Source organism: Simochromis diagramma, unplaced genomic scaffold, assembly GCF_900408965.1.
Source record: "Simochromis diagramma unplaced genomic scaffold, fSimDia1.1 OVJJ01000596.1, whole genome shotgun sequence".
Classification (NCBI taxonomy): domain Eukaryota; kingdom Metazoa; phylum Chordata; class Actinopteri; order Cichliformes; family Cichlidae; genus Simochromis; species Simochromis diagramma.
This window is the reverse complement of record NW_024387245.1, coordinates 10,438,029-10,582,207: the sequence shown is the minus strand read 5'-3', so window position 1 is coordinate 10,582,207 and position 144,179 is coordinate 10,438,029. Positions and strand designations below refer to the sequence as shown.

At 41.0% G+C, this 144,179-nt stretch overlaps 1 protein-coding gene and 1 long non-coding RNA gene across 9 annotated transcripts; one reads left to right on the top strand and one right to left on the bottom strand.

Annotated features, from left to right (window-relative positions):
- Window positions 1-44,693: 44,693 nt before the first annotated feature.
- Window positions 44,694-130,810, bottom strand: LOC120714617 (mediator of RNA polymerase II transcription subunit 13-like). Of its 8 annotated transcripts, none has more exons than XM_040000940.1 (32): window positions 129,505-130,810; window positions 129,248-129,418; window positions 110,995-111,232; window positions 77,194-77,278; window positions 74,373-74,456; window positions 63,628-63,773; window positions 61,532-61,738; window positions 60,178-60,342; window positions 59,909-60,065; window positions 59,701-59,805; window positions 58,886-59,542; window positions 58,545-58,758; window positions 56,991-57,069; window positions 56,758-56,879; window positions 56,449-56,545; window positions 56,090-56,307; window positions 54,565-54,743; window positions 53,016-53,941; window positions 52,609-52,788; window positions 52,261-52,490; window positions 51,965-52,163; window positions 51,580-51,847; window positions 51,244-51,496; window positions 50,972-51,160; window positions 50,654-50,877; window positions 50,417-50,559; window positions 48,540-48,698; window positions 48,062-48,226; window positions 47,661-47,815; window positions 47,174-47,338; window positions 46,851-46,960; window positions 44,694-46,536 (listed from the first exon to the last, which is right to left on the bottom strand). In XM_040000940.1, the coding sequence occupies exons 2-32, from the start codon at window positions 129,317-129,319 to the stop codon at window positions 46,404-46,406; spliced, it is 6,324 nt and encodes a 2,107-aa protein (XP_039856874.1). In that variant the 5' UTR covers window positions 129,320-129,418; window positions 129,505-130,810; the 3' UTR covers window positions 44,694-46,403. The 8 variants fall into 8 exon arrangements, with proteins under 8 accessions (XP_039856874.1, XP_039856877.1, XP_039856875.1 ...); XM_040000943.1 differs by having other exon boundaries at window positions 129,248-129,867; window positions 130,250-130,810; XM_040000941.1 differs by having other exon boundaries at window positions 129,248-129,867; window positions 130,254-130,810.
- Window positions 65,170-70,909, top strand: LOC120714618. The gene is made up of 3 exons (XR_005691445.1): window positions 65,170-65,277; window positions 68,314-68,318; window positions 70,894-70,909. It is a non-coding gene; the product is annotated as an uncharacterized LOC120714618 (long non-coding RNA).
- Window positions 130,811-144,179: the final 13,369 nt, after the last annotated feature.

The window sequence follows — 144,179 nt, the reverse complement described above, 5'->3', positions numbered from 1 at the left end:
TTTCGTAGTGAACCTATCACACTGAAGACACATCACCTGAATGTAAGTCCGAAGAAAGACATTTTCGTTCACAAAACCTTAATCGCAGTCCTTAAAAGCTGCTTATAGAACAAACTGTGACACAGAATAAAGCTTAACTCATATGACATATGAATTCCCACAGTAAATAAAAAAATGTTCTTATTTGCTTTTATTTCTTTTTTAATCCCCAGCACACATTCAAGTTCAATAAATACTCAATTATGGCATAAAGTTTAAGCGTATGCCCTCTATGAAAAATTCCCCCAAGTCTGACAAATAGCCTGTTCCTTTCCCAGCCCCAACAAACAGCGCCATTCACACTGGCTAAATCATGTGAAGCATCGCAGAGACATGACCAGTTCCTAACCTCATCTGTGTGGACTCCACTGTGCCTTAGGAAAAGAAATGTGAGTAAACAGAGCAAATCAGAACGCAGACCTTTTTAACATGACACTTACAGAGTCGTTGATAGCCCCAAATCCTGCCTTTCATAAATGAAAGGCAGGATTTCACTCTTTGTGGGTGTGGGAGCATTCACACACCCTCAAAGAGAAAAAGATCTGGCAAAGCAAAATATATCTGTCTGTGTTGCTGATTGTAAAACATACAAACTAAATGAGAAAAGTCAAATGCTACTCTATGCGATACAAAGGCTAGAGGGAACAGGAGTTTCTGAGGCACTTTCGCCAGCGCCTTCTTCATCAATTTTTCATCTGGTGTCACCAAAAACTTGGAATTATTTGAAAGCCTTCAGGCCCCACGCTCATGAGAGTGCTTGTATGCGTGTTTCTGGGAGAGAAAACACCAATTATTAGGCGTTGCATCACGATAGAAGCTGTGACCTGTCAGGGCACGTCTTGCTACTTATCTGTCACCGCTAGTCTGTTCAGCGTCTGCGGGTGGCTTGGAATGGTGTCTCTCAATACACATATTTGCTGTTCAAGCATGGCTTGAACAACAGAGAGGTCAGCCATCAAGATGACCCTGATTGTCAACCTCAAAAAAGATGCTTTAGAGGCTTTTTACCCCAGAGCCAGACGGCCAGAAACTCGTTCTTAGCAATTATCATGTAGTCGAAGAGCAACAGACAGTGATTTAGCACAAAATCTTTAAAAACACAGCTAGTGTTAGTCATAATAATGCCTAATTGTGATAATTTCATGAAAGCCAATTTTACCATTTTGAAAAAAAAAAAAGGTCTAAAATTGAAAGAAAAATCAAGCACTGACGCATTTCTGCAGCTATTTGCTGTTTTCCAAGCTATAAATCATGTTTGTGATAGAGCATTGAGAAACTGGAATGTGAGAGCCTGACAGTGATGGAAGTGAGCTGTCAGACAGGGCGTCGGGCAGCTGCCACACAGGGTTGATCAGCCCTATGACACACTGAGAGGCCCAGCCTGTGACATGCCGTGTGGTCCAACAGGTTATGAAAGCAGGCAGGATGGTGTTGGGGAGACAAGAACCAGGGGCTGTCGGGAAGAGAAGCAAAGACAAGATGTCATGTTCGCCATGTCGACGAGGTACCACCATCTTTGATTTTGCTGCAGTGAGACAGCTGTGAACAGGGTCTCTGTGTAGCAGTGGTAGGTGTGTAAGTAACGCATTTCAAAAGCTGAGGAGTCTGTATGCGTCTCTATACAACTGTTTTGTGTGCTTTATCAGAAAGCAGCTGATCTCACCATTTCTAACATATAACACACATTCAAATAAACTCTGGAGTTTGAATTTTTTTTACAAGGCAGCAATATGTTGTACATACTACAGAGTTCAGTTTATTCTGTTATAGTTCCCATTTCTGTATAGCTGTATATCTCAGATTCTGTAAAGTTACTTATTTCATATTCTGTATAGTTTTTCATATTTATATCCTGTTCATAGCCTGTTCATAGCTTGTACTCACTACAGCCTGTACATACTTATAGTTATAGAATATTCACAACATACTTCATACCGTGTACATTATAACATTCCATAATAGACCCATTTCTGTAATATACTCACATATCTATATTATTGCTAATATATATTGTAATATATCTATATCACTAAAGCACTTCTGGATGGATGCAAACTGCATTTCGTTGCCCTGTACCTGTGCATGTGCAATGACAATAAAGTTGAATTCTATTCTATTCTATTCTATTCTATTATCTGTTACGCGTGAAGTACTAACTGTCCTTACAAGGTAGATTTGATGGCCAACTTCTTTAACTAAACTTTAACAGATCTTTAGTCAGATTATTTGGGCAATAAAACAACAATTGTGCAAGAAGAGAAATTTATCAGAGTTGCTCAGTGGGGTTTTTGATAATGATTCTCATGATGCTGAGAAACTGAAAAACGTCTTTGTTTTGTGGGTTTCTGTTCAAAGGCAGTATTCACAGAGCTTGTTTTCCAGCATCTGTGGGGCTTGCCAATAGCTTTTTCATGGCACAACTGATTTTATGTAAGAATGGCAGGGGGAAGCAAATTGATGTCTCTATCGCGCTCTGTTATTTTGTGACCAGGCTAAGTCTGGTTGCATTTAGAAAGTACTCTGAGTGACAGCCGAGTCATAAATTGGAACAGTACTGTGTTTTTGTAAGCACATTTAGAGAACTTCCTATACTCATAAATATGGAAGACAAGATATGGCAGTTTTAGTCAAACTTTTACCTGTAGGTGTACAAAAAAAGAGAAAAAAGTACTTAAAGTCTGTCTCCACATCAAACAAATCAGATAAAGACGGGGAGGAAAACTATTATTTCAAATAAAAAACCGAGTTTCTGTTTTGTTTAATGGACGTCTGCCCTGTCAACTTTGTTTCCTAGACAATGATGAACTTGATATGTTGACTTTTTTGTCTTTTTATATTCATATTATCTCTCAGAATGATAGGATTATAAAATTATTAGGTCACTGTGTTACTTTTTCATGCTGTTAAAATAAAATTTATTATTTAAATAATAAATGCTGCTGTGGCGAGATAATCAGCAATCAATTACATGATGGTAACAAATAACAGAAAATCATTGATCAATAAAACTGCCACATCAGGAGCCATGTACAAGGCATAAAAAGCACTCATTTTTAAAAGCAAGTACATAAATAAATTTAATACAATGTTTTAATTCTTTGAATTATTCTATTTTACTTTATTTCAGTTTGCTTTTTGTTTAAGTAACGTTGGTATATTTTAGGGTTTCTCTTCATTTGAAAATACTAACTAATCCATGAAATTGACATTCTTATCTAAGCCATTATTATTAATTATTTATTGTGAGTTGTGTGCAAATTGAAACTATATACATATCTATATTAACTTTAATACTAATATCCACCCATCTATCCATTTTCAAAAGCCCAGACCTCCCTCTCCCTGGCCACCTTCTCCAGCCTTTCCAGGTCAACACCAAGGCGTTCCCATGCCAGCCAAGAGATATAATCTCTCCAGCGTGTTCTGGGTCTGCCCCGGGGCCTCCTCCCAGTGGGACATGCCCACAACACCTCACACAGGAGACGCCCAGGAAGCATCCTTGTCAGATGCCTGAACCACCTCAGCTGGCTCCTTTCGATGTGGAGGAGCAGCAGCTCTACTGTGAGCCCCTCCCAAATGGCCAAACTCATCACCCTATATCTAAGAGAGAGGCGCTTAAAAGTAATAATAAATAAAAATAATAAAGATAGCATGCCACATAGGGTTTTATGGTTATATGTGCATTAACATATGTCCATTAACATACAATATAAACTACTTATACAGGTTTATTTATTTATTTCCATTCTTGTACAACCTCAAACTCTAAAAGAGTGCAACGGTTTTCCCAGTCTGTTTTCATCTCCACTGTACTGTATTATAATGCTAAGGATTCACGAGCCCAGAGAAGATTGATACATACATTTACAAGTTGTCATGTTAGGTGCGATTCAACTAACCCAGACCTCCAAGAGGACACCATAATGCAACACTTGGTGAAAAACAAGTGGTGTTATCAGGACCATCTGTTGGACATTTTCCAGACACAGCAGAACTAAAGTCATCAATTTTTCCAAATGATCACAGCACCTTAGGGCTATGTTTAAGGCGCCTCGTGAACTTTGCGATGGGGGCATCCTCTCCCCCACACATATTCTTGTGATACCATTATGCACATACTGGCAAAGATCTCATACAGTTCATCTTGAGTAGATAAGTACTGTACAGTGAAGTCATGCACAAACAAACAATGCTTGCTAAGATTTGGGGACAAACACAGTCAACACTCAGACACAGACAAATCCTGGCTGTTCCTTTCATGCCCTGCGTGACTGTTTACCTAAAATCCATCCCTTGTTAAATCACAGCCTGCTGCTGACTGAAAAGTTTAATGATACCTGCAGGCTCTTATGAATTAGTATCTGCTATTAGAAGTCATTCATTTCTCCGCTCAGTCTTTCCTCATCCTGCCTTGGAAGGGTAAGGGTTGAAGTCGCGGTCAGGACCCCTAAATGAGGTTGCCGTTCCTGTTTTTCCACCAATCACAAGACTAGCTTTTGAGAATTGTTAGAGTAAAGTCAGATGCTGTACAGCAGAAGCATGATTATATACTGTGCCAACAGTGCAACACACACATACACACACTGTGCTCCAGATATTTTCTAATATTTAAGTACTAAAGCATCCTGTCATGTGCATCTAGATATCAGATTTCGCATGAATCTAGTCACTGACCGCTCGTTGTATCCAAACCCATAAGGCAAGTTCATCCCTAAAGCTTCCTAAATGATTTCATTGATTAGCAGAATATTCATGCTGGCAGGAATTAGTTTAACAAAAGTCCCATTTTGAGACAGTCTGATGGAGTTCTTTAATATCATTTCAACATATGAGGGTTATATGAGAACTGATCTTCACAGCAAATTTGCCATATTTGAACTGACGTCTTCATGTCAAACAACCTGAAGAATAGAATGAGGGACGAATGTGTGTGTGTGTGTGTGTGTGTGTGTGTGTGTGTGTGTGTGTGTGTGTGTGTGTGTGTGTGTTGGGGTGGGGGTGGGGGGCATGTAGACTGAATTAGCTTGTGGCAGAGTGCCTCATGCAGTAACAGACAGGAGATCAATATTTACAGACACTCCCCATCTTTAGACAGCATTCATGTTAGAACGAACAAACAATCCTTACTGCAAAGGTAATGCCCAGCCCACACATTATACTACATGTTGGCACAGACAAAAGTACACTCTCTTTCTGTCCTCCATTTCCAACCATACAGAGACACTATGCCCTGAGACAAAAGCACAGGTAAAGGTTGACAAAGGGTGTCTATGGGTTCTTTGGAGTCACACACCCACTAGCCGTTGTCTACATTCACCCTGCAATTATCCCCTCACAGACCTAATTCTGGCAGTTAAGTGGCTGGCTAAAAGCATGTGTACACAAACAGGGCCAGAGAGCAAGGCTGTGAAGGGGCTTTATCTGTCAGCTCCATCACACACCTGATAGATGGCCATCGCCATGCCTGACAGGAAGCTATTCAATCTGACCTCACAGGTGACTTGAACTACAAGCGTAATGCATGCTTGCATACGCACACAGTCACACAGATACACACGCAAAACAAACAAGTGAAATACAGGTTAAGATAACCTGCCAATTACGGATCATAACAAATGGCCAAAGGCAATTTTTGCACATTACAATTTTGTCAGTCAGTAGCAGCAGACAGATTTGTGAGTGTCAGCAGTTAATACAAATGCGAGTGTTTGTTTCTGTACTCACTTTAGCCAACTTCATTAAAATCCAAATTAATTTAGTCACTGTCTGTAGTGGAAAGGCATACTTGGATAAAGCACACACAGGATGGAAAGAAGGGACTGGAGCACACTGCTGAAATCACAGCCTTTAAGTGTGCAAACAGTCTAACTAATGTTGAAATGTTCGTCTCTTTGCACAGTTAAAGGCTGTGAATTAATCAATTGGGTCTCGGTCCATTCTGTACTTTCTAAAAGTGCTGTCCTTCAGCTGAGAAGCACCTGATGCAGCCACATGTAGCTGGAAGATGGAAAAGCCTAATATTATTAGAAAATGAACACAGATCATAAAAAACAGCTTATCTACAAAAAAACTGAGAAGCATACACAAGCTGGCAGAATGGCTCCACCACGTCCAGCCTCAAATTTGTCATGTTACCCTGGCTAAAGTGAGCAAAACTAGCTCTAATGGGATGGATGAGAGATGTAACTTAAGCCAGTGTGAATGGACTCATTGTTGCTTTGGCTTAATTAGGCGTGACAAGCGAGGCGTGAACAGATTCCCATCATTAGGCCCCCTAAAAAGCCCATTAGAATCAATGGTCCACGCTCCGGTCAGACTTTCTGTCTACCAGCCAGCCAGCCTCCTGCCCCTTTTGCAGAACACTGGATAAAGTTACAGCCACCCAGCCACGGCTAACTCAAACAAGGCAACTCTATAGCTGCGGCCCTAACACCCGAGATAATGCAATTGACGCCATGTTCAAGGGAAAAGGGGAGGATGATGAGAGAGGTGGAGACATGTGGTTATGGCTAAAGTGTGCAAGAAAATGTGTGTACAGGAAAGTGCATGATTAAGAGAGTGCGTGTCCAAAAAATAAGGCAGTCTGCACGGCACAGAACTGTACCAGACAACTGGCAGCCAGTGTGGCTGATAAACTGCAGGGATTAGCAGGCACTTCTGGAGCCCAAGTGGCCCTATCAATACAGGACCAGGGCCATTGATCTGTTGTCTGGCCGGGTGCTGGGGCTAATTCCTGGACCTTGGCTATGAGTGCTCCTCACTAGGGAAGTGGGAGGAGGGCGGAGGTGGGAGAAAGTCTGGCTTTCTACTAGTGGCGCCATCCACAGACCCGACTGGATTTGAAGGCTCAGTGCTTACTATGTACCAACTCAATAGCCCCATTGCCACAGTGTGACTGATGTAGGCTCATTATTCTCAGTCTATGATATTAATTGTAACATTCATATTGTAAAAATAAGTTAATTTTCATTTCAGATATATTTTATGTAGACAAACTAACCCTGGTGTGCAACAAAACCACAGAAAAACTGAAACTCAAATTAAATTTAATTGGCAAGTTTTAGAATGTCAATAAAGTATGAGTACTATTTGTCATGTGATGGTGATACTCTGTGATGTGCAATTCATTCAAAGAAGTTATATCAAATTAGAATATCAGAAAATCACGCTCAGAATAAATCATTGATTTATTAACATACTCAGAAAAAAAAGATGAATTATTTGGTAAAAGTTAAATTTCCTTCAGTTTCCTGAGTGTTGTGTAGAAAGAGAATTATGCTCAATTAAACTTAAATGACCATATTACATCAGCCATAATATCACTTAAATGCACAAAAGTACTATTATCGCGATATTAGAGGTTTCTGTAAGTAAATGACTCTTCCCACCTTTTCTTGAGCAGCTGGCGGAGCAGCCTTTACCTACACCTTTAAGTAGATCCCGTCCTTCAAAGGTATGGTGTGAGTGAGAAGCATGGGGTGTTTTTCGAGGTGCGACTGAAGAAAGGAAGAAAAAGAAAGAGTGGAAATGGAAGTTAAGGATGGACAAAAAATAAGCAGCTGTTTCTTTCCTCATCATGTGTGGCATATAAGTTACTTTCTCTTTACTGCATACAATTGTTTTCACCACTAAAAGCACACAGACAAATCTGACCAACCATGACTTGCAGCAATAAAATGTGGTAAAGCCAATTAGTGCAACATAGATGTAGACACCATAGAAAAATATTAACAGTAAAACAAACAGAGTTGAGTGAAGCATGACTTTATTACTGTGGAAAAAGAGAAAGGGGGAAGAATGAATAATAGACTGAGTTTAATCCTGCTACCTCATTTGGTACTGCTGAAGCCAGAAGATAAGCACCCACTGCTTAATATTTAATGGCTGAAACTAAGTGACTACCTGCCTGTCTGTTTGACTGACAATTTTATTCTGCTGCTGACGCTGATGGCATAATTGTACAGCTACCTGAGATAGTGAAGCACACACGTGGCACATCATATATTCATATACGGTGCATATGCACGCACAAAAGTTATTTCATCATTTATTATACATGCATTATTATTTTATTAAGTTATTGTATTAAATTTACGTTGTGTTCGCCATTCAGAATCTAACAAATAAGACGAGCAAGCTTTGTGAGGCTTTACTCACCCATGGTGAGGGCTTGGTAAAAAATACCAACATGTTCACAACGCGCTGCTAAAATAATAGGTTCAGTGTGAGTCCTGGTTATCCTCCAAGTGTTGTGAAATTGGTGTGAGCACAATAATCTAATGATACTAGACTTTAGTGGCAACGTAGTAGTCGGGACTATTCACTACATAAAAATGACCGAATGAAACAGTGGAAATGTGAAATTTAAAGGTGTTTTTTTTATTTTATCAATTTGTTCTTTGAAGCAATTTTCTACATTTTACTCACCCACTGGCTCCCAAGATTAATGACCTGGTCTTCAAGACAGGAGCGGCATCAGTGTTAGGTGGGAATATGACCTGACATGTTGGCCATAAATTCTCCGTTAGATGATGATCTTCAGAAATAGATGACTGTACTTCTTGTCAATAGATCTATTCATATTTGTTACCAGGGTGCAATAAATGTTACTCAGCCTCTCATGAGTGGAGAATGAGGAAAAAACTTTGTCTCACAAAGTTCACAGGCGTTATCCTTTGGATACCATTATTGTATATCATTATATCAGTTTTGGCATGCTTAGCTGTTATACCAATAGATCAATTAATTTTACATCAGCTGATGGCTCAGCTTTTACTCTTCTAGAGCCAGCTGACTAGTGGACAGTGCTATCTAAGCTGTTTCCATCTACCCACAGTTTCTACTTATATGCAAGCTGCTTTGCAACCCCCTCATTCCCGACTGCTTCTTTTCTTTTTTTTCTGGCTCATTCACTGTCATGTCTTTTGCCATCGGTGCCTCCTCTGCAAAGGAAAATATTACTAAAATATTTACAAATTAGCTCTGTGAATAACAGTTAATATGTTATTAATGCGCAGACTTTAAGGTTACATTCAAGAGGTTTTACAAAATGTTGCATTAACTGTTTAGGAATTTCACTTCCCATTATCATTCTTGTACAAGTTCATTTGGATTTCATCTGTCTATTTATTTTTATTTTTTTATTTTTTTCAGAACTCTTTCAATTGTTTTCTGGCAAAGTCTAATCTAGCCTTCCTGTTTTTGAGTATAACCAGTGGTTTGTACCTTGCAGAAAATCCTTTGCATTTACATTCATGAAGGCTTTTTTTGGATTGTAGACCCTGACAATTATACCTATATCTATTCAAGATTGCTCTTTATTTAATTAGATGTTGTGATGTTGTATTTCTAAATGTTGGAAATAATTCTGTTGTTGTGCGTTGTAGGTGTGTTTTGTGGTCTTTCAGACCTATTTGGTGTTGCTGAGCTGGTCAGTGGATTCCTTATTTTTAATTTATTTTATTTTAAATAGCCAGATTGTTGATTTGGCATACATCTGAAATTCAGTTACCGCATGACATGAAATAAGAAGGGAACACACCACACGTGATTATGAAACTGCTGGTTAGTCAATTTTGAACCTCTGAAAATAAAGGTCTTTGTTTTAAAATGGCTGTCATTCCTGAACAGCTGATGCAGTACGTTTTTAAAACCCCTTTAACTGAAGTCAGAACTTCAATCACATCTTTTTGGCCTAAAGTCCACTGTGATGGTGTACAGAAGCAAAACTACAAAAACTGCGTCTTTGCCCAATTATGGACGTAACAGCAAGAATGTTCTGCACAGCATACAACAAGTAAACTGCTTTATGTGAGGCGTCATGTATTTATGGATGTCACTCTCGATATTAACATGTGCTAACTGATATTTCAGGTAAACAACCACAAATCTCTCTATTGCAGACTAAATTGGTTGGATATGAAAACAGGTGGGGCTTTTAACACCTAAACTTTACAGCTGAATGCCGTTATATGGATAGTATATGGTAAGAAGAAAAGTATGTGTTCTCCTCTTATTTCAACCCCCATTCCACCTTGTCACCACTTTCCCTCTTTCCCCCCCTCACTGCCCTTAGTGGGTCATCTCCATCTCTCCATCGAGTCTCATCTTTCAGTAGAACCATCTCCCTAAAATCAACTCAAAATAACTTTTCACCTCCAAATTCTTTCCAGAGACATCCGCTACCTCTCGGCGCCCTTTTGAGAGAAACCCCATTCATATTTGATTCACGTCTGAGCAGAAATGGCAGTAATGTCTCCTGTAATCGTGACGAGTGTAATCAGGCGGGCTTTTGATGGGCTAATGCTTGGACTCGCATACCACTAGTGTGTCAAGAGTGATATTTTATTTGGCAGTTGTGTCACATTTTTTCTAAAAAGCTTTTCTTTGATTTCCAGACAAAAAGCTCATAAGGTTCACTTGACATTTAGATCCATTTTTCCTTTGTTTTGGCCTTTTTTCTGTCATAGCAGGGGGAAAGAGTTGGTCTCTGAAATCAGATTTCTTTATTCCCGCAATGTATTGCTTTTTATTTTTTATCTTGGGTTGAGAATTTATTGCAATTGTTGTGTTATATTTAATGTGACTGAAGGAATATGGAGGTATACGTATTACAGAATCCTTGTTGGGGCTATATTTAATTTTGAGGTTTTTATATCAATTTGTTCTTTAAGGTACTTGTTTCCTCTGCCAGTCTGTATCACAATTAAAAATAATGGGAAAACGCTTTAACCCACCCATATACAGCCTTAGATGCTCATGAGTGCAGTAGAGAATTGCAGTGATGGAGAAAATATCTCTGATGGATGGGGTTGTAACAATGCAACACACAAAAAGAGTAACCATTTCAGCCCACTTACACAGACTGCTTTATTTACTCTTTTTCTGTTATTCCTTGTAACAGTATAAGAAGGTCTAAACCATTTTCTTTTCTTTTTTTTTAGATCATTTAAAGTGGTTAACTTATCGTCCAGTGGCCTTGCTGTACTGCATGCAGGAGCCCTACATGTATTGGTATTGGTATTACCAAAACCCAACAGCACATTATTAAAAAAGGAGATCTTCTTACAGGTGAAAAACGTCTGTGAAGACTGCGAGAGAAAGTGTGGGAAAAAATGTCAGCGCTGAAATGGCTTTAATGTGTCGTATAATCGCAACAAGTGTGAAATCAAGCGGGTTTTGATGGGCTAACTGTTAAAGTGCTCCCCACTCACATGTCAGGAGGGATATTACATTTGGCAGCCTTGTCACGTTTTTCGTAAAAAGCTTTTTTCTGGTTTGCTGACAAAAAGGCGCTCTTGAGATCCTGACGACATTCACATCCATTTCCTTTTCACTTGAGTATTAGGGAGGCGGCTGCAGCCAAGCAGATGTTTAAGACCCAACCTGCATTGATCTGGGGAGGGGATCTGTTCTAAATCAATGGGAATGTCTTGACTGACTTTCCTTCTTCCTGCACGGGAAGAAGAATCATTTCATTGAAAAGAATCATTTCAAAAAGGCCAACAGACAGTTCTGAGATGAATTTATTCCCCACAGATTGTTTCTGCCTCCGGCCACAGGCACCGTGTCATGTGCACGTACCTGTATGCACATGACTTTGTACATGCAACCATTTAAGTTCTTGTCTCCGTGCTGTTTGCTGTGTGTTATGAGGCCTGGAATCTTTCTAATCAAACCTGACACCAGACCAGAGGCCCCTTATGTCCCTCACTAATTTCACCAGCAAATGCACACCAGCATCCCTCCACCAGGCTGACAAGGGCCAGACTGGGGGCTCCAATCAATAGGCTCTGATGATAAATAGCTTCCAGAGCTGTGCCAAAATGATTACTTCTCAGCCATAACCTGTGCAGAGTCAGCCAACCTGGCCAAGCTGAAAAAACTGGATGGCGGTTCACCCTGAGACTAAAACAATTTCATACTTACACATTTAGAGACACACATGCTGAAGAGCCATAAACAGAAGTGCCATCATAACCATGAATGTAATGCTTTGATGTGCTCACTCATTACCTAACATTTCTGTAAAAATAACCAGTTTCTATGGCGAAAATTCGGAAACTTGCCGTAAATAAAAGCAGTGGCAAGTTTTATGTTTCATGAGGATTTTTTCATTTAGAGATAAACCAGGGGGACATGAATGTTCCAGCCTAAACAAACTCAGGATGCCAGAGAGTGTGGGTCTTAAAACACATTTCCACCAGAGATCAAGTGACTTCTGATTAGTGCAAGTTGAAGTCCTGGATATCCTCCTCCTCAAATTCATCCACATTGATTAGACAATTATGCAGGGAAGTCAACCCAGACTCTGAAAGAGATATATTACATCCGCTTTCCACGAACAAAAAATGTGCTGCTTTTTTATCCATCAACAATAAATTCAGTATTGCTAACGTTACAGGGCATCATCATTCAAGACCAGCTCTCCTTTGAAATCTTATCTACTGAATTTTCTGTGATTTTGAAAGATGCAATCCACTGCATTCGCCATATGTATTCCTGCAACACCCAAATGGACCCAGGCGTGTCTCTTCTATCCTAAATCATCAGCTTCATTGATATAAAAGAAAGATGTGTTTACAGAAAAAGGGAATGAACTCCATCTCGTAAGGCCATAAATTATTTTTAGCGCTGACACATAGCTAACACCTGCAATGATTTCCCAAATGGGCCTTTGATTGCAAACTGGGGTTGCTCACCTTTTGCGGGACGTTTTTTTTTTTTCTCCTTTCATTTCCCCCTGCTTTTCGCCGCCTTGTTCGCCTTGTTGGGGAAGATGTTGATGAAGAATTATGTGGTGTTTGTTTTAGTTGGGAGCTAGAACATATTTCATGGTGTTAAGGTCATGAGGCAAGTCAAATTCTATGTGGTGAGGAGAGGAAATATGAGCCTTTAAAGCTCTTTAAGTGATTCCCTCACTGTCTTGGCCTTGGGGCTAGACTGAACTTGTTTCAACACACCCAAACTGAATAAGACCCAGAGTTATACATCGACAGGGAAGTGATTTGTAGGTGGTTGTTTGGGGGGGGAAATGGTGGCAAACTTGAAGCACAGCATAAAATTATTTTGGGGCACATCAGTGATTAACACTCCAGCAGTTACCTGCTGTAGCGTGATCTTATTGGTTGGGTATGAACAGAACAACCCAGTACAGTCTAGATGTCTGTAAGTACAGGATGTTTTTTACATGTTAAAATCTGCTTCTCAATAGCCCTCTTTCTCTCCTCCCCCCCCCCCCCTCAATTAGAGTTCATTTTAGGGACATGACCTTCACAGTGATAAACACCCACTAATCCTAAGAAAAAGAAGAAAAAAAAAGAAGCATATCTGGGAAATCAAGGTTGGGATTTTCCTGCTGCAGGCAGTCGGCTAGTTTAAAGAAAACCAATCCAGGGACATGATAAAGAGTGAATGCCTAACAGTAGTGTAGTGACTGGTTTCTGTGTCCGTGCAGAATCCCTTGTGCCCGTTTTGGACCTCCTCCAGATCAACTCAGATGAGTTCTCAGGGAATAAAAAGGAACATCGCCCCAGTGATCACTGCATAAGGGAGATTCAGTGTTACTAAGAGAAAGAAAATTACAAAACAGCCCCGATCCTTACAGCCCATCAGTTGTTCCTCTTGTGCCCCGGAGTGAGAGCCTTGTGGTCAGCTCATTAAGGGATTTCACACATGTGATCATATTGTACATGTATGAGTGGTTGGAGGCCATGCATGGGAGTCTTTTTCTGTTGCTCCCCCTTCCCCTCTGGTCTGCTCTCTGTCTCCTTCACCTCATCACCTCTCAGTGTCTTTGCCACAGACAGGAAAGAAAGCCACGAAGACCATTGCAGCCTGATTTGTTTAAGAGCCTGAGTTTTCCCGTGAGGTGTCTCCTTGTGTGTGTGTGTGTACGTGCACCTGTGGGGGACGATGAGTCAGTCAACAAGGAAAAGAGACCAAAGATAATACTAGATATATTTAATTGCATGGCATGTTTGGCATAAGTCCTCGGTGAAGTGGCAGCCCGGATGAGACCCACGGCAGACATAGTGCACGCATACACACACAAAATCACGTATGCACGCATTTATCCCTGGAGTGGGTCCCTCCTTGTCAGGCAAGTGGTGCTACGCTTTGATCTTGACACTGTGGGTCAATCCAAGCCCACCTCTCTCATCTCTTTTTTTTCTCGCTGTCTCTCTTACACTTTCTCCCTCTCTAGCTGGCTCTGTCTCCCTCCCTCTAGCCGTCTGGATGGCTGGCCCGACGGCCTTGGGGTGTTTAGGTTCTGGAGGTATCCCAATTTCCTCTTCTAATCATGACATCATCTTGCCTAAATAGGTTAAAGATGTGGCCAGGATATTCCCCACTTCCTCTTTCTGGCTTTGCCAGCCACACCAATAGACACTATTAATTTTTTGAAAAACAACAGCTGCTGGAACAAATGGAGGAATAATGCATGTAAGTGCTGTTCTGTTGAATGGTTAAAATCATGCACAACTGTACTCAATATGTTAACATTTTCAGAATGGGCTGTTTTTGCATTCTGTTAGTGTTGCGGGGTAAATTGGTTTTAGTGCGGTCCATATTCAGATCATGAGGTAATCCAATAGTCCATCCGTTCATCAGCAGTTTGAAGATTGTGTCCCAGCCTCAGACTTGATTAAAGGCTAAGGCTGATTAGAGGTGAAGAGTAGCCGAGGCCTGCCTGGCCTGTCAATAGCTGTTAACTTCACCTCCACCAGCTCAAGTAATCACACCAAGAGTGGCTCATCTGGCTTACTGAACATCTTCTCTTCTCTTCTCTTCTCTTCTCTTCTCTTCTCTTCTCTTCTCTTCTCTTCACAATTTTTCACCTCTTTGCTACAACACTTTACTCTTCTCTTCACAATTTTTCACCTCTTTGCTACAACACTTTACTACATTAAGTGAGTAATGAGAGAAGCCCAGATTACAATCAAACTCTTCATTCTCTGCCAGGCAAACATCTGTGCTCCTCCATCAAGCCCATTATGAAACAATGTTAGTGGAATGGTTAGATCCAAAAATTCCAGCTGAGCAAAAAAAAACTTTAACTTTACAGGATAAGCTTGTTCATATTTTGTGTTTGTGCTTTAGCTGAATGCTTTATTCGAATATCCACATGTTCTTTAATGTATTTAATTAAAACAAAGCAGTGGTGTGAATTGTGTAATTAAAAAACAGGGAAAGATGTGGAAAGTGAACTACTCTTTTTAGGCTCTGAATTCTAAGCCAAGTGAAGAGAAACTGTAAATTTTTCCATGCTGCACTCTGATACCTTTGTTGTACTTGCACTGTGTAAACAGAAACCTGGATGCGTCCACAGGTGTGAGATGACTGAATGCTCAAACTTGTCACAGTGTTTATTGTGATTTATTGGGGCTTCTTCTTTTGTGAATACATGCAACTGAATATGTGCAACTGGTACTGCTGGAAGTGACATGCATACTTATTGTTCTCAGGGGGAAACAAGATACAGTACCTGCCAAAACTGTGGAGTGCTATGACACAGGCTTTTATCGCAGTCTTATAGTCTTCACTCTTCTGAATAGGGGTTAAAATAGTTGGGGTATTCCCATAAATATTAATTCTACTCTAAAACATGGAATGTATTGTCTGATATTTTCCGATAATATTTTTTCTCTAGTGGCAGCTTACTGCTTTCAGCCAAGTTTATACTAACTGTATTGCTCTAAAGTCATGCAACATAATTATAAGGAAACTCCTCCCAGATCAAAGAGGAAAAGAAAAGCACAAAGCAAAAGCACAGCAGTTAATTCCATTTCTAGATCTCTACCGGGTTATCTTTGCTGTTTAAGTACTTAGGAAAAGATTATTGGGTTTCAGGGTCATATTTTGGTTCTTTATCAAATTAAACAGGATCAACTTTGCTTGTATCCAAACATCCGGGCTTCATGAAAGTAAGGTCACCTGCATCCTTGAATCCACTGAAAGGTTTCCATCACTGTGAGCTCTTAACATTCCTATCCACCTGTTTCTGCTAATTAAAGAGGGTCTCATGGGCTCAAAGTTGGGAAAGGTTCATATCACATCCTACGCTTGGAAACCTGAGCCCCGAATTTGAAGTCCACAGAGGGCAGCTTTCAACCCAAAGTAGGTCTAAAAGGATGTACAGCTCTTAAAGCGATTTCAGTCTTCAACACTTCTCTCCTGAATCCAGTGTCCTAGACTGTTCATTACCTCCCCGAAGACTTTAAATAAACTCTAGAAAGCGCAACACACACCAGGAAGCGTAAATAACCATAGAACTCCGTGTTGTCATTTCATTTATATGACAATATCAAGTATCTTTTTTTTTTTATCTCTGAATTTCATTAGACACACGCCTAATGATTCAGGTTAGACTTTTATCTTATGCACATGATTTTATCCACCTTAATGTTGTTTCCATTCATCTCTATACTGTATGTGAATGTGAAGATTTTGACACCAAATCCTGGAGCTGAGTCTCTGTAGAGCTGTGACAGTGTGACACGTTGCGCTGTGCTAATAAATTCTTTACAGCTCTTAACTGCAGGCAATGTGCAAACCATCTTGGAATTATTTTCAGACCATTATCTATAATTTAAACCTAATTAGTTTAGCTTCACTGGTGACTACCTTGAAAGCGTTAGACTATCTGTGATTTCATTATTTACCCTTTTTGTTGTCAATGTTGTTTAAATTAACACCTCTTTAGCATACAAGAGGCAGTAATTAGTCAACCACAAGACTAGTACAAAGGAAACTTTTGAAGATTACGTGAAAGTAGGCTAGCGCTGCACTATTTCGTAGACTGGCGAGGAATATGGCACAGTGTGTTTCGCATTAGGGAATAAGAGAGTGACACTGTGCTTGAACCTGGCATGTAGTAACATTTATGGTGGTATGAGAGGTGGTTAAAGTCAAACTCACACAGCCGTTTTTCATTCTTTTAACTTTTTCATCTTTCAGCAAAGCGTGCTCTGTGGAGATTGTACCTTTGTGTGTGTGTGTGTGTGTGTGTGTGTGTGTGTGTGTGTGTGTGTGTGTGTGTGTGTGTGTGTGTGTGTGTGTGTGTGTGTGATTACAATGAGGAAAATTGTTGGTGCCTCAGCAACACCTCTAGGATTTACTAGAACAACACAAACACTTATCCACCAAAATAAGCTCACCTGACATTTGCAAAAGACAGTTTTCTGAAGGCATTTCATTAGAACTATAAACGTACCGTAGGTTTGATGACCAGTTAGCATGTGTATTTGTGCACTTACGAGCATATCTCTGCTTTTATTTGCAAAATGAGAAAGGTGGGAGACGTGGGGAATTGGATTCCTTCAAGCCTGCTGTTCCTAGTCAGTGCGGCTGCAGACAGCTGGGCGCCCACTACAGTTAAGATCAGAGGCCTTGATAACCTGGGCCCTGATTTATGGAGAGCAAGCGGCCTCTGCAATCACCTAATGAGGTAGAGAACGCAGAGTGTTTACATGTTTATTAGACAGCCAAAACCAGCTGGGGACACTATTTTCCACCTTCTCTGTTCTTCTCCTTCTCTCTGTGTCTTAACAGTTCATTAACAAACTGTTGTTGGAGAGCAAGTGATAGTTAAACCAAACAATAAGTAAGGCTAGCTGATGAAAAGAATGATGGGGGGAAAAAAAACACTTCTTTTTTTATTGCTGCCAGTGAATAGTCGCCTGTGAAGAGACACTTTCTTTCTTCCAAGTTAGTGTGCCTATTTTGTTTCCACAGCAAAACTGTGCAGCACATATTTTGTTGGTAATTCAGTTTGTCTATATATATATAAATTTCACCATTGCTCAGTGGAAATGAGATCTTACGATCCCTGCTGCTGGCGAGTCTGTTAAAACAAAAAGGAGGAACAAGCGTGTTAAACTAAGGCAAGATATGCATGTGAATTATATGTGTTTCCACACGCACATCCTCTAAATGTTATGGTAATAAATGATAAAATAACACACCGAGATAAACAGCAGGGCAAACAAAGACACTTTCCCATCAGCGCCTCCGTAATCCCTCAGCACCTGGGAAAAACTCATTGCTGTCCAACAACGTTAACTCACAACAGATCTCCTTCTTTCTCCTTCACTCAATTCCCCCCCCCCCCCCCATTTGGTCTTGTAAAACACTCACAAATCAAGTTCACTTTACATCACAGTTTTGTAATTGTTGTTTTTGTTAGTGGGACATGGTTATGAGGGATTCCATTGCTCGTCTTTCACCGAGACATAATCCTCGCTGCTGCTTGATTATTATTGTTCTGGGCTGAGCACAAATGGTGAACACAAGCCAGGTACGGTGTCAGAACCTAACCCGAATATAAAGGAGATCCACAGGGGCCTGGGCTGTTCTAGAAAGGACCTGCAAGACCTGCAAGATGAAGAGGTCAGTATAATCAGACACACAGCAGCTTATGATTTAAATTTACTTAACAATACTTTTTTTTCTATAGCCTCCTGACCCAGGATTATATTACTCCTCATATCTGAAAGTCTCACAACATTGCGGGAGAAGCACTACAGAAATTCATCACTGCGTGTTTGCTGTTGGGCCAGTTTCTGTCACTTACAAGTTTTGACAAATCCATGCAGTGAAAGTTTTTTTTATTCATTTCTACAGTGGATGCTGAATGCATTGAAAATGTTAAACATTAAGCAGGAATTATGTATTAAACAAAGCATGTGTATACTTCATATAAACATAATGTCCACTTTAGACCAGCTCAAATATTCGATATCACAATAAGCTAATCACATGGCAGCGATTTAGTGCATTAGGCATGTAGACATGGTCAAGATGACCTGCTGAAATCTGAAACATCAGAATGGGGAAGAACGCTGACTGAAAGTGGCATGGTTGGTGGTGCCAAATGCACTAGCCTGAGAGTTTCAGTAACTGCTGATCTACTGATCTTCCACCAAAACCATCAATAGGTTTTCTTTAAATGTATTTATTTTTATGTTGGGGTTAATTTGTTGTCAGATCCAACAACAAAGTACCGAGAAGCAACAGCTGATCAGCCAGTTTGGGAAATGTCAAGAACTCTTTAAGTTTACTCATATGAACTCACAAAAAATGAACACTGAGTCTTGCGCAAAGGTACCAAGAGTACAGAAAGGTACAGCACTGAAGAAACTTTATTATGCAAGCAAAAGTGAAAAAGTGCATAATTAAAAAGTAGCTCCTTAAAGGAAAATTCTACCTACCATTTTTGTAGAAAGGTACCCTTTTGCTATATTAATATAATAATAAAATAATATTAGTACATGAGAATGCCAATATCACTCAAATTTAAACTCTATGAAGGACACATGCAGTGAAGGAAACTTTAAAAAATAAACTATTTTCTGTTGCCTACATTGTAGAGAGTGACTTTGCCTCCTCACCTAAGCAAAAAACTGAGAACAGTCAAGGGTTAAAGTGGGATTCAGCATGTGGGAGAACCCTAAGGTCTGTGTGGTGGCTCAGCACGGGGAGAAGAATCACAGCTCCCAATAATTTCTAATGTGAGCTTCAAAGTACAGGCTGTGATCAGCTGACCTGCTGCTTTTTGTGGATTTACACAACTGAACAAGATATACACAATTTCAAAAGCTATTATGATGTCCGACCCCTACAAGACACTATACTGTCTATACTGTTTTTACACTAGACAGCTGGGATAAAGTTAGAATTCAGTGAATAAATCCAACCATCATCATCTTAAATGCAAATTCATCTCTGCTACACTAACCTAACACTGACCATGAGCACCACAGCCACTGTGCAACAGTCCAACACTGTGCTTTACTGTGAACTGAAATTACCTGCCACTTTTTTAAAAAAGCCACTCCCTTCATGCGTCCTCCTATCCGATACCACTAGCTATTCTGAAGTACCGCAAACCCAACATACGGACCCTGCAGTCCTTCCAGCCCACTTCAAATCCCAAGTATAAATGCTATAGATGATACCATTTAACCAAAAGTAACAAGTCTGCTTTTAAAATGTGACAAGTAGAAAGTACAGATATTTGTTTAAAAATGTATGGAGTAAAAGTAAAAGGTTTTCAGGGAAATAAATACTCAAGTAAACTACTGATACCTGAAAAAGTGCAGTTAACTTCCAGCCTCTGGTCTTATGTATACTCCCACCATGTACACAATCGGCTCTTCTGCAGAGAAAATGGTCCTTGGCCTCAGAAGTCAGCAGTTAACAGCCTCTGAGAAGCTCATTGCTTTCTATATTTGATATAACAGACACACTCAGCTACAGTTTACAGGAAACCTGGTAAATGAAAGAAACCATTTTTAAGTTGGGTGAATAGTTGGAGTGCATACCATGTGCTGAAATGCCCTCAGCAGCGCAAGGTGAACAGATGTTACAAGTGTGTAATCAGATGATTGGGCTTTCACTAATTCATGGCAGAGACGGTTTAGGCTGAGCCAATGAAACAAAAAAATGCTCAGCACATGTGAATATTCCTGCTGGAAATTGCTGGAGAACTACTTGGCCTCTAATTAAAGAATGTCAAGGGTGTCCCAAACTGTTATCAAAGTAAAAAAAAAAAAAAAAAAAGATCAATTAGTTTTGCTCATCTCAGAAAATAGTAAAAGAATCCTCTGGATGAGTAAAAGAATGAGGAATATTATGGCAAAGATGCACAAGAATAAAACACATCTCTGAGTGATTTGAATGGTGAACCTTCACCTGAAAGGGAAACATGTAAGCAGAGCAGCTGAATGCTTTTAGGGACTCACAAAAACTAATAGCATAATAGATACCCTGCTAGTGGTAACTAAGCTCGATCATCAAAGTCTGTTATCTCGTTTTCTATCTTATCTCTCCTCCTTTGCCCTTAGCTGTCGACCGGCCGGCGCTCCATACAGCCCCAGTCCTAACAAATCACTCATTTTTTATACAATTACCTCCCGCTCCCTTCCTGCGCATGGCTGGGTGCAAGTGTCGCTCCGTCTGCCTGCCCATTGTGTGTTAATTTTAGGCCCATTATTTTCTGTAACAAATGTGCAATGGGCAGAGTCACTTTCACATTAATAGTTTGCACCCAGAGGGGAAGTCTTCCCCCTCATCATGGATCAAAGGTCTTCTCTATTGTATCTAACTTCCTGTTTCCCTTTTTAGCCAATGTATGTTGTTTTTTCTCACTCTCCCAAACTGGACCAAAAAGACTCGAGCAGTTTTGGACATTGCTGTGAGTGAAAAGCACGAGCAGATGCCCTTTAACCCTCTTGGTGATTGCAGGAGAGCTGTCAGGTGAATTGCAGAGCTAGGAGGAGATTAGAAGAGATCATAAAGTGAAAGTTCATGCTGATACCACAGATCCATGAATAGGAGGAAAGTTTGGATGCTATTGTTGTGCTGTCAGCAGAGGTGTCTGAATTTGACAGAATGCATTGTCACCTCTGTCTTAACCCCCACAGACTTGGAGTTAGCAGAGCTGAGGAGCAAAGATTACCCCGAGCTTGGTTTTTACAAAGTACGCCTTTGCCAAGTAAAATGCAGGAAAATGCTTTATTTTCATAATCCTTTGTTGGCAGTACCCATTCACCGCGTGGGTGTGAAGTTGAAGCCAAGTGCACTTTTAGTTGAAAGAGATCAGCCTTACATATAACCTACAGTGAGACAGCACTTTCGATTGGTGATTTACTGTGTGTCGTGTCACAGGAAGCTGTACAGTGTAGCAGAATGGAAAGACCCTTATATCGCAAGGCTAAATAAATCTAATTTCATTGTGAACCAGTAACCCAGTAGTTGTTGCCTGTGATTCACAAAGACACATTGATGGGGAAAAACATTCAGTCATAAGTCATATTTATATGACTTTAATTTACATTGTTGGGAATAGTAGCAGGACATGCCATGACAGTCAATCAGATGATGGCACAATTTTTAACAAACCAAGGTTAATGAAGACATTTTGTTAACAAGTCATCGTGTGGGTGTTCCAGTTTCAGTTCAGATACTTTCATTAGCACACTGCTATGGAGTCTATCTATTATTATTACGTCTGTCACATTTCCCATTATAGCTGATTTAGGCTAATTTTTTTAAGGGTTATGACATAACCTACATAAGTGGCCTACTTAACATTCATCTTTGTGCGTGGTGTTAATTACCTTGAAATCCTGGCCTCATGTTTTATGTAGTTCCAGGCACAACAGGAACTAAATTCTAGGACTTTCTTCCCTCGTGGATCCCCGCTTTTATTTTTCACTTTTTTTACTTTTTTAGTCCATTGCAATAATTTCAGCAATCTCCCTCCAGGAATTTGCTGACATACATGAGTCCTTATATTGATGCTCTGATTATTATTCTGTCACTGATTCCTTCAAAAACTGCAATGACAAAGTAACCTCAGAGTAATGCATAGGAGGAATACAATCACAACCAACATGACATCTAGTTACACTTCCAAGGTTTCACAGGGGTCTGCAATTTCAGTGTACCTACCATGTGACCTGGACTTAATGCCCTATGTATAAATTCCCTATTATTCATACAACAAGTACATTTCAACTCCATAGTTTTGCCTCAAATAATTGAAAGTTTTGTACTAAATCACAATTGAAGCTTTTGACTAAAACTTTCACATTATAAGCTGCAATTTGCAAATATTTAAAATGTCCAGGAATTTCTGTCTAATGAAAAAGTTGAGCTCTTTTAGCTCAGTGGGCAAGCAGGCAATGATATGCTACATGGCTGGAGTGCAGTGGCCTTTTTTCTGCATGTCTTCTCTCTATCTCTCCCTACTTTCCTGTCTATTTTCACTGCTCCACTAGACACAAAAATAAAAAAATGACCCCTCCTCCCAAAAGAAAAACGTCTATTGTTAGCTAGCTAGCTAAACAGTACTGATTTTGCTAGGAATCCTCCTTATGCTGGCACAAAAAAATTGTTTTTTTTTATGCAACCAAGGTTTTCCACACACAGCCGAGTATTATATAAAAGATGAACCGTACACAAAACAGTCAGGCTATCTGTGTTTGTGCTAAACAAAATTGAATATAACAAGGAAGCAACAAGGAGACATTTCTCCAGACATCCTATGATAAAGGCCACACATGGGCAGTGTTGCCAACTCCACAGTAAGGAAAATCGCTATTGGCTGTCCTAACAGTCGCTAAATGACGTCATCGCCCAATTTGCATAATTGGTCATGCTAATGTAATTGCAACCTACGCTGTTGGAGAGAGAAATAACATCGTGAAAGAGAGATAAAGTCAGTAAAAAACGTCTTAAATCCATTTATAATTTATATCTTTTAGCAATTATTGTTTTTTTAATGTCACAATTCCAACCCTGCTCCTTTATCCGGGCTTGGACCGGCAAAAGTGACCCGAAATAAGCACTCTGGTGGAGTTACTTTGTGTGTGTGTGTGTTTATAAGTATTTTAAAACCTTGTGGTCCACAAAACAACTCAACAGTAAAAGAACTGACTGCGTTACAGTCAGTGCGGGAGCAGCGGCTTCGTTCATGCGCGATTCATTTGCAGTTTGGACGCATAGGTTTGACCGTCTCCTGCCCTGATAGCAGCTGGGGGAGGACTATCCTTCGCCTGTGAGCGCTTTGGCATGGGCGAGGTGCCCATGGCAGCACCCGCTGCTTATTGAGAGTAAGAGCGATACGCGTTTTCACGTCAAAAAGTCATAAATAAGGCTCCAATAACACCAGAAGAATTCGCCAGATTTGTCGCTAGTCGCTTTTTAGGGGAAAAAAAGTCGCTAAGGGGGTCTGAAAACTCGCTAAATATAGCGACAAAGTCGCTAAGTTGGCAACACTGCACATGGGTAAAACTGATTGCTGATTGCTACAGGGATGACCTCCTGTGTTACTGGGGATGAAAGCTGTGCAAGCTGCAGGGAGTTTGTGATCTGTCGCCATGTGACGTGTCCATCTTAATGCAAAATGTCCCCAGAGGAACAAGAAAGGGACTGAGCCCTGCAGACTTACACAATCAGCGGTTTGCTTGTGATACTTTATGTCAAATAGTCTTGTCTCTGCAGTCAAGGCTGATGATTTCACAGTATCTGTGTAGCGAGTCATAGCTAACTCTCGGCTAGTGGACATTTAAAGCAGTCTCCTCTATTCAGAAGCTGCTGAATACATATTTCTCTATGTAGGCTCTCCATCAAGGGCAGTGCCCATTACTAGGCAGGTCTCTCTGTTACTAAGCAAGTCTGTCCGTTACAAACACAGGTGTGGCACTCCATTTGTTTGAGCTTGGCAAGGTTATCTGGTCTTTGATGTGGTCAGGTGAGACAGGTAAACCCTTACACTACATAAGTACAAAATGATTTAGAGCGAAGTGAAAAAATAAAGGTTTCCAGTTTTATCTTCAACAAATGGTATACATAATGGAGGTCTTAGAATATATTATAGCCCCTACTTTAATGTAGACAAACCACTCATCACCAGTGTTTAGGTGAACAATAACATATTTTTCATAGACATCTTCACCGCTACTGCAATCCGTGTTTCACAGGTTCTCACTGCTTGTGACTGAGTTTTACTTACCTCAGAGAAAAGTGCTTTGCATGCAGCCATGTGAGGACTGATAGATGACCATTTCTAAGAAATGTCATGTGTAGTACAGACATTTTCTTTCTACACCTTGACACCACCCACAAGGTAGACTTTGACAAATCAATTATGCACGCAAGGTGATTCAAAGACCATACATTTGTTTATTTAACTATAGGTAAATCCACCTGGATGTGAATTTCCTTGACAAATTCATGCAATAGAGCCGGACACTGCCTCCGTCTCAAGCCTAGGTGCACGTCTTTTTGTGTTACCCGTGAAATGATGGGTTGTTATAGCTCCGCTGGGCTCTGCCTGGAATGAGCAGACAAATTGACTTTATCCTTTTTGTAAAGTTCAGGGGTCTGACAAACAGACAGAAACACACAGATGGGGAAGAATATCTCTGAGCATCTGTATGTCATGGAGTTATGGGGCATGTTTAGAGATTATAGAGCAGGGTTGAGACACAGTGGGGGTTAGGGCTGTGTGGAACGGAGCAGACCGAGTAGGGGGGCAGGTCATTGTGCCTTCAGGCAGGTGGGGGGGTAGGCTCAGGAGTTAATTGGTAGTTTGGGGTTTGATGATGAATGGTGGTGACAAGTCTGCGTGGCCAGACCCAGTGAGCCCCTGCTGCATATTCACTGTGTCGCAGGGCATTGCAGCAACTGTCACAGCTCACCACGCCCGAGAGATAGAAGTAGCGAAAGGGGCAGGAAGGGAAACAAAGACAGAAATTGGTGGGAAGAAGTAGTAAAGGAAAACAAGTAGTGCAGAAGGACTGCATGCTCTTACCTTTTGGATCGAAGCCATGTGCTGCTACTTGAGGTTTTTTCCCCAAGTCGGAGCCGTTAGAAGAGAGAGACGTGACAGTTTCAAGCTAGCTAATAAGTGTGGGTGAGTGGGTGTGAGCTTCCATAGAAGCATGACGCTTAAGTGACTCAGTGAAGCCCTGTTCCTAATTGTGGAAACTATTGTAGCTGGGGTGCAGGTCACCCCGGGCCCCAGGAAGGTTATACTGGCCCTCTTAAACCTGTTGTTGCCTAGCGCTCACATAAAAATTACACCTCGTAAATATGGACAGCTAGGGAGTGTGTGAAGCAGGACAGGGTCGATTACTTCTCTGAACCTTGCCCTTTGAACTTGCAGTCACCTTGGTCCTGCTGCCTGTTGGGCTGTGCACTCACAGCCTGCATGGCAGACTGGCAGACAAGCAGCAGCATTTTTATTGCTTAGGTAGTTGCTTTAGCACTTGAAGTAATTCTCCAGCAGACCAGCTCTGCATTATGTATCCCGTGTCCATATCTGCTTGTTCTGTGTGTCACACTTTGTGTTTCATTTACAACCAGAAAACACAAGAGCCAGACAAAATCCAACCAAAACTATGAACACAGTTGGTGATCTGATAGTTGTGACAAGAAAATCTACTGCATTGCTGCTGTTTCCAATTTTACTGTGTGGTTGTGTGTCCTTCCACTCCTACGTGTCACTGCAGCCTGAGCATGCCAGATCTCGTCTGATCTTGGACGCTAAGCAGGCTTGGGTTTGGTTAGTACTGGGATGGGAGGCCACCTGGGAATACCAGCTGCTGTAATCTCAGGTAGCCTTGCTCAGGATGAAGAGTGGAACATCCTTAAATCAGAAAGTTAGTGGTTTGATCCCTCGGTACTCCAGTCTACATGTTAGAGTATTCTTGGGCAAGATACTAAACACCAAGCTGATCTGGATGCAGTCATGTGTGTGTGAATAAGGTGCTTAGGTGTCAAAAAAGCAGCTTTTATGAATGAAGCTTCAAGAACTCAGAGTAAAAAAACACTATATAAGTGGCATTACATTTACAATGTAAAAGATGGATGAAGCTACCATGATGTTACTCATGTTCTGACATGATGAGGAATAGCAGGTTTGTACGGTGAGGTCAAATGCACTGCATCTTAAGAAAACACCACCAAAAAATAACACAATAAATCTCACAAAACACAACACAAGTGCTTTTGGTGAGACAATAACATGACAGAGCAGCTGCAGAAGGCATAAGTTAACAGTAAAATTTACAAAATGGAGTTATTTCTTATTCAATAAGACACAAAATGAGTGACTGAGCCCATAAACTCATCACCAACGTTTTCACAGAGGTCTGGGGGCAGAGGGTTGTTTTCCCAGAGACTTCCATAGGAACACAAGTGGTCATAAGTATCGCCCCCTGGTGGCCTTTAAAGAGAATGCAGAGCAATGGAGAAAGCTAGGGTAAATGCTAAAGGTTAGCTAAATGTTGTAGCAGTGAATGCTAGTGTTTGCTTCTTTGTTTCTTTAACTAAAACCACAATTGTTCACTAACCATTGCCTTAAGTTAACGAAATAGTCATTTTTGAATAAAAAACTAAGTTATGTCACAATACAAAATGTTACTACTTTAAAGTAACAGACAGCAGTAAATTGAAACAGCTAGATATCCTCTTCTCACACGTGGCAATCAATTGTATGAGCTGTATATGTGCAGAATACACCTGTTCTCATATAGCCTCCTTTTTGTCATTGCGGCTGGTGTTACCGAGGGGGTATAGTCCAGTCTTTGTTAGTCTGATATTGTTTTAGGGCATATTCATTCAGTTTCAATCTTTCAGTTTCCATCTATCTCGCTCTTCCCATTTTCTCTTTCTTTGGTTTTCCAGGAATCTATGTGGGAACAATAGCTGTACAATTAACGTGAACCAGGCACAAGAGAGCCAGCGTTTGATGTTCCTGTCGAGTGGCCTCCTCGCTGAGGGTAGGAAAGCAATGTTTGTCTGTGCTTGAGCTTCACGGTGTTTTTTTCCTTCTTTCTGAAGTGTGTTAGCTCCCAGATTATTAAAATTCAGGCCATAAATAATAGCTGATTTCCCGCTGCAATATGCCAGAAATAATGTTTACAAAGCCAAGGCCCTCATTATCTCCCCAAGCCCTAAAGTAGGAAGACAAGGAGTGGGAGGAAAAAAAAGAGAAACATGCTTTTAGCCTCCTGTATGCTCACTTTTACTCTGCTCTTCTTCACTCTCATGTCCTCATGTACCACTTTCCCTCTGACTTAGTGGGAGGAGAAAGACAAAGCAAGTTAGAATCATGCAGATATCTGACTAATGGTAGCAGCAGTAATGGAAATACTTTCCACTAGTTACCCTTTAAAAGCAAAAATGAATTTATACAGTACTTTAATCTTCAAAAAGGGTTGGGGTTTTTTTGTTTTGGGTTTTTTGTAAATATAGTGCATAATATGAAACAGTGCTCCCAGTACACAAATTATCATTTCTAACAGTTCCATTTGTGGTCACAGCAGCAGTCTTACTGTTTCACCCCTTTAAAAAAAAATGAGGAAAAAAATCAACAAAAGAAAAAGCGCCTCTATTGTATGTTGTCTGTTAGCTTCAAACGCTGGACCAGTAGAGTATAGCTAAAGTGATACGCTATTCTTTCATCAGCTTTCCCCATTATTATTGCCCAAGGTCAACAGCTGGATGGAGGAAATTGTGCCAAAACGCAGGGACAGGTTGTAATGAACTGGCCTGAATGTTCATTTTGGCCAATTTTCCACCTCCAAATTAACATTCCAACCTGCAAACTCAGGGGTAAGATTTTAATCTCTTGTGTACTAATTCAGTGTGCGCTCATTTTCACCCAAATGTGCACTTTGCAGTGTCACAGCTGGCTTCAGGGAATTCAGTAATTAAGCAAAGGCAGGAATATACAAGCGGCATAATATACAGTTATAACATATCTATCAGCAATTAGCACTGGAGGTCAGGTTGTCTACTGAGTACTAAAATGTAAAGGATCAAATTTAAGTCAAATCTATAGATAATTTTGTATCAAATGATCAAAATATGATTGCACACCAAAATACCGTGCCTCTTTCTTCTGAATTTCATGTCTTCAGACCTGTTTTTTTGCTGGCTTCTAATGGTTGGACATTCTCCAGAGACATCATCGAAAAAGAGTAACACAGTAAAACGAGTGGGGGGGGGGCTCCATCCGCTGGAGTGGTTCAGCCAAATAAAACCCATGGACATGAGGAGCGCAGCCAATTTATCTTTAAATGTGGTCATGATGAGAAAGGACATTCAACTGAATGCATGCTTTGTAATTGCACAATGGCCATTCTGGGAGGAAAATATTGGTGAGCTTTTGGTTGCCTGCCCTGGCAACTCAAGAAATAAGCAGTAGCGTTTACATGGGCGTGGAGGCCAAGATCATAGAACCTTTACCCCTAGAAGTGTCACAGGTTGATGTAGCACATTTACACACAGAGATAAAATATTTCAGAAATATGTAATGGGCAAAGTTTTGAACATTACTTTAATTTCATAGTAATTTACCAGGATTTCTCTGAGCTGTGGCTGCTACAACAAAGAGAAGATGCAATTTGGAGCCCAGAGAAAATACAAAGCTTTTGTGAATGTTGTGTACTGTGTGTGAGTAAGGGTAGGAATAAGCACGTACACTACGCACACATGCACTGATAAAATACACCAGCATACACTTGCACATTCGCAAACATACAAACAGACTTAATGCATACACTTTCAGTGCAGCGGTTGCAGGTGCTTGTTCTAAATTTAGTTGTATTGTCAGCGTCTTTGATCAGTGGGGCTGCTGATGGAGGGCGGTGAGGGCCATGGTGTGTTTCCATAAGAGATGAGGGAAGTAGACAGAAAGCGTGTCACATGAAAGCTTGTTGCTTTGTTGGGAAAGCAAAGTGGAGGGAGTGTATATGGAAGTGTGAACTAATGGGCAGGATGTTGAACCCTCTCAGGCAAAACATAAACAAATGTTAATCCACACTGATACACGCAATGTCACATGTCCTTCAAACACAATGGAACCAGTTAGGAGATCCACAGAATGACAGACTTCATATACTATATATATATATATATATATATATATATATATATATATATATTCATTCCTCATTTTCCAAAAATATAATTTTTGCCTTTATTACATTCTCTCTTTTTTTTTTTCAATCCAAAGAGTATAAGATTTCCATACTACAGAAAAGCTGTTTAATTGGCACCGTTGGCTGAACACAGGAGGTTTCCCTTCCTCAGGATATCAGTCTTACTCAATGCCATCTAGAACAGATGTCACATAAACGTGTGGAAGATACTGTTTTGCTTGAGTACGGTATTTAAAAAAGGCATCTTTGCTTAAACTTTCCTTTTCAATAAGGCTACACTGTTGAAAATGTCACTTTACAGTTAAGTGTTTCACTTGTTATTTTACAGTCTGGTTACTGTAATCAATAACAATCAATGCTCAAACAAAAATTATGGTACTATACAGCATACATGATTTACAGTACTGTTATTTGTTTGATGTCTATTATATGTTCTTTCAGTGTTCCAACCATAATCTCCTAAATAGTTTATTACTCTAAATTCTAAAAGCATTTCCTCAGCCGTGCACGCCGACTTCAATTTCTTTTCTTTCCTAAACAAGATAAACACTTCCTCTGCTCGCTGGACTGCACGGTGCTGTCGTACTCCACATTTTATGAAGATGGCAAGAGGTGATTTAATGCCATGGGAGTCTTGGGCATGTCTGTCCATTGCAAGCTAAACTTAAATATAGCAATCTCAGCCATAAACACCGGAAAGCAAATTACATATCCCACATCCACAACTATTAAAGTCAAACACAAATAACAATAACAATATTCTGAATATATGATTTCCATTTTAACATATAAAATCTCATTTTCCCAAATATGTTGTTATACTGTGAAAAAGACATCCTGTCAATATTTATTTATTTTTCTTGAAGGACATCATCATTTACAGTGCTTCACAATTTCCCATTTCTATTCTTTCTTTTTTTTTTTTTTTTTTTTTTTTTTAGAGAGAAAAATAATTGTTTTTGTTAGGAATTCAGCAAATTTTGTCATCCGTTTCATCGTAATACTAAGCAGTAACAACAAACCACTTGTTGGCCCAGTTGTTAGGAAACAGGAAGAAAACTGAACTTTTCCATGGAAAATGTAACTTTTTACAATCACATGCTTTTCCTCCTTTAACCCCCAAATGAGACGAGCCACAGCGAATTTTAATGAGAAGCAATCCTGTCACTGTCCTCAGTTGTCCGCATGAAAAATGGACTTTACAGTCAAATCAGTGCTGACAAAGAGGAGAGGGATAACTGATTAAGAAAAAAAAATGCAAAGCCATAAGCACAGATCATGGGAGCTCATGAATAGAGGTAGAAGAAGTAACTTTCAACCTGAGTGTTTTTACTCCGTTTTCTGTCTCTTTAAGTGTGTCCAGGATTTTCCATTTGGCTGTCGCTTTAGATCTGCTTCTTACCTTCAAAAACTCCTCCACCCTTCGTGGCAGCTAATGGAAATGGTGTGGAGGTGTGTCACTCAGATGGGATAGGTAGGATGGTTATAGTGTCAGAGTGAATGAGATCCTTCAAATAATGGCTTTTAGCAACAGAAAAAAATTATTTCTAGCTATCTAGGTCAAAGTATTGCAACATTATTGTGGCACTTTTTTTTGTGTCTATAGCTACAAAGTTTATCTGTGAAAAGTGTTTTTGTGTTTCTGTCAGTGTCTTCCAGCAAGAAATTAGAAGTGAGGTTCTTTGCTTGTGTGAAATAAAGTCAGTAATAATAATAACGGATTGCATTTATATAGCGCTTTTCGGGGCCCTCAAAGCACTGTACAATTCCACTATTCATTCACACACACACGGGTGGAGGCAAGCTGCAGTTGTAGCCACAGCTGCCCTGGGGCAGACTGACAGAGGCGAGGCTGCCACATCGCGCCATTGGCCCCTCTGGCCATCACCAGTAGGCGGTAGGTGAAGTGTCTTGCCCAAGGACACAACGACCGAGACTGTCCGAGCCGGGGCTCGAACTGGCAACCTTCCAGGTACAAGACTGCCAACTCTTTGAGCCACGATCGCCCCACAGGTTTTGGGGAAAAATAGCTGCCAGCTGGAGCTCTCTATTTGCAGGTGAGAGGGAGAGAGGATAAATCCCAAGTCAAATGTCAATACACCATCGGGCAAAATCTCTAAACCTGATGAAGCACATCAATAATCAGATTTGGAGACCCATTTTGGGAGCACGAGATCCGGGGAAAAGGGGTATCTTTGGGTGATGATATGAGCTGAACAGACGGAACAAGGAGCACTTTTTCCTGACTGACAGGCAGCTCCAAACAAGGCTGTTCTTTGAGGGGATAAGGGTGAGGGTGGGGGTGGTGCGTGGTCTCTTCCCCAGACGTGATCCCAGCAGCTTAGAAAAAACACAGAGGAGGAAAAATGAAGTTCTTTGTGGAAGACCGAGGATGCACTGGTAGATTTGCGGGTCAGATAAGAGTAGAGAAACTGAGAGTTTGACAGCTGAATTAGTCTTGGCAATTTTTGCAGTATCATACATTCATGTGATTGTGTGTTTGTTGTAGATGCGGTCATCTGAATGTATGTTTGTCCATATTTATGTGCACATTTTGCTTTCGTCTTTGTACCTTCTTTTACATGCTCATTTGAAAGAATTCCTCTTCTTCTTTTTTTTTAAGCAAACACAGACTGTATGCACTGAGCTTTTTCTGTTTATGAATACCCAACCGGTGACAAATGTGTGTGTGTGTGTGTGTTAGCGCAAGTATTTGATCTCCTGGTTTTTCAGTCCATACAGACGCAGGCGTAGAAGCCAGTGTAAACAGTTGCTGCTCTGTCAAGTTGAACGTAGAGCACCTCAGGTGTCATTGCATTTGCGTCAAACTCGGCCCTTCTTATCACACACTCGCCATCGCTCGGTTTGCCGCTGACTGTTTTCATACATTTTGTAGTGATGTGCATTTACCTGTAAAGACTCCATGAAACGTGAGAGTCCTCGTGAATGGGATTTGTAACAGTTTAACTCATGATCCATCCATCACAGGCAGAGTGTGTTTAGACAGAAGAATCTTTCACACGAGTCATAATATTGTAGAAATTTGCTGTAGTCTGAGCTTCATGAGCGGCTGAATGTAAACCTGGAGAGCTATGCAAATCACCCTGCACTGTCTGCTCCTTCAAGCAAAACTCAGGTAAAACAGCAAGTTCATGCAAAATTGTTGAACGTCTGCCACGCCATGAGATTTCGCTGTGAGTGTGTATATGTTAAAATAGCCATAGTGTGCACAGGTAAGCACATGTCATATGTTTTACATATATTAATGCTGTACCAGAAAAGAACATGCCACCTGAGCTATTAACATGATTAAAAGAATTTGTTTTTTATTGGGGGTTTTTGTTGTTGCTTTTTTTAATGCATGCAGGTCCATTAGCTGCACAGAATAGTTGTAATTAATTTCTGATCAAACTTTCAAAATATTTGCATTCTTTTTTTCTTTTTCTTTTTTTTTTAACCAAAACAGGTTAGGACTATAGTCTAGCAGCTTTTTCTAGCTTGACTATTTAGGCTATTCTACTGACCATTGCATCTGGCGCTTCCTGGCTCCAAATTTGAACCATTATTCTCTGAATTTGAAGTCCAGATTGAACGCGTGCTGCTACATCTCGTTTAATCTGCTGATTGCTCGTCGCTCGTTGCAGTGCTGTTTAGTGACGGGCGCCGGGAAACTGGAGGCGAAGCCGCCGTCTGAAACTGTGGTAATGCAAAGTAACTGTCCCGCACAGTGACAATGTCAAACAGAGGAAAGGCTTTCATGATGATGTCAACGGGCCGGCTGTTTGTGCGACTCTTGCTGATCCATTCTATTGAGCTCTGTGAATGAGAGAGCAGCAAAAGCAGGAGGAGGAGGGGGGCAGCAGCCTACTGTAATGTGGAAAACACCGGTGCATTTACAATGAGGGACGTCAATTTGCTGTGATGATTTTCCTGTCTTTCAGGCTCAAATCGCTGTAGCACTTTGATGTTATATATTTTGTTCAGGTGTTTGCAGCTGCAGCGCAGAGTGAGTGCCTTTGTGCCTGTGTGTGTGTGTGTGTGTATGGCAGTGTGTGTGGGAGTTTGTGGCAGCCGACCACTGTACTGTCATGTATCCTGCCGCAGCGGCGCCAGGTAGGGAGCAAGTACACAGTCTGCACCGTGCGGGAGCAGAGAGACAGCAGGCCCGAGTCCGATAGCGTAAGCTCACTTGAACTAAGCCTCAGCCATCTAAAATGTTATGAAGACGAGACATCAGGCATGTATTTTTTTTTCATTCATTCATTCATTCATCTTTATGCTTTAAAGGACTGACCAAAACTAACCGAGCAGCATAATATCCTAATATTTTTGAGTGATTTGTTTCTGTGCGCGTGCATTGTCATTTCCTGATACTGAGACCTAAAACTTTATTTCATTTCTATTTGAAAACGATCTGGAAGTGAAAAGGTTCCTTTTGCCGTTTCTCTCCCTCTCTCCCTCTCTCTTTTTTTAAAATTTTTGACAATGCAAATAAATTCGCAGATTTTTATTGACTTATTTTATTTCTTATTGTTATTTCAAAAATTCTCAATTAAGTTAAATATTTGTATCGTTCTTGCATGTGTTCGTTTGCTTGTGATAAGTGTCCTATTTTCTAGTGGAATGTTCACATAATTTGACCTAATTTATTAAACAGACAATTTTGAAATTATCTGCGTTATTTGTTTATTTGTTTAAAGGAGTCTGCAATGAAAGCGCGCGTGCCCTCCTGTCTCGCAGTTCCCTAGCGCCATGCAGTGGCGGGAAAATATTTTCAATTGGAGTTAATTTAAGTCTAAAACTGTCCTGATGTGATTTATTGTGTCACCTTGTGAAATTCACTCCATCCTCGTTTCTCTCTCTCTTTCTGTCTGTCTATTAACCCACTGACAAGTCTAAAAATTCAATCATTTTAAATTCCCCCCCTTTTTTTTCTTAGTCGTATTGTTGGAAGATTATAAAACAACTCTTAAAATAAGCGATTGTTCCGCGACTTTAAACGTCCGACTCTATCAATTTGACCCAACTTTGATCAAAGATTCAAAAGCGTTTCCGCGCAAAATCCGTTTCAGGCGGAAGACTCTAACAGCTTAATTGGGACTATCAAGTAAAATTGATACATCCTCTTGCTCTGCTTAAGATACCTACAGAAAACTGTGACACGTTTTTCTTTCCTTTCTTTTTTTTTTTTCTTTCGGTCTAATGACCCCTGCAATTTTCTTCCACCCAGACTCATTTGTCGGCAAGAGGAGGAAATATTGCATGGGACCATTTGAGGAGATGATTTTTCTTTGAAACCATTTCTCCAGGTCTCTCCAAAGGGGAGTTTGAAAACATGTCGACCCCAATTAGCGCTTCAGACTTCAGACTGCACACCAGAGTCAACGAGTTTTTGTTTTTTCAGCATCAACACAGACTTACAAAATTTTAATTTACATTTTCATTATCCGTATCGTGATTTTTTTCTACATGCTTTTTGGAGATATTGAATACGATATTATTTATTATTTATTTGTTGTGTCTGTATGCTTTTTAAAGTATTTGAATTAGAAAGCTAGTTTTTCTGAATTAATACTTTTTTTTAAAAATTGTGCAACAATAATACCTTTGGGAGGTGTATTAGAATCTTAGAACCTGTGCGCTAAACTTCGCTCTTAAACGTGATTTAATTTTTTTTAAACCCTCAAAGCCAAAACAAAATGTAGAATTAAAAGAATTAGACATGGTTTAACATTATCAAAACGTCATGGAATAAAAATAAAAATAAAATAAAATCTCATAGTTTCCCGACCGAATTTTATTTACATATTTATTTATTTATGAATTTATTTATTTATTAGGAGAGACGCACTATTAAAGTACCGTCACATTTGTTTTTTTCTTTCATTTTGCTTTCTTTCTTCCTTATAGGCCTTGCAAAATATTCCACAAAAATGACACTAGATTTATTATTACAGGTGAGACATATATACATATATGTAAAATACTTTTTTCCCCTGAAATTAAGATGGCATACTAGTTAATATAAAAACCCACAAAACACACTGCAATATTGCAGCACCATTTTTGTTTGAAACAAAAGGGTAATTCAAATCACCATTCCTGCACCATGACTTCTCACCCTGGCTTGGAATTATGTAAGCAAAAGAAATGTGATTATCCATTATGTCAATTTCAATAACGTTTCATCAGTAATGATACCAGTATCATAGCAATCATTTGCCCCAGTTGACTATTAATCACCTCCCATTAGGGTCTCTTACCAGGCTTTCAGAGCAGTTCCAGGATCCCAGTCTATGTTTCAGGATAAATTAGTCATCAAGCCAACCACAAAAATACAACAAGTCACTGTCTTTGTGTTCCTGTGTGTCACTCCTGCATACTTCTGTGCAAACGCAGGCATTGATTAAAATATGCTTACCCACTATCAGGATAGGACATGGGACAGTATCCCATGGGATCACAAAGGTTCGTGTGGGCAGAGCGACAGAAAGGGGAGAAGGGGGGACTCATGTGCAACACTTTAAAAGAGGCGGGTTCTCCATCTTGCTTTGTCAGGAGGCCTGCTGACATGGGGAAACATCTGCTGCGTAGAAATAGAGACTGATGATTCAAATTATGTGCAGTCCGAGGGGCTGCCAGCTTCCAGAAGATGGGGAATGAAATGGCAGAGAATATGTAGACAGCAATCATTCAACTGAATGCCCCGAGATATGTTCCAACCCTACACAATTCAACTCTTCCTCATACGTGGACTGTAAAAAAAAAAAAAAAAAATGAAGAAGAAGACGAAGACGAAGAAAAAAATAAATGAAGAGACCCAACACAGCTAAATGTTTCTGTAAAGAGTGAAAAGTCAGAGGATAAGCATGTATGTGTTCACCTAAAGTTGGAACACAAAGAATGAGGCGCACCTCAGCTCGCGTGCTTACTGGGACGACCACAACAAAACCGGGATCTGCAGAGCTGTTTGCAGTCTGTCTCCAATAATGCTGCCATTTGATCTGGCAGCTGAGAAGTCTGCCTCTGTCTACTCCATGTTACTTGTTGTGTTGGTCCACTTGAGCGAAGATGGAATTTTTAGGGGCACGTTTCACCTCTTGGTTTAGTCTCCAGCAGCAGCGTGCTGATGTTTTCATGATTAGGATGGCTAAATTAGAACCAGAAAAACCATAAACCAAGGCAAAAAGCAAGAGAGAAACTATTAAGTGCCAGAGAGGGGATCAGCTCTTTCTGTTACTGACACCATGCCAATGAGCTTTTGTTTTGAAAGGATGAATATTGACATTGTTATTGTAATTATAATCACCACATACAGGGCTCATGGCACAGGGAAGGACTCTGTTCCCTGACAGCATGCCGTTGTTGTGATCATCAAGGCGACCAGGCACAACATTGGATCTAAGAGTGTTTCATCAAATTTCTCCACCATAATAGTGTTGATTTACATGCGACTGTGAATCCTCTACATGAATAACAAAAGGAAGCTGAAAAGGAGGGAAGCGGGAACGCGTGCTTATAGACTCTGTTTCAGTCATGCTAGTAAGCTGATTTATCTTACCATAAGAGGCAGATCTTAAGAAAATGCAAAGAGAGAAAGCTAATGGATCATTATTATGTGTTCCTCACTCCCTATCTTTCAAATGACTGCAGGGCTTTGCAGTTCTGGCTTTGATTCGCAGCCCATTCTCCTATATGACTTGAGTGGACTAGCTGAGCTAAGACATGATTTCCAGAAGATTGCAGTGTAAGTGCCTCTGGCAAGACCTTTTTATTTATTTGGCACTTGATTTTATCCCACTCTCTTGCTTTTGGGAGACAGGGAGTAATGGAGAGAGAGAGGACGTTTCTTTTTACTTACATTGTTTTGGGTTTAAAGGATAAAAATCACCATGAGATAAACATCACAATAAATATTAATAGCCGATAGTTTTGTGTAACCATCTTCCACATGCCCGGATTATCAAGTTACAGACCCCTGGGTACAAATATCCGGTGGCCTCTAACCAGTTTGCGTAAGTTGGGCCCTTTCATTTCTTCAATAGTTAGACATATCATACAGAAACATGTGGATACTGTACATGTACAGAGAAGAGTTTTCAATAGAGAGCGCTGTGGCTTACTGGAAAAAGAAAAGTAACTTTCACAGTGCACTGTTTCACTAAAATCTTTCAAATGTGTCTGATATGAAATGGAAAGTTGAGCAAGCAGAGCTTTTTCACGTTTTTAACAGGATAATACTGCATTTAATTTTATTGTCTTTGCACAGACACCTGTTGTTGTCTCCTCCCTGCCTCTCTGTCTGGTTGTCACCCTGATGATCTCCTCCTTTACTTCCTTTCGGCACCACTTGCCAGGAACACTTTGCTCTATCTGCTACACTTGTGCACAGTCCTGCTGCCAGATGAGTGCTAAAAACAATGATTAATGATAAAGTAAGGCTCAGAGCTTTTTTGGGGAAAAGCACACTTTTGGGATGTGACAAAAAAAATACAGAGGTTTTTTTTTTTTTTGATGAAATATGAAAAATAAGATGTATTTCAAGAAATATTCCCTAGAAAATTCTCCTGGTTACCTCCCTTTTCAGTTGTGAGCTGCAGGAGTCCTTTAACTGCAGGGCAAAAATGGCCATTTTCATGAAAGTGGCACATCCATTTTTTGGTGGAAAAAGGACCACTGCATTCTGCCGATAGAAAAGATATACATACATACATAAGAGAATAAAATTTTAGTAAGTTTATTTATTTATTTATGGTTTTGATCTTGCCACAGTCTACAACTGTGGTGGCCCCCTGGACACATACCCAGCATGCCCATCAGATAATCCAGCCCAGATCCTCTAAAAGAAGAATGTTTGCATTTAGTCTGATCTAAACCAAACTTGCAAATTGTGCTGTATTTATGTTTTCCTAGAAATATGGTTGCATACATAAATACAAAAGGTCATAGGATGAAATCATTTCTACTAAGCATGGAATCTTCCATTTACACAGGGAGTGTTAGTGCACCTATAAATCAACAACGTTTGGATCTGAATAAAGGATTCAAAGGATTTTCTTTTGGCATGCGTGTGTACTCAGATCAGTGTGTAATGACACAGAACTGGTTCAACGTCATTTGCTGTTTGCTTGCATGTGTTTGTCCTTAAATACAATAGTCTTCATCACCATCTGTATCGTGATTTGTTCTTAACTCCAATAACTTTGTCTGTTCTTATGTGTTTTCTTGCACGCATAGTTATGTCTCTGCTTGTCATCTGCGTGTCCTAAATGCTTCCTGATGACGGGAGGTGTCATAGAGGACATATTTTGTGCCACACAGGACATGTTTTGTGCAAATGCATGAGTTGTGATCTCTTGACTAACAACTCTCCCTTGTGGGCACAGAGGACATTGCATTAGCAATGAAAGAGGTTTGAACACCTTTACCTTTCATCACTGCTTCAAATCATGCTGGTTGTGCCTTCTAGACAAGTCCCATCACATCGTCCGACTGCTCCACATATTAAACACGCACACAATTTCAAACGGATGTCTCGGTTGCAGATGTGGCATTTTGCGAGCAGTCTAATCCACATGCTCTAACAAATACAGATAAAATAGCTCTGAATGTATTAAAACACAATAAAACATATTGTTCGTGTGTGCCACTTACAAATGCAAAAACTAATAATGCACGTCTTAGCTTTGGTTGAATAAAGAGCGGTGCCTTGACCATCCAATTAAAGGTTACATCATTGTACTGTATTTAACTAAATAATGATTAAAAAGCACGATACTCTACAACCAGCAGCAATGCAGGCTGTCGCTAAAGAAAACACTGCAGTTGCTAGGCAAAACAGGAGTGTATAATTACCAGCGTGAGTGGCAGTTTTCCATCAGCGTACCTAACATTGAAATTCACTGTGATTCAGTCCCAGGTGTGCCGTTGTTGCGTGTTTACAGCAGCTTCAAACATGTCTCAGCCAATAGCAGCTGCTGAGTGGAACCTCCTCTTAATAATTAGGTCAAATAATTAATGAAATAATGAAACAATGAGCCTGGAGAGGCCGTGTTTTACATCTCAGAGGCGTTGATAGGGCCTCATCGCCATGCCAAGTGGAGGTTGAAGTGTCCGATGGCTTATTGGTTTTAGGAATCAGCCAGACGCACTGTGTCCTTTTGTGCAGAAAAAAGATTTTGTAAAAGGAAAAAAAATCATGAAAGCATTCGAGAAATGTTCTACTATCAGTCAGTAACTGAAAAAAAAATTAGTAACAGCAGTGCTTTCTGTGATGTGATTACTGATGACAAACATCTGTTACAAGATTACAGTTTATCATCAGTGACTGTCAGATTTGTGTGGAAAATGTGACAATGCCAAATGTTTCAGCCAAACACGCAAAAGTCGCACGCCCACGCAAACTCTCATAGCTGTCACTCTGACATCTGTCAGCCAACAGCTGCGTTAGTTTTGATATTGTAACCAATAAATAACCACCAAAAAAAGGGACAAAAAAGGCCGTGCACCCTTTCCTGTAATTACTGATTATAACCTGTGAATAACCAATGACTCCTCAGCTGCAGGTACATATAGGCAGTCTTTATCTTTCATATTGCATAATCTTGCTTAATGGCTGTTCTCATTTAATTATTGCAACATCGAGTGTCTTTAATTGATATTTTGTTTCCAAATATACAGAATGTCAATTTCAATTTTTGTTTGACCTGTCAACATTGCTAATTATGAGTTATAATATATATATAATAATATTATAATAACAATGAGTTCATCTTTTCCTTACTGGCTATCTGTGGTTTCTTTAATCCCACTTGCCATTTTTCTGCACTCACAAATCTTTAGTGCACAGTCCTTATCCTCAGTTTTCTCCTAAGGCTACATGCCCCTCCCTCAGCTTTCTTGGATTGTTTGTGGCACGCAGTTGCAAGTGGATTAATGTCCTTCAAACTTTTATGCCTGACATAAATGACAGATTGTGTCCTCTCTAGTGTTTTGATGTGTGTAAGAGGGGGCGCACACATGGACTGCTTTGAAGTCCGCAGAGCTTTTATCTTCCTCTGTTTAGATTGGCTAAAGTGTTAAGTGGAGTTCTCCTTCGGCTTGAAGGATGTAATGCCCCGCAGTGAGAGATTTACAGAAAGGGAAATTGCAAACTCTGTGTGCTCGTTTTGTGGCCTCTTTTTAATAAAAACTATTTATGCAAATGGAAAGTCTGGAGATGGAAAGCAAATTCAGACAAAATCAGATGTTTCCAAAGAGGCTGCCGTACTGAGTTGGCAGATGTTCTGTCGCTTCAGCGGGGACCCCATAAACAAAAGCTGTTGATGGCTCTTCGATGAGTGTGAGCTGCGCCAAAAGCTGCATTTCCTTGGAGCCATCTGGAAAATGGCTGACAATATGCTTGGCTGGAGCTGGCCGAGCACGGGAGAAAGAAAAAGTGAGGGCACTAATTAAAATGAATGCTTATGATCTAATAAAGAGCAACAGAGCTTTTCAAAAAAAGCCTTCCCCATTATAATGAACTATTGATGGACAGCAGAGGTGTCAGGTCAAAATAAAAAAAATTTAAAAACCTGCTATGTGTTCTCACCTTCATTGCATTTTTTCTGATGTTAACAGTTTATGAAGCAACATAACCTCGAAAACTAAAATAAAATTCATCAGCTGTATGTACTGTAAGTTGATGATGATCTATAGCTCGTGTAGGATCGATGTCAACAGAACAGTAAAGATTTGACTTTAACAAACCTATTCAGGAACTCCCAATAAGCCCATCCTCAGAGAGTGCTTTATGAGGTTGGTAGCTTTTGCACTTATCCATCAAAAAGCAGTATTTGAGAAAGTCTCACTTTTGATACATCAGCAGATTCAGTCGTTTAATCTCATCATCAATAACCGAGCAAACCTTCACACACGCCAGCAGGATAATGATGAATAGTTCTCGGAAAGTTAACATTCCTGGAACTTTTGGTGAAAAGCATCTATAGAGATCGTATCAGTGCTCATTATCCTCACGTTGGATGGTTGCGATCCTGACCTGTACCACCCACAAGCCGTGTAGTGCTCTGAACCCTCCATGACCTGGTGGGCATATTAAAAGCCAGGCAGACATAAGACCTACCACGTTGTCCAACCCCACAGGACTACCGCCATGACAGACACCAGACAGACCAATAAGGTATCCAAGGAGTGTGTGCGCATGTGCGTGCGTGTGTGTTTGCATTTCTTTCATCAACCATAGGAAGATCAGTAGTGTAAGTAGCAACTACAAAGCTGCGTGAAGATACAGCCGCCAGCTGCCTCCACTTTGAAAAGAGCGAGCGTGTCAAAACAGCACATGGCTCTGCCCTGCACTCTCACGGGTCATCTCCAGTGACAGGCTGGCTGTAGCACTGGCCCCTCTGTGCACCTCTGCACTTTTTGTGCTTTTTTTCTTAGCACTGGGAAACAGAATGGTCAATTTTTTGTCAAAACACACATTTGCAGGAACGTTTGAATTGCTCTAAGCGCAATAACAGTGCTCTGCAAAGTAGCTGCAGTAGACATAATGATCAGTCATTCTGGTGAACTTTAAATTGCACCCAATTTTTCGCTCATCACATGAACTACTCACATTAGTAGTATTTTCAGCTAGCACACTGTGAGTCAGCCAGCAGCATTACCTTTGTGAACTCTTTTATTGAGCTTTCATATAATGGAACTGGTTGCAAGCACCTATCTGCTGCTATAACTTACTGCAAATAAAGTCATGTATGTGTCGTTCTTAACACATAGCTTTATCTGTCGATTTGTGGAACTGCAGCTTTTGTAATACCCCAAACATGTTTTAATGTCTGTTAGTATTCAGTAAAAAAGGGAATAAATACAAATTAAAAATGCTATTTCTGCATCCTGTTTCATGACGACAAGCCAAAATAGATCTTTATTAAGCAACCTTGTGATGTCATGTGGTGCACTGTTGACATAAAATGTAATTGACTTCTAATTGTGTAGCACTAATGTTATGTCAAACCAGACCCTGGCCTCCTTTGTCCAGTGTGTAGGCCATTTGGCTGCAAAAAGGCACTTGGAAAGCCAGATAACAGGTGAATGGCCATGGCCTAATAGGCCATCTGTGGAAAACACATTGCAGTCAATTAAGAGTCCACTTCCTCCAGTTGTCATGGCCATTACACAGCCCCACCACGACAAGTGACTCTTCAGTGGCTTTTACTTTTCAACTACTCGCTCTTTTTCATTCACAATGTCCTCGAGCTGCCCAGTTCCTCAAAGAGAGACTTTTTTTCTAGTTTTGTTGTCCACTATGCTTTTCTAGCTTCTTTTGAAATGCAATTTTTTTTTTTTACTTAGCAATATTATGTGACCCTGACAGTCAAATACAACCTCTTTCACAATCTCTTTTTCTCTCTTGTCGGCACATATTCTCCCTTCTAGATCATACATAAAAAGCAGAGCTCTTACCTCCCTTTGAGAGGACAGCCTTTAGAATCATTACATGTATCCAATGAGCTAATTTAAAAATCCTTGTCTGAAAATGTATTTACTGTTTTTCATACAGCCTTCCCAACACACACATACACGCATGCACCTTTACAGGCAGCCAACTCTCCCACAATCCTGCATTTTTCACTATTTTCATAATGTAACTTTATAAAAGAAAGCATGAAACCTGCAGGTTTCAACAGCAACTTTCAGCAGTTTACAGCCGCATTAGCAAGTCTAATATGACACACCTCGAGTCACGCTACAGTGACATTTCCTTCGTCAGTTCATTTTTGTTTTTGAGTAACACTGACGCATGACAGTTGACGTGCAGAAAAAGCACTTCTGTAATGTGACAAAATCGTATTGATGTTAATTCCTTTTACAAAAGGAATTTAATCAGCTCTTGTGTTTGCAGGTGTGAGCTGAATACACACTATAAAACTCGACCGTCTTGTTGAACAGGAAGGGCAGATCGTGCGTGATAGTCAGTCAGCACTGAACCGTGCGTTATTTTCATTTGCTCTAATGAACCAGTCAGTAAACGTCGCTTTCTTCAAAGGTTACTTGTAATCTTATTTCCACGTTCAGTTTTATTTCCAAAGAGCCTGGAGAGCTTGTTGTCATTGCGCAGCCTTAGATAATCCTTGGGTGTTGTGAAAGACGGATGCTGAAAAACAATGATTCACACCTCTTGTCAGCAGCGCAATAAAAGGCTTATCGCGCTTGTCTCACAGCTTGTTATATGACGCTGTCAAATTATGATTGCTCTTACTGTGCACACACTGTTTACACCATTTCACGTTTGAGCTGTTGCTCTACACAGACCTACAGCCAGCATTTATGTACGTAAAAGGTTTTGAATCAATGTATATCCTAGTCAGAGTCACACTTCCTTTACCAATTAGTTACTGTAAATGGTGAATCCTGAATCCACCGCTTGCCTTTTTTTTTCTTTTGATACATTCTGTGCACATGTGCATTTGAATTAAACTAAGCATGATTAAAGTACTCTGTCAAGTAAATGAAGCAGACATAGTCATCAGCAATTCACATTAAATAATTTAGAAGTATATTCAGCAAGTGCAACTGTGAGTCAGCCTGTAACATGACTTTTTGAAACCCTGCCATTGAATTTCGCATTATGAATTCAGGTTGTAGCCGCGCAACAGTTTGGCAACCTGTCCAGGGTGTATCCTGCCTCCCAGATAGGCTCCAGCCTCCCACAACCCCGAATTGGATGAGAAGAAGACGGATGCATGGACAAGGTTGTATATCATAGCAGATTTGGCTCTGCAATTATTGGCACATGTTGGGGCGCTTAATACATCCTTGTGTACCTGAGTACTGTTGCTGACCATGTCCATCCCTTTCTGGTTTCTTTAACAGCTGTGTGATGCTATCATGTTAATATGGGCCAAAATCTCTGAGAAATATTTCCAGCACCTTGTTGAATCTAGTCCACAAAGAATGAAGGTAGTTCTGAAGAAAAAAGGGTGTGCCTAGTGAAAAGCCTCGCTAAATATCACCAGTAGAATAAAAAACAGTAGCATAACGTGAAACAACACAACTTTACTTAGATGCAGGACTTGTTTACATTTAACCATAAACTGGATAACCCAAAAATGTGTGAATAGTATGGAATAATGTTCAAAAACATGACAAAAAGTCAATAGTTTGCAGTATTCGGTATTAAAGGACACTGAACACAACTTCATTTGCAAGAGTTTTAATAATTTACTAAAAAAAAGAGTGTAAAAGTAACAGATCTCTCCCACCAAAGTGGATCTGTTTGATATTCAAAGTGATGACAGATGTAACAAATTTCTGCAAACTTGCCTTTGTACATTTGTGTATACTTACTTGGCAATTTAACCTCTTGGCTGTAATTAAATGAGTTTTGCACTGTATACTGTATATCAAAAAAAAAAAGCTCAAAGGGAAAAAAATACTTTGATATGAATTAAGTGAAAGTAAACCAACCAGCATTAAATGTACAACTTTAAGAAACTCCAAAAAACACATCTGAAAAGTGTATATACAAACATGCTAGGAATCTAACAAAGAGCAGACTGAGGGAAGCTGAAGAGAGACGGGCCTTTCTAATGGTTTTCTTGACATCATTTAGGAGAGCCAATAAAGTAAAGCATCATTCGGAAATGTTTCATAATCTCGCAATACCGTGGTTTTTTATTGCCTATTTCAAGTTTTTGTTAGGAGAATAGGAACACTTTATAAATATACAGTTCATAGCGTATCTCCTGCGTGAATTTAATTTAACTTAAATAAAAAGTTAAAATGTTCAGCATCTGTAGAAAACAAAAAGAAACTAAAATGCATCTTTAATAAATGCTCAGACTGTGCCCATCCCCAGTAACATTAAGTGCCTGCTTGAAAGAGGTAATATATATTTATGTATGTACACACATATATATAGATATATATATGTATATATATATCAAATTCTATGACATGATATAATTTGTATAAATATGGCGTCTTTACAACTGCATTAAAATGACAAATTTTTATTTCAGATCCCAAGACGATTAATGGTCGGATGGGAACAAAAAGGCCTTGTTTAAGTTTCTCATTTTCTCGTTTTAAATATTAAAAATAAGTCTCGATTCTTTGTAAATGTATGCCATACATTATAAACAACACATGTTACTCAACTGTACAAATATTTTCCATCGTGTTCATATCTACAACACTTTGGAAGGTACGAGGGGGAAAAAAGTGCCATTATCAAATAGTCCCCCCTTCTGGAGCGAGTGGGAGTTGCTCCTCTCAGAGTGAAGGTAAAAGTTTCTGTAACCAACCAGCAACCGAGACACAAGGAGCTCAGTTCTATACAAAAAATGTAAAAACACCTTTGATGTAACAAAGACACGTGCTTGTGATCTCACGTCACTCTGCTGGTTGTAAAACACGCCATGTGGAGTCATGTGACCCTGCACAGAAGTCCCTTTTGACAGTTGAGGGTGTTTAAAAAAGAACCGTACGGAGCTTCTCTGTAAATGTCGTCCACAGATGCTTCAAAACACACAAAGAGATGCTGCCCATGTGGGATATAATGGTTTGTTTTTAGTTTTTTTCTTGGATAGGCATAGTTGGGATGGATCCGTCCGTGTTCCCCGAAATGTTCACAGACCCATTTCTGAAGGTACACCCTGCACTGGCTTTCCACTGCGTCGCAGCTGAGTGACGTTGCTGTTGAAAACATTTCGCTCTTCTTTTATTCGTTACATTCCAGGAATGAGATTGTCTGGCTTGTCCTGTCCTTTATTTGCCATCAATCCATGTCTACCTAATAGAACAGAGGAGCTCTGGTGCCCTCTGGTGGTCGGAAAGAGGTGTAGGCACAGGAGAAATTAAGCTAACCCTCGGCCCTTGACTGCTGTCCTGGAAGTCTCACAAAAGCTAAAGCATGTTTAGGATGGCATTGTACATCTGGACTAGTATGGCCAGGTGGACGGGCAGGCAGGATTGGCGATCTTGAGTGGCAGGGGTACACGTCAGCCAAGAGAGGGCATTGTACTGCTCCAGCACAAACCTATGAGTGGAAAATATACACAGTTTTATTGAGGCGCTAGGTGAAAACTGTTGAAGAGGAAAAAATGTAACTGCTGCTTTTTCTATGAGATCACCACAATTCTGAACTCATTCTTCACACTGACAAAAATATGCAAACATCTGCATAATTATCAAGGTGATAATTATGAACTTTTCAAGAACTATAAGAAGAAGGCTTCATATTTTCAGGCTTTATGCAGCTTCCTTCATCTGAACTGTTGGTGCTAATATGAAACATATACATTTAGCACGCTTGTCGATTTCATTAGCATTTAATGCACATAATGAAGTTACCTGAGCACGTCAGAAGTGGTCTTTGAATCCAAGGGGTGTGGGGCCCTCTTAGTCTTCTCTGACACGTTCTCATCTGACTGTGTTATGGAGATGTGGTGGTGGAGAGAGGCCTGCAGGCAAGAAACACAAAGCAGTTTAAAGTACTGAAGCTTGACTGTAATGAGAATCTGTATGACTTTTTGAAGTTTACCTGAAGATTTTATAAACAGATCTATAAACAAATCAATAAATTTGAGGTTTGTGTCTCTCTGAGTTTCTCCCTCTGTCTCCAATCCTGAAAGCTTTACATTCATTCTCAGCCACACTTGCATTGTTGTGGGTACCTTGAGGAAAAGCGGACACTGTTTCTCAGCCTGCGGGCAAGAGGCCCAGAACCAGTGAGGAAGTCCGTTCGCCTGTGCAGTGGAGACGTAGTAGCCCAGAGCCAGCGGCTGCTGCTTTAGCTCCTCCGGGGGATTGTCCCTTGACAGCAAGCGCTCTCCCTGGCTCTGCAGACAGAGAGAATGCCAGCAAATAAATATTACTTTCATTGCAATCTGGGGTCATGACCTGTACAATTTATTCATCTGTCAACAGGCTATATTTCTGAGCATGTGCACTGACAGCTGTGGGCTGTCTTCCTTAAACGGAAATGCGTACGTTAGCATTTTATGACAGGCAACTCTTCATTTTTCAACCGAAATAAAACGGTTATGTGTAAACACAGCTCGTTTACATTTTAAAATATACGACAGTCGCTCTTTTTCTTTTGTTACAGGGTGCCACTTGTTTCAAGCCTCTGCACTTTCTTTCCACTGAACCCTGACTCACCCTGGTGTGCTGGAAATGGGATCCCATTCCCATCCCAGATGGAGACCCAGGCGAGGGCACGGGAGAGGTGTTGGGTGAAGAGTGGAGGTTCAGCATTATGCCAATGCCAATGTCATTCTCCAGTTCATCAGGAAAGGGAAGATCAAACATGTCATCTGAGGAGAAAAAGTAAAGTCAATGCATGCTTTACTCATCAACAACAGCAACTATCTGTGGTCATTAAAAGCCTACTCAAAGCACACAGCAGCACATATCTGAAAACTATTTTCAATGTGACTTTCAAAGCACAAGGACGCCACCTGTTGGTACAAAAAAGCACCATCGTATTTATCCAACTGTTCAAGGTCTACTACTAAATAATCTTATTACTTTAGCATAACTGCGATCCTGGGAGGCGTTACCATTATTGTCTTCTGTCTGGTAGGAGCTGGACGCCAGCTGGGTAGTTGAAGAAGTTGGGAAGACTAGAATGTGTGTACAGGAAGCATCCTGAGGTGTGTTTAGCTGCGAGGTCTGCAAGTTCAAAGCAGTGCTGCGGCCAAACACAGAGCCCATGGTAACCGCATCTGGATCCGCATAAACAGAAACACACAAAAGGTGAGGGGAAAACTTAGATTATGTCTTGTATTATTAGCTATTAAACTAAAGTGGTCAGCACATGTTTAATTATTTATTATAGCTGAATACAAACATTTGTTTATGTACACTTTTTCTTATTTGCACACTGGTGCAAAAAAATTTTCTGTTATTAATCTGTTACTCTGACTGTTGTCACGTCTGAACGCTCAAGTATGCGCTATTATTAGTGCCACGGCCATAAACATGACAGCTAAACTCATAATTTATTATGCTAACTGCTAAAGTGGGTGAGCTACTTACCAGGCATGACCACGAAGGAGCCCTGTGGCTCCAAGGCGACCAGGCAGGCGCTGAGGATTGTTGGAGAGTCAGCAGCTGAGATCCCACACATGCGGCACGCCTCCCTCAGCTGGCGTCCTATTGAGTGGAGGGAGTGCTCCCCAAGGAGTGAACTCCAGTCTAGTGAGAGAGATAAAGTAGGGGATATAGAGATGTAGCAAGAAAAGCCAAGGTTTTAAGAGAGAGCAAGTTATGAAATGTCTTTCCATTATAAAACGTGTGTCTATGTGTGTGCGTGTGTTTGTGCACCAGTCTATGACTACATCTGTAATCAGTACAGGTGGGTAACACGAAACTCTCCATTCAAAAGGTCAGAAAATTAAATTACGATAAAAGAATAAAAGAAGAGTTCATCAGAGAAGTCTGTGCTGACTGAATGGCCCAGTTGTCTTTGCTTAACCTCCTAAGACCCGAACTCTTCCACGGCATGCATTTTTAATTTCTCTTTGATATTTGGGCTGATTGGGGCCCGATGAATGTAACTGTATTTTTGTTTTTAAGAAAAATGAGAGCCACAAATGAGGATATTCATTTAAAATTTTGATAGAACAGTAGCAGTATAATGTCCTCGTAAGTGGATATCAAGCCCATGTAGAGCAAAATTGAGTATTTTGGTCTAAATAACCCAAAATGTGATGTCCACATATGTGGACGCCAGGTCCTAGGAGGTTAAAGCCAGAAACTGAGCAAGTCCACTGAGTCCCAGTGTCCTTTCAGTGGATTATATGGAGCTCAAAAAATTAAACACTTTTCATTCAGAGTATAGCATCGCATCAGTTAAACTTCTGGGATACTTATGTGGTTAAGTAGCAGAGGGGGTTGTTGATCAGTTTCAGCTGATTTGCTGTTAATGAAATTAAGAACAGGCGCACTAGAGGGGCAACAATGGGACAATCCCTAAAACAGGAATGGTTTTACAGGTGGAGGCTTCTAGCATTTTTTTTGTCGCCTCATCTTTTCTGTTTTTTTTTTCACTATTTTAGCATTAGGCTAGGGTCAGTGTCACAACTGGTGGCATGAGGTGATACGTGGACCCTACAGACTTCGCATAGGTACGCTAACTTCTCCAGTTGTGTCTCCCAACACAGTCCCAGGAGCATGGAGGAGATTCCGGGAGAAAGGAAGTTACTCTAGAAGATTTGGACAGGGTCGTAGAAGGTCCTTTACCCATCAGCAGTACTGGTATCTACTAATTTGTGCAAGGAGGAACAGGATTAGCACTGCCAGAGCCAGAGCCCTACAGAATGACCTCCAGCAGACCATTGATATGAACGCCTCTGATCAAACAATCAGAAACAGACTTCCTGAGGATGGCCTGAGGGCCTGACGTTCTCTAGTGGGCCCGTGCTCACTTCCCTGTGGGGCATGATTGGCATTTCCCATAGAGTACCAGAATTGGCAGGTACACCACTGGTACCCTGTGCTTTCCAGAGAGAGCAGGTTTACCCTGAGCACATGTGACAGATGTGAAACATTGGGCTGACTACAACATCATTCAGCATGACCAGAGCTCAGTGATGTCCTGGTCCAGGTCCGGATTGTGGAGGCCTTGAACATCTTTTCATTCCTAACACATTGCCCAGTCCATATCATTATAGATATTACAAATACATATTTTCTCTCATTGAGATCTGATGTGTTTTCTAATTATCAATTTCATTTTTTCAGCACTGTAATATTGATAGATGTACAGTATGAAGAGTAAAGGTCAGTTATACCCTAAATTAACCCTCAAGACTTTTTACTGCTATCTTGCAACAAACACTATTCTACTGCACACTATACTTCCTCTGCTTAAAACCTATCAGAAAGAACTGAAAATGAGTTGTGTCAGTCACCTTTAAGCTCCCCGTGGCCTAGTCGGCCTAATCGACCAATAACAATCCTCCATGGCAGCGATGTCATCTGAATGATGCCAATGCACCACTCCCACAGCTTCTGTAGTCCCATCTTCCTAGCTGACGCCTTAGGACGGCGGGCTCTGAAGTGAGAAGAAATCATGAAAAAAGCTAGAAACCGCCATGTCACACCAAACACTATGACAGGACAGGCCTTTCACTGAAACCGTTTCTCACCTGTTCGGCACATCAATGTTGATGATACAAGTCTCTAAGAGCTCTCCTTGCTGGTCAGTGCAGGAAACAAGCAGCCAACGCTGGTCATGTGACAGGCAGTATCCTACAAAGAGCACGTTGTATTTGGGAGGCAGCTCTGCCCATATTTCTCCTGGTTCTGGCTGCTTGGGACGGCTTGGACCGAGCACAAATGGTGGAGTGTACAGCTGCAGTGGGCTGGGGTGCTACATTAAACAATTAGGATTTTATTAAAAAGGGAAGTTATGATATATACTACAGTTACTGAAACCAAACATATCATTGAACTGTCGTGCTTACCTCTGGACTCTTAAGTACCGAACTGACAGTGGAAACTGGGCCAAAACCAGTCAAGGACTTGATATGTGTTTGCTGGGGTAGTAGACGCCTGCACTGAGAGTAACAAGAGAAGGCCAGGGAGCGCAGGTGTTGCAGGTACAAATGGCTCTCTCCGCTAGCTGGCTGGAGGAGATACTGGCACGGCACCACCTAAAATATAAATGACGCAAAGAAATGTTGAGGATGGCGATCAAAAGTGAATTCTGCTTCCTGCCTCGCAATTATTTTCTTACCTGTAGCACCAGTGCGGGTCTTGTTGTTTCAGGCAGTGTCTGCAGCATCTCTGTGTAGCAGCGGAGAAGCCCTAGCAGCCAAATGCTACTTGACTCTACCTCGTCACCTTCTTCCTCCTCCCCTCCATCGTTTCTCGCTCCGCTTGAGCTCAGGAAAGCGTCCACTATGTAAATAACGATAGCTGGTGGGTTGGCATGGCTGTCCACTGAGTCAGCCACAGTGGGGATGCCTATTCTAGACTGCTCGGAAGAGCTGAAAAAAGAGCAGAGGAAACAAGCTTCAGTGTAAATAAGCTGGAAGAACAGCTGAGATGTTAAAATCATTCTTAATCTTACAGTTCAGGGTTTTCTGCTGGTGTGTTGGCTGGTGGGGTGGAACTAGGAGGTCCTTTGGAGTCACTGGCTCCTCCTTGGATCTCTTCTGTCTGGCCTGCGGTTGCTCCAGTTGGGGCTGAAGCATTTACTGAACTGGCACCACCTGTAGTTTGTTCTCCTTCTTGAGTGGAAGAAGAAGGCTGAGCTGAGGATGTGTTGTTCACAGGCGGCTGGGCTTTGGGAGGTAACAGAAGACTGCTGTCCAATGGCAGGGCAGAGAGCTGGGGGCCTGAAAGCGATAAAAAGAACACATGCCCGTCTTTATTCACCTAAGATAAAGAAATATACAGATTCAAAAACAGAGCTAATGCGATCCAGTTAGTTTACTCTGTTCAGTGATTCTCACCAAGCTGCTGCTTGCAAGCATAAGCATAAAGTTTGAGTTTGTTGAGGTTGTCAGTGTGCTGCTGTCCAACCCAGGGTCCAGTCAACCACTGATCCACATCCAGCTCCTCCAGCTTTTCTTTCTCCACATCTTCTCCCACGCGCACGATGCCATCTCTGGACACCTTGGCCAGCGGACGGTGCTTCCCAAGACGGCATGTCTGGAATAGGAGTTGGGAAAAGGACATGAAAGTCTCAAAGTATGTACAAATGAGTTGAAATCGGACCGTGGCTCTTACTTGGAGTTCAATCTCCTACCTCATAAACTGCACTAAGCTCCAGGAAGAAGGATCGGGCAGCAGACAAAAGCGAGGGGCTGTTGGGACAAACCACCATATAAGCAACATCTCGTTGCCCACCGTAAGGTTCCAGCAACAACTTCTCCCAGAAAGGCAACGCCAGCGGGGACAGTGCCAAGAAGTCCCGCTCCCGGTCATAACCCAGCAGCACTGTAGGAATGGGCAGGGGCTCCGGAGACTCCTCTGAACCTAAGAAAGGAAAACATTGTGACATCTTTAAGATATATATTATGACACAAAATATACAGGTGAAATTCAACACAAAGCGCTAGCTGTTCACGTAAACACAAAGAATGCACTGACTCACCATAAGAACCTCTCCCGGCCATCTTATGAAACTGCTGCCAGGTGAGCGGACCCTGAACATGCTGGATGTTTTCCCAGGTCCGTCCTGTTCTCTTTTTCTGGATGGCATCCTGCAGGAAAGGCTGCAAAGACAGCAGCATACGCACCATATCCTGTGACGACAACATGCTCATATCCACCACTTTCGAGACACACGCACATACACACGCAGAAAGTGTACAGATGCACAGGCGTTAACAAGATTCTGAACACCAAAGAAACAAAGAAATACATAAAGAAATACAAAATACATCATAGTTTACATATAAAAGCAGCCCAGCATGCATAATAAATATCTTAATTTAAGGGATTTATCATAATTATTTGTCATATTAGTCCACTCTTTAGAAGCCAGATTGCAATTCTTACCATTAGTGTGAGGCCAGGAGTGGAGAGCGGTACTTCTGACAACAGATAGATCTACTTTCCCTCCTGTGGGGTTATCCACATACTGAAGTCCCTGCTCCAAAGCATTGTAGCAGGCCGTACAGGCATCACTCCCATCTGCCCACTGCTTTTCAGACATCCAGCTCTGGAGCAGTGCCCCTTTGCGGCCGTGACATGAGCAGCTCAGGGGGAAATGAAGTGAAGCCAGAGAAGAAATTGGGTGGGAGCACTGTTCCTGTAAAAGGACCATGACCGCAGGAGAGGCAGGCGCTGCATCCTGCGGTCGCTTGGCCTTGGAGTCTCCCATAGTCGGGTCCCGTCTGGAAAGTGCTAACCTCCTCTCAGCTGCTCGCCCTACTTCGGAGGTTCGACCAAAAATGTCGAGCTCGTCCTCCAGGAAGAGGCCTGTTCCGAGGGCCAGTCGCCTGTTCACGATGGCGCTGAAGCCACACATGCAGCGATACTGATCTTCACCAGTGGAATCTGGGATATAAACCCCCACATCTGCTCCTTTGACATTCTGGTTGCAGGCACAAATACAGCAGCTGTCAAAGTTGCGATCCTTGAAGACACTGAGGACAGAGTCTGAGAGGAGGAGGATTGTGTACAGGCTGTGGGCCTCAGGCAGAGACGGGCCCGGCCGAGCTAGGGGCTCTACAGAGCTGAGAGGCAGGCTTGTCGAAGGGGTGGAAACTGGTGAGCTAAGCTCAGTACCATCCTGCTTTACTGAACCCTGTCCAGAGCTTGCAGTGTTAATACCCCGTGGTGTACGTGGAGTTCTTGGGGTGGGCACAGAGAAGCGTGGGGTGGCAGGAGATGGGAGGATGCCAGTAGTGGCACTGGTAGAGGCAGTAGCTCCACTCATCTGCACATAGTCCTGGTCAGCGAGGGGAACACTGGGAATATTTCTGGAAAAAGAATCGAAAAAACAAAAACAAATAGTGAGACAAACAAGATTAGTGTTACTGTCTGGAAGCATCTCTTAAAGGTCGTGCAGTTTGTTCCAAACACAAAAGGAAATCCTCAAAACTAAGTGATATCATGCTTAGAGCACTACACTCTTTCCAGTGAGGCTAAAAAGTGCCCACAAGCCATCCTTTCAGGAACTGCATGCTTAAAAAAAACCTTTAAAATGAACTCATTAATTATCCTTGGTAGATTAAAATCCTTGCCGCCAGGGGGCAGCGTTTCACCAGTGTTGAGATGTTTTGGATGTGTGCTTTTCTTTAAACTACCCATTTTCCCCAGGCTCCCCCCCCCCCCCCCGGCCATCATTGCAAATAAGAATGTGTTATTAAAGGTTACAGTGACAGCTACAAGCTAAAACTACATGAAAGTAAAGCTGGGCCCTAATTCTCTCCAACACAATAAACAGATGTTCTACACTTAAAGTCAAAACAGTTGTGTCTTTGCATTCTGTTGACAGCTTAATTTCAGAAGCTTTAAACTATTTTAAACAGTGATTTATAATTACAAGACAAGCACAAGATGAAAGTCGTTTCACTCTCTAATGTGATAACTGATTACTCACATGTATCCATCCTTGGTGAAAGCAGAATTCTGGGGATGCATGACCGTGGGGAAATGTTCCATCTTGGGCAACAAGGACCAGGAAGGACGGTAATAACACTGTTCAGGAATCTTGAGTGGTGGAAGATTCTGGCTGGGTAGGCAGGCTAGTGGAGCAAACATGGAGGAGCCTATCAGCGGCTGGACAAAGAGAGGAATAAATGTTTGTTATTTACAAGTATAAAGACATGTTTCAATACGCTGAATAAGTGGTTAAAGAGCAGAAGTTGAGGAAACTTCTGCTCTTTAACGCAAAGCAATATTTCAAGATGATCGAACACAGTTCACTGCAGTTCCAAGTTTTTAAAACGATACATTAAAAGATAAAAGAGAGAGAGAGACTGCAAAAAAGGTGCAATTAAAAGGGCTATTTAGAAATCAGGCTTGCAAATAAATCAACTAAGACAGTATTTTTCCAGATTTTTGGAAAAAACAATTCCGTGGCCACATTATTGAATGTGTGTCCCCAGCATCGTTAGCAGTCCCTACCTTGAGTTTCAGAATTGTTGCTTATCTACTAATCACAGATTTTCAAATTATAAATACCTCCTGAAAATCACTGAAATGAATAAACCAGTGATTCAACAAAATTAATGCCTCCATCCAGTTCAGTTCTGCTTATCCAGTTCAGGGTCACAGGAGGCAAGAGTCTACAGTCATAAATCTATTTGCTAATTTTCTTGAAAAACATAAATAATTTCTTGAAAGAGCAGAGAACTGCGGTTTTTTAGCAAACATCCCCTGTCTGTGGTACTCTGTTGACTATTTAAAGCAACAGGATGGCTTGGGGAAACTACCCATGTTCATATTAATATGTTTTTTAGAGCAAACAGAACAGTGACATTTTCTCAGCTTTAGCTGCGTAACTGATATGTTAGCAAGATATTCCTCCGTGATCTTCTGTTTGCATTAGGGACTGCATTAGGATTCTAAGAAACTGTTAAAAGCAGATGTTCTCCTTGAATTATTCACACGTTTAAACATTCAATAACATGTCATAAGAAGCAGGATTATGACAACCCTTATCTGCTTTAGATCACTATGTATGTCAACTCATCATGAAGTCATATTCACTCAAATCTAATATTTATGTATTTCAGTCTTCCTTCTCATATCGAAGCTGCTCTAACAATATGATTTGCTTGGAGTAACTTGCTTGTGTTGTTAAGAAGATGCACTCAGTACGGAGCAAATGCATTCATAATGCATATGATTAGCATTCCCAGCTCACCGAACCTGCAGTCAGTACAGCTCTCTAACATTAAAAGGTATTAGTGAAACACTTCCAGTGTGATATGAGCTAGCACCAAGTCAGCCAAGTCAGACATTTAAATAATAACAAGTAAAATGGACAATTTATCTTATTTCCATCCATCTGTGCACTTTTCTAAATTGATGCTTGCTGCAAAAAGCTAATGACATGTTTTCATACTAGGGATCAATTCAGAGTGTCAGATCGAACAATCTTAACTACCGCTTCTCCTCACCTTGATATCCTCCTGCCTGGGACTACCAACGTCATCCTCCACCTCCATCCTGTGTTCAGTCAGCTGGGTGGAGGCTGCGGTAGGAAGGTGGTCAGCTGGTCCAGTGGGCGCAGGGGGCTCTTGACTAGGGGTGTCCCGATAGGTCATGATGGGAGAGAAGGCTGGGTGCTGCTCTAGAGAAGGCGGGGTGGGAAACATCCGCTGGAGATCTGCTACTGCTGAAAAGAAAAAGAGATGGACAAGGAGACACAGAGAGCAGGGGGAGGTAAATAGATGGTGAGCGGAATTAAGAATAATAAACACCAAACTGAGGGAGCTTTTGAGATTTTAAAAACTAGATACTCATCAGAGTGACTCACTTGATGGATAAGGTACTGCAACTCTTCCTTCTTTTCCAATAGGACGATCTTCTGTTGACACTGGTACCTTAGTTGAGTGCTGGTTTGGGTAAACAGTCTAAAAAGTATTACAGGGTAAGTTATGTGACTAAAAACTTTATTCTTTAAAATTCTTAAATCGTTAACTAAAAAACTGTTTATTTTCTAATATGATGTTTGGAGTTTTGTTTGTTGTTTGTTTGTTTCAATTTAAATCAAAATCGAAAATTACATAGTGTCTTACCACTGTTAACATTGTTACAAGAATATAGATAGAACATTATATTTTACCCCCGGGTCTTCATCGTCTTCATCAAGTATGTTGTCTAGATCAGAGATGTTGACCACTAGATCTATTTCTCTGGTCAGAGAGGGATTGGTTTTAGCAGCTCCGTCGTCCTGGCCTGATTCGTCTAAAACAACACAAAACATCGTTAGACTGAACAAAAATACTCATGTGTGACATGAATTGCTGTTTTGTAGAACATGTAAATTATGTTTATGTCTGTGATTAGGACCCCCACCTGATTTTGGAGCAGAGTTAAAAATGGACATAGCATCTTTTCCATCAGTTAACGCTCCATTGCTGGTGATTTCTTCTCCCTAGTGGAGGGATTCAAATAAAATGAGAACATTCGCAGGTTATGTTCAGCACAGATTCAATAAAATATGTCGAGAGCCTCACTTCATTATTATAATGTACGCTTTGTGCTACAAAATGCCTCATCCTGATAAAATGCCGCATTCTGTAGCAAAGAACACAAAGTATTAGCATTTTAGCATTTTCAGTATTAATTGGCAGTTTCTTCCTGTTAAAAGGGAGTTTATTCTTCCCACTGTCACCAAGTGCTTGTCATGTGATTGATGCGGTTTTCTCTGTATTACTGTAGAGTCTTTGTCTTATAATTTAAAGTACCTTGAGGCAACTGTTGCTGTGATTTGGTGCTATATGAATAAAACTTTATTGGATTGAATTAAATAGAACCTACTTTGGTATAGCTCAGACAAAATGAAGGGTTAAAGTTTACTGTTCACTCTCCATTTAGCTTTTTTTGACTTGTCCACCCTACTAGTGGCTTATCCAAGTCTTTAGCTGCAAAATGCTCTGTTATGTTCACCCTCATTTTACTACATGAGCTGCATATATTTAAATTTGAACTTAAGTAGAGTAGACTTCTAATAACGTACAAAGACTATAACCTATATACCTTTTTTTAGTGTTAGGAAGTGTTTCAGAAGTTCATTCTGGAAATGTTTGGATTTCATGAACTAGTTTTCTAAAACTGGTACACATTAGTGTTTCTACATTTGACCAGCCTTAATAAATTATACAGACATGTTATTGTAGCAAATCAGCAGGGTCAGAGAGTTACAGTCAAAGATATACATCTGTAAACTGAACTTACTTCATGTCTAGTCCTAATTAAAAAAAGATTTAATTTAAAAATTTTCTTTCAATTCAAAGGAAATGCCCTTTTTTCACTGTAGACCCATACTGAATAAAATAGCAAATTCTCTATTAATTCATTCTGTTTGTTTTTTTTATGGTGGGTCTATTACTTGTTTCGGTGTAGCATGGCAGGTAAGCAGTGAAGTCTATCGGTACGAAGGCTGTAAAAATGACGATGATTCAGATCTCTGGACCCTCAGTTCGGACTTTCATGATGTGATCAGTTTTTAAGCTTGAAAACCAGAGGAAAATCTACATTTATACTTTACGTCTTTGCAGTAGTCACATTTTGCAAAGTGGACTGGATGGCCTGATTTTGACCGCTGGGCTGTACCTTTGAAAGCCGAGACCTGGTTGATAACTATGTCTGCTGTTTGGGTGACTGGACAGATAAGATTGATAGCTTTATTTTATTTTATTTTTTACTCTAAACAATTACCTGTTACACCACGATTGATGGCAACTGTAAAACTAAATTAAACAACAAAGCTACTATGAGACCTCCTTGCATACAAGTGGTCATGCAATCCATAATTAATAGATAAATATTGATTTTAACCACATTACATTTTCCCTAAATCCAGTTTTTTTGTTTGTATTTGTATTTTCAAACTGTGTGTTGTCCTACCTTGGCCTTCTTGCTGGGTTCTCGCCCTTGACCCTTTAATCTCTTGGAAGTGGAGAAAGTGTACTCAATGTCTCCTTCCTTAAAGTCATAGGGATCGTCCCCATTATCCCGAAGTGCCTCCACACCTGGCTGCTGGAACAGGCCCAAAGTTTGGATGTGTTGCCTCAATCTCTCCTCTGAGATTTTAAATCTCTTGTGCGCCTGTGCGTATAGTCTAAAGGAGACAAAAAAAACAAGGTTATTCTTCTGCATTCTCATGTACAATACAAATGCACTAAATTCCCAGTATTTTCAGTATACTTCCAAATATTATTTCCCCAATACTGGTGCAACTCTCCTACCTTTTAAGCGAAGCTCCCTCGATGGTTGTGTCTGTTGTCACTTCCTCTAGTTTATCAATGGGGAGTTCAGAGGGTCTAAAGTCAGTCTTATCAGTCCTGGGAGTCCTGAAGCCTCTCCACCAGCCAGCCCCACTCTCCCTCTGCCTCAGCAGAGCTGCATACACAGCTGTCTCGCTAGTAATCACCCCCAATCCTGAAGCGCCATCTTGACAGACGGGCATATCCACAGGCCCATCCATAGCCTCTGGGTCTTGTACCCGGGGATGCGGGCTAAGAGTGGGTGGAAGTGGAGATACTGGTGAATGGAGAAGGGACTCGGGGGCTTTTCTGCCATTGGAGTGGGGCTTGGAATACTTGCAGGTTGGCAGAGTGGCCAGGGACTCTATGGGTGGATCCAGCGCCACGAGGCCACCGAGCTGGGGCCCTCCTGGAGAGTCCTGTTCCAGAGGACTCTCCTGTGTGACAGACAGACGATGGTGGAAAGGAATAACAGCTGGCCTCTTGGACTGTTTGTCACCCTTTTCTGTCTTGTCACTGGTCTTGTGTTTGGGCAGGGAGGGAGTGTATAATGATGGGCCAGAAGACTGAGTGGGGTTGGCACTAGTTTGGGAGTTGGCAGTGGACGCAGTGGTCAGATTCGACTTCTGCTGCTTTAACCTGAAACAAAAATAAATAACAATCTACTTAAAATTCTATGAAAAGACTTCCAACTAAATTATATACCTGAAAAGTCTGTTTTTTAAACGCATCAGCATGAAAACAAGAACACCTGAATCTAACACATTTGGAACAGCTTGGGTGCAATTCTGGAGTACCTAGAGCAGCTGCAGGGTGCTCTCGCTCCCAGATCGTTGAAATCCCACGTGGTAACTCCATTTGGCACTTCCTTTCGAGGCGTTACTTCAGTTGACTGATTCGGTCTGCGGGGAACGAACAGATCCATGAGGGCGCCAGCTCAGCTGCATCACTGCACTTCAATTATAATCCGGCCAAAGTCAGGGAGTAAACTCCAGATTTACTTACACATGTTGAGGCTGGTTGAGATAGCACTCCCTCCAGGCCTGATGGACCACCTGACAAGTCAGCTTCTTCCCAGAATGCTTTGGGCTGATGCTGGTGATACTCATGCTGCTGTCTGGTGTGGGCACACTCGAGGCCGAGGTTACGAAGCCGCTGTCCGCTGAAAAAAAAAAGAACAAAAAAAAGAGTGAAACACCGTCAATGTAAAACTGTGTAGTTTTAACATTTCAGCATGTGTGTACAACGCTGCGGCATGTCTGTGTCCCTGTTACCGGAGCATGGCTGCTCTGGTGATGTTGGTGGCGTCAGTGGCACGCTGCAGTGGTTCAGCTCTTTGTTGAGGCCCTGAGCTGTGGGAACAGGTGGAGGCTGCTCCACTGGTAGGTCTCCTTGGGCAATTAGCACGAAAGCAGATGGGTAGGTCATTCTTACTCCACCTGAGAATACAAGAAAAGAGGATCTGCTGTTATAGGATACATTTAAACGCTGGCTTAATTTTTTAAATGGGCACCATTTCTAGATATTGCTAATAATTAGCCTTATATAAATAAAGAGGCTGTATAATGTCTGGTGCTTTTCTGTTAATGTAATTACCCACTTTCGTACTCACCGGTCATGAAAACACAATCAAATCTAAAATCCGTTTGTACTCACTCCTTCAGTATTATTTCTGGCTTTCCTCTTTAGATGCAAAGCAGTTTTAATTGTAATCAGGTCAAACCAAAGCTGTGGAATCAGACTGATTAGAGTAACTGTTAGAGGAACTCCCCGGGGTTTTCTACCTCAACTTCACTTCACTATTCTTCCTTTCTGTCAGTCCTGCTCTCTCCTCCCCTGCCTTCCAGTCACTTCCTGACTTCTGCTCTTTGATAACTGACTGTAAGGATCATTGCAGTATAAGCACCTCATCCACTAATACCTCAGCTCAAACTGCCTGGGAGTCTACATGAGGACAGAGGGTAATTAATGTGATGCTGATCTCTTGGTGTTTGCTCTAGTTCCTTCTCATCTGAAAGAACTGCAGTCCTCTTTATTAAGTACTGCTTTTTGGTAATATTGTATGCAGGATATGAGTTTTATTGCAGACTGACTGCACAGCAAAAGTTTTTTTCCTTCTTTTTTTTTTGCATTGATTAGGTGACCCTGAATCCTCCCTTAGTTATGCTATAATAGGCCCAGGGTGCTGGGGGTTCCCATAATGCACTCAGTGTTTCTTCTTCACTCACCTCTTTGACTCTCTATCTGTTTATACACCACTCTGCATTTAATCATTAGTTATTATTATTTTTTGGCTCTCTTCCACACCTTCAGCAGGCCTGTCTCCCTCACCTCACCCCCTAGACAGTCAGAGCAGATGGCTGCCCCTCCCTGAGCCTGGTTCTGCTGGAGGTTTCTTCCTGTTAAAAGGGAGTTTTTCCTTCCCACTGTTGCCAAGTGCTTGCTCACAGGGGGTCATCTAATTTAGGGGGTTTTCTCTATATTATTGTAGCATCTTAGCCTTACAATAAAAAGCACCTTGAGGTTAGTGTTGTTGTGATTTGGTGTTATATGAATAAAACTGTACTGAACTGAATTGCATACCATTTTAAATCCAATGTCTTTTTCACCACCATTGCTTTTCCATACCTACAACGACCTCCACCGCCACGTGACTGTTACGATCGTAGGCCTGGCTTGTTTCCTCTTTTTCCTTCTCTCCACCTCCCTCTTTCTGCTGAAGTACCATGGGGTAGAAGTAGCTCCACTCCTCCATCAGCTTCCGCACTGCTGGATCACTCATCTTATAGGCCTGACCTGTAAGAGTGCCGCTCAGACCGTACGGACTCAGGATCACTGCATAGATAAATTAATAATGTAGAGAAAGAAACAAAGTTCACACATCAGTAGCTCTGAACCATTTTATTATTTTTTTCTGCATTGATTTTTATTTTCTTTGCACAGCAAACCTTTAGTGATAACTGCAATGCTGAAATACTTACTCTTGGTTTGTGCTATTTATACTTCTACCACTGGTAGAATTGGACTTTTTACACATATAACACACAAGAAGAAGCACCTAAAATATAAGATATTACTTTTAACGAAGCAATCTGAAAGTACAGTATGTAAAATACTTTGTAACCAACGGGATCCTCACTAGGCTATTTAACCTCTCCCCGACTGGTGCCACTGTTCCCACCTGTCTGAAGGCCTCCACTATCATTCCTATCCCCAGAGAACTAGTATAGACAGCCTCAATGACTACAGACCTATAGCCTTCACGTCTGTAGTCATGAAGTGTTTAGAGCAGATAATGTCTCAGCACATCAGAGACTGTCTACCCCCTGTCCTCAACCCCCACCAGTTTGCTTACAGAGCAAATCGGCCCATGGAGGATGCCATCACCATCACCCTTCACAGAGCGCTGAGCCATCTGGAGAACAGGAAGAGCTACATGAGGATGCTCTTTGTGGACTACAGCTTCCTAACCAGCCGGCCTCAATTAGTCCGAAGCTGAACGTCCTTAAAAACAAAGAACTCATAATTGACTTCAGGAGGCACAGACAGGTCCACTCCAATCTGATTATAAAGGGAGAACAGGAATCTGTCTCCACCTTCAGGTTTCTGGGCACCCACATCTCTGCTGACACCAACGACCTGCTGAAGAAGGCCCAGCAGTAGCTGCACTTCTTCAGTGTCCTGAGGAAGAATAAGCCTGACCAGAAGCTGCTGCTGGTCTTCTACCACTCCTCAGTGGAGAGCGTGCACTCCTGCTGCCTGGGTGTTTTGGTACACAGGGGCTACAACAATGAAGGGTGCTCATACAGTGATTAACACAGCCCAAAAAGATCACTGGCTGCCCTCTGTTACCCCTGGAGGCCCTCGCCAGATCCTCTTCTCTCAGGAAAACCAGGGCCATCACAGGTGACAGCATGAACCCCACTCACCACCTGTTTGACCTGCTGCCCTCAGGTCAATCAGGTCCCACACCTCCAGACCCTAACCCTAACACCCCAACCCTTCCACTGGGCCATTTGGACTGTTAACAAACACTGTTAACAAAGCCATGGTGTGAGTAGCCCCCATCACTCAGGCCACTCTATTCAGACCAATTCTTTCTTTTATTGTGTGCCTTTTTTTGTTTTTGTATATAGGATATATATGTTTATATTTTATTCCAGCACAGTTGGACCACTGACAAGAAAGGGCTAATCTATTGTATTCTAATTACATAATGATTTGTACAATGCACAAAATAGTGTCACACTCACAAGACCAAAAATAACTATTATTTGTGCATCACAACAGATTTTGCTCATTCATCCAAGCAATAAGCAGTCATGTGTCTTTGTTATTACAACTGTGCGGTAATACTAAAAACACATGACTGAACCACACTGCTGGTCTGAGTGATGTTTCATTATTATAAACAGCATGGGCACAATTGTTTATTCAGAAATAACTCTATGGGCTACCAACAGTGATCACTTTTATTTCACTTAACTGTGGTTTCTTGAAAGTGAAAGCAAAAGCGTTCAAGATTCAAATGCTTCTTCTCTACCTGTTGCTGACTTGACAGCCACTGTCATCTCATTTTCCATTAAGGAAATTAAGAGACTTCCATTTTTACATAATAATAATCACACCTCTGTTGGATATATATCGAACATGAGGATTGCTTTGTTTTACATGCATAAGCACTAGAAGAAGAAAAAAACAAAACATCGGGTTTGTGGTGTTACCCTGTAGTGGTGTGACGGAGGTCTGCGCAAGACGGATGTGGTGTTCTGTGATGTGGTACGCAGGCTGGTGCTGGGCAATCTCCACACTTGTGCACACGTTGCTCTCTCCATGGAGGAAGAAGGAGAAGGAACACGACAGGTGTTCGCTGAGGAGAGACGACAGTGAAGATTCAGATGATGGAATCAGGGATGAGCGTAAACAGCGTAGAAATGTGGCGGCGCGCTCACTGAATGTGAGTACGTGTGTGTGAAGTGTGCTGACCACAGAGACATGGGAGCGAGTAAAGGTACACAGCCTGAACAAATAACAACGCAGTTCACGCTGTCCATTTTAATTACATGTAAACTTTTCAGTGTAACACAATTCATTTTAAATTCAATTACATCACTACGTTACTTGAGACTGAATAAACCCAAAGATTGGATCTTGTAGAAAAAATGTTTAAAAAGTAAAACATGAAGTTGCCTTTTAGGCCACAGAATAACAAATGAGAGCATTTCTGCAAATAGCAATTTAGAGAGCAGCCTCAGAATGGATCTTAGTAAAAGCCTCGCTGAGCTCCACCTTCATTGATCATCTTCATCAGTTACCAGATATGCTCCTTATTGCAGGTATAAATCCTCATTTGCTTATGAGTGATTGTGGTGACTACATGTTTACATTATGCAGCGCTCTCTTTATTACACAGCCTGGGCATAGTTCATCATATTTTTCTTCTTTTTTTAATCACAGAGGATAATTGCTGGGGCCTTATTACAATCTATGTAACAGTGGGCGGGCTGGACATCATCACAAGTACCTCGACAGCTTCACTGATGTATATTTTTAATCTTTAAACTTCCTTGCTACCTTGGTTTATAGATATCAGACTGACAATAAAGTCAGCAGGTACTGTAATCTTCTTGCGATTACCCTGCTGCCTATGCAATATCCCTTCTGCCCCGAGGGAGCTTGACCTCCATTTGAGTCGTAATGGATCATCAAATTCAATAAAATGGCCAGCTCCACAGTCACTCATTTGGGCAGAGCTTAAAACGCAGTCTAGGGAGACGGCCTCCAGATGGCGCTGAATGCACCCTAAGACAGAGCAGGCCAATTTTTTTTCCGCTTCATAAACATTCCTGATGCTCCTGGAGAAAAAAACACACATACCCTCCTAACAGCAGGTGGTTTGAACACAGGTCTGCACAATCACAGGAGAAGAGCAGAGCTGAAGCACATGCATATGCATGCACTGGGCTGCGACAAACGGGCGCACAGGCGCATGTCGCCTCCACACCTACAGGCGCTGCCCCACTGTCTCCCTCACGCACGCACAGACAGACAGACAGACACACGCAGTTCATCATCTCTGCAATTCACATCTCTGCAAGACATGACTCAAAATGATTTCAATGTCACTGTCCTCCAACCTTGTCCTCACTGCATCATCCCACCATATGAAGAGCTATATATAGCTGCATGGGGAAGTTCAGGCAAACAGCTGCAAGTCATGAATACCGCTCATGCACATACGCAAACAACTACAATTATCACTGAGGGATCTTTAGTGTCTCCACTCTTACATGCTTTGATTCTGAATGTGTTCACTCTTTCACATAGTTTCAGCACTTGGTTGGATTAGTAAGTTTTTATTTATTTATTTAACTGTACACAGCCCTGCACAAATAAAATAAGGCTGTTGAAGGCTGTTTATTGCCCTCTTATGCTTGTAATTTATTTTATATCATTATTTATATATACACAAAAATATGACTCCCGTAAGGACTCTTATAGACAGCCGGGACCTAATCGCAGGGAATCACTGTAGAGAAATATCTCTCTTTAACTATCCGTCTGTAACTCAGACATTGATCCAGCATAATTAAGGGCTGGATCCTTCTGATATCTCAGCTCAATTTACTGTGCACTGATACCGACTTGTTCACAATGGGGCAGCCGAGTAAGTGCACTTGAAAAAAGTGAAAACGTTGCAGGGAGATGAGGAAATATTTGCTTGTGCAAAACATGCCGACCGATAAAGCAATCAATGAAGCCAATAACTAGTGCGCAACAATTGCAACAAAGGAACTCTCGTAACGGCAATAAATATGCGATCATGTGCAAGTCAGGGAAAAGCAGAACTACAGAAAGAGCATCAAGCTGTAGGGCTGACGCAGCTGGGAGATTGATGCTCCCTGTCCTTTTACAAAGGGCATTTTCCTGCACAGTAAGCGACTGTGAGTGTGTGTGGACGCACTGGGCTCCTTGCATCCTCTGGGGCATTTGTGCAGTCGGCAGGCATGTGTGTGCAAGAGAATGGGAGACAGAGATGCGAGGCAGCTCTCTGTGCTGGGCTGTATGAGTACAGGTATTAATAAATGAAGAGGAGTGATGGTTGAGACTTGCCTAAGGGCTGACAGTACAGGAGGAGAGATAGAGAGAGGAGACAGAGAGAGTGAGAAAGGGAAGGCTGAGAGTGGGATGAGAAGAAAGAAGCGGGAGCGTGAGGGGGAAGAAAAGGGAAGACAGAAGGAGAAGAAGATGGAGAGAGCGAATTAAAGCCGTGCATGGGTAAAATTGAGACAAAAGGGGGGGGGTGGGGGATGGAAGGATGGAGAGGAAATTAGGAAGACAAGGAAAAGAAAGATGGAGTTAAAATGAGGAGTGAGAGCAAAACAAGTGTGTGAGAGAAAGAGGAAGAAGTGAATAATTCAGCGCCACACTCTGCAATTGCTGCACACATATCGATGAGATCAGAGTTTTAATGGGTGGCTACTGAGCATACTTTTATGGTGAAATCAATCAGGAAATGTAGAGGCAGACAACACAAAGAGACATACCGCACACTGTTTGTGCAGTTTCATGTGCATGTTATGTGCCCACAATAAGAGGTAACGGTATAAATGTAGTTGAAGCGAATGTATTATGTATGTGCAAACATGCAAATGCCTTATGCATGCAGAAAGTGGCATTAAATGCAAGCACAGCTAATGCAACAACGACAACATACGGTCTAAATGCTGCACGCGTGTTTGGAGGGATTGTGTTTTGGCTCGTGTGACAACGTGTGTCTTTTTACCCGATCACAACAGTACCAGCCAGCCAGCCAGCAGGGAAGCTGGTTAATGTCTGACATGCATCATGGACTTGACACAGACACACACACACACATCTGTGCATATAATCACATGCACACAAAATAATAATGTTTATCTCGGTTGTTGGGCTGCTCTCATGTCTAACCCAGGAGACACAAAGATAAAGCAAGATTAGATTAAAGGAGATACAAAGCATTAAGCATTACAATCACAATGCGCAAGGCACACAAGGCTCCTGTTTCCATTCTTAGATGCACTCCCAAAGCCCATGATGTGATAATTATGTTTGATATAATCAACTGTAGTTACATGCACAAAACACACATATCAGTATTTTTCTTAAGATTCTCTGAAATCTAGAGGGATTAATCTGCTTAATCTGCACTCATACTGTTTTGTCTGTTACCAGCAAAACTGAGAGTTAAACTAACGGTTACCCTGTTCCTTCTCACAGTCTAACCTTTCCCACACAGTTGCACGAGTGTACACATTCCTCTGGTGCACACAGGCCACTGTGGAGGATGTTTGCACTCCTGTGAGCTCTTGTTAGTAGCGTGTACACACACGCTCCGAAAGTCCTCTCACTGCTGAATTGCTGAAATTACGGCAAACAAATCTAACCAAGCCACCTACCATGCATAACGCATAACAGACTCAGACGTATGCTGCTGCATGTACAACACCACTATTAAAAGTAGCATAGGGGCACATGCGGTAAGTTTGATGTATTATTCAGCAGCCCCTGGTGAGTGGCCTTAGCTAGTGTTGCTATCACAATCTTTGTGTTCAAACAATCCTCAAATGAAAAGGTGTGATGTAGACAAAAAAAAAAGCACAAAGATTGATAGATTTTTTTGGGGGTTTTTTTTTTACAGAATCTCTGCAAACGCTCAATCCAATCATTACCAAGTGGCTAAAAAAACTTCAGTGTGAGCCAATACAGGCTTTTACTTCATATCTATGATCTAATTAAAAACAGAGGGAAGAGGTCTGGTTTTAGGTTGTTGCTCTGATGTATCACCATCCTCTCTATTGATCTGTATGTTTTTTTCTCTCCTCCTTCTTGAACTCTCTCGCATGCTCTCTGTGGTTTCTCACCTGGTAATATAAGAAATCTGGGTTATTGCGCATCGCATGTTCTCTGCATTTTGTCCATAGGGAGGCTGAACACGCACGTGGAAAACGTTTCAAAAGGAGAAAATACAAACCTCTCAATAATCCAAATGATTAACAAGCCCTCTGATGACCACTGATGATCACTTAATTCTGGAAATGATACTATCAGTATCATTGTCTTGTGTTAAATTAATAATTTTATGGCTCACAGTGCATTTAGTCAACCAATGAGGTATTGTATAGACTTTTAGCTAGTTCATGAAAAGAAATAGAGACAGGAACATTAACATAAAGTAGTCAAAATTCATGACTGACTGCTGAAGTTTAAGTGATTAAGCTTTAATCGCTTTTGTTGTCAATTTTCACTACAAACAGTTGTTTCAGAGTCATTTGCAAGCCAGCCATTATTTTTCTCCAGTGCAATACTGTACCGTGTAGTAAAATATAATAATTTGGCTCTAAAATAAGTATGAAAATACAGCGGCTCAGAAACAGTTGCATGAACCTTTGAGTTTTTCCTGCATACAAAAAATAAATAAATAAATAAACTCAAGCACTTTTCCCGTATTTTCCTGGTAAATAGACTCCAAAGCTACAGGAATACTGCTGTAATTATCATCTGAACAACAGCTCTGAACTTCCCTGCTTCCACAGTCATGTGGTCTAGCTGCTAAATCTTCAACACTCATCTCGGTCAAAAACACAAACAATCAAAGCTTAGACTAAAATACGATTTGAAATTTTGCCGTTCATTCACTTTTTTGTGCTCGCCCGCGCAGAAATGAGAAAAATCGACAGCAAATTATTGGATGAAATAAGTATGAAGGGAAAAAGTACCGAAAACTCCCAGCAGCTAAACTTTAAAGAGCCGATATAAACAAATTAAAATACAGTGATTTAATTTAAGCAGCTAATTCGCCTGAAATGATCCCACATCTGGGATGCAGACTTCCTCCCAGTTGCAGTTTTACATATATGATCAGTTTTTTTTAACCTTTTTTAACCTAATAGCTCAAAAAACAAAGAATATATATGTGCAAAAAATTCGAAGCTGATCCTTTCCCCCACTTTCACATTAGTATTACTCTCCACACAATAATGAGGATAAAGAATGTGTTACTGTGTCTGTTGCAGTGAGGGAGGGGGTGGTTGCATACTTACAATGAAAATAAATTAGGTCATCCGATTGTTTATATTTGTTTTTGGGGGTTTTTACTAACTTGTTTGTGTTGTTTGTGAATGAATGTGACTGAATTTATTTATTTTTAAGCTAGGACTCCATAAAACCCAATTCCAGCCTCGCTCCTCTCCTGCTCATGCAGTTAACCGTGGCATCTGAACTGTATAAACATAAACAAAGACTGGTAAATTATTTCACAGGTTAAAACTGAGATGTAGCAAAGGTACATGGAGAATTTTCAGAATGTGAAGGATAAGAGATGACAGGGGGGGAAAGATCTTTTTTCTCCTTTCATTTCTTTATGTTATGTTTTTATTTCTGGAGATTCTGTGACCTTGTGGTGTGGCCTAACACCAGATGTCTGTTGCCTAGGAGATGGCTCATATCTCAATGTCACTTATCCCTGAGGAGAGGAGAGGAGAGGAGAGGAGAGGAAGAGGGGAGGACCTGCAGTGTGTTTTAAAAAGCTTGTTCTGTCACGTCAGGTAAGAATTTCTGAGATTTAAAAAAATATATATTTAGGTAGGTGATGCAGCTCGTGTCTGTTTTATAGCCATGCTACACTAAAATAACCACATTATTTATGCATGAGTATATAACCATTAGTGAAATTAAAGCACCAATATTAACAAGCATACTGTGTACTGCACTTGACATGCATAGAATTGACTGAACTAATGAGAGAGACAGACTCTAATACAACCATTCAGCCGTCTATAGTAATGATTAATTTATGACCCCCTACTTTCGCTGAGCCCCACCACACACACTGAGCCTCCACCCCACTCTTCCTCCCTCTCACGCTTCTCCTCTCATGCTCTCCCCTGTAACTCTCTCCCCTCAGCGTCTGATGCAATGCGTTACCAACCCAGAGTGCTTTCCTCTCATTCAGACACAAAGAGAGCAGGAGTGTTGGGTTAAGAAAGGAGGGGTTGACGTTTGTGTTGTTGTTGGTGGTGGTGTTGGTGGGAGTGGGGGTGGGTGGGAGGAGTGGGTTTGGGAATGTTCTCCTGGATGCGCCGATTCCCGCTGTGCCCCAGGGACACATACGAGATAAACACCAGATAAGCCTGACAAAGGCAGCAGCGCCAAGGCGCAGGAGTTGGCACGAAGAGGCAGCATGCCATTGATATTAGCACCAAAGCGCCCCCTGTTGGGGATAAAAAGGCACAGAGTGGAAGTGAAGAGGAGACAAAGGAGGTGGTAACACAGCTGAGGCGGGAGGTCACTGTACGCCTAACTGAGCAATGTCCCCCTCATGGCACGAAAACACTGATGGCCAGAGATCTGCAGGGGTTTTTAGGACTCACACTGTCAAGTGTGGGGCAACAGTGCAATTGTGGGAATAAGGGATGGTTTCTGTGTGTGTGGAGAATGAGGGAGGGGGGAGGCTGTGTGCTGGAAGTGAGCTGTGGAGATATGTGGCAAGTGCAGGCACAAAATGTACAGACATCTATAAAACACTTGTATTTGTTTGTGTGAGCGTTCAAGTACATTTCTCTCCGTCTCCGTCTCTGTCGTCCCTCACAGGACTTGTAATAATTCACAGAAAGAACAAGTCAGGATTGGCATAGCAGGGGGGCGTACCAGCTGACAACATATTCAAACAGAGCTGTCGAACTCAAGAGGAATTACATGATGTGCAAAAGTCACACACACGCAAACACAAAAAAAGCACGGCACATGTTCAAACGCCAAATGTGTATGAATGTCCACTTACAGTAGGACACACGTAACAGCGTCTTCACACCGCCCTACTGCCCACATATAATTTAATTAATCTCCAATAACGAGATATGTGATCACTGCTAGCTCTACTTACTAAGATGTACTGTTTGCATGGGTTGTTGATTTGTTGTATACTTGTACGTCATTTGTATATTGTGCAGTTTTATGGTGCCATCATGGGGTCTACAGAGATAAATTTATAGTTTTGCTAAAATTGGGCATCTTACATTAATATGCAAAAGTCTTGCGCAAACCGTGATTTATTTATATTCTTGTAAAGTGCTCTCCATGCCTTCTTTGGACACTCATTTGACTCATTATCGCTTGAGTTCTTGTACACGGCCATTTCTAGAGGAATGTGTTTTGTTTGTGTTGTTTGCTCGTCAGTCTTTGACTCGTGAATCATTTAAGCATAAAACAAACACCTAACGCAAGAACGGAGTCAGAATCAGAATTACGTTTTAACGCCAAGTTTGCCTGGTACAGAACACTGGTACAGAAATAGAATATAGTGTTGAAGAGTGTCTACACATAACCCATTTTGAATTGTATCTTTTGTATTATTTGTATTTTAATAGTACATTTGTATTTTTCTATATAGAAAAATACAAATGGGATTCACTTTGTAACAAAGTGAATCCCAAAGAGCAACTCGCTGAAAATTATGCAAATCTTGGCATCAAAAATTTGCAGAAACTGGAAATGTGAAGGATAAAAGAGGAAACAGCTGGACTGAAAAACTGTCTGCGGCAGATGAACAGAATCTGAAAGTCATGTCCTTAGGAAACAGGAATAAAAATCCAGCAAAGACCTGACACAGTACTTGAGAAATGCACCTGACCCTTCAGTTGATCCATCTACTGTTCACTTAAGCCTCATCAGAGATGATCGCAATGAAAGGGTGTCTGTCAAGAAGCCACTCTTAAGGAAGGGAAACAGGAAGAAAAGGCTGGCGTTTACCAAATTACACGAGAAATGGATTAAAAATCAGCGGCAACAGGTCTTTTCACATTTTCCAAGATCAAAATTTTGGAAAATTTTTATATGGTTTATACTGAAATCCACTCACACGAACTGTCCCTGAAAAAAATCCATATTTTTTTTAAATTTACCACATCATTACTTTGTAGTCGCTCTTTTACCAGAACAAACACAAACGTATAGCATTTGTAAAAAACAGCTGTTACCAGATGTTTCAAATTATTACAAAGTCACACATCAAAGGCCCTGACTGGACTGGAGGATAATAACATTTGTTGGGGGGTTTCTTGTTTACAGCAAGCCATAACACATCATCAGTATAACACATGACCTCAAAAAAAGAGGAAGAAGAAAATGTTAAGAATCTATTGCCGAAGCTGCGTGCCTTTATAGCTGGACTCTTCTGCCCTGAATGCATTACCCCATTGGGGTTAAACAGGCCCTTGGAAAGCAAACATCCCCTCTGAAACAAACCTGTACTACTTCCAAACATTTGAACCAGAGGCAGCAAAAGGTTTGCTACACAGTATCAAAGTTTCTGATAGTACGATGGAGCCAAGTTATATGCTCGTGGAGCTCAAGCATGGCCATTCATACTTCATTAAAATGATTAACCAATAAAGAAACAATTGAACGACGAAAATGTTGCTGGTTTTTTTTCCTTTGTGGTTTTGTTTTTCCAGCTGAAAGTTCTGAAAACAGACATTTCTCTGTCAGTTAGCAAAATCTTTCTGTTATATAATTACAAGACAGCCTGGCCAATCAGCTACCAGAACGTTTTCTGTAATTTTACACATTTATTTCTTACAATTTAAGCCCAAACAGACTTCTATTATTAAATACAGCAGATTTTATTTATCACATATAAAAATCGAGCAGCATTATTGAAATTGCACTTCTTTTCTTATATTAATGCATCTCAGGGATTAAATGTGTCAATAAACTTCTTTACACTGACAGAAATGGGGGATTTCAGCGCTCTGGCACATGTGAAATCAAAGAGAGCTTTATGTGCACATGATGTACAAAGAGCTTGGCATCCCTGACTTAACGTTTCTATTTCTATTTCATTTATAGTTTTTGTTTTCAATTCACTTTAGTTCATTGTCCCTCAGTTCCTATAAAAGTTACTGCTACTTTAGAGTCTTCCCCCTCCTCCATGCACCTCAGAAGCTGCGCCAGAAACTACTACTGAGCCAACACAAGCCGCCAGAGCTTCAGTGCTCATTCTAATATGTTATTTATAAGCATTTTAAAAAAATATTAGAGGGACGAGCTTGTTATAGAAGTTAAGAGGTTTTATCTTCATATGCACAGTGGAAATATACACAGCAACCTACACTGGGAAAATTGTATTTCGCCGATCTCTCCATTCACAGAAAAAAATTCTAAAAATTCTAATGAAAATAAAAAATAAATAAGAAACTTTGGAAAAGAAAGTGGAAGTCATACATGTGCAAACAACAAAAAGAGTTCAAAAGACCTGCGCTTGAAAAACTGAGCTGTACCTCAACTTTGTGCAAGTGTGCAAACACATCTGTATAAATCAGTGGAGCAGCACATAGCAACAGTCACAGTAATACTCAGCAGTCTCATTCAGGAGTCTGATGGCAGTGTCACAAGCATTCACATTCTCTCCATCTTCATAAAATCAGTCAGCGAAAAAATCAAAACATCCGCATTCTGAATTATATCTGATTCCTCCATTACTTTATCACCGATACATACAGTACGTTCTACCGGGAGTGCTTTTTGGTACAAAGATGTCACCGTCGCGTCAAGCTTTCTCACAGTGTTTCACAGATATATGCAATACAAGTGACACACACTCCTCGAGATGTCACGCGGCATGCCTCGCTGAGAGGCTTCCACCTGCTCTAAACAGCTAAACCCAAGTTTGCCTCAGCACATCACAGCAGAGTGCACTCGTGTCAGCAACTTTCTACAGGAAGAGTTTCCTGTGCATTTGTTCCTTTGCGCTACGTTTGAATGACAATGCAATTTACAACTTAACAATGTCCAAATATATTATATAAACGCATGCATGATTTGTGTGTGTGTGTACATGTGTGTGTGTTTGCTCCAGCTACGCAATATAAAGCAGATTTCCAAAAGGAGCTGTTTGACAAAGCCACTTACTTATCCACTCAGCGTTTGAGCTCTGCTATGTTAGAAATGTAAAGAATGGTGCCTCCTCACCAGCAGGAAAAGCTGAAGTGGGCCGACCGAGCTGTGTGAGGGAAGTGTAATGGCTGCAGCAACAAGTTGAACTACTGCCATCACACCCACCCCTCTTTTTACTCTGTTTCAGTCTCAGTGACTGTCTCCCACACTGCCTACACAGCGTGATCCACAACCCTTCCCTCACCCTGGGAGAGAGAGAGAGGGGGAGCTGTGAGAACTCAGCTATGCTCTCACCTTCCAACACTGCTCTAGTTTTTAATAGTCTCACACCACGGGCCAGCTGCTGAAACATCAAGGACAGACGACACTACAAAGTGTGACACAGCTATTCGCACAGCCAAGCTGTGTCACGCTTTGCAAACATGCATTTCTCAGAGTCAAACATACATGAAAGAGGAAAAAAGAAGAAGAAATCCTATTAAAAGTAACCAAATGAGACGTGTGCATGCGCTTTTGTGCCAAGTGTTCGACTTACGTGTTGCCTAAAGACTTCTCCTCCAGCTCGTGCGGCTTGAAGAACCATTTTCCAATCCTCACGAACCCCTTATCCGTCAAACATCTGCAGCGATGAGCAAGAGAGGACGGAAAACCCAAGGAGAGTAAGAGAGCCGTCAGTTTTCTCTCATCATCAGCAAGCAAGTGATTGATTAACTGCAACATCTGAATAGCATTCAATCAAAGCATCAAGTAACAAATAATATTGTTGTAAAGCTGAAAGAGTTTTTGAGTTTGTAAAAGTGATGTTCAGAATGAGCTTTAAGGCAGCTGCATGATAGCGTGCAATTTTAATCATTTTCAGCCGAATAGTTTCACAGTTACAATTATAAAAAAAAAGTTATAATTAGCCAAAAAATGACCTTGCAAAATTTGTATTAGCTTTCTAATCTTCCTGTCTTGAGCCATTTTACTTTGGCTTTTTTGCTTCTCAGAACTGTCTACTATTTTACTTATTACTAGTAATGCTGATATGTAGTTTGCAAGTGCACAGGGGAAGGAAGAGTAATTTTCTGCTAATCTGTTTCCCCAACGTGATTTGCACTTTTGCACATGGCTTGCCAAAACCACTTCTTTCATCTGAACAAAATATGATCACATCAAAGTTCAGTTCAGTCATCACGCTCCCTGTTTGGCTGTGCAACCAGCCCTTTTAGAAGTTTTTGACTCGTCTCTGTGTGCAGGTGCCAGTGAATCCCCCGCTGAAATCTCTGACCTGGGTTAAGGAATTACAGTGATTTCGAGAAGTCCACCTCACTCACCCAGACTCAGCTATCCAAAACTTTCAGTCTCCAGCTGTACCATCTTTGGTGCATTCTGATTAATACATTTTCTCGTCTGATCGTGCCTTTCCATTACATATAAGCTATTTCTGAGTTTTACAACAATATTCATAAGGAACAGATTACTATAAGGACTGTAGGGTATGTATGTCTCTTTTCTCTTCCTAGATTTATTAATCAATCTGGATGAAACTTGCTACATAAACTGGCTGGGGTACCAGGACCATCAACATCTATACAGCTTTTGGGAATTATATTTATAACACTGACATCCTCACAAATTATGCATAATTTATGTAGTTACTGATCTCAAAATGAACTGTATCAACATTGCATCTGTGTGTATGTTGTTGTTTGTAAATGCATTTTGGCAAACTATTTCTTGACTGAATTGTGTTGTCACGTCACGTCACGTCATCGCCATCGCATACAACTGCATGCTAAAATGTGAAATGTAAAATGAGGCCTTGCCTTTTTTTCCTTTAAATGTGGGGAGTTGATATTTTTCTCTCATTTCCCTTAACTCTATCTTGACACCGCTGTGTTACCAATATCTCAATTTACCTGCAACAGTGACTGCCAAAAACTGTGCAGGAGAAAAACAGCAGGAAAAACCCCCAAACACACTTTTAGCTTTTTTTAATCATCTGGAAAACAAATCACTTATGATTACGCTGTACAGAGTGTCACTACTGCATTTTATTTATGATCATATTTTCTGATTCTGCCCACTGTGTTGTCTTTATTGGAGCCAACCAATACATTCATCTTCCAGTAGATCAAGGGTATGAGGATCATTTATGGTAATAAATAACAATAAAATAGCATCCATCCATTTGAGAGTCGGGATATAAATTTAAATCTATAAATCTGGTGGTTGATGTCACACTTTGATTCTTTATTCAGCAAAACGTCTTTACTGTGATTGGCCGATTTCCTTGTGACACTCTGTCTCTTACAGCTCTTATTCTCATGCCAACTTAACGAGCAGCACAACAGAGTTATTGTAACATCTTAACTTTTTCATTAACTTTAGCAAAAGTTATATTTCTGTCTTTATGCTATTCAATCCTTTAAATTTAAAAAAAAAACTGCTTGTAAAAGAGAAAAACTGAATAGTTTTTGATGACAATAATCATAATTAAAATCAGAGCTATAATATCGGCAGCCTGACACAGAGGTCAGCTTGATCTGCAGAATATAAAAGAGACAGTGGAACCGATACCTTTAGTGTTGAAACAGTGAGCTATTTAAGGAGTTAGCTTCAAGGTAATAGGAAGGTTAATTCAGCATGCCCCCTATGATGATCACTGATGCTTCACTTAATAGAGAGCAAATATGTGCTGCTTCATTTAACAGATGGCTCTGACTCAGAAAGGAGAGCTTTGGGTACTTGAGCAAGTGATTCAGCACTCAGTTTATAATTCCATTAAGGTGAAGCTCATGCAGGAAAACTAACGCACTCTGTCACTTTGACTTAAAGTTGTTGTTTTTTATTTGTTTGTTTGTTTGTTTGGTGACTTTCACAATTCAATTCCCAAAACAGGAAGAAATACACCCCTATTTTGCATTTAGAAGTCGCTGTGTAAATATTTAGGAAATGGGAATCTGAGGACATATTGCACTATTATTTTACCCCTATCGCTTTGTTGTTGCACCTTTGAGCTGGGTGCAAAGGTAATAAAAAAATCTAATCTACATGTGTGTAAAAGGCTGAGCTGGCATGAAGCGACGCTGCTGTGTCAGACGTGAAGCCCTTCTGTGTAAACTCTGGTGGCATTACACCAGCTCGCTGTGGTTCAGCGTAAACAAGCAAAGGCGCCATAAAGCGGGGTCTCCGTGGACACCAGCATGGTGAAATCTCTGTGTTAAACAGGACTGCTCATTATTTGCCTCAACAGGCTACACTTATGGGTGCCACAGTGGAGTTATCCAGCAGTACGCTTGTTGTTAGACACCATTTATTTACATTTGTTTACAGCTCTCGCGGTGGACTGGAGAAAGCGCTGATGGTTTTACCTTTCCAGCAGGTTGTGTATGGCCTTGAACAGAAGGGTTCTGCACTCGTAGGAAAGCCCACACTCCCACAGGCCCTCCTCACCAACTGAAAGAAAAGGAAACAAAGATATTTGTCAAGATTTTTTTTCTTTTTTCTTTCTTTTTTTTTTTACTTTTTTGTTAATGAAAATTTGTAGTTGTATCAATCAACCAGCCATGGAGCGACATCCACCAATTTCCAGCATGCTTAGCCCTAACCAGTCACAGGCCTAGCTTGCAACTAGCACATCTTTTGCTCATTTGCCTCAGCTCTATCTTGGCACCGCTGTGTTACCCAAATCTCAACTCACCTACAATAGCAACTGCCAACAAGTGTGTAAAACTGCAGTAAACCCCCCCAACGCACACTTTTAGCATTCAAACTATTCACTCATGATTACCCTGTACATTATTATTTATTATTTATAGCCATTTTTTCGGATGCTTTGCTCTGCTGTGTCCTTATCAGAACCAGTCAATGCCCTAATCTTCAAATAGATCAACGATATAGAGGTAATGTGTTCAATTACGAGCCACATGCTAACATGCTGTTAGTGGGGAAGCTGCTCGCTGTTGATAACAACAAACCCAATCAGACACTTAAAATCACCCTCAGCTGACTGATCTGGACATTATAAAGAAGCTAATAAAGGCAAAGTACAATAAAGCAAAGTGATTAAAGTTAAAGCTACCCAGAGCCTCGGTATGAGCATCAAAGCTGGTGAAGCTATAAAAATAGTGAGAAATTATGTACACTTGACACTTGTTTTGTTATCTAAATCTGTTGCACCTCTATTTGCTTAATGTAAGGTAAAATCTCTCAAGCAAGGGCGCATGAGCAGCAACCCATTTTCAGTTCATTTCTTTTTCCAGTAGCAGACTACTTAACTGTATATAAATGTATTCAGTTGTGTAAGTGAATAAGTTTTGCAGTTACAGGCATTACAGGCGTATGCATGGAAAAAATCTGAATTTGGTTTGTATATGCTGTCAGTCATAGTCATTAGAAAGAAAAATCAGTATAAGGAGGTCACACTTTGCAAAAAGACCCGAAACTGGAATCAGCCAAGAAAATTGTGATCGGTGCATCTCTAATGAGAAAGTATTACATTACTGTTATCTCAGTAAGTAACGTCATTTACTGTGACAGTAGGACATCTGCACACGCCACCTTGACAATAATAAACAGCACATGGTCAACACGTTAATGAAATTTTGTTTATGGATAACTCTGTCAAAACATGCTGCATGTGCTGATGAGATAATTTACACATCATATTTAAAATCAAGATGATGCCCGTGTGTGTGTGTGTGTGTGTGTGTGTGTGTGTGTGTGTGTGTGTGTGTGTGTGTGTGTGTGTGTGAAGACAGAGAGTTTCCTCGGCTGTACAGCTGTCACATTGGCTGCAACGACGGCCCAGTCAAACCCCATGCAGTTGTCAGCCCCTGTTAGCCTGAGAGTGAGAGCATGCCTGTATCTATAAAGGCTGACACACAGGCTTCACCCTGCTCAGGTTTTTACATGAATAAAGAGTTTTAACTCAATTCACTTTTCCTTTAAAAACGTGTCTGAAGACAAATTAAATCAAGTTTGTCTAAGCAGTTTGGTCTGCAGTATGCTGTGAACAATCCTTCTGCCTCCTGATTTCTTTACCCCCCACTCCGGCTCCCACCCAAAACCTACCCTGGCACCAACCCCCACTGCCTTCCTCCCAAAAAAAAAAAAAAAAGGAGACACACTCTCACACACACACTGACAAATGCACACACAGCGGCCAGTTAACAGTGTTTCTCTTTGTTCTTTGCCATATACCTGCAGGGCTGCTGGAAGAACTGGAGGATTGTGGGTGGGTGTTGTGTTTGCTTATAGGGTGGTGGCAAACAAACCAAGCATCACAGAAATACACAAGGAAAAAAAAAGGAATGAGAGACAGAAGCAGAGGCAGATCGCCGGGGGGATGGGTGGCACAAACCCCAGAAGAGGTTTCCTCTTTCTCTCCTCTGTCTCCTTTTTATCTCCTCCCTGATTTTCTCTTTCTTTCTTTTTTCGCCGTGTCTGTCTTTCTCCATTTCTGTTGCTTTGTTGATATTTCCCTCCTATTTTTTCTTCTTCTTCTTCTTCTCCATACCAGAGTGAATGAAATTTCCTTACTCGCCAGAATTACCCTGTAACCATGGAAACGCTGGCGGTGAGAGCATGGCGCCCTGGCATTCAATTTCAGCACTGGTCCCTCCCACCCCTCACCCCTCCTCCTCCTTCTCCTCCTTTTCTCTGTTCTATTGCTTCCAACACCCCTCCACCGTGCCCCCGCGTCCCCCCCACCCTTTCCGCCCTCCCACCCACCCACCCCTCATTTACTCCTGCTTCAGGGCTCAGACAGGAAGCTCGCTCATGCCAGCTCTTCTACAGAGGAGAGAGAGAGAGAGCGAACACCATGAGCAGAATGCCAAGTCTCCACAAAATCCAGCTCATTAGCTCTCACTGTCTCTATATCTCCCCCTCTCTCTCCCGCTATTAAAAATCCCACAATTTTTTTTACCTTCCCAAACTCTGGCAGTCCTGTACAACCCATCTTCATTTACTCTCCTCATGACCAGCTCCATAACACGCTCCTGACCCCTATTACTCCAGAACTATGTCACAGACTCCTCAGCCTCACATTTTCCAGCACTTCCACCCAAAAGTCAACAAACCGAGCCACCATCTAAAAGGAAACATTGCCACATTCGCTCCCCTAATGCATGTAATTTTGTAGCTAATAAAAGAGAAGAACGTGTGTAGCAAATCCCAACGGTAGCACCAGAGTACGCTTTAGATGCCAGAAAACACGCGATTCACACTGGACGCTCACGTTTATAGTGTAGTTGTCAAAGAGCCAGCTCACTGCGCCATATCAACACGAGGTGTGACAAATCACTGTTGCAGGGAAACAAGGTCAGGCATCCACACAAGCACGTGCACGCGCTATTAGTGTAAATATAGAAAAAATGGAGTGTGAAATAAACTAGCAGTGATATCAAAAAGGGGATGAAGAAAATACCATGAAACTGTCATTTCACCAACAGTCGGCTGATGACCATCAGTACCTTTCCACTTTTAACTGCCTGTTTTATTGGAGGAGAAACACGGAAGGCCTGATGAAGAAGCACACTGTCAACGCTAAATGCACAGCTAAGTGCAATACAGCTTTACAGCATCATGATCAATCATTCATCCCATCCCGAGCTACAGGGAACTGCATCACGCCTGAAAGATTTTAAAGGAGCTGGGTGCAATCGACCTCGGTCTCCATTAGATTAAACTGACTCATCAGTTTTTGTTTTACTAGGTCTGACTAATTAGCACTCAGTTTTTAAAGAAGCAGATGCAATTAAAAGCTGTTTTCACATTGATTTACATCTTACACTCACTTCAAATTTATGTCGAAGTAGAAAGACAGTAAAAAAAAATGAGGGGAAACAACTGCAAAAAAAGAGTGTGTGTGCAATCTACCTAAGTAAACAGCAATAATTGAAATTATATGTTTAATGATATGATATATCATGCATGCTTCAGGATCTCTTCATTTTTCATTACGATGCATCCTTACAATAATAGAGAGAAAACCCCAACAATCAGATGACCCTCTATGAGCAAGCACTTGGTGACAGTGGAAGGAAAAACTCATTTTAACAGGAAGAAACCTCTAGCAGAACCAGGCTCAGGGAGGGGCGACCATCAGCCGAGGGTGAAAGGAGGGAGACGAGACTAAGGCTGTGGGAGAGGAACAACGAGAAAGTATTTTTGCCAGAATCAAGGCTGACTTTTTTAAACCCTTAAATTCCAATGATGACGAACTGTAAGCTCCAATATGACGACATTCCCTAAACACTTCACCCGCAGATATCATACGACGTGAACAGCATAGCCAAAGTACAAGAACTGCCCATTTAAAGAAATGTAAACTCAACGCCACTGTTCATTTGGTCCCTAGCAATAGACGTGCCAAGTGTGAAGTAGAAAAGTGAAGAGCACATAAACAAACAGCGATTCCTTCTGTTGTTAGTGAGATAAGAGATGAAAAATGGGAGTAAATTCTAACATCTGAGAAACTGGAGGAAAAAGTCAAAAATAAAAATCATGTGGAAAAATTACGCAATTAGCAAAGCAGCTGCTGTTAATCATGGCAATCAGTTGCTCAACTAATATCTTTATGAGCGCGTGCGTGGGTGCAAGTGTTTGTGTACATGCATGTAACGTGAGGTAACATCCTCACAAATGCATGTTTATTTCACGCGGCCTTGCCACCCTCAATCCTCGTGCCACAATGCTCTTAACTGCTGCGCCACGTCAAACACAAACAAGCAGTGATGGAACTGGGTCGCCACTACCACTCTGAAAACTTCTCCCTCTCTTTTTCTCCATTCCACCCTCCGCATCTAACCCCAGCTTTCCACCTCCATCTGTCCATCAGTCCCTCTTTTTTCTCTTTGTGTGCTCTCTCTCTCTCTCTCGCCTTCTCTTTCAGCTCCTCAGACTGTGTTGCCCTGGCACCACTAGAGGGACTGACCGCTCACTATAACTCTGAGCTAATAAACACAAAGACGGTATTGATCCGAAGTCTAGCGGTGACATCACGCTGCCTTTCATACGGTGACCTTTTTCCACGCTTGAAAAAATAACACGTTACTGTAATCACATTACATTTTGTCTGCAATCTTTCAAATACTGTGGGTAAAGCACATTATGGTTAATACTGAGCTCTTTAATGATCCCTCGTGCTTTGTGAAAAAACCATGTGAGCAACTCCGTGGCAAAGATGGGGCTAAAAATGGCAGAGCAATCTACAACTTTCTAAGGTTTGGAAATATGCTGTATAATTCAAATGTATTGTGCAAAGGGACCGAGAATGTGAAGGTTAAAGTGAAGAATGCTGGATACGCCCTTATTAGTATAGGGATTTGTGCTGATATGTAGACATAATTATTAGCACAAATGTCACTTGGCAATTATGTAACAATGCGTCTCGTGACGATGCAAAAGTAATGTAACGAGAAGTGTGGCAGATGACTTCCTCCAGCTGAATTACTTCATGAAAAGAAACAAAAGGTGAGGTCTAATACATGACTTTCTTAAGCATTGTTGTTTCTCCCCCTCCTGCTCTCTGTCTTGTTTTGGATCAATAGCACCAGCAGTTCTGCTGTCCACCGGTGTCTGTGCCGTGCGCACACTATGAGCTCTCACTGGGCAGCGCGTGTGTGTGTGTGTTTATGTGTGCAATTTCACACAAACCCCGCTGCCACTTTACTAATTAGCTGGCCCGCTGCATGTCTGAGCAGAGGTTGGTCTCTGTTTACTCTGTGTGTATGTGTGCAAGCATCTATGTGTGTGAGTCTGCAATGCTTGGGTATGCATGGCAACACAGTGTGTGTTTTCATTAATATGAAAGAAAAGAAACATTACAAGGCTGCACAGATGGGGAGAAAGTGAAACAGAAGAAGACGTGGCAAAGAGAGAAAAAGGGAGGAGGACGATAACGACACATCTCAGAAGAGGATAACAAATCTACAAATGCGGGTTGGGGATGGAGGCAGTTTTCATAATTATCCCCCAAAAAATCATTTATAACTGTTCCCATATTTAATCACGGAGTAAAAATTTATAACTGTTTTACTACTCTTTTTGTAACTATTTAAACATTTTTATTAAAAGAAATAATTTGAACTTTAACTGAACTTCACCCATTCAGCGGACACTTCATTAGGTACAACTTTATTAGGTTTAACTGCTTATTAAGGCAAATACTTAATCAGCCAGTTACACGGCAGCAACACAGCACTTTTAGGCATGTAGACACGATGTCCTAATGACCTGCTGAAGGTCAAGGTGAGCATCAGAATGGGGAAGAAAGATTATTCAAGTGACTTTTATTAATTAGGTAATATTTGTTGGAGCCTGTCAGGCTGGTGTGGATATTTCAGAACTGCTAATTTTCCCACACAACCATCTCTTGAGTTTACAGAGAATGGACCAAAGTAGAGGAAATATCCAGTGGGTGGCAGCTTTTGGACAAAAACGCCGCGTTGATGCCAGAGGTCACAGGATAATGACCAGACTGCATCGAGCTGATAGGAAGGTAACAGTAACTCCAATAACCACTTGCTTCAAGGGATGTAGAAAAGCATACAATGTGTTGAATGTCAAAGCAGATGTTAGGAAACTGAAGCTACAATTCACACAGGCTCTTCGAAATTAGACAATAGAAGATTGTAAAAACATTGCTGAATCTCATGAGCCTTGAGTTTTGCTGTGACATTCAGATAGCAGGGTCAGAGTTTGGTATAAACAACATGAAAGCATGGATCCTTTTACGACCACAGCGTACCCGTCTTCTGATGGCTGCTTCCAGCAGGATAAGGTTACCAAAAGACTAAGAATACTGAGAGTTGCATATAGCTGTAATTGAACACAGACAACATCCACAGCGTGTATGTAAATGTGCTGATGTCAGGAAATGCTCAAAGTACAGTTTACGACAATGCCTGGCAGTCACACACAAGAATAAGCGCTAACGCTTGATGAGGTCTAAAGATGTCACCCAGGAAAATTAAAAGGCTGTGAAAGCGGCCCATTTCAACATGCCTGCAGTGATCTTTTAGATCAGCACAAATACAAAGTTCAATTCTTTTTTATTCATGTATTGATCGGCACATTTAGCCCATGACGCTATCCCACTTCAATTTATTTTTCTCCCCTCTCCACATAAAGGGGAATATTCCAGCTAATAATGTGTGATTTTGTGATATGACGCAGCAAACTTCTATCTCTTATATTTCTTATTTAATACTCACACAGACATCATAACAATAAAAACAACAGTGTGCAGGGAGAAGCCAGATGCCCACAGGGGATTACTAACAGCGCTTTCCAGTACAGTAACAGTAGTTTGCTGTCTGTTTGCTGGCTGGCGATATGGCACTGCTGCAGCATGAGCCAGAGTTTATGCAGCTTATACCCTAAGTATAGTCATAAACAAAGAAAGAGAACTGTCCATCACTGTTCTCCTCTTTTTCCTCTTGCGCCTTATTGAGTAAGCAGATCTGTGAAAACGCAAATCACTCCCTGTCTCCCCCCTCAGCCGCTTGCCCGGAGCCAGCCCAGCCATTCCTATCATTCGCGAGCCCCATTCATTCATAAGGTCTGCTGGTAGATGAAAGGAGACGCAGCACTGGTCCACACTGCCAGAACGTGTGTTTTTTCTTAAGCTGGAGATGAAAACACAGTTCTTAATTTGTCAGTTAGGAGGTCACATCAGAGGCATCCAAACCTGCTACAGCTCACAGGTGAGGCGAAGCGAGAACCTGTTGCAGTATTGGAAACTTCTCTTGTTTGACTTTAGACATACTGGAATTTTCTTGGGAGCGATTAGCATTGCTAATTCTTGGATAATTAAAATATTAAAGGGCCTTTTTTTTTTCCTCCACAGCTTTTCTGTTTTACATGGTCAATTTTTTCCCCCCTGCATGAGTTTGACATGGTGTGGCTGTCTTATGTAACAGCAGCTAGTTCTCTTCTCCGGCCTACTCTTTCTGGTTGTAGGTGTGCAAATGTGTTAAAATTAGCTGTACAATTTAGGTAGAAAGGAATCCTGCGTGCATTGCCTGGATAACTGGCTGAAAAGCAGTGCTATTTTTTTCACTGTCTTCAGTAAGCTACATGATGTGAATGACACACGAGAATAAGATGAGAGGAAATCAGTTAAACAAGCAGCAGCTGACATTAGTGGCACAAAGGCTCGGCGTCGTACGGTGCTTTCTTTTTATCCTTGTAATACTCACATTGGTGCTTTACTGTGAGATTTACACATTTTAAAAGTTATTATGTAATATGCTTGTAGGATCACAAGCTTCAAATCCAGCAGAGGTTGTTTAGATGTGAGGTAACAAACACAACAAGGATTTCTGAAATTAAAAGAAACTTGGTTTCTGTGCTTGCTGCTTGTTTGCAGTTGGGGTGCTTTAGAGATCAACACCAGGTTTCTACATTCATTCATACAGCTCACTATGTAACATTAAATTTTTCATCAACACACGCACAAAAAAAGGAACATATTTCCTTTTCACCTGATTTCAGCTTCATACTGTGCCCTCAATCCCTCACACACTCTCATGATCTAGTGACACCGTTCTCCTAAACCCGTTACCGACACCTGTCACTTCAACGCAACGGACCAGATCTCTAAAACACCCCGCTAACAATGCAGGATTCAGAAGGCGGTAAACAGGAAACACTGTGGGCTTTTGAATTTTACAGCTTGCAAATTGTTTACAACCTTTAAACTGCTGGCACAATGACTTCTGTTTCCCTTATCCCACCCTGGACAGTTTAGATTTACAACTTCTGGTTAAAGCTTTAATTGTCAGCTGTGCGTTTATCATCATATTTCACTGAATACTGATTGTTTCCCATGAACCTTCAGGTGAAAATAAATTTTAACATAGTATACGACCTGAGGAGAAACACCTTTAGGAAACAGACAAAAAGAAAAGGAATGTACACATGGAAGGCACTCAGACCCAGGAGGTTCAGAGAGAGAGCGAGGGGGCAGCAGTGACAGCTGGGAGGAGGAGGAGGCTCTGAGAGAGTGAGGGGATGAGGAGATGGGGGGAGAGAGAGATCTGGAATCAATTAGGTGACTGAGCTGAAGTTGCTTGCATAGCTGTGGTGGGGAGTCAGGCGGAGGGGAAAGAGAAGGGACCGGGGTGTGAGTGTTGTGCCATGAGCGAATGTGTCTATATAAACACAAGCTCAGTGCAGTATGCGCCCGCTCGTTTTGATTGGACGGCATATCTAACTATGCGTGTGAGCCTTTTTACCTGCTAGCCCTGACATCATCTCTTTAACCAGTAAAGTCAAGCCGCAGTAAAGCCCCTCGTCCGCTGAGCGCTCCGGAGCTAAGGTCAGAGCGGGTCACAAGAACGGATGGCTGGCACAGACCCAGGCCATGTCAACACAGCAGCTCTCACTATTCCCTTACGCAACTTCCCCTCGTTACTTCTGCGTGCACCAGATTCACACAGTGTATTCCTGCGCTGGCTCTGACACTGGGGGAATTTGACTCGACAAAGGAGGGAAAAAAGCAGCAACACTGTGAACTTTGTAGTCCGTGTTGTTAAAGAAAAAAAAAAAGAAAAGCCATGGTTTGTGAATGGTTAAACATATGCAGAGGATAAAGTGAAGTCACAACCTCAAGTAACGCCAATTGAGGTTTATTCACATGATTTCAAAAGCATGTTGTGCAGCGTCACTGATGGCCGGTTGTGAACCCTCTGAACGAGAAAAAAAAGAAAATCTTTCTTAAGAGTATTTTGCAAACCTTGGATCAAGGATAAAATGTCTTTTTTTTATTTTTTAGGAATTTGGAGGAAAGGATTGCAAACTGTGACTCAGACATAATCACTTATATAATCATTACAAAATATGTATAAAAAAAGTATGCCTTTTCTACTACACTAAACTAAAATAAAGCAAATCCTCACAATCACATATACTATAAACTTTTTCTGTCAATAAAAGCAAAATAAATTTAAAAAACACACACTAGCGCTGTTTAAATTGGTCAAAAAGAGCCTAAGCTAGGTTGTTTGAACTTGGAGTATGATATGTATTACAGTATTAATATTTTCAAAATGTTATACAGCTACAGTTCAGCGTCTGGGGTGTTGGGATATGAAGTGCTTGTGTACATTAGGTCAGGAATAGATGGTGAAATGTTACAACTGCGGACTGAAGAGGGCTCGGAGAGCCTGGAGCACCTCCGCTGGCAAGCAAAAGGCATATTGATGAGAAGAAGGAAAGTTCAGAGAGCAGAAAGTAAGAAATGAAAGCACAAAATGTGAGGGTTACTGTGTGTGTTTGTTTGTTTGAAGGTTCAAAGTAGACAGTCAAGAAAGTCTGAGTGAAAATTCTCTGAGAAGTCAGCCTCAGTGTGAGCGGCACATTTTATATACTCAACAGGGGGCATGTCGGAAATGGGAAAGAAAAATAATATTAACAGAAACACAAAGAACATCTTTAAATTCACAAACTGCAACCGTACGCTAAAACTGAAAGACGCCAGCTGCTGCAGCTCAGATTTTCTCATCAGCTCAACAAAACAGACTCCAACACATCACTCATTCAAAGTTAACCGGCGATCGGTTTCTTATGCATGTTTCTACATTTGTCGGCTTCTTGACTTTTTTTTTTTCATTTATTTTTAATTCAGTAAACAAATGTGGCGCATACTGTAAGCTTCTTGATTTATTTATCATCTCACCAGTCAGCCTGGCGCTAATTTGAAGCGATGCTGTGCATGATTCTGCAGCTTTTAATCGGGAAGAGCTTGTCGACACCATAATTTATAATTTACGGGATATTTACCGTATTAATGTAGAGTCAATGGTGCAATCAGAGTGACTGAAGAGGACTAAGCCCAGGCTATTATGTCAACAAAAAAAACAATATAAGATTTACCACTTTATCTCTAATATAACCTGCTAGAAAAAAAATTGGGGTGTAGATGTGCGTTTATAGGTTTAGTGCATTTGTTGGTATAGAGGACAGAGAATCAGGGGAAAAGACTGAAACACAGGCAGGAAACAGGAGATAAGGAGCTGGAAAAAAAGCGCGGTATCTAAAATGCACTTGTGTTGGTGTGTGCATACACACGCTGGCCTCTTGCCAACCCTGACAATCAAAAAAAAGAAAAAAGAGCCAAGTCTGCGGAGAAAAGCCAACAGATTTATCCCACACCCTTATGTAATTTGACAGTCACTTAGTTCTCTCAAACCAGTACAACACACACACACACAAATCAACGGCACACACTAATCTTTTGATGTCTAGGATGCAGACGATGGATGGATGGATGGATGGATGCTAAGCACTAAGTGCCAAGTGTTGTCCCATAAGTCAGTGGGAAACATATGAATGAATGAACGGGATGTGGCGTCCCAACTATTTTTCACACACTGCAGTGAAAACACATTTTGTCTCTGTGGACACACATAATGACAATTAGCCTGTTAGGTTTTAGCACAGAATTAAAAGCAAAAAAATAATAATGGAATTGAAAATGAATCCCAATCACATCTGCGCGCATCAGTGTCTCTGCTGAACCGCATTAAACGGCTATTAATCAAGACAGATAAACGCCTCAAACGTCTGGATTATTCCTGTATTGACTCACAGATCTTTCATCTGCATTTCTCTAAACCTGAATGTTTACCATCAAAACTGGCCTGTTTGAGTTAGCACTTTTACACGATGTCTCTTGCATTCCTTTAGATATCCTACTGCATAAAGAGCAACGCACGGTAACTCAAGGAACTGTGTATTCAAATGAGAGGTGTTTGTACACGTAGCTCACTGTGAAGTCTTTACTCAGGGATAATTATTAGCCAAGCATATTATTACACTAATGTGTATTCCCTTCACAATTTCAAGTTTATGGACTTCAGACTGCTGCATGAATAAACTGTCAATCATCTCATCCATGCTTGCCGTCTAATGCATCCTCTAAGAATTAATCCTATTTGGCTGAATACACAGGAAGCAATAGCAACTCTTTCTATCAGCAGGCAGAGCTGAATGCGGTGTTGATGCCTCATATTTACAGTTTGCTCTTCATATAAGCAGATGCTGATGAGCTATTGCACTGTTGGTCTGTGTGACTGTAGCGTTTACACCTAGATTTATGCCTGCTAGCGTTGAATAAAATCATATAAATGCATAAAAGATACACAGTTCCACAAAAAAAGATTAAATTAAATACCGACATGAGAAGTGGACAGGGCAGAGTGTTAAAGGGGCTGCTTATAATGTTCAGCCTTCAAAGAATTATGACCTTCCTTTGCGGTTGCTCTCAGCTTTACAAAGCTGAAGCTGCACAAAGCTGCAGAAGCTTTCTGTTCATTGCTTGGCGTGAAGTGGGCATGGATGTTGGACTGACAGGTCCTGAAGGTTACAAAGACAGTTGAATATATCCCCCTGCAACATCGTGTCAGAGAGCGAGTAGTATTCTGGCAGGTTCAGTGTCCAGAAAACCAATAAATAAATACCTAAAAAAACAACAAGTTGAAGGTTTGATAATAAATACATATTCAGTTCCTCAACAGAAAGCCTGCAGCAGTAACTGAAAAGCACACAACCAGATTACTAAAAAGCAGAGAGGCAAAAGTTTTGAAAGGCCTTTGAAAGTGGTTTCATTTTTTGCCTGTGCAAGACTCCACCCTCCACCACCCACCTCGCCCAGCTGCCACTGTTGTTGAGCTCCCAGAATTTATTTATTTAGGTTATTAATTGTGGTGTCAATAGGAAAAGTTGTGGCAGCTCAAATACAGACAAACAAAGGTAGACTTCGAGTCTCCACACCTCTACTACCACATTTACTTGCTTAATTAAGTTTCTTCTTCTTCTTCTGCTAACCAACTAATCTTTGATAGCTGCCCCTGACGGCGAAGCATGCCTGCGCCTGTCCGTGCTTGTTTTAATCCACGCAATTAGGAGAAGGTGAGCTCGCTTTGGGCTCACAGGTTATGGTGTAAAAACCACACACAGCCTGTTCACACCATATCGGGGAAAAAGATATTGGCAAACAATCAAAAACAATTTGTCTGATGTCCGCGATTTCACAGGAAGTGTTTGTGAAGTGGGACGCTGGAGAGTGACTGCAGCTGAAGGGGTATTTGTTTGTTGTCAGTAATGCCTTCTCAAGTGCATGAGGTCTGATATTTTGAGAGTTGCTCAGGTAGAGGGAAGCACTGCCTTTTGATCCCCATTCATCCAGGGTGTATCTGCAGACTGTCAAAGTAATGTGTCAAGCGTCGAGCAGCTAGTTGTGCTGGGATTTGTATGAGTCAAGCATCGGTGCTACAGTAAAGAAAACAGTTTATCTTTTTGTTTTTTTGAGACGGCTGAGGATTAAACAGAAGTAGACTTTGAGTAATGTAGGCATAGTATCATGCAAGCAAGTGTTCATTTATAATGACTTAGTCTGGTGCACGGAAAATAAAGTGTGACAAGCATTTTAACTGATGCCTATTAAAATGAAACGCCGGCAGATTAAAATATAAGAGCATTTAATCTTTAGCACTCGCCAGAGTGGAGAAGGTAGCGATGTAAGAGGGACCATTTCTGTGTGTTGACCCTCAAGTTAAGCCACAGACACTTGAGCACCTCATTAGAAGTGAATGGGCTTCGAGGTGGGAGGCAGGGCAGCCATGGAGAGGCTCAGCGGGCCTCCACAGAGTTTCCTAACTGCCACTAGAGGGGAGGCGAGAGAGAAAGAGTTGGAGAGAGACAGAGACCGAAGCGCTGTCTCTTTCTCTCGAGGATGTTGGAGAAATGGACTGCTCCTCCTCCCTTTCCAGGGAGCATTCATGGCAGTATTTGTGCTGGTCCCTGTCTGGTCCACAGCGTTTAGGAACTTATGAGGAAATATTTCAGTGAAGTATTTTAAAGTACTCTCAGAGATCAATAGTTAGATGGTAAAAAAACAGCCCATCAGCAAATATGCCTGGTCTCTGAGATCATCACACCACTATTCATCAAACTGAATTAAACATCTCAGTGGAGCCACACGAGGGCTGCAGGGACAGAGATGCTCAAATGGGAGCCATCAGTTTACTCTAATGAGTGTCGGATACACAGGAATCAAGTCTTTATTCAGTTTTAACCATTTTCTTGCCTTCATTGCCAGGCACTGAGACGCCACCACTTATCAGCTATCTTAAGAACAGCGGCTTAATTTAGAGTTTATTAAATATATATTGCAAGAAAAAATGACAGCATTTAATCAATAGCTTTCAAAGTGGATGTGGTTCATCATGGACATCGTCGCACTAAAATTACTGCAACCGTCAACTTTGCCTGAAACGGTTGTTCCAAAGACACCCATCTTTGAAACTACCAACCAAATCCACGACCATTCGCCGTCAGCTGCCGCTGTCTCTACACAGATTTCGGTGATTCAAGATGATAATAAAAAGGAAATAAAATGAAGTCAGTCTGCTATCAGTTAGTAACTGCAACTACATGCAATTTGTTTCTCACAATATGACAATAAACTATCATAAATTGGCGGAAATCACAAATGTTGTTGTCTAAATACACCAAAATTCACATTAACTACTTAGACTCCACCCAGAAACTCATAAATCTGAAACAGAAATTCCTTCATAGCGATGTAGTTGCTGCAGGACAGCAATTTAACTACAATCAGTTGGCAACCAGTTCAGTTGAGTCCTCATCTACAAAGAGGCGCATCACAGATTGTACTCATCGGCACAGACTGGCTCACAGTGACTGCAACATGTTGGCAGTCGACCTTTAGATTTTAAATGAGATCAGAAATTATTTGCAAACCTTCACAAATCTGTCTGAAAGTGATTGCAATTTTATCCAAAACAGTTTAGACATCTTTGTAGAACGTACAACATAAACTATGTAAGCGGCCGATACCGTTGCCAGCATTCATGCTTATGTGTTTCACCTGGTGGTCGTGTCATGCAGTGCAAGGATTCCTCCCATGATCCTCTGCTCCTTGTTTTTGTCTTTTTTCTTTCACTTCTTTGTAAATTCACTCACATCAGTTATTTCAATCTCTGTCCAGGAAATAATGACATCTGCGAGTCCTTATATTGAGGCTAGGATTATGGTTCCTTATACAGAGGCTGACAATTATTGTGCACTTAATGATCCATTCAAAACTGCAGCGGAAAATTAGCCATTATGTTTATTACTTAACCAGTGCTTTTTGGCCTGCAGCCTTCATCAGGGTCATCAAGAACTACACTGCAGACAGCACTTTAAATATCATGCTGTGTAGGGTATCAGAGGAGCTTGCAGTTATGACATACCTACAGTTTAGATTTAGCATAGAAGCATAAATCCCCTCTGAGGCCAAGAGAGTTGGCCATGGCAGGAATCATGAGCCATGCATAGCTAAGCTAGCACAGCACAGTGTTAAAAATCAGGAATTGGACATGAGTATAATAGTTTTTCTTTACTGTGCCAGAATTATGATTATAGCCAAAAAAGATACACATACTGATGATGAAAAACTACAGCTTGTAAGGAATCTGTGGGAATTCATTTTACAGGCAGTGACGATTCCCACCTGATTACAACAAAGTTTAAAAAAAAAATGCATAACAGTAATAGCATAATATACCAAAGTAGCTAAAAATACTATTTAATTATTCTTCTGGCTGATGTGTAAGTAGCCTATGGGCATTATTGAACACATTCCTAACAAAGAGCACATGTGGAGGTGTTCAGTATCCAAAAAAATGTAGTCTCCATGATTGGTAATTGTTTTAACAAGCAGCTCTAGCCCCTGTAGGAGAATCGCAGGCTATTGTGGAGACATTGATTGTCTGTTTACTGCAACAAAATCAGCATTTCTCTGCTTGTGATAAAAACGCCAAGGGAAAAAATCAATTTGGCCATTGCAGTCACTTGATGCGGGCTGAGAGGCCTCGCAAACTGCAGATATCAAAGGCAGCTGGCTCATCGTCAGAAAGGAGGCTCGAAGGAAACAACAACAGCATTCATACCATCTATTTTAAAATATAAGCATATATAGCTTCATTTTTGAGTCCTGTTTGCTGTTAAACAAATTTGGCTTTAGTCTGCACTGCATAATACTCGTGTCCTAAAGCGAAATAGAATTAATCTCAAAAGTCACAATGGAGGAAGATTTGGAGCAGTGCTATTCTTATTTATTTCTTTATTTATTCGAACAAAGCATGGTGTCTTGTTGTTGTTGTTTTCTGCCTTTTGTTAATGATGTTTTCCCCACAGTCAAGTCAATTCTATGCATGTAGTCTAAAATAAAATAAATAAATAAATGAAAACACAAAATTGCCTCACAGAGCTTTAAAATCTGTACAACATAAAACACCACCTACTGTCTACACCAATGCTTCTGACACCACAAATAAACTTTTAATGTATCATCTCAAAGCACACAGCATAACACTGAGAGAGTGCTTTGTAGCAAGCTACATACCGTCATATATGCCATTCATTTAATTTCAGATGTTACATGTCAGACAAATAAATTCACACTTGGAGTCGCACTACATATATATACATATACACACACACACACACACACACATATATATATATATATACAGAGAGAGAGAGAGAGAGCTAGCATTAGCTAATGCTAGTTAGCTAATGCTAGCTAGTGCGAGTTACCTAAATTTGGCAGCAAACTATTTCCACAATATATTGATCATAATGTATAAATTATTAAAGAAAACATCTGAGATGCTTACCATTTGTTCCAGAATAGTGTTAAATATGAACCAGGGCTTTTTTTTTTCTTTTTCTTTTTTCCCCAAATTGCAATGCTAGGACATCATGAGAATGCCATTGGTCAGTTGCAATGTTGATCCTGAATCTACATTATTATGGTCATGCAGGAACAACACAAACATATATAGATAGATTTCTTGTATCTTGTATCCATGCATGCAGAAAAGTTAAAAGTGGAGTTTAGCAACTGTTCTAAGTGCCACTGTCTCCTTTTATAGTACTGCCACATCATCAAATAAAGCGCAGCTAAAGTTCAACAACCTTCCTCAACTTAATCATAAAAAACAGATTTTCGGCACAGCTGCCTTTGCGAGGAGTACACTGGTGAAAAATGCATAAACAAAGCTTTGTTGTTTTTTGGGGATTTTTATTAAATCTGCTGTATATTTCATAGCAGCAGCAAACTGTTCATGTCTTTGAGGTCAGATCGAAAAGTTATACCGTGTCCACATTTGCCCAGATTAGTTTAATCCCACAATTCCCTTACAGCCTCTCTTCTTTCTCTGTCTGCTTCTGTAAAACTCCTTCTCCCAGTCTGTCCTTCATTTTGTCTCTCAATCTCTTTTTCTATCTAAGACACACGCACCCACACAACAACACACACACACACACACACACACACAAAGCTTTCATTCTTTCAGTTTGCGGTTTTTCTTTCAAAACTGAAAGGTTGTGAAGGAAAAGCGTACACTCCCACCCCTTCTCCGTGCAGCTGGGAAACTTCACCCCTACCGTCGCATCGCTCTTTCTCACTCATACTCACACACACACACACACGCACACGGGGTGAGGAGGTCACGGGCCACGCCCTGAGAGCCCACAAGGGGAGGAGAGAAGAGGAGGAGGGAAATCAGAGATTCTCTGTCCTTCCCCACAAATTTGCAGACAAGTAAACACGACTGTGGCAATTTTTTCCTTGTTTCCTAACTCATTTTCCCTCCTCCCTTCGTGTGGCGTGTGTGTGCCTCCATCTGTCAAGTAAAAGCCAGAGGATAAAGTTTCTCCCCCCACGAAAGCATGTTTTTCTTCTTTGCGTTTGGAATTTGCAAGTAAATTTGTCCATCCTGTTAGAAACAGTCATAGCTGAAGAACAGACTGATCTTTTCTCACATATTCGAGATAAGAGAGATGTGAACAGGAGGTGTGAAGTGACCAATTTTAAAAATGAGTGTATGTTGTTGTTGCTGGCAGCACAGCAAATAAGAAACCAAAAAAGAAAAAAAAATGGAGAAACATGTGCAGAACACCACACCAACTGCATATCTAAAGGCCTAAAGAGAAATCGCAGATGTTCTGCTCTCCCTCCAAACAAACCACCTCTTTTCTTCTTTCTGAAGCATGAATTCCCGTCTCTCTCACTCTCTCTCACACACACACTCACTCCCGCCATTCCTCCCCTCTCTCACTATATGTATCTCTGCCTTGTCCTTTCCCTCCCTCTTCATCTTCCCACTCTTCCCACCCCTCCTCCTCTCTTTTTCTTGCTCATGTTTTTTTTCTCCTATGATGGAATTGCTGCTTTCCACATGTGACTCACTTTTTCACCAGCCAAAGCCAGACAGGGGGAAAAAAAAAAGTCAAAATGCATGAGTCTTATTGCCTCTCTGACTCTAGTAAGTCCCTCTCACTAGGTGAAACAGCATTCCTTCAGGGGCCTCTTATAACCTCCATAGGGCTCCCTCTTTCAGCGAGGTTGTTTCCTATTGAGACATGTGTCAGCCAGCGACCTAGTTCACGATTCGAGCAAAATTTGGGAGGCTAATTATTCACCCCCTCTGTTCGAGTCTCGCTTCTGAGAGCTGCTCCTAAGACAAACCGTGAAGGAATAAAGAGAAGGAGTAGGCCCTGATTGGCAACCGTACACCCACACCTTTTATTTGCCAAGGAACTAAGCGTGCTCGCAGATATTCGCCACCTTAACATCACAGAGAGCAACCCCGAATACAAGGGAGGAGAAAGGAGGGGGGAGCACAACAAAGCTCCAAAAGGAGGAGGGTTAGCAGGAGGAGGAGAGATGGCTAGAAAAGGAGAGCGTCAGTGCATAGAGCTAATGCCAAGTAAAACTTGTTGACACAGAAAAGAGGCTACTAGGGAGTCATTTAAGATTAAAGATAGATTTAATTTCTTTTTTAAAATTATTTTATTGCTTTATTTTTCTCAAAATCAAACAGTTTTAGATGAAGTGACAGCAGATTTCCTCTGCTGTGAGCCAATAAAGTGAAGTTGAGCTTTTGCCTCTAAAAGGACACATTTCAGTACAGTCATATTATTGAATCTATGGAAAAGGCTGGTTATGATAAAAGCACGCTTTGCAATGTATGAAAAATGTAGCAGGTTACTGTTCTCGCCATGAATATCTCTCTTTGAAACCACCCCATAAAGATCTCTTTCCACACTCACAGAAGTGACTTTTATCGACTTTCTTTCATTCACTTCCTGTCTGTTTTATTTTACCCCGGCTGAACCCTGTGGCCTTTGTCTCGTTAGTCTTTAACAACCTCCACCTTCGATTTGCCAACTTCTGGCTGCAAGTTGTAAATATCAAGGATTTTCTAAAGCTACTTTTCAGACGTGAACTCTTTTCCATTAATCTGATGGCATCTGAACATGTCGCTTTCATGCCTGAATGCACATCGTAGTCACTTTACCACAAACAGTCTCAACAGCAATCTTACTACAGTGAGTCTAGCCTAGTAATATTTGTGTGTCACTCTGAACTTGGCAGAAGTTTGTTTTAAAGAAAGGCAGACACAAGATTGTGACTGTGCACATGTCTCTCTTACATTCTTTCATCTCCCTGAAGGCACGGCTGTTTTGGAGAATACCCTAAACGGCAATAACGTAAGAAAAGGGAGAGAAAAAAACACTTTTGGCACGTGATATCCTCTTTCGGTCTTCATCTGCCCGAACTTATCTGGCAGAAAACCTCAAAGATTTACCAAGAAAGTAACATGTTTATTTTCTCCACACAGGTTAAAGTCTGAACATTTTAACATTTCGTCTCCTGCATTGGTTCATCAACATCACAAAGACAGCACAAAACATACAGTTTGCATTTCTTTAGTGGCCAGAAGCACACAAGCACACAAAGTCTTCCCCAAAATCCCAAAGTTGAGCTTTCCTGGCTCACTTAACCCTGCAAGTTCACACTAAAGCTTGATTTAGATTTCTGCTGGGAATCTACATCCTAACTTACGATGTAATTGGAAGCAGCTTTTAGCCCTACGCTGTAACCTTTCACGCCATTCAAGTCATCGCGGGCGGCATCGACGCAACATGTAGTTACATTTCACCGGAGGTGCACTCCTGATTAAGGATTAAAAGGAGTTTCGGGTAATGTCGATTATGTCGGTTCTTTAATGCTGTGAAAGGTCAAGTTTACAGGATTCGCAAGTAGCGAACTTAATCCCATTTTTGAATTTTAACTGGCGTGAGTCAGTCTTCTTGCTTCCAGCTGATTTTAGAAGTCTTTCTTCCCAGTTTATTAGAAGGCCTGCTGCATCAGACAACAGCAGAAGCCACCCTTGAGCTCCTCCCAAAACAACAAACGAACAATAGCGAGAACTTCATTACGGCAAGCATGACGACAGGATCAATCGACATCTAACAGCTAATCACTCTGTGTTCCTCGCGTCAGGTAGCTGTGCTATCTCACAATAAGCCACAGTTTAAAAACTGGTCTGTCTGCTTAAGTGTGTGGATGTCTTCTCACAACCACACAAAGGATGTGGCTTATTTAATTATCATAGCAATTAAGAAAACTCTGACCTCATTCACTATATGTCACTTGAATTACTGCCAAATCTCCAGAAGAGTGCACAAGATCGAACAAGCGCTGCAAGTTATGCTTTCAGCAGAAAAAGTATATAAATATATACACCATTTCAAGGGGGTTTAACAAAACCTATGTGGAAAGAAAGCTGCACTTTGAAGCCCACATTATCAGGTCGGAAGCACACTCTCTGCTATGCGCACTGGCACCTGTTTTCTGCGACAGCATTCAACATTCATCCAGGGAGGACTAGTTCATCGTGTTTGCACACAGCTCTTAAAAAATGTTGCTGTGTATGCAGGGATCACTTCGGCACATTGCTGAGCAGGGAGAGCATTGTCGCGAGCTCTTCACTCCTCCTCACTTCTTTATTTTCCACTATACGTTATCATTATGATGATATGGGGAACAATGGCTCGGCTAAAACAATATGCAAAGAGAAGAGACGGGAGAGCAGAGGAGAAAGAAAAGATTATATCTGCTCAATCTTTAGATTTTATATACAGTAATAGATCTGAGTGCCATTGGAGCATAAGGTTATGTATTCAGCTGCTCGCTACCGTCATTAAAATGATCAGGTGGTCACAGCTCAAGCTAAAAAGTGAAGAGGCAGCACTTTAGGATCACCACCTTGAATCCTGCCTGCAATAATCAGAGAGGTGAAACAGATTCCAGTCGGCTAACAACTGCTGCCGAGATGCACTTCAGCAAAACGCTTAATCTGTCACTGATTCGAAGAGGGTCCTTAGCCGACCGGCTACATTCTGCAGGACACAATAGTGCTATTAGGTATATGATGCAAATATCTGTCTCTGTGTTGGAATGGTGCTGCATCTACTCTGAACAACCTCAAAAAACAACACATAATGAAACTACTTGACAGGACACTTTAAACACAGCAGTACTTCCTATTTAATCCATGCAAAATCTTTCAAATGTTTAAAACACACACACGCACACACCCAGAGTGGTGCAGCGCAATAAGTTTGCAAGTTCTCATTTTATCAGCGTGGGCTTCCTCCCACAGTTCAAAGACATGCTTGTTCGGTTAACTGGCGATTCTAAATTTGCCTTAGGTGTGGATATGAGCGTGTGTTGTTGTGTCTCTGTGCAGGGTGTACCTAAAGTCAGCTGGGATAGACTCCAGCTCCCCTCACCTTGCGACTCTGAAAAGCAGTTAATAAAAGCTATTCATCACACATTCTTCAGCTGATGAACAACAATTCAGAAAGAATTTTTCCTAAATTGTCAGTATTTCTTTAATGAGACGGCTTTTATGTTTAGCCGAAGAGACTGAAACTGTGCAAATACCTGCTCTGAACTAATTAAGTTATCTTATGTAGTTCCAGCAGACAGTAATCTAGTTTGCACATTAAAGAAAAATTGTAACTTTGAAGTTCACACTTGCTGTCTCTTTATTCTTCTCTAATGCAGAGAAATAACAAGTACAAATGTTAGAAATGAGGCAGAACCAGGAACTGTCAAAGTCCATCACTTTTAAAAGACGTGAGCAGTGACAGTTGGAACAAACAAAGCATGTATCTCAGTTAAGGATGACATTTGTTCCATTACCAGTCACCTCATTGTTATTTCAGGTGGGATACTGGTGGAAAAAGCATGCTCCAGTTCATGCTGTAGTCAATTTTGAGGTTTTGGGCTACTCTATTCTGAGACGTCTGTTGGATGTTTGTGTAAATTGGTGCATATATGCATGTTTAAAGACGACATTTCAGAAAACTTGATGAAGTATGTGGGGAGGTTTTATGATGATTCTTGTTGCTTGCATGTTATTCTGTTCCAGTCAAAACCTAGACAGGTTTCACAGTACATAGCTTTAAAGACTGTTATATCCAGTTTTATTACTATCAATATTTATAGAACATATGGCGTAAAATCGATTTTTTTGAATTTATTCAGTATTTTTAGATTCATGAAGGTGATGAAAAGATATTAAAAACCACTGACTCCAATATGTTAACAAACCAAGAACAAGAATCTATCTGGTTTTTTATCCAGCGTTCAGGAAAAGTGAGCACAGCGGTGCATATTTGGATAAATAATACGCATCATTTGCACATTAAACCATAATATTGCAGAAAACTAATCATAAAAAAATATTTTTTTTCTTATTTTATTATATTGTGCCCCGTTCACCTGCAGTGTCTCCCCGTTGAATTCCTCCAATAAAATTATGAGCTTGCTCCATGTGTAAAATGCAAATCCAGGACTGTCAGGCAGAGCTGCGAAATAACCTGGAAATTGTGTATGTATGGCACTCTAATAACTGTGCATTCCTGCCGGCAGCTCCATAACAGTAATAACCTAAATCTAACCTGTATTTCTAAAGCAGGTGGCAAGTGGTGAGGAGGGTTTGTCTCCACAGGCCAGATTATGAGTTCACAGCCAGACGTGGACAGATAGAGGCAGAGGTTAGCCCTCCTTCCTGCTCTCTTCTACGACACACACACACACATTTTGGCAACCGTTTTTTCACAGGACAATTACCTTGCGACCTCTGCCAGCCCACACACGCACATACACACTTGTCCAATTACGGACAGAGTAAAGGAATGATAACAGTCACAGTCGAGCAATACACACACACACAACCTGTCATGATGCGTATACACACTCCACAACCCCTCCAGCACCACAAAATATGGCACTCTCTTTCTGAAGGGCACAGCAGCACCCAGCTGCAGCATTCAAACACACGAGACACTAAGACTATCAGACTCCCCGTACACATTTGGCACAGATTTCCCAGTTTCACCTTGTTTAAACCAACTGCCTGCAGTAATGTCCGATTCACACACACTCACACTCTTCTTCTCTCTTTTAATTTCATTAAGTCTGATTATTTTCTCATAAGCATTTCTACTCTAATCCACTTGCTGGGTCGCACATCTTTGTAGCAGCAGCCAAACACTGAACTGATAATGGATATGCACAATTGAGGGTGTTTTTAAAATTCACTCCTGCTGTGGCTCACACATTCACTGGTACTGCAAAAAGATGCTGAATGATGCTGATGACATTTGGATGTAAGATAACGTATATGGAGTATATGGTGTATAATTATCTCTCTGCCGCCTTGTTTTTCTTTGCTCTTTCGTTTGTGGTCTCTTAAGATCGTTTCTGAATAAACATGTACATAATTTCCTTGAGACAGTGCGGTGTTAAGTGTTAAGACAGTGTTAAGACGCTCGTCTCTAGAACAACATTCACCCCCAGCTAGGATTGATTCCAGTCAGAGTCTTTTTCTGCTGGATCCCCCCCACCCCTCCACCCTCGACTCCTACTTTGTATTCCCCTCAGCTTTACTACAGTTTCAAGAAAGAAAAGGAAAATTCAGGGTGCTGGAAGTCGTCCTCTTAGTTAAAGCTTAAACAACAACATATAGATTTTCAAGTGTGAATTTCCAGCAGGAGCCTTGACACCAGGGAAATTCAAATATCATAAATTTGCCTGATTGGGATGCACGTTATAAATATTTCAGCAGCCTGAGATGAAATTATTCCGATCATACAGCATAGATTAAATTGCAAACACCTGCTACACACGCTTAAGTGAATATCCCTCTAACTCTTCCTCCTGCAATCACCTTGACCACATGCTGTTTTGGTGGCACACCGGAGCACCGCCTATGGTGTTATCAAAGTCATCAGCCTTTCGTTTTCCGCTGCAGAGTGTCCTAACTAGATAACGCTCCACCCACACACCCTCTTCAGCAAATCCATAATCAATCCCATTATAAGTTTCTTTGTCCGGTTGTTAACCGAACACATTTGTGGGCTGATAAAGCAAACTGACATTTTCATTTTAGTGATCAAGCTGCTGCTTTTAAACGGAATAATTTGTGACCGCAGCGGCAGAATAATTTAAAATTCATAAGCCCACTGTTAGGGTTCCAAGGTTCAGTGGCTTTACAGCGCATGTAACACTTGTTACCAAGTCTTTTTATAATATATATATATATATATATATAGACAGATATATATATGAAAGCCATGTTTGATATTTTTATGTGTTTGTGCCAGGAGAATGGAAAAACCATGAAAATGTCTCTCTATGAAAGAAAAGAGATCCTAACCATCACATCTGCACTTTCTTTGAGACTGAACAGACCTTTTTTTATGCTGTAAAACATAATCGGCAGTGAAACAACGTAATTTAGGAGGTTTAATAAAAACTGGGCCATTACGCAGATACAAAGATGTGACTCAGATGCAAGTTTTTTTAAGTCGCAGTGGAGGAGAGGTAATGACTCATCCTCATCCAACTACTGTGGGAAAGTCATTCCACCACAGGAAAGGAAGGAGACTGCAAGGCCACTGCAGGGAAAGGGATAAATAATTAGACAATTGCACCAGAGCAGAAAGCGAGGTGTCTAGGTCACGACCTGAAAGTACAAGTTTTGTTTTTAAAGTCAGTATGTATAGCCACGGCCATAAATAGACACAAAGGACAATTCTGACAGCAGCTGTATGGATGAAAAGAAGGAAAAGGTTAGCAGGATGCAGGAGTGGATACAGTGCGATTTGGGAGCTGTGGCAGGCCGAGATGATTGCTGTGATTTGGGTTAGGCAGGAAGGAAGGCATGAATGTGGTGAGGCTGAGAAAAAAAAGTGTCATCATTATTGACTGTACTGAAAAGATGGTTGTACACACTCGGTCTTCACCACTTTTTTTTTCAATCAAGTCTTTTCGACCACAAAGCAGTCATACCAACCCTGCTTTATTGTCTGAGTAATTCTAAATGTGACATTATATACATTACATAATTCTTAAAACTAATGACAGAAACCAAAGACCAGGTAACCCAAAGGGTCGTTTTCACATAGAAATTTATAGAATCCAACAGTCTGGCAACCTTCAGATAGGATGCACTTCCGTATCGTTTATACATAGTTTATGATTAAATATCCCGTCAGCAAATATTGCTTCATCATAGCTGACTGCATCTCAAAAGGCAATATTTAGTGGTAAGAATGAACAGTTCTCTTTGATGGAGGAAAAATGACTAAATGCATTTACCATAGTTCCTGTCTTCTTATGGGAGCATAAGAAGACAGGAAATGCCATTCGTCATATCTCACGCGAATGTTTAAACTTTTCACTTGTTAGGTTTACACTTTAAAAATGAACCAATCACAATGGACACTGAACAGTGACGTTGAAGGGTAGCCTATGTGTTATAAAGTGACACCAAAGGGAAGTGACCAAGCGTCAGCATGTGATGCACTGGGAATGAGACTAGGCCCTCCTTGTTCAAACAAGTCTAACAGGAATGGCAGGAGGCCCACTAGTGAACCCTGGGGAACGCCTCCATGTAAAAAACATGTACCATTGGACCAGAATACAATATAGTCTTCTTTCAGCTGTGCTACAGTAGATCATCTGTCTCCATTTCATCCTATCCCTAGAATCCTCCTCTCTTCGTGTCCTCCTTCACTACATCTATGTCCTTCTCTCTCATTCCCTCCTAACACGCCTTCCCTCTCTTCTCTTCCTTTGTATTTGGCCAACAGAAGCATAGTTTCCACCGGCATCCTGTCGGCCAACTGGAGGCAATCATTGTTAACCCTGGGCCCCATGGTGGGGCCACAAGCCAGTATACTCCTAGTGCCAATCCCAATCCTGGATAAATGGAGAAGGTTGCATTAGAAGGGGCATCTGGAGTAAAAGCTTTGCCCAGTTGAACATACAGATCATCAATAAATAATAATAATAATAAAGCAAGTGATTAAAAAGTCTGGGGAGTTATAAGAAAATGAAACCCAGGAATTCACTGTTAATATTTCCAAGACGTGTGACTCCTTGTGGAAGATAGAGCTCTGAAAAGCAATCCCACTAGTCTGAATCTTTCATACAGATTTATACCGACTATTTAATCATGAGAAAAACTTATTCCTAAAAAGATTTTCACCCCGGCCTCTTGTGCTCTTGCTTTGACTCCTTCAAATCAAAACAAAACAAAACAGTAAATCTGAAAGCTTTCACTCCAAAACTAGGTTATAAGAGTATAACCACCATGAAATTATCACTTTCATGTAACAGATTTACAGCAAATATGAGCAAACCAAACCATTTCTTTGTGTTTTGCTTCAAGAGCGATAAATCACCTCTTTAGTTTAAAGACCACATGGGGTATTAAGTTTAAGATATTATTTGATGTACTGTCTTGGTTTGGCTGAGTAATTACCATAGTAATTACAGTGGACACAATTTTGACACATTTTTAGCCGTGCATCCTTCAGAACTGAAACATTTTAACCAGCGCCTCTATGCAGAGCAGCTCTTTACAGGTCTATGAGCCATCACACTCTCACTCACGCACACAAGAGTGGCTCAAATCATCTGTTTGACACTTGTGATTACATGTGTGAACGTGTGACTTAAAACCCACCTACTGACTGCCAGACATTTTAACCATTTGAACTGATCTTTTCTCACTGTGGCTGTGTAGTGACATGTTGGCTCTCTGTCATGACTTACAGGGACATTTCAAGGGAAGAGAGCCATCGTTAATGTCGAAGATTTTTCTTCCCTCGTCTGGCATATCAAAGGTGGGGAAAAAAGACCAACAGAACCAGACAGTAAAATGCATTACCTCGTTCTTGCATTATGACACTTTGACTAATGTGTTGTGGTTTCATTCAAACCAGTTCTGTCCCTAATCATCTCAAGGTATATTCAAAACACCAAGTGCTGTTGCCTCACAGCATGTGTCTTCTGGTTCCCTGAAATGTAAGTTACACCAAAGAAACATCCACACCAGGTAGTTGATGCTGCTTCATGAAAGCTTCCTGGTTAATTCTGTTTAACCAGGAAGCTTCTCTGGTGCTATTTACAATTACGAGCAATTGTTATCGAGTACGGTAATTTATGCAACAATTCCTTTAAAGATGCGACCGCACTTTCAGCGTTTGTAATAAATTATTTCATCACCGCCGTGTCCCGCAAACAGACAAAAAAGAGAACTGTGTGTTTGTTTGTAGCTGCTGTAAAGAGACAGTGCCACACACACACGCACACACACACACACACACACACACACACACACGCACTCACACGCACACACACGCACACACACGCACATGCACACAGTGGCTCTGTTTGTGGCTCTGTATGAGTATGTAAATCTCTTTGGTAGGTGTTGCTTCTGCTGGATGATCATAAGGTCCAGATTGTGTATTCAGCCACCACTTTGACCATTATGCATGTTTAAGTATGTGCATATGTGTGTGTGCGTGTGTACACGACAGCCTGTGTGTTTGTGTGTATGTGTGTCACTTTCTCTTTGGCTGTGCTGGCAACACGCTGATGACTCAGCCCATTCAGCACACTAATCCTGTTTCCTCACAAACTGTACTCAGCCCACACTGGGTTTTATTATGCTGTATACATTATAGGCCAATGCCGTCTGATTTTAGGACAGCAAGTCACCATGAGTTGAACATGATGCTTTAATGCCTGTCATTTAACCAAAGGCAATACCACAGAGTGCTGCAGTATAGTGAGGAAGTAGAAAAAGATGCAAGGCTGGATCTAACAGTAAGCTGCACATGCTGCTGGGAGTAACTCAAAGCCGCAATTAATTAGGACTAAACAGCAGGTGAAAATATCCATCACTTTGAATAGTCGGAAGCCCATATCGATATATTTTGGAATTGGGTTACTTTGTGAATATTTAAACAAATGAGCTCAGGGGAGTCGGCTAAACCTGTCCTGTTACCTTAGATCACCAGAACATTAAAAATATTAAAAACAGCTACTTGGTGCCAGCCAGTGCCTAGCAGGACAGCCAGAGGAGATGTCTGTGCTGTATCACAATGAGTTTGTAGAGTTGTCCAGCAGTGGGTTAGAAAATTTAAGTGTGAAAAGCACTTAAATCAATTATACTTACGTCGAACATAAACATTACAGTGTTTGCTTAGACAACAAATGACCAAATATAATTCCATCTCGGTCAAAGGAGCTTGGAAAGAAAAGCGTCTGGACTTCTTTAAGTTGCTTGAAGACGTTTCATCTCTCATCCGAGAAGCTTCTTCAGTTCTAAGGTCAAATGGTGGAGAGTCCCAGATATAAACCTAGTGGGAGTGACCCCCCACAGAGGGACAAAAGGACCCCCTGATGATCCTCTAATCGCCTGAGCCAAGGTGTGAAACTGGGCGTGGGTCCCAATCAGCCAGAGTTTCAGGTGTGTTCATTGTGAATATAATTCCATCTATTTTTCAACCCTTTAAGCCTAATGTATATATACATCGGTTTTTGAGACTTCTACCTCATCACTGTGATTTTTCCCCCCAAAACTAACAAAATAAATTGCACAAGACATTTTAAAGCAATAAATTATAAAAAAGCTAGATGTAGTAAATATGATACAAATTAGAACCAACATTATTAATATTATTTTTTTTATTTATTTATTTTTTTTTATCAGATGGGTCAAGAAACACTATTTTCAATTAATTTAATTAGCCAATTAATTCATGGTTCACGTTTTAAAGGGTTAAGGTTGTCTTAGGTAGTCCTAAAAAAAAGAAAAAAGAAAGAAAAGAAAAGAAAAGAAAAGAAAAGAAAAGAAAAGAAAAGATTTTTAGGCTTTTTGAGGTAGTGCTGTACTTCTGGTGACTTGGCTCCACAAGTAAGACAGGCTGCCACTGTTTTTGGCTAGCTGACATTAGGCTTTTCTTAGCCTCAATCTGGGACTTTACAAGAAATACAATCACTTTTAGACACAAATAACTTTGTTATCCAGTTAAATTAATAACACTTATTATAATGTTACAGACGGGCTGGACTCCTACCTTAAAGTTATCATTTTATTTATAGTCATTAGCCTTTAGCCGCTACCTCATTGATAGCACACCAGACAGCTTAGGGCCCTTTCACATTGAAAGCAGCATGCACGACACCAAAATTTGTGTTCAAGTAGCCACTACGTGCTACCTGTACTACGTTGTTTTGTGGCCACTCATGGTCTACACACGTAGTGTATGGATAACTAAACATGTTTGATCTGGCAAAGCGCTTGTGCCTGATGCAACCTTCCCAATACCAACACCGCCACTGAGAGTAAACGAGCTTGTGACCACCTGATGCAGCTTTCAGGTAACTGCTAATAGTTAAATGGCTAACACTGACGTATGCACAGGCCAGGTTAATATTTATAATACCTCTTCAGTACTTCAATGTTGCTGAAACTGAAGCTTCATTGACCTTTCCAAGTGTTGCTTAGTGTTGTAAAGGTCAAAGTTCAACTGCTAGTGATGAGACAAAGACGGTAACATTGATATTGACCCATATGGAAAAGATATATATATAAATCTTATAAAGTTTGTATCTGTCTTGTGTGAAACTTGTATGAAAAGCATACAAGAGTGAAAACAGATATAAGATCCCTTGAAAAATTATATAATGAAACTTGTATGTTTTGGATACTTACTAAAACAATGTATGAAAGTAATGAGAAAGTGGCCACTTTCATGAGTAAATCATATAAGTTTTTACTATTTCTTTTCCATATGGGGATGCTGCTGTAAACGAGTTTCTAATCGAACAGTAACTTTTAGTTTTGACAACGAGTGAGTAAGGATGCAAATGATATGTTACTTTAGTGTTTTTTTTAAGCAAAAGATAACAATAAAGGTAAAATCCGATCACTGTACAATTCTGTGTCCCTAAATTATGTTTAATTACTTGACAGTGACTTTCAGGAACGTTTCACCTCAAGAAAGACAATCTGCTTTCTTCTAAATTCTTCTAACACCTACCAGCATGGGTACATTACACGCAACATGCTTTAACAAGATGACTTTCCCAAGATGATGCATTTGTTTAAATGATCTAAGAGTCCTAGCTCCTTGCCTGTTTTTACACTGTTTACAGGGTGCTACAGTTTAGTTCAGCTATTCCAATAAAACTCTACAGTCAGTCTCTTTTTAAGCTGATGCGTAAGGGATGTTAAGCATCATCGTCTTCTTAACCATTACAAGTCTGATATAGCTTTGAGTGGAGCAGCCAGCTAATATAAAAACATGTCAGAGCACACTGCTTTAATATCTGCTGTATGACTCAAAACATAAATACTCTAAATAGCTCTAGCTGTTCCATCAAATGTGTACGAATCAGTCTTCTTTTTTTTTTTTAATGAATTCTTGGATTTTAAATTTTGTTATATGAATCTGGAAATCATGTCCATTTGGTAGTAAATCCATTAAAAAAACATTTAAAAAAAGAGTTTAGATTTTCTTTTCTTATCCATTAGTCCCCTTGTTCCAGATGGGAGTAAGTACGGAATGGCCACAATCTTTGTAGACTATAATGGATTAATCCCAGTGGCTCTAATTATCCCCTCACTTTTCCATTAACACCAAAATAAGTATGACATACATGGTACCCTGGAGATTCAACGTAATAACTTTTATCCCCTATTTTTATAACTGTTCTTTTCAACTGTAGTGAACTTTTGTTTAATACTTTGGTTTACGACTAAACAGCTGCAGCACTAGTGACATTTCCACCAGCCCATATTGTTATTTGCATCTAGTTTGCATTAGCAGTAATGCAAACTAACTGCTCAAGTACAAAGGTAGGCATACCAGCTTAAGGTTCGTTCAACAGTGTGTTGAATATATGAAGGTGTAAGGCTTTTAATGGGGTAAAAACTCTGTTGGATATTTTAGACTGGCTCGATCAACTAAGAAGGAAAGCAAGGCGAGCAATGTGATGTGAGAAATCACATGACTTTCGCATGTGACAAAAGTGAGGACAGAAGTCAGAGCAGTGAGTAAGCAAGGCAGAGAAAGAGGTGCAGAAAAGGGAGAAAGCTAAGATCAAGCTTTTCCACTGTGAACAGATATGCAGGTGTGCAGCTTTTTTAAGACTCCTTAAAACACTGATATCCCCTGTGTGTGTGTTACAACTGATTCTAATTTGGAAGAAATCCAGCTTCACTTTAATTAACAATTATCAACCACTTCTTACACCCCAAGTGCTATTTTCAATGCTTAATAGGAATTATACATAGGAGACCTGTGAGATTTTACAAATAAGAAGTGTTATCATCATAAGCGTATGCTTGATGTGTGTGTGAGTATGTGTAGGCTACATTTGTTGTGCGTAGAAAGAGATCCCACAGCACTAACATCGCTCCAAAACTGGCCTCTATAAGATAAAGAAGTGGAAGTACTGAAAGTCAAAGACATAATCCAGCAGATTCTTACTTCATAGACTGAGACTACCTGAAACCCGCTCACTTGGACTTCAGTTAAACAAACAACATTGCGAGATCAACCCCTGTAACACAAGGCACTGCTAAATCAAACGGCATATACAGCGAGACATAACAGTGACTATAATAAGAAATAAATATATCAAAGCTCAATGAATGCATCATTTTTCAGTTTCAGTTGTGTGACGCTGTCGTTGTGTTTCAGCACCTTATCAATATAAAAGAATGAAATATTTATAGTTTCAGGATTCAGTTAATCACTATGAGAAGAGTGTATAGACAGCAACAGGCTGATGTACAATTAAAGCTATTAACAGGCCATTTGTGAACATAAACAGCCGGCCAACATTGTCACCAAAGCAAGCCTTGCCACTTGGCAGCCATCTCTAAACATCTCTGGGTTCTTGTTTGGGTAGTTATGTTGAATCTAATTCAACCTGAATATTTAGAAACAAGTCTACAGTTAGAAAAAATAAGCAGAAATATCGACGTGTGACTTTTGTTGTTGATTATTACATTAACACAATTTTTTAAACAAAACAATGGATGTGTAAATGTGTAAATGAGGCTTTATCTTTTTTTCGTTTTACATAACAAAGATACGATCGTTAGATCAATTCGTGCCTTTAAACACATGTAATGCAGAAAAAATATATTTCAGACTTAAGAAGTAAAAATGTTTCATTACAATTATTTTTTCATTTTGTTACTTACTTTTGCAAAATAAGGTTTTGTAAAAATGTAAATATGTTGTATTTTAGTACATATAAACGTGTTTACACCGTATATAAAATATAAGAAATGTACATTTTGGTCATTTTCTCTCTACTACTCTAAAAGAAGGCCTCCCGAAATCTCAGAATATACCAGTGCATGAAATATTACCTTGACTTTCTTTTAAAGTAACATATAAAGAAAAATGTCTAACACGTGTTAATGTGCAGGATATATCTCTGCATTGAAAAATAGACAAATAGTAATAAAATTCTTAGAACAGTGACACCACTGCAACAGGAAGAAATCAATAACCATAAAATGTAATTAAAAAGGCTTAGATTGTTATCAGCTTTATTGGACCTTAGTGTGCTAGTCAAAGAGAGTTATTATCAGTGTTTTAGGCTGCCGTTAGCAGCTTGTAAATTGGTGAGGTAATGCTAAAATTTCACGCTCTACATGCTTGTTTTATGGCTTCAGGTAACTTTTTTGCTCCGAAAGCCTAAATGCTGCCACTGTTCTCACTACACTGACTCAATGTGTTTGCGTGATCGTTATCAGCTTTCATAGATCTTCTTAAATCGATGAAAAAAAATACCATTTTCACAAAGGCCAGATTATATCGGAGTTGGATGATGTGAGTAGATATAAAAGTGGAGTTTGGATGCTGGCAGCTTGGATAGGGGAGGGGTAGCAATGAAAAAAAGGTGAGTTTTCTCTGTGTCAGTGATGCAAACGTAACTCAGAATATACAGCGTATCTTTCTCTCTTACACATGTTTGTGCAGAGTAAAAGGCTCTCCCCAGCAGTGGCAAAAACATCTGTCAAATACCTACTGCAGTGCCTGAAAGGCCTTTTCACGTCAAGTCAGTTTTAATAGATAACCGAAAAACTGAAATTTTCGCTATCGCTTCCACCTCTACATCCAATATTGTCTTTCCCAGCTCCCGACTCGTGTCCTGCTGAACCAAACCCAACACAATCCCTCTCCTGTTTCCCCGTCTTCCACAGGCTTGGTCGATACGTTAGACTTCCACACACGTGCACAGCGAGATAATGCAAATGTTGCTATAAATAGGGACAACAGTGCTGACAGTAGCACTCTCTCAAGTGAGATATCTCGGTGTAATTTTCACCAGCACACGCCGCCACACATAGTCACGCTGGCAAGAAAAATCTACTCGTTTGCTGCGCTTCATCATAGTGATAGTCCTGAAGCAGCATATAAACACTTGAGATGCAAAAGCAAACACAGATATGAGCTATAAGGGGCTCAGAAATAGGACTGCTCCACACAAACCGGATCAATATGCCCTAAACATCTTAAACAAATGTGCAGCCGACTAAACAGCCTGAATCTGCATAATACTCAGGTCTGCTATATGAGAGCCCCTGCGGCTCATGTATAACATACAGGCATTATGCCACACTATGAAACCCTGCGTTATTGTGTGTATGTATCTAACACACAACACATATTTCACGATTCTCTGACAGTTTTTCATAAAATCCACTAAAAGCACAAGAAGACTGTATTCCACATGATAACTCCCCTCTATATAAAGCAACTACAAGCCCGTAAAGCTTACAACCTCAACTTCCAGAGCACAATGGAAGCTGAGGCGAAGACCGATGGGATGGAAAAATAATTGAGATGGATAGAACACAGGAGCGACCCTCATCCTTCATCGCTTTCATCCTCTTTCTCACCTTCCAGCTCTTGATGAATGACACCAGTAAGGTTGGGCTCTTCGCCCCACCAGAAGATCCACAGCTCCTTGGCATCGGGCTTGATTTTGCGTCGCCACACGCACAGCAGGTTGGACTGCACGCAGCGCATGAAGCTGCGCAGAACCGGGTCGTCCTGGGCCGGGGCGGAGATCACGGGCCCGTACTCCCCGCCGCTGGAGAACCTGTAGCAACGCCATTTAATGCCCGTCAACTCCGCCTGGAAGAGAAGAGCAATTAAAAGAACCTTAAATCTTGTATTTGTAATGCATTGTTAATACTTACAGTAAATAATAGAGTAATTTCCCTGTGGCTTCAGTGCAAACACAGTTAAATGCAATGTAAAATAATTAGTTCATTTATAAGTTAATTTAGCAAGTAATCTTTTTAACAATTCTTTAATCATTTCACCTTTTTTTTTCTCTTGTTCTGCGAGCCTCACCAAAGCGAGCGGATTTGCCGTTTCACGCTTTTTTTTTATATACTTCTGCATTGAATATTTTTGCATTTCAGGCCAGACATTACAGGATGCTGTCTTGGCTTCAGTTAAAAAGCGACGGTTGGTTTTCTTCTTTTCTATTTTTGACACCGATATGAGTTTATATCAGGAGGAAAATTAACAATCTTGCAGTGTGTTGCACAGAGAGCAATCTACTGCTTCACAACAACAAAACCAAGAAACTGATTGTTCCATGATTGGAAAAAAAAAAAGGAGGCAAAGACATACACGCACACAGCAGCAAAGCTGAGCTGGAGCATGTGAACGCTTCTAGATTCCTGGGAATCGTTAGGACACCGACATGACACATTTACACCCTTGGAAATGAATGTTCTTCCTAAATCACGCACAAGAAAAAGTCATTTGGAAACATCACAAACTTTGATAGGTTGTGCACAGCCCAGGATGGGAAGGCTCTGCTGCATGTGATTAAAAATGCTCATAATATCATAGGTACCGATCTAGCGAACATCAGCGATATGCTAAATGACAATGCCCAACCCAGCCGCAGCCTGTTCACCCTGCTGCCATCTGGCAAGCGATACAGATGTATCCACTTCCGTGCCACAGAAAGTAGTTTCTTTCCCCGGGCTGTGAGATTACTGATTTCATCCTCCACACTTCAGCACAGATAATAGCTTTACTTTTCATGACTAAATTATTTATTCATTCTTTTTCATTTACCTTTTGTTTTGTTTTGTTTTTTGTTTTTTGTCGGCAGCATAAATGAACTACAGTTGAACGTCTTGCAGAACGATGATTAAAATGATCCTGAGTTTAATAAATGTCTTTTTTTAAATAATTTATTAACTAATAGTTAATGTGCAATACTGTTGTAGTGAGGATTTCTAAAAACATCAGCTTCTAAATAAAGCATTATTATATAGAAGATGAATTAAAACGAGCATTATGGATGAACCCATTAGGTGTGATTTTTAACAGTGACCATATAAATTGTGTTATCACATCAGACATTGCTGATTTAATCAATATCTGCACATGTGCCGTCCATTCATTTTCTATTTTCGCCGGCTTCCTGTTTACACGGCTATGATCGTTGCGTAAACAGTTAAAATTATTTAACGTCTCCCTGTTGTGTTGTTGTAACCTTATTTAATCGATGCTTTCACTCGCCGCTCTCACCGCTGCTGGTGCTGCTGTAAAGATAGCATAAAGAGTGTGTAACTACTGCAGAGAGACGAGCTATAGAGTGACAGGGAGACGTAAAGGATGGCCTTGAGTGAAATGCATGAATGAACTACTGCAGGAGTGGCGGCACTGAAATGCAGGCCAAGCCAAAAACGAGAGAGACATGAAAAGAGGAAACGAGTGTCAGGTTCAATGGCTGGAATCTGGCCCAGCAACTGACATCTTCTCCATTTAACCTAATGAGATAAAGGGTGTTTCTGTCGCCTGCTGCAGACTTGCAACTTTGGAAACGTCTCCTCCATCAAAGCCTGACAGGAGACATAATCCTGTCATAATGCTGATTTTTTTGTTTTTTTAGGAGCACACACATAGTGTGGGTAAAGAAACCAAAACACACAAATGTCAGTGATCCTGTGATGATCACGTGTGCTCCGGAAACTATATTCTGATCTTTGTTTGTGTTTTCGTGTTTGCATTCGAGCATGAATGAGCAGAGTGCACAAAGGCATTGTTGAACAGGACAGAGATTTGGCAGGCAGAGGGAAAATCTCCGAGTGTGCTGCGCTGCCCTCTTCTCCTCCCCTGTGTTCACCCAGCTGTGAGGATCATGTTTGGCACACTGGCCCAGGCACCAAGCCACCCAAGGCCAACGAAGGGAAGAAAAATACTGACCCACTTTAACGCAGAGACAGGTAGAAAAGAGCAGCTCAAAGGAAATTAAAGCCCGCGGTGTCTTTGAGTGGGTGAAGAAAAGCAGGCTCTACGGTTGTGATGATTGTAAAAAGAGGGGACAAGGAGGCTTATAGAAATGTTAAGTGTGTTTGCAAACTGGCGACTACTCTCTGCACCCAAATAAGAAGCTAAAAAGAGAAAGCAAGGACTCTGAGGAAGGGTGTGTATATGCTCAAGTATTCCTAACGAACATATCCACATTACCTACTGGCACACGTCCTAAATTGTGAGCGTACAATAAAGTATGCATTTGGCACGCAGGAACATCCTCGCAGCAAAACGAACCCATAATTACGAGCACGTCCCTTCTATAACGACAGCGCGTGTAATAGAAGATATAAACATTGGCGCTGTGATAAGCCGAGCCCTAAAATTAGCCGTGACAAGGTCAAAGATGCTGTTTGTCCCAAAGCAAAGAGGAAGACATCTGCTTGCACTGCCTCGTCACTCCCAGTCAATGTCAAAAGTTCCTCCACTGTTTGGCACAGCTGTCTGCTGCTTCTACTGAATCAGGAGCTCTGAGATGATGGAAGCAAAGTGTCAGAATATATATTTACAATGGCGGCATACCAGCAAAAAGCACGCTCCCGTGAACGGATTCTTCAAACGGCCCCCTTCAGACATGCTCCGCTTAGAAGTCTGCACAGCAATTTATAGCAAAAGTTGGAAGAAGTCACCTTAATTTCTGCCAGTATAATTCTAATCAACTCAAGGCGCTTTAGATTTTAAGGTAAAGAGCCAACAATAACACAGAGAAACCCCCAACAATCAGACAAAACCCAATCTGTGTGGAAAAGGCTTAGGTTTTATCAAATAATGAGCTTTTTTGGTTTGTTTTTTGTCTTTTTGGGCCAGAGTGCGCTGTCAAAAGGTGCTGTGTGCTTCTTGGCCATGTGGCAAGTGCTGCTGAACTCCTGTGGAGGATTAGCTGTGGCACAGTTGAAGGAAGGGGGAACAGAGCTGCGCTCACACGCTGGCGGGCACATCCAAACACATGCCTGCACACAAACACTGGCATGCACACACACCGCAGCTGTGATGATGTGCAGACCAGAAGTGCTCGAAATAAAAAAAAATTAGAAAAAGAAATCACTGGCATGCATCGGGAGGCGGACATATTTTCCGACTGATGTCCAGTTATTTTTCAGACGTGACAGCTAAGATCTGCTCATCTATCTGTCTGTGCGCGCGTGTGTGTTTTCGTTCGTTTATCGGCTACGTGCGCGTTCGTCAATACTGTGTCCGTGTTTTTCTTTAATATATGAGTTGTACACGGAGGCAGTGATAGCTACACTCTTGCTGGATGATAACGATCTCTCAGCACTCTTCACCTTCACTATCAGACCTCCGAAATCAGTAGCAGTGCTAACAAACAGCTAATTCTCATATTTGTATGAATAAATTACCACTTGTAACACATAAGAGAAAATCTGTCAAGCATGTGAATTCAACTGATATCACAACTGAGTCTGGAGACAAAGAGCGGAGCTATTATTTGCTACTCCACTGACAAATCAGTGTTGCTGAAGAAAATCCAGTCACAAAGGACAACAAAAAAAACGGTTATTTGACTCATTTAAGTATAATTCTGTCATCGCCGCTCTTTAAAGGAATGGGGGGGGTTAAGTTCCTGAAGTGCACACCAAATCAGAGAATGGATTTCAACAACAACAATGTGCTGTATGAGTAGAGCAATTTTGGTGCTAAATGAGGCAAAACTGTAAAAACATGTTATAAAAGAACGGATTACCCAATTGGGATTCGACTCTCATCAATCTGAGAGAAATTAACTAGGACAAAAATGTCCTTTTGTGCCGTCGGCGCACTTGGTTCGACTGTCAGTCTGCAAGCCGGCAAAAAGAGCACAGCAAATATGTATTTGAAACCAGCAAATTCCTCATCACCCTTCCGAGTAGAAAAGAGCAAATCAAAGATTATTCCAGGCTGCAGTCTCTGTCTATTTTAAACACTACCACGGGGAGGGGGAAAAGGCAAAAGGGTCAAGAAAAAAGATGGGAAGATTTTGTTTCACTGTCAATAAAACCCTGCACTCCTCCGAGCCCCTTGTTCTCCAGGTTGGCTGGTTCAATTTCTGATTGAATGCAGGACCAAAAACAAAAGCTTTTCCTTCAATTGCTAAGACGGACCAAAGCCTTGACCTTACTCTCACCTCTATTATCTTCCTCGTCTTCACTCTCCCGCTCATCTCTCAGCACTTTCTCACCTCCACAGATGCCTATGTAATACATCCCGGCAGGTGTGTCTCATACTTTTTCTCTTTGCCTTTTTTTTTATATTTATTTATCTTTTTATGTGTTTTTTGTTGTTTTTTTTATTTGTCTAGAAAACACAGCTTTAGCTTTAGCTATAGCTGCTTTAAAATCTTCCCACCATTCGCACAATAGGATAGATTCAATCTTTTATCTTTGAAAGGTGGTGTCGGACAGAAATCCAAACTTTAAAGCTGAGAGTTTAAAAGGTATTTCCTGGAGGAAAAAAATGGGTGGGGGGGAACTCAGAATAACAGAATCTGTCTCCAAACCAGAGGTCAGCCTCAGTACACCAGTCCCGCGCTTGTAATCACAAAAATATGGAAGTCAGTGCGTTAATCTTTAGCGCACTGTGCTTGAACACAACATAACTTAAAGAAGAAAAGAGAGAGAGAGAAGTGGAATCCATTTCTAGAGATGTTTGTCATACTGCAGCTCAAACAAACTGGAACTCGTGTGCATATGTTGTTTAAAGCCCGGGAGCTTTACAATGAACAGGAAACATTCATTACTCAGATGGCAAAGCTGAGAGGAAAACACACTTGACATAGACTTTTCAGGAACGTCTCTGCAGTCTGAAAATATTTTCACTCCCCTCATTTTTCTCTTGAAAACTTGCAGACCTTCTGAATGGACCTCTTGAACTCCCTGAGTAGTACTTTGATGCAGGAAAACACACACACACACACACTCCTTTGGCCCAACCCTAGAAAAAGAAAGAGCCGTGTACTGACAAAGCATTCAGACATGACTCTGCGGAGCACTTCCTTTCACTTTCAGGACAAACGACTGCCGTGAAAAGCCATAGCACATAAAGCCGCAGAAGACAGAAGAGATCTTTGAAAACACGCGTTTACACTGAAAGTTAAGAGGAAATATATTTAGTCTTGGTCGACTAAATATATTTGGCAAATGCCTGAGCTTCTAACAGGAACGCAGCCGATGTGATCATCTGAGAGGATAAGCGCCTAATACTCTACCAAAGCTGACAGAAAGCACACAGACAATGTCGTCTGAGAGAGACGCCACTTCTTTAGGAATCTCAGCGCAAGAGCCTCGCAGGCTGACAAAGGAGCCACTTTAGGCGATTGAGAGACAGCTTGGCTCAGCAGTTTTACCTACTCTGGCACATGCCGAACACTTAGTCTGTCTTAGAGTGGCATAGCTTTCTCATCAATGTCAAATCTGATTAGCCGCTTGCCAAGCTGCCAATATTTGGGGTGTGTTCAGATCGCTTGTGATGCCCGTGAGTCTTTAGATAAGACTTGTTGTCTTTATCAGACAAACACAACAGCATCCATCTCCCTTTGATTCAATGTCAGAGGACTTTATTTGCTCTCTGAAAACGAGTCCTCGCCGCTTTAAGTCAAGTGTCTTTTGATTGGCTGCCTCTCGCAAGCAGAAGGTTTGATGAGCAGGTGGGCAGGACTTCTGCGCCTGAGATGATCGCAAGCATATCTGCCCTCACTGACATCACACAGTAGAAAAAAGTAGGAAAAAACATACGCTGTATACGAATAAGAAGAGGTGGATTTTGGGTAATCTGGGTATTCTGGGTAAAGCCGTGCGTGTCCCGTTATTTGGTAGGTGTGGGTTAAGACAGTGTTTGGTTGTTTTAGGACCAGTGATGAACTAGAATCCTCTCCTAGGTGTGTGTAAACCGCTAGCTCTGTATCAGCTGGGACAGACTGTCGCATTCCCACAACACTAAGTTAGATAAGCTCTTAAGAAAACGCAGATAATGTTGTTACATGTAAAATGTGAGATTATTAAACATCGTTTCTTACATATTGTACTTGGGAGTATAAAGATTTTCATGAATGGTACTTGCAATAATTGGACTTTGGTTTTGTTTTCTTGACATGACAGAAATTAGCTGTGCATGCAGAATAAAATTAAGAAACTCCATCTATGGAAATCCCCTTTAATATTTACACATATTAATTCCCCTCATAGTCATTTTAATGGCATGTGGCTGTCACATTCAGGCCAATGTGAACAAGATCACATCCTCTTATTTTCTTAGAACTGAAAGCATTCACGTTAAAAGCATGCAACTGGGAACGCACTGGATACGTTCGTGAAGGAGATAAATGAAACAAAATTTAATTTTTTTTCCTTGGTTAGCCTCAAAATCAATCTTCAAATCAAGAAAGCTTTAATCTGGGGCATTATTGACAGCTACACAATACCTTAGTTTTCCCTGCTTCAGTTCTCTCCACTTTCACGGCCCTCTTTCTCCACATGCTGCCTGGTTCTCTTCCCTTACATCGTCGGATAAAGAAATAGGTTGCCACTTCTCTGCTGTTCTGCTTGCAGAATGAAATCAGATTCCAATTTTTTTGTGCGGCCTGATGAGAAAGGTCAATTACTGATCTGTTTGGCTATGCTGCGAGCAGACGTAGTAGCTGCCATTCTTTTAGTATTTTCAGCAAAGTAACTGCTCAGTGATTGCTGCAGCATTGAGCCACACTTGGTTCTACAGTAGATGTCACAATTTTAAAAAAGGAAGTGAAATCTTACAACTTTAATGACAGTTTTTTTTTTTTTGCGTGTGTGTTTGTTTGTTTATCGCTTCAGCGCTGAAATGCTGAAGCAGTCCAACGGAAAATCAAGTGCGGAAATTAAATATGAACAAAGACAACGTGAGCTCTGAGGCTGCGATTGCTAAGTCAACACCGAGAAGGCACCAGTTAGAGGAGCCAGTGGCAAAAATCAGAACAGGCAACGACTCCCCCTTCATCAATTAACCCGCTGAAATCAAATTAACCCACAAGGAGTCGCGCTCCCTTCTGGCATTTTACAACACAAATGAAGAGCGATGCACATTACTGCACTTGCGAGGAAGCGAGAGCGACACCAAAGCGCCAAACAGGTGTAGAAAAAAGGCCTCTGGGACACTAAACAGATGCCTTTCTTCTGCCTTCTGCCACCACCTTTACGAGCCCCTGCAAAACAAGGGACCGTCATTTGATCTGTGCTCTGCTGCAGCATCCAGCCCTGGGAGGTGAGCAAGCCAAGCGACCTAATTAGAGCAGTGAGAGTCCCCAGGGCTGAGTGACGGATAGACCTGCCAATCACGCCGCGGAAAGCCTCCATCAAACCCTGACTTCTCACCTGACACAAAGAGAAGTAGGAGGTAGGAGGAGCAGCGGCGGAAGACCAACAAAGACAGCTGGACACTGCGTACAGTAGCGAAGCCACATCTGAAAGACAAGATCCCCTGCCATTTGCAAAATGAAACAACACAAGCTGCAGCATTAGGCTGCTTTCAAAGCATTAAGGGACAGACTAAAGCAGCGGTCCAGCTCCGACTGAATTATTAACGTGCAAATAAATAAACCAGCCCCTGCTTTACTAGTGTCTCTGGTGTAACTTAATTAACTGTGACAAGCCACGGGGAGGGAGAAATGAGCAAAAGACACAAAAGACAGAAAAACGGAGAATCACAAGAGGAAGAGAGAGAAGTAAAAACAGTTGCTAGGCAACATACAACATCTGTAGGAATTCAGCAAGATATTCAAGTTTGGAGATTTCTGTCTCCAGGGTTACAGTGAAAATATAACATTACAGTACTGTAAAAATCTCAAAATCACAGAGCCGCATGCTGCACAACCCTCCTGAGCACAGCTACACCTCCCAACACTTCATAACAACCACCGTTAATAAACGCCAAGTTGATCATTAATTAGTTTTTTTTAATTTACTGTTAATTACATTTTTGTTAATAGTTATTTCCCGTTAATATGCAATAAAGTGTTTACAATATTAGATATTATTAAGCTCAAACTGACATTTATGGCAGTTTGTTTAAGAGTGTGTGGGGGTTATATGGCACATATACAGAATACAGTGATATGCCACCAAGGGAGTCTAATACGTGACGCTGGATCTCAGACCAGTCTCACTATTGCTGGGACAGTTGTGTCACAGCTGCAACACCAAAAGCCGCCTTGTGTGGATCTTTGGGACGCCAGTGGCTTTGACAAAACGGCGGTTTGACACCCTGGGAATGAGCTAGGCTCGCTAGTGAGTAATGACATCTTTATTTTAAAATGAGCAAAGCTATCTGCTAATCATTAACAACTAATTAGAAATTTGTTTTTCATTAAAAATAATATAAAATAAACTGTTTGTTGGCACATTTCAGCACAGTGGAAATTTTAGTCTTTTATCAGATATGATACAAGACATATTATAGGACAGTTCAGTCAAATTAGTCGAATGAATGAACGCCAAAGTCTCAGATTTTATATTGTTAATAATAATTAGCAAGTATTATTGCTCATCATATCACTATTTACAGCTAAATGTTATTTGCAATTTCATTAACGCTGAACTTACAATAGATTAAGAATATTTGTTATAAATTACAGCATTACTCCCCCTTACCCCCCCCCCCACCCCGGCCCCATACAGCTGGAATTCATGAGCTCCGATGTGACTGAACATTACCGTTGTACAGGATTACACACTGAGTTTTTGTGCAGCAAGAATGACTTAAATTGTATTAAAAAAAAAATTACTCAGTGCAGTAATTGTACAATTAGCACTGCATGGAGGCTTTTTGAAATGCCTACAAGTAGTTAATAGTCTGATTGTTCCTGAAATTGGGCAAATGGAGCATAAGCAGTATGAAAAATATCTAATTTGGCTTGTAATTTCCTGCATTGATTTTTTTTTTCCCCTCACAGGGATGCCGTTTCAGATAAAAAGACAGCCCTCCATAAGTCAACATGACTTTTCAGTTGTTTCATCAGATAAGCAGAATATAAGGAAGGAACCTGGAAAGCACGAAACTGCATGTAGGTGAGTGGGTGGAGGGCTAAGGCATTGCCAGGCCATTAGTATCTCAGTAGGTCACACCTGAACAGGTTCCAACCTGCAACTCACCCGACTGCTGTCTGTAATCCATTGTTTTGCTTACTAAGTGGGCGTGGTAGCCAATCAGAGCTTTTACACTAAAAGTCCTCTGCACTCCAGCACATGCACTCACACAATCTTATGTAATCCCACTCAAGTCCTCCTCTTGCATCCATTCACTCTTTACAACCCGATACAACAACAACATGGCATGAACGCTTTCAGCCCCGTGTCTTCACAGTCCTGTCTGGTAAATATTCCATCAAACCTCTTTGTGCGTCGCTATTACGCTGCAATGTCCATTTATTCCATAAAGCAAGCCAGGACTGAAATTGAGCTGTACAAATTTTCATTAGCATTTGAAAAATCATGAGTGTCTGCCTAATTCAAGATGAGAGAGAGCGCGCCGTTTGGCAGAGCAGTGAGAATCAATGCACAAACGGTCGTGAATCAACAGTCTGCACATAATGTGTTTGTTCTCATCAAGTACCCGTCTGATTGGTCGCAGATAATCTCTCAATGGAACATGAACACACGATAATTAGAATTTGCAACAGCGCGGCAGACAACATTAATGTTTTCTCTCTCCCCTCTTGTTTTGCAGCTCTATGAGAAACCCTTTAACCTAAGTGCGCTCTAACAGCAATTGAATCCCAGCCAGCCATGATATTGGCAAAGCTGTCTGGCTTGCAGAAAATATTTGCCCAGTTACAAGCAGGGCAATATCTCCCTTAAAAGAAATTCTTTTTGTCAATTGGCCTGCAGTCAGGTGGAGAGACAGCAAACAGATCTCCCCGAGGAAAGCCCAGCACGCCTGTGTGATGCTACATGAGACCTGCGGCATCATAAAACAAAAGTTTGACCGGTTTCTGGAATACGTCTAACAATTAGGTACCATCCTTTGGAATTTGTGTTGAATCCAGATGTGGAGGAGCAAAGTGAAATTCATGTGTAGCGGAAAATAGCAGAAGTAGGTGGAAATGTGACTCTGCTGGGGATATCTTTATTTTTTTTAGATAACAAATAACAACTGAATTGATGGAAACTGCATTTACTTAGGATCTATAATTAACTACAACGTCAACTTGTTTTAGGAAAGTATGCATGACTCCTTATTTTCTAAATATTTTCATAAAACATTTAAATCATGGCTTTAATGTATATCAAGAGCTGTTTTGCATCATCCAAGTTACAACCTCCAGGGCTGAAAAATGAAGCCAACGCTGAAGTGCCAAAAACTGCAGTGCCTCCAATGTCCATTTGTGGTTGGCTCTAAAAGCAAGTCAGTCCCCACAGACCCTCATGTTAAAATGTCCAACCTTACAATAGAGTAAAACGTCTTTATAGCATGGTAAAATACAGCTTTGGTTTTTATAGCTACTTTCCCCTTCATAACAGCTGCATGAAACTGATTTTTATTTATAACTGGCCCATTTAAATTTCATTACGGCTGAAATATATGCATTACTAGAGGTGGGACCACTCTGAGTGGCAGGTAGAATAAGTCTGAACTACAGCTCACAGCTGTCTTTGTGCTCTTTTGTACCTTTTGGATTATTTTTAATGTCATTATCATACAAATAATATAACCTACCGTGTAATACACAGTATCCATTTAGTCTAAATTGTATACATATATATATATATATATATATGTATTTTTCTTCTGTGAATAAAATGTTTTCTTGTGCAAAGCTAAGAAAATGTTGTACTTTTTATCCCAGTATGACCAGAAAATGGCAAAAGCAACACTAAACAATGATGTTTTCAATACACATTTCTCTAAAAGTCTATCAGCCTGTTCGCCAACCACCTACCAAACTTTCCAGCTGTCACGGGCAGCTGATGGCACCAGCTACTGCCCATTCCTGCCAATCCTCCTTCCCCTCTCAGACTTCTGTCGCCCTACACACATGCAGGAGCACCAGCGGGCGCTAAGAATAGAACACAGCTGGCACTGCTGGGTTTACATATTTCACACTCAAGCCACCGTGCTCCAAAATACTCCTGCACCATCCTGTCCCATATCCAGCTCTGGGACCGGCGGCGCTTCCTTCCCTCCCTTCCCGCCCACTCTGCCTTTGAACCGTTCTTCACCTCTGCGGCAGGTCCCTGACAAGCCCTCTGCTCAGATAAGATCCATGACTACGCTCGAGAGTATTTACGAGAAAAGGGATGTGTAGTGAAAACAGAAGTACGAGCGAGGCGATTCCCGTCTTCCTGTTTCCCACTTGTACTCTATCCTATTTCTGTAACTACTACACTGCTCATTCACAACTTATTTGAGTGCAGCATGTGTTTCTGACACAGAGCATGCCCTGTCCAGGCAGACAGGTGGCCCACTGCTTGAACAAGACCTATTGCCATGACAAAGGATTCCCTCTGCGGCGGCAGTGGCAGATTAGTGGGAGGTGTCGCACAGAGGCTAGGTGAAGCCAGCGCTACCTGTGTGAACTACAAGCGAGCAGCCTGGAATGATCACTCCTTAATGCTGTCCTGGCTTCAGTGTCGCCCTTAAAAATCTTTGTATAAAAAAAGCTGCAGCGCATTTATTTAAACAATGCCGGCATCTGATATCGAATGCCTAGATTAAGGTTTGTTTACTCATCATTTCATCTGACAGATCCTGATTTTGTAATCATCTTTTTCTTATTTATATACACATAGATTTGAAAGATGCTAAATTTATACTGACAGCTGTATGTGTAGACAAGCCTGGAATGACTTAATCCCTTGTGCTATACACTTGCATTATTCTATAACAAAACACACCAGTGAGCAGTTTCTTCCTCCGCTTTTATAATGTTCACCAAGGACAGCGTGGGGTGTCTTCCATTAAAAACACACAATTCAACAGCTTAATGTAGTCTTAACCAAGTTTAACACTACATATGTCGTGGCTAATGCTTCTTAAAAATTTTTCCTTTACCTTTTCTTGCTTATTGGCTAATTTATTCTTTAAAAAACGCTTGTGTTTACACAAGGAAACAAGTCATTCTGCGTGCTATCACTGCATGTCTTTAGCTACAGTTTGAAAAATTGTTACTAAAGACTGGTTTATGGCTAGACTCCCATGATTTTGGCGGGTAAATAACTGTGACTGAGACGTGCACTGAGCAGGCCATTTACAGCAGAAGAATAAACAGCATCATGGTGACACTACATCTAAGCTATTACTCACATACTCCTGCTATTTTTGTATGTTTTGCTACTTATTAGATGTAGGGGGAACCTGATGCAGCATAGTTTCACGTAGTGATAGCGTATCGATACAGGACAGACAATCCTCTGGGAATTCGATGAATAAGAGGGATAACCTCATGTACCACAATCCTGAGATAATGTTAGCCAAGGAAACCGAAAAAACATCCAACACCAGCACAATCACTCACACTTTTGATCATAAGGCTATTGGTACATCTCACCTGGTAGGAGGCAACCTTTCTGCAAACAGTTGCAGTCTGACTTGGACTGACTGCAACCGCTCTCAGCAAGATTGTCGAAGGTTTGCAAATAGTTGCAAGTAGTTTATAAATACAGACTGCAGGCATGTTGCCCTCAGTCTGAATGAATCTTTGTCAATGAGCAGAATTCAAGGGGACTCGACTCAATTGGCTGCCAGCTGGTTGTATTCTGGTTATGTTACTATAGAACAGGAATGTTGCTGAGTGCAATTGTAATCGTTAATAGTGAATTTCTACACAGACAGCAACGGACATGTGATTTTTGACATCACAATTAAAGTTATCACAGTTAATTGCTCTATCATCAGAAACAGATTGAATGTAACTGCCAACTTATTGTTTAGTCTGAATTTTTTATTCATTTATAGCAGGTTCCAGTGACAGCGTTGGTATGGTAAATGGTAAATGGCCGGTATTTGTATAGTGCTTTACTAGTCCCTAAGGACCCCAAAGCGCTTTACACGTCCAGTCATCCACCCATTCACACACACATTCACACACTGGTGATAACAAGCTACATTGTAGCCACAGCCACCCTGGGGCGCACTGACAGAGGCGAGGCTGCTGGACACCGGCGCCACCGGGCCCTCTGACCACCACCAGTAGGCAACGGGTGAAGTGTCTCGCCCAAGGACACAACGACCGAGACTGTCCAAGGCGGGGCTCGAACTGGCAACCTTCCGATTACTCCCAACTCTTGAGCCACGATTGCCCCGATGCTTGACAATCTAATCTCATTTTGCAGCAAGAGAAAAACTGAAGTGACATAACTATCTTTTTGGTAAAACAAATACTGACAAAGTTTAACTCACAGTTTTTCATCCTGCAATCAGCGAGTTAACTGTCTTACTACAACAGGCAGCCAAGTGGAAAGGCATGCGGTAGACTGAGCTCAGCCGCAGGCTGCCGCTGAGAACCACAACAACATATGGGTCCTGGGTGCTTTTTTTAGGTGATCATAATTAGCAGTTTAAATAACAAATGATAAATCTCTGAATATCTCAAAATGTTAAAAATATCTATCGTATTCAGAGGCCCGACAATCTACTACTAGTAATATACGTGACATTATTTGCTAATAATTATTTATTTTTAGAGGTTGTTATGGTAGAAACAAACAAACAACCTATATATATATATATATATATATATATGTATGTATATATATATATATATATATATATATATATATATATATGTATATATATATATATATATATATATATATATATATATATATATATATATATATATATATATATATATATATGTATTAAACAGCTATACATTTTTCATTCTTAGAGTGTACCAAATACCAAAAACAGTAGTCTTGCTGTATAGTTCCAACACACAATTCAAATGATGCCCAGTTTAACAATTTCTTGGCTCAGCAGACCACGACATGCACACTATCCAACCACCAGCTCTTTTTCATCCCTAAGCAACCTTGCAATATTCTCTACCATTAATAACAAGCAGACGCAAACAGCTTAAATTAAAAAGGCACCGCTCCTGATTACCTGCTTCTTCTTACAAGCCATGGCCACTCACCTGCCATAAATCAAGACGCCGCTGTTAATGCTATTCCCTCAGCCTCATCTTTTAGCATTTTTATGTCCACACCAGACAGTAGCATCATCATTATACAAGCAAGATCTCTATTGGAATAGTTTGGCTAATGAGCACCTTTTAGTTGATCACATTAGACCTCTACTTGAGGACACTTAATTACCAGTGTTACACTCCACGTGCCTCTGTCGAGGGGGACAGGAGAAGTCCTTTAATTAAGGTCTCTCCATTCCACATATGTTTGCACAAGCCCGGGATGTAGGATACATTCACACCCCGGATGAAGGCGACGAGGTGCATGGTGTGTACGCGCACGCAAGAGTGGGAGGACTTTAGTGTGCCCGTGCACTTTTGCGATACATATGTTTGAGTGTGGGAATGTGGGTGTTTATTTTTCTTAACCCACCCCCCACCACCACCTCTCTTTTTGTGTTGCTGCTTGTGTTTGTGAAAGCATCTCCGGGTGTGTTTGTCTGCCTGTGTGTATAATATGACGGGTGTTTGAAGTTTTCCTCCAGAGTCTGCATGGTTTACAGTGTGCCCAGTGCAAACACACACACACACACACACACAGGCTTCCTGTGTTGTGAGGCTCTTAACTGTCTCCTCCTTGCGTTTCATATTCAGGCTGGGACTCAGTCTTATAAGAACCTGCCCAGTCCACAGAAAGATGACTGTTCCCTCTCTCTCTCTCTCTCACTCACTCTCTTTCCCATTACATTCTCCCTCTTTAATTTTCTCTCGTGCTCTGTCTCACTCTTTCACTCTCAGTTTCTCGCTCAAATAGGCCGAGGCTAGCAGTCAGGAAATGCACATCAGTCATAATACTTTCCTAAAATGAAAACAGATTCTGCTTCAGTCCATCAGCCTCTCCCTCTCTCTCTGCTCGCTCCTTTAGCCCAAAACATTCCTGTTTCTCCTCTTCTCCCTTTCCTCCACCCTTCCCTGTTTCAGTGCCACTTCGACTTAGCTCACCGTGTCACCTCTTTTTCCTTTCTTTTTTTTTTTTTTTTTTTGCCTCCCACCTAAAAGGTTCTTGTTTGCTTTCTGTCACAGATGGATGATCTCCAGCACACAAGACAGTTGTTTTGTGGGTTGTGTGATTGCAGCAATCTCAAGAATCTGACACGGGCCACACGGAGCTCATGACAGTAATCCTACCGTGCCCCCATGAAGTTCCCACATTATGGGAGCTTATGCTTCCTAAGGTACCCTTGTTTTTTAACTGGTGCGGGTTGCAATAACAGTAAGCAAGTCGGTGTGAGCGACAAGGTTAATGCATGCTGGAATGCTGTTTAACAGGCTGTCAGAGCAGGAGCGCTCAGTGATTAGCCACTAGAACACAACCTAGAGGGAAAGATAAAAAAACACAAACATCCCACCTCAGAGCCAGTTTTATTGTCATGAAAAAGAAAAAAAAACCTGATGCTACCTTCGACTGATTCATAAAATCAGAAGAATAGGAGTAGCTGGTTCATCTAATCTACAAAGCAAAAGTAACTAAGCTTCCACTCTACCTTTGTAGCTTTGTAACAGTTACCAGCTACTTTCCTCTAAATGGTTGTTTCCTGATGTGCTTATAGTTCAGACAGAAAGATCTCATCTCCATCATGCCTGCATCTAGTGGTGAGTTTAAAAGCATGATAAGGAATGACCTGTGGATGTTAAATGTTATGAGTATTTATATATTCTACATTATGCTGTAGATCTTGTATTTTAAGTTGTATTTGTAGCTTTCTTTTTTGAGTATATTACATATTTATTATATTGTGATTGATTACCTTGGCCAAGCCTCCCTTGTAAAACAGATCTGAGCTCATTGGGACTTCCTGGTTAAATAAAGGTAATAATTACTCTCCTTGTTGATCAATATTCCATCCACTAATCAATAACCGTTTCTGCATTAAAGCGACGCCTGCAGGAAACAATAAGCGCGAATATGCTGAAGTTTTTGTTTGCTGATTCATTTCATCCCCTTTGGGTGATATTAACAGCACCTCAACCTCCACCTCTGCCGCATTTTGTCACATGAGCATCAAAATGCAACTCTTCATTGCTGTCTCTTTGTCTCCATCACCCCCTCTAATCAGGATACTCGGTGTCTCATTAGTGTTTTGTCCCGTCTTGGAACTGCATGAGTCCTGCCAGTGAGCAACCACTTAGGCACCAGCCAGTCATAAATATTCTAAACAAGTCAGCTGATGGATGGTGTCTTTCTCCCTGTGTTCACGATGGCCAATAATGCCACAGCGAGTGAATGCAAGCTCTCTCCCCCGACACACACCCACGCACACACAAGGGAATATCCGCGAATGACACGGTGACAGAGAGGCAATCGATGTTTTCTTTTCTGACAGGCTGACTTCTAGCGTAATGCCAGTGTTTCTGTGCAACTGCAATCCAAACAAACGTCTCAAATAGCTCGAGATTCCCCCCTTTGTTCCAGTTACAGACACCAATATTACTCAAGTACACAAGAAAGAAGAAGTGATGATTCATTTTGACTTTCTGTGCTAACTACAAAGTCTATTCTTCCCCTATCTCCTGTTTTGTGTCGTGCTTTTTAAATCATGTGACATGTGCCCCTATAACTTCAGTATGTAGTGTAACAGGGTCCCAACTGCTGTTGCAGGTCGACAACCTGCATGATCACCTAAAGAAAAGCCCCCAGGACCCATATGTTGTTGTGGTTCTCAGCGGCAGCCTGCGCCTGAGCTCAGTCTACCGCATGCCTTTCCACTTGGCTGCCTGTTGTAGTAAGACAGTTAACTCGCTGATTGCAGGATGAAAAACTGTGAAAGCACTGCCGCTCGGTTCCCTTCCACCCTCTGCAAAAATGCTGCTGCCTGGAGAGTCAAAAACACCTTGTTTTCAGTGTGAAAGTGCTGCTTCCGTTGTGTGCCTAATACATGATGCTGCCTGTCAAGATCTCTCTTGCTTTGAAAAAAAATTCTCCTGTGAGACAATTATTCCACTAATTCTCATTCTCAGATCTTCTTCTATTTCCAATTTATGAGCTAGGTAGCATTTTCTTTCTAGCAGCGCCATGCATAAGACTATTATTTTCTGAAAATCAGAGTTTTTTGGGGGGTTTTTTTTGGGGGGGGGGGGGGGGGTGTTTTTTGTTTAGGTTTTTTTTTTTTTTTTTTTTTTGCTTTATTCTCTGGCTGTAGAGATATCTGACAGTGGCAGCAGCAGGGCTCCTTTCCAAGTTAGTTGCTTGGCAATGCATTAGAGTTCCTGCAAGATTTCCAGTGAAATGATTATTTAAAGGGGGTGGAGGATAATGGCCACTGTGCTCTTCATAGGGAGAAAATAAATGACTGTTTATCTATTGTTTACTTGCCAGATACATGCAAATACACAAATAATTGACCAGTCAGTTGTGGTAGCATTTTGAACCCTGCGTTTTAAAGCGCCACGAGATTTGTTTTGGTTTGAAAATGTGATAGCAAAGTTGAATTATCCTCGTTAAACCCTCCTTTTATGATATCAGGCATACAGTGGTGAAATATGCTGTTTATTCCGAATCACTAACCCGTGTTAATGATTGTCTAATAACAACATCAGCGATTGGTTCACCTTCGTACAGCAGACACACATTAAAGCGTGCCTCCCCACTGTCTTATGACTTGTCCATCACAGCCGCCTCGCGTGTCTGTGACGAACATGATTTATTAATACCGTACCAGAGAGAAGATGTTGGAGTGGCAGTCCTCAAGGCTTGCCCCGTTAGCCACCCAATTCGCCGATGTAGTCATAATGGTCCGCCTTTGGGGTCGTCAGCGCAGGGCATGTCGAAATCCTACATCGGTTATCAAACACCGAGCAGGGGCTGACAAATCGGTTCCCTCACGAGTCTGCCCCCCAAAAATATATAAAAAAAATTAAAAATAACAATTTATATATAAAAAATGAAATTTAAAAAAACAAGCAGGTTTATAACCTCACAAGAGGTCCGGATAATAGGCTCGGAGTGGTCGGATGGGCGTTTTCAAAAAGAAGTGCAGAATGCATTAAAAAAATAAAAACAAAAAAAGCCTGTGTTGTAGTGTTGATATATCCAAGCGTGTGCGGGGGATCACAACATTGTTACAATCCAGGTCGGGCGATTCCAAATCTGATCACTGTCAACAGCCGGAGAGCGCACAAATGTATCCATTTCAATCCCGAGGAAGATCCGCCTGTTTCCAAATCAGTCTCTCCGCGGATAGTTTCATCATTAAATGACCGTAATCCATTTGTAAGGGGGGGGAAACGACTCCCTTTTCTTCCTCGCTCTGGGAACAGCCTACCTCCTCTCCTCCTCCTAAAACAAACAAAAAAAAATTAAAGAGTCAAAACTTCTTGAAATATAATCGCTGCACTGCGAAACAATCAAGTTGAGGAGCACGCAGGATATCTGATTCCGTTTCCACAAGCTGATGCACCACTTGTGATAGTTTTCGAGAATCGCGTGTGCTATTTATAGCCGTCTTTCTTGTCACAACCGTTCCTCTCACAATAATGTAACCCCAGTGTGCGTGAAAACACGCACACACACACACACACACATTCACACACACAAACGGGTGGTGCGGGCAGGAATGTTTAATCCCTCTGTTGCTCTTGAATTAAACGGGAGCGCAGACGGAGAGGTCTCTAAAAAAAAGCTTCCCCCTCCACACACACACAAACACACACCAACCAACCAACCAAGTGCTCCTCCGCGGCAGGACGGACAAAGTCGAGCGGGTTCCTCAGTTAGCCTGAATCATGAGTCAAAGCGTTGAGACAAGAAAAAAACTATTCTTGCAGGGCTCACTCCACCAGCAGGAAAACGACAAACAGGCGTCTGTGCAGACGGAGGTTTGAAAAAATCCTTCCTTCCTTTCAGCTTTGTATCATTACGAAACGTCCTCTCGCGACCACAACAGCCTCAGTCTTGCACACCAGAAAAAAAATACATATATCAGGTAGGATTTCTTTAAAAACGCACAGTTCAAGCAGAAGTGTCCGTCCTTGTCTGGCGCCCGTTGCTGACATAAAGAATATGTTGCATGCTGCAGATATAAAGATATTTGAAATGTCTCATAAAGCACCACCTCGGCATTTAAAAGCGCATCCTCCTGTTTCTCTTTCGCTATTGAATTAAATCCTCAAAGGCGTGTTTGGTTTCCTCGGCGGCGACTCCTTCCTCATTGTTTATCTCTCAGACGGCGTTATTATGCAGCTATGGAAGTGTATGCGTGCGCGCAGCCCGAATGTGTCACTCTCACCCTCCGTGTCTGTTTGTTTTACGCCGAGCGCTGTGGCGTTTCTTCGCGCACGATCGTCCAGCCCACCGCGCATTGTAATGTAATGGCGGTCGGAAGCGTACTACCCGAGACTCGCCTTTTCCATTTGGCCAAGTTTGTACTCACGTGATCAAAGTCCAGGATTACAGTAGTTGAGTGTATTTGATATTAGAGGCGGACGCGACAGTGCGCTTTGTTTCTGATCTTTTGTTCTGCCTGAAACGCGCCGTGAAGGGTTATTATTTTATTTATTATATATATATATATATTATTTATCACTGCACGGTGTCATTCTGTGATGCATTGGTTACATAATGTATCTGTGCTCTCACAACAGAGGATGTGACAGAATAGAGGTCAGAATGACTTACTGAGCACACTGTGTTTCATAAGAGATATCTATGTAGGTTAGTCTTACACTCAGCATGTGCATCACATATAATCTGAAAACATTTCTGAGGCTTGTCTCACGCGAAAAAATGAAAATACTCAATAGGACTCAAACCAAAGATTGGGAGTTATTTAGAGTGTATTCAGGGCCGCAGCCAAGATTTAAAAGACACACAGGTTATCACGAGTCAAGTCCACCATGAACCCCACCCTAGCCCCAAGGCCTAAGACGCCAGAACCAAGGTCATGTTGAGTTGGCTGTTTAACTGTATACATACTTACTACTATATTTCAACTATTGTTTTAGTGTATGGTGTCAAAAAAGTTAAATATTTATTTTTAAAAACATTTAAAAATGCTAAAATGCATTTTGAATATATTTTTAATGCTAAAATATAATTGTTGCTGTCATCAATGAATTTTCAAATGTACAGTTTTACAAAAAAAGAAAAAGAAAACAGTCAAGCACAATTTTTAAAATTAAGATACCAAATTCCTGTTAGTTATTAAGTTATTCGCCTGGTGGTGAACAAACTATGCTGAAGGGTGTTTCTTTCGTCTCTTTGCTTTTTACATTTTTATCTATCGGGTGTTATTAATGATAGATCAACAAATAGCTAATATTGGGAGATAATAGTAGCCTGCTGATACGGCCCCATTCAGGCTTTCGCAACTGGGCAATAGTTTGCTAAAGCGTTTACTATACATTAAAACAGCATTAAAAGTGAAAGCACCTCTGTAATTTGCTTACAGCTTTACATATTCCAAAACATTAAGGCCACACATTTGATAAATGCTGGTTTGAATAGAGATTTGTTGGTTTCCTCTCAAGATCAACAATTGTGTACACGCTTAGCAAATTCTGTCATTGATGCTTTTTTCTTTGTAATATGTGTAGTTATTGTTTTAGCATGAAAATAGATCAAATAAATAATTTGAAAAGAATCTCATGCTATTGTTAAATTTTAATTTCAAATTTAAGTAAGCCAACAAACTCAACCCATCACAAATACTTCGCTCTGAACGGATAATTGGAGGTGAGCTTCCCTCCCTCCAAGACATCTACAGGAAGCGGTGCCTGAGGAAAGTGGGGAGGATCATCAAGGACTCCAGTCACCCCAGCCATAACCTGTTCAGACTACTTCCATCAGGAAGGAGGTTCTGCAGCATCCGGTCCCGTACCAGCAGACTGAGAGAAGCTTTTTCCATCAGGCCATCAGACTGCTGAACACGTCATAGACACCTCAGCTTCACTACTGGAACTTCAACATTATGCACTCCACACTGTATATAAATGCCTCTGTTTTGCACATGTCTCAACCAACTCTGTATATTTTTATATATTTTATTTTATTGTTTACTCTATTTAATTTGTAAAATATGTACACACACACACACACACACACACACACACACACACACACACACACACACACACACACACACACGTAGAAAAACATATTTAGTATACACATCCAGTAATGCATATACTATTATATATTGTACATATATTTATTAGTCTCAGATGTAGCCATTCTTATATTTTGCTTGTTTTACGTTATTGTATTTTTGCACAACTCTGTTGCTTGTGAAGCTCGGACACAAGAATTTCACTCACATGTACTGTACCAGTGTACCTGCACATGTGATGTGACAATAAAAGTGATTTGATTTGATACTTACTCGGGTTTCCAGGCAGAATACCAAAGACATGAAATTGCCTGGAAATATTCCAATTTTGCTTGATTTAATCTATCCAGTGGAAGCGCATTATAATAATATGTACTGATTATTATTCTGTCAATGCAGTGTACACAAGTTATATTTATATTACAAGTGTGCTGTTAGAGATTTTGTAAACTCCATCCATAAACATGCGGTTCAGGTCCTGTGTCAAGCAGTCTCCTTTGAGGCTTAAGAACAAAGCATTATTATGCAGACACTCTTTCCTTGTACTGCAGAGGCCATTCAGAAGTCAGCACATAAAATATTTGTGTTACTGTTAGTGACTCACATGCTGTACATACATTATATTTGCTTGGGTTTTCTTTATGGTTGGATATCAAAGTTAACTGGATTCGGTCTTTAATCTTGCTCAGCGGTTACTTAGTTATGCTAACCTGATGCTCTTTTTTTTCTGAGAAGAGTCTTTTCTGACTACACTGAAGTAACTGGGCTGCTCTTGCTCAAAACAGAAGAATATGCAGACCTTTGCATGTGGATCCCCCTAGAGGCCTTAAGATTCAATAGTTACTTTATTTAGCCCAAAAGCTTTTCATCTCTCCGCCCTCAGAAAAATGAAATATGTCATTGAACACTGACCTGATCTGACTTTTTCATTTGGACTCATATAATGATTTTTAAGTGCTTACACACTACAAAACCACCTGCCCGTGTATTATTTTCCCTCTGTTGAACTGAGATGTTATCTTTAGAGAAAAAGCAGCTGAGAAGGGCCACCAGTGTCTCACAGCCTTTGTATGACTCATTAGACGCATTCTAAAAGTGACATACATGAATAATATATATAAAAAGAAATTAGTAATATAAAACAGTATTTGTAATAATACTAACAATAACTGACTGATGTAGTGTTTTGATTAATTTAATCATGTGAGTCATGATTGTCAGGTGGACACATGCAAACTTTTCACGAAAATTTGCAGCCATCTGAACCTTATTTGAAGTGTATAAACAGTTGCTCAGTGGCACTTCCAGGCTAATCAGAAGATCCTTTCCACACAAGAGACGTTACCTCTAATTCCAGATCTAACAGAGCTATTTACGGATGTCTATATATTCCCTTTGTTGCCTTATGTTTCCAGTGAAGATCGCAATATGCTGACTTATCTAGTCCATCCTGACACTGGTTCATTTCTCACATTAATCACTACATACAGCTTTATGTATCTGAGAAAACAGCCAGAAGCTGGTACATATTGCCACAGACCAGAAGCCTTTAGTCTGGTGATTCCTCTCATATCTGCACAAAAAAAAAAAAAAAAAAAAAAGCAGAGAGAGGGCAAGATATGAATCAGATGGATGAGCGAGAGGAGCTTAGCCTGGTGGTTATCGATCCCTTTGCTCCTGGAATGATCCAGAACTCATTTGGACACTTTCCCCCCCTCTTTTGTTCAATACACCCTTAAAGGCTTTGAAGACAGTTTGGCCCACTTGGTGTGAAGCTGATAGGATGAGATGCTATCAGTTTGAATAAATCTATTTCAATATGCCACACATTTCCCCTTTGTCAGGCCCCTGCTGACCGAGGAGAAAGGAAGCATTACTGCTGTGATTAAAGATAATATGTTTGTCCGGACAATCTGTTTAGATGTGCCGTGCATCCGTGTGCGCTTTATTCAGGAAGTGTGTCTCCTGACATGTAAAAGGACGCTTTATATCAGTCAGGACATCAAGTTTTATTAATGCTCCTGAAAAATGTGTTTGCGGTTCTTAAATATTTATTAGTGATATTAAATATTCATGATGAGATATAACAGCCAAAGTTTAAGTTGGAAAACATCCTTATTAGTAAGATTTTTTTTTTTCTGTTGCTAATACGCTTGAAAAGGTTTGCACCACATGAACAATGTCAAACAAAGACATTTCCTATAACTGTGAAACTGCTGTGGAGCAAATAAAAGTTGTTCACAGAAATCAGCCCTGTCCCCTGTGATACCAAAACAGCTCTGACTCATGTGGGCACAGACACAGGACCTCCCATGGGAATGTGGGCAGCAGAGCCTTTGGATTCATTGGGTGGTGAGATATCTGTGCATCCCATTTGTTCTGGCAAATCTCACGGTAACTTGATCTGATCGGGATCTTTGGAGTCCAAATCAGTACTTTGTGCTTTTTGCGGTGTTCCTGGAGGCAGCACTGAGCAGTGTTTATACGGCGTGCTGGGTCACCCTGCTCTGCTGCCGAGGCAGCTGACACTTGGGGAAGGCGCTGCCTTTGCCAGGGTGGGTTAGGTACATGTCAAAAAATAACATCCACATCCACTCCGTTATTTTAGTCACGTTTATAATCAAGAGTAGCACACGGTTAATTGCAAATTTGACATGTTAACAAGCGTGATTGTAAAATATATACTTTAATTAGGCTATTTATTTAATATGAGGGCCAAAAAATGGTCACATAAGGGTGTGAATAATAGAAAAACACCAATAATTGTCATCTTGTTAAGCCACCTCCATAAAACTATTTTCTTCTGCTCATCCAATTTAAGGTTATAGTGGTGGTGGACACCCCAGCTGTCACAGGGCGAGAGGCACGGTACACCCTGGGCAGGACAGCAGTCTGTCGCAGGGCTAATAGAGCAATCCATGCTTTCTCCACACAAATTTCCCAGTCAGCCAGCCAGTATATTAAAACCCACAACCTTCTTGCTGTGAGGTGACAGTGCTAATCACTGCACCACCGTGCCATGTTTCACCCACAGGAAATGTATTTTAAGGTTGTGATACAGCTTGCACATGTAGTTGATTGCTTTTGATAAAGCAGAACTAGAGACATTCCTAGCCATGGATTTACACATCATGAAGACGTTACTTTGAATGTGATTGTGAAAATCAGTTTTCAGGGACAAACACTGCTGTGTTTTCCAAATGTTTCACACAAAGGCCGCCATCCACATTATTATTAATTCAAGACGAGCATATTGCAGGGGATTATGGGCATCAAAGGGAGTTCATCATTCACAGCCAGAGAGGAATGTGTTTCTTTTGAGAATGAGCAGTCGCCTCGCAGTATCTTCATTAGCGATTGATGAATTACCGTGTGCTGAGTTAACATGCACCTAGCAGCAAATCCTCTCGGTAAAATCAGATGGGATTCTCGCCTCTCTTCGTGGGTCCAATACCACTCTGGCATTTCCTGGAGCGCGGAGAGTCTGGCTGAGAAGAATAGATAGTGTGCATTATAATGAACATGGGCTGACACCGCCTCATCCATCATTTCACCCGGGAAAATTATAGCAGTGCCAGAGAGAGAAGGAGAGAGAGGGACTTTAAAAGAGGGGATGTCTACAGGTCTGACTTCTCCTAGGCTGTCATCGGCTCGTTGTTGTTATTGTTTTTAACTGCTCAATCTGATTTTGCTTTGACTCTTAGGAAGATACTGTCTAGCTGCTGGGCTCCACTTCAGGTTACTGCATATTAACTTGGCCATCATAGGCCCAGAGCCAAATATTCTAAAGACAATCCATTTTAAATGTCTGCATATAGGCACGTTGCATGTTGGTCAGTCACTTGATCCATCACTGGTGTAAATATCTAGAAGACAGTAAAAGCATCCCCATCAGATTTTGCATACACATTTCCTCTTAGAGGATGCATCCTAATGACTGAGAGGATACCTTTCCTTTTATTAGTGCACCATTCCGATTATTGAAAGCCAGGTGATCAACATTTACATTATTAATTGGCTCAGTTATTTTATACATACATTCATATTTCCAAAAAGATGAATCTTACTGTCTTTATTAAATTGTCTAGTGACTTACCTGTGCAGGTATGAATATGTCTTGGAGAGAGGGCAGTGGGCAATCCTGGAGAGTAAGAAAGGGCTGAGGAATGGAAAAGCAGTGTACCGGTACTGATTTTTTTAAAACAAGGCTGATGTGCAGAGTAGTAACTACAGAGGGATAAAACTGAGGAGCCATATCGTGAAGGTATGGGAAGGAGTTGTTGAAGCTCGGTTACAAACAGAGCTGACAGTCAGTTGGCTGAGAAAGAGCACTGCAGATGTGATGTCTGCTTTGAGAGTTTTGATGGAGAAGTATAGAGAAGGTCAGAGGAAGCTGCACTGTCTTTGTGGATCTAGAGAAAGCATATTATAGGGTGCCAAGAGAGGAACTGCAGTACTGCATGAGGAAGTCAGAAGTGGCGATGGTGAGGATGGGGCAGCGAGACCGCGGTGTGGAGTGCAGTAGGACTGGCACATGGGTTTAAGCTGGTCTGTGCCCCTTCTTGTTTGCTGGTAATGGACAGGCTGACAGATTAGGTCAGGCAGGAGTTTCTGTGGACTGATGTTTATAGACAACACTGTGAACTGTAGTGAGAATAGGGAGCAGGTGGAAGAGAGGCTGGAGAGGTGGAGGCATGCACTGGAGAAAAGAGGAATGAAAGTCAGTAGTCAAGTAAGACAGAATATATGTGTGAGTGAAAAGGAGACAGGTGGAAGGGTGCAAGGAGAAGAGGTAGGGAAGGTAAATGAGTTTAAATACCTGGGTTCAACGATCCAAAGCGATAGACAGTGCACAAGATACCCAAAGGAGAGAGTCCAGGCAGGGTGGAGCAGGTGAAGACGAGTATCAGGGGTGATTTGTGACAGAGCGATAACAGCAAAGACTGAAAGGAAAGGTTTACAAGATAATAGAGAGACCTGGTATGATGTATGGCTGAGATGTGAAGATTGGAAATGAGCCTATCAGAGGGCAGGTGGGCAATTTGGAGACAAAGTCAGAGAGACGTGGCTGAGATGGAGGCAGATTATTTTATTTTATCATATCAAGGGATGCAGATTTTTTGTTTATTTTTGTTTAATTCACTTCTCAGTTGTCATTCTGAGCCCCACTCCATCGTGTAGAACCACCATCATCCATATTTTATTTTCTCTGATGCTTTGGTTCAATGCTTTGCTTTCTGTCTAGTGCCAATTTGCAGACATTAGCATGTTAAACATTGTGCTGTTCCTGCTCAGCGTCAGAGTGTTACCGTTATTATTATGAGCTAGCTTGTGTTAGCATTTAGCTCAAAGTCTCACAGAGACGCCAGCATGGTGGTTGACTCTTCTGTTGTCAGTAGTAAAGCAAATAATTTCAGTAACTGCCACTGACTAATCTTTTAAAGGGTTGCAAAGCTGACGGCCGACTTTTGGGAAAAGGTGGCAGCACAGTACAAACAGGTCACCAGTCCATTACAGGGTTGACAGAGAGAGACAACCATTCATGGTCATTCATTTGCACCTAGAGCTACTTTAAAATCACCAGTTAGTCATTGCATATAGAAAGGTGATGAATGAAAGGAAAAAACAGGATCCTCTGCTCCATCTGTGTGGGAAACTGGAGGATCTGGGAATTTTGTTTGCATGGTTTGGGTCAGATAGTCTCCTTAAAATGAAGGGTCATTGTAAAAAATAAAATAAAAAATTAAGTAAATTGCCCTGATTGATTACCTTCATCCCATTATGAAACATCCCTACCCTGATGGAAGTGGTCTCTTCCAGGATGACAATGGCCCCATCAATATTGCAGGAGGAATCACCGAATGGTTTGATGAGCATTAATATGATGTGGATCTTATGCAACCCAGCTGAATGTCCATGGGAGATTTTAGCCTGATGCATCAGACAGCGCTGTCTACCACCATCCATCAAAGCACCAAATGAGGGAATGTCTTTCATGAGAGTGATCCTCGTTCTCCCTCCGCTAGACTTCCAGGAACTTTGGAATCAGAGCCAAACCCCATTAAAGTACTCTGGGACTCATCATCTTACCCATGCAGTTTATTCCTGTTTTTCCTTTAATTTGTCCTCATGTGCGAGACTTTGGACTGTGGAAGCATCTACATGTGAGGAAACAGAGCGGCCCTACCTGACCTGCTTGTCTCTTAAACCCACTTTTTTGCAGTGAGGGGACAGCACTGCCTGCATGTTTTGATATTTTTCTGTTTTATTTTGATTTTTTTCCTACTACTAAAGGCAGCACTGTGCCTTTCACCAACAACATCTCTCTGTCCCCTATGAACCCACCATAATTCATCCTGATACCGGTGCCGATCTCCTGATTACCTTTTTTTCCTGAATGTGCAATGAGACAAACTTAAATTACACACCGAAAGTCGAATTATTCTTATTATATGCAAGGACACAGGAGACGGTGTGTTTGTGTACCTGCGTGTGTGTGTTTTTCATCTCAGATCTCGAGTGATTCACTCAAGCACGCTGTGAAGACTGTTGTAATGGTGTTTCCGCAGCATATTGATTTCACGATGAGCAGATGATGTCTTTGTAAGATGACTCAAGAGATGGGGAAATTAGATGTTATCGCGCAACAACAGAAGATGAGGAATCATATGGTAGGTTATCTGATTTTTAGAATTACGTCGAGCTGTCACACTCACCGCTGCACAGGGTGTACGCAGCGAGCCTCTAACGATGCAGAGAAGGTGATTAGCACACACAAGTGCGAGACGGTAAACAAAATATAGATTTTAATTTACATTGCAAATAGCAGCTGCAAAGTTATGCAGGGTAGAAGATAGCCCGGAGGTTAGAGCGAGGCCTTTAATCCTCAGCGACCACAATAGAAACGTGGTTTCGTTGTGGAAGAGTATGGCTGGAGTCATGTGTGGCTCTTTCATGTAGAAAGATTACCACAGATAGTGGATTTGAAGTGACCACGGCAACATTTCCACTTGGCTGCACCCTCTGATGCCACCTGAACAGAATTCAGCAGGAGCCTTCAAGCGCTCTCATACATAATGTATCGCTGAAGGTCTGCTCAGTTTTCATGTTCTCCTAATTCATTTCACAAAGAGAGAACGAGAGAGAGCTCTGCCAGCATACAGAGCACACAGACTGTATCACACGGTAGTGCTTGGCAACACTGATACCAAGTACATACAGGACCAGTATCACTGATACCAAAACCAATATTCTTAACCTATAAAGGAGGCTAACGTGGGGGCAAGGAGTGTGTCATGACTTATGAGATGAATCATATCATCAACTTGCAAATTCTGAACAGCTTTCAATGATGACTAAATAACTGTGAGTTTTACTTTCCACAATAATAAGTCGACAAAACACCTTTTAGCTTTTCATGTGTTTTGAAACTGGGTTTGTTAGAGACCTGGAATGTAACGCGTCTGTTTCTAAAGCACTTTGGATGAACTTCTGTTCTTTTAAATGTGTCATAAGCTATAAATAAAATAGACGTGACGGCCAACAGAAAAAGGTGCAGGCAGATTTCACAGTGTGTCTTTGAGGTGTATTTTTTCCATTTCCAAAAAGGTAATAATTTATTTAAAACAATTAAGCGAGCTATGCTGAACGTAGAGGATAGAAACAACGTAGCAGTTCTGTCATGCTAGTATTGAGCCAATACCAATACTAGAGTCGGAATAAATACTGAACCACATGAATAAAAGGCAGTGTTGTCATCATTTATCAAAATAAAGACCCTTATTTCCCTGTATGTAGCAGAATGTAGGTCTTTTAATGACACCATATAGATTTCCTAGATGTAATATCTGATGTTTTGTTTTTTTAAAATGATTTAGTGTTGATTGCTATTATTATTTCACCCTACATTTTCAAATCAAATACTCTCTTTGGACTTTATTTTCAAGTTGGAAATAAATCAGCAACTACACAATAGCAACAATGTGCTAATACCCCCTTCTTCCCCCCTTCAACACTTGTAACAGCTTAATCCAGCAGAGTTCTTCACGCTCTTTGTCTTCACATTTCCAAGAAACAAACTGATATTTATTAGCTTAACGCTCAGTGACACGGCTCTGGCCGTGGCCTTCATTTTTTATGTCACCTCCCCTTATTTTCTTTTGTGGCCGGGATTTGATGTGCTGTGATTGTCTTTTGTTTCTCTTTTGCTCACAGCATAAAATCATTCATGAAAATCAATCCAAACACGACCCGCTCTTCTATTTTTCAAAACGTAGCCTTCCCCTGACCTCAATAAATCGACCGGCGAACGTTAAACATTTCAGTTGGTGCCCTTAAAATGGCCTTTCCACAAACATAGTCCTTCACTAAAAGGGGGGCACTAAGAGCCGCGTATGTGCATTTGTGAGAGAGAGTGAAAGAGACCGAGTTGTGTGGCAACCACCACTTTTTAGGCTTTTTTTTAATGCTTTTACCAATAGTGGGATATAATTATGGCCCAGTTCTAATCATTTTAATTTTGTCCATTCATTTTAGTTGATTTTATCTTAAAGAGAACAGACTTTTTTCCTGCCCTTTTATCTGAGAGTCAAATGAAAAAACACAGGATATTTCTGGTGTTCAGAGAAATCATCATGAATTTAATAAATGTGGTTTTAAAGGGAGCTATTTCTGTGAAATTTGGTTGACTGGCTATGGTAAATGGGCTGGTTTTTTTTTCACTCTTCCGTAACGATACTTTGGCATACAAACCAGAGCAGCCGGGGATCGAACCACCAACCTTCCAATTAGTAGACATGCCCTAACTCAAGAGAAGTCAGCAGTAAATATGTGCTGTGCAACATGCATGGACAGACTTGTAAAAGGCTTCCAACCCCACCACTTCTAGATCTTATGCAGTGTAGCTCTAAAACCTTAATTATCTTGTTGATTGAAACCTATATCATCATTCACTAAACAAGAAGCTCATGCTTTCCATAGCATCTTATTGTAATTTTCTAACTTTTTCAAGCTCAGCGCACACACACATACCACAGCAATGCATCAGCATCCTTTTTCCCTCTTCTTATTTGGGGCTTTTTACCCTTTATTATGACAGGACAGTTTAGATTTAAGACAAAAGCTGGGAGAGAGAGAGAGCAGGAAACAGCCTGGGGCAGATTCACACCCGGGCCTCTGCAATAGCCTTATGGCACATGGGTCATCTGCTCCAGCCAGTGAGCTAAACCGACACCCTCACTTTCAGGCTTTATTGGGCATGACTGCTGCTTTAACTCCAGTCCACCTACTGAGTGTTTCATAGCACTCAGCAGCACAGTCTGCTCGCAGGCACCAGATATCAACCAGCAGCTGATTGGATTTTCGTTTGTTATCCACATGTAGCATAAAACCTGTGAACACATCTAAGCTTTGTCCAGTGAATGGGCTTCAAACATCGGAGCCTTTAGCAGCTGCTTTTCAAGGGGCAAGCGCTTTAGAGAAACCACACAGAGTGAAAGCTCTGAGCCAAGATGGCGGCCTTGGCAGCGTTCAAGTTTAAGTTCAAACAGGTTATGTGCCTTGTGCATCCCAAAAGAGGGAAAGTCGCACGCCTTACTGTCAATACAATGTTTTTTAATATGGGATCATGAGGAGCTCAGCAAAGCCAATCTGAGGCTCTGAGGCACAAGGTCAAGGCAAGAAAAAAAAAGGTTTTTTTGAAGACAAGAGGGCCAAAAAAGGTACTCATACTCTTCCACTTTGTACTTACATGGACTGTACTGTTAAAGCAGGAAAAGGGGATTAGGGAAGACGTTATGACAAGAAATGAAGGCATAACACCACTATCTCTGCTTTCAACTCATATTTCAATGGAACGTAATAATGCACATAAGCTCAGAGAGCACGCACCAAGCAAAAGAGTTTGAGTTTTACCTCGTAGCAAAAGTCGCGTAGTGTACACATGTAAAGTAAAGATGCTGTACATTTTTAGATGTCTTTCTAATGCCTGACATAATTTATATTTGCCTGTTACCTTCTGTTTATGAGAGGAATGAAGCTGGCCTAAAGGGGAGATAAAATGTGTTCGTTTCGGAAACTCTGGGCTTCATCTAGCTTCAGTATATATTTTTACAGGAATTGCATGAAAGTAGCATAATTAGTCCATAGCTGTTGTTTAGATCATGGCATGATGTGTTGCTCTTTGAGACCTTTTTGTGTGCCTCACTTTGTCAGACAGGTTCTATTTAAGTGAGGTTTGATGGTAATCAGGCCGGGGCGCGGCAGTGACATTGAACTCAGCTGTCGAAGAAAAAAAAAAAAAAAAAGTGGTTAATTATAGCTAATTTATGATTCAGCAGGGGAAGGGCAAATACTTTTTCCACATAGGCCCAAGTTGTTTTAGATAGCTTCTGTTTAAATCATCATTTAGAAACTGCATTTTGTATTGACTCGTGCTATTTGTGTCTTATATTAACACTTGTTTGACCATATGAAGCAGTTAAATGTGACACGTCCAAAATACTTAGCTTGCACAAATACATTTTCACGGCACTGTACTGCCAAAGAGCACAGAGAAGTTAAAACTTGAGCAACATTTGGAGTATAAAGAACAGCTTTTTAGCCTTAATAAAGTGCACCACCGAATGTGAGTTTTAATCTGATATATATTAAAAAAAAAAAAAAAAAAAAAAAAAAAAAACACTTATGGCATTCTTCAAGGTTTTTTTGCTTCAGACTGTGTGGATATCAGAGTAGGTTATGGGGGTGTAGAGGAGCAAATGAAAGGCTGGGAAATCATGGAGAGAAAACACACACACACACACACTGAGACATGTGAGAAGGAGAAAGGCAGGTCTTTCGGCCACTTGTGGCCTTCGTAACCCAGGCACAAATCATAGAGGGACATGGCAATTGGAGTGACAGATGAACAATGCTCCCCTTTTCCAGCCCCCTGTGAACAGGCCCATCCATCACAGCGGGGGAGATTAATTCAATTCATCAGTGTTTTGTCTCCATGGGCCCCCTAATATTGCTCAAAGGGGACTTATAAATGTTTGTGGATTTGATGTGAGCTTTGCTGCTTGACACCGAATTAAAACATTACTCTTTACTCGTAGCAGTACACAGTTTTTGCCAACAGCCTGCCATCCACCTCTGCCATAATTCTGATCAAGATTAATTCTTATGAAGACAAAATTGTTTGCCAAAGGCGGCCAACAAGAACATTAAGTAGAGTTTGCAAAGAGAGGAGGGCTTTAGTAATGGAAGATTGATGGTTGCAAAAGAAAACACAGGTCAGGTAGATTTTATTAAGGCATTCAAGATGTACAGCACCTTGAGGCATGTTGGCACGAGACTGCCTAAGCTCATTTACACAATGACCAATTTGCCCTCTACAAGAATGGGCGTTTGTCGTCTCTGCTGGCCAGCAAACACATTATTCACAAAGATCTTAATAGAGGCAGAAGCAATGTTTGTGTTAAATTAAAAATAAATAAATAAAAAAAATTTAAATTAGGCTTTAACAGTGCATAAACACAAAGCGCTTAAAGCCAGACTTTGAGTC

Excerpts from the sequence above, each read along its gene's own strand:
- LOC120714617 (XM_040000940.1), bottom strand. The coding sequence starts at position 129,319 with ATGACTACATCGGCGAATTGGGTGGCTAACGGGGCAAGCCTTGAGGAC. Across the intron at positions 61,739-63,627 it reads CTCCGTCACACCACTACAGG|TGATCCTGAGTCCGTACGGT; the intron begins GTAACACCACAA and ends TTATCTATGCAG. Across the intron at positions 47,339-47,660 it reads CCCATTTCCAGCACACCAGG|AGCCAGGGAGAGCGCTTGCT; the intron begins GTGAGTCAGGGT and ends CTCTGTCTGCAG.